At 39.5% G+C, this 144,179-nt stretch overlaps 2 protein-coding genes and 1 pseudogene across 2 annotated transcripts; all 3 read right to left on the reverse strand.

Annotated features, from left to right (window-relative positions):
* Window positions 1-18,216: 18,216 nt before the first annotated feature.
* Window positions 18,217-64,747, reverse strand: SLC25A24 (solute carrier family 25 member 24). The gene is made up of 10 exons (XM_055340853.1): window positions 64,523-64,747; window positions 53,300-53,426; window positions 49,559-49,646; window positions 36,605-36,716; window positions 34,612-34,770; window positions 32,187-32,339; window positions 27,621-27,728; window positions 25,984-26,151; window positions 21,417-21,567; window positions 18,217-18,839 (listed from the first exon to the last, which is right to left on the reverse strand). The coding sequence occupies exons 1-10, from the start codon at window positions 64,703-64,705 to the stop codon at window positions 18,655-18,657; spliced, it is 1,434 nt and encodes a 477-aa protein (XP_055196828.1). The 5' UTR covers window positions 64,706-64,747; the 3' UTR covers window positions 18,217-18,654.
* Window positions 40,296-42,213, reverse strand: LOC129519987 (segment polarity protein dishevelled homolog DVL-3-like; annotated as a pseudogene).
* A 27,260-nt stretch (window positions 64,748-92,007) lies between the features above and the next one.
* On the reverse strand, window positions 92,008-141,543 carry LOC129519956 (calcium-binding mitochondrial carrier protein SCaMC-1-like). The gene is made up of 10 exons (XM_055340803.1): window positions 141,361-141,543; window positions 120,969-121,095; window positions 114,891-114,978; window positions 113,516-113,627; window positions 106,123-106,281; window positions 103,328-103,480; window positions 98,492-98,599; window positions 95,649-95,816; window positions 93,486-93,636; window positions 92,008-92,346 (listed from the first exon to the last, which is right to left on the reverse strand). Exons 1-10 carry the CDS (start codon window positions 141,541-141,543, stop codon window positions 92,168-92,170), a joined length of 1,428 nt encoding a protein of 475 aa, XP_055196778.1. The 3' UTR covers window positions 92,008-92,167.
* Between the last annotated feature and the right edge of the window lie 2,636 nt (window positions 141,544-144,179).

The following is a 144,179-nucleotide window of genomic DNA, read 5'->3' on the forward strand; positions in this document are numbered from 1 at the left end:
CCCATGCATTGGGAGAAATAATGGAGTGATGGATTAAGAACAAGGCTGGATGCATCATTTCAAACTGGAAAGACCTGCCTCCATCAGATCAGCAAACAGTCAGCATGGGTTCAGGTAGCCCCAGACCGCAGTCATGATGTTCAGCCTCCAAAGGGCCCGCAAACTCAGTGGGACGGGTGACCAAGAGAGGGTCATCCACACCTGGCCTGGGCTGTCCCATCAGAAGACAAGGAGGATGAGGCTTTCATGCTGTGAGCCATCAGTGCCATCAGACATGGGAACACACACACGCACACAAACACACGCACACACAGAACACTACCACTTTTCCTAGAACTCTGTCTAGCCGGCTTGGGAAGTGTCCTCAGGTTTGCATGTAAATAGCACTGGAGCAGTTGCGAGAATGGCCACAACCTGAAGGTCAATGACAGCTTAAGCTTGTCTGGAAATGGGACTCTTATCAAAGATCCCTGAATGGGGGGCAGGAAGCAGGGCAGGTCGTACATACTTCCAGAGGCATTACTCAGCCCATTTTTCCTGTACTTCTCTCTCATTTCCTCCCTTCCTCTGGCATGAGGCCTCCCCAACAAAGTTCCCAGTTCTCTCACATTTCCTCTAGCTTCCCAGAGCCCACTCAGATCTGATCTCCCTGAAGTGTCCCCCAAATCACAAAATTAAGTCACACTTTCCCCATCATTATTCACATCCTAAAAACTCAGTCTCCCTCAGGAAAGCTAAACCAGGTACGGGGATTAAAAACCTCTCATTGAGTTTAATTCACACAAAAAGCCCCCCCTTTTTTGTCCAAACACAACTGAGTATCAAAGGTGTGTCCCTTCTTTGCCTCTGCACATAGTCACCTCTGAATGTAATTCCTAGAATGCCGTCACAATTTGCAATCCCATGGGAAACTAGCCTTGGGCTGAAGCTGATACAGAAGACAGCAGAACAGAAGACAAAGGAATCTGGGTCCTGGAGGATACAACTGAGCCAATGACTGTCACATGCCTGGGGCCAGCCCTTTTCTTTCTATAGATTTCTCCTTATGTAATATAGGAATTTCTTATTGTTTAAGGGCCAGGATTAGGAGAGAGTAAATCAAGCAGATACAATTTTGTTCTGTCCTTATTAAAATTTTTAATATTTTGTTCATCATGGATTTTTTTGCATTAATGCTGATATTTTAAAATACTACATTAAAATGGTATAAATCTGCATTACTGTTTTTTGGTGCCCCACCCCTTCCAACTGTGCACCAAGCCAAGTCCTCAGCTGCCTCACTCAAGTCCTGACCCTGCTACCTTCAGCTGCAATTTTTGTTACTTGCAGCCAAAAATTCACTTTCAAGGTGGAAAAAAAAAAAATGAAGAGTTTGAGAAAAAGCTTTTAGGGAAATTGGTTATCCATATGGGAGAAATGCTAAAGATGCTAACCTCAGACAGACCCCAGGAAAAGCCCACAAGCTAACACTGCTTTGTAGGAGAGAGGGAGAGCACGGAGGGGAGTTACTCAGCTGGCCACAGCTTTGCAACCAACACAGCTCATTGCCTGGTCTCAGAGTGTCTCCAAAGGCTATCTTGGAACTTCACAGGAGGAGGACAGGCAAGCAAACTAAAGGTTGACTTTCCCCTAACCCTCTTCTCTTTCTTGACGGAAGTCTGCCTGCTAGGGCTTCACCTCTCTTACACTTCCTGGTCATGCTCCCTCTGGGCAGCCACTGGAGAAATCTGAGCCTCTATGAGTCCCATCTACCCAAGGAGCAGATACGATAGACTCTCGTTGTCAGTCAGTGCTGCACGAGGGGCTCCTCAGGCTATGGCATGGTGGCCATGGCTTTATGACCATGAGAGTGAAGTGAGTCACTGCCAGAGTCCCTCTGGTCAGGAAGCAGGGCAGGTGGCCAGTATCCTGGCTGAGCCTGACAGAGCTGGGAAGCACAGAAACTGGCTCTGCCTCAGATCCCCACCTCCCCTTTTATGGAAAAATAATTTCCAGGGCATTAAAGACCTAAATACTTTTTTAAAGAACAATAGACTACAAAAGTACTAGAAGAAAATTTAAAAAGCATGCTTTTATTATTTGGTGGTAAAAAAAGTCTTCCTTAAACAAGACACACAAAAAAAGCAAAATCGTGAGAAAAAGCCTTATTGATATACTGCGAATTAAGCTTTGTGTAAACAACAGTTCTTGCTGGGGACAACTTTGCTCCCCAAGGGACATTTGGCAATACCTGGAGACATTTTTGCCTACCAAAACTGGGGAGAGGAGCTTGGACACTACCGGCATCTAACGTACTGAAGCCAGGGTCGCTGCTAAACATCCTGCAGTGCACAGCACAACCCCCACAACAAAGAATTCTCTAGCCCAATATGTCAACAGTACAGAGATTGAGAAAGCCACCCACCAACAAGGTTAACAGACAAGTGGAAGACCAATCAAAGTTGTCTGGCATTTATACCCCCAATAAAAGATTAGAGTCTAATATATAGAGAGAATTAGAAGTCAATACCCAAAAAATTTCAACAGAAAAAAAAGAGATAATTTCTCATCCTTGCAACTGGTAAAACATTTTAAAATCCAGTAAATACCAAGTGACAATGAGAATATGGGAAAAGAAGACTCCCATACACTGCTGGCAACCATGTAAATAAGTACAACTGCCCAATTTATTCAACAGAATTTTTTTGTAATCTGGGATGCTCATATGCCACCAACTGAACATCAGCAAAAGTGAGGGGTGCCCCTTTTAGGTCTATTCCTTACAACACCAGGTGTGAGGTCCTCCATGCGTTTCCTCTTTTCCTGATGATGGAGTTCAGAGCTACCTTTGACCTAGCTTCAATCATGCCTAGAAGGCCAAAACAGAAGGAAGGTCTGTGATGGATTGTGTGGACAAAGCCATCTTTCTACCTGAACTGTTCACTTTGGGACCATTAGGTGAGAGAACATGAATGCCAGTTTTCTTTAATAAACTATATTTGGGGCTCCCTTTGCTAAAACAGCGTGCCTTTAGCAAATACATTGTAGAAGTGCAGTGTGTGTAAAAGCACAGGAAAGATCTAGAAGACTACACACACAACTCAGTAGTTTCCTCTTAGCTCAGGGATGAGTTTGGGCATCAGCAAAGAACTGTTTCTGGGATATTTTTCTTTTAAGTAAGAGAAGATACTCATACACAGTGCATTTTAAAAACCATGCATTTTAAAAAACAATTGACCAAGATTATGTTGCCAAAGCACATTCAACAAATGGTAACAACTGGTAGTAAGAGGCAGGTGCAGGATAGTAAAACCATATGTTTGCAGGTCTGCAGCTATGTTCCAATGCCTATTTGCTGCCAGACCTTGGCCAAGCTACTTTATCTCCGAGGCTAAGACTTTTCATGCATAAAATAAAGACAGTTATACCTCCCTCACATGACCGTTGTGAGGAATATAGAGAACAGTGTACATAAAAGTCTTAGAATGGTGCCTGGTATTTGGAAAACAATAAATGAAATGTTTGTTGTTATTATTATTAGAATATGTGTGAAAAGCTCTCTATTCTGCTTAAAACATATATGTGAAAACAAAAATTTAAAAGACATATATGTGAAAATAAAAATAAAAGCAAAAGCAGGAAGGAAAGAATGGAACAAAGCCGGCCTTGTTTAACGTGCTTGCACTGAGCAGCTGTCAGGTGCTGGGGTGTCAGGACAGGGCGGTGCAGCCCGGCAGGAGGCACGTGCAGACACGTGGAACAGGGAGCCGCGGCCACTCGAGGACCCTAGACATGAGCAGGAGGGGTGAGAGGTGGAGAAGTGTGTGTGTGTGGGGGGGTGAGGGGCCAAAAGCGGAGGCCCCTCACCTTCAAGGCCGCTGTGGAGGGTGGATGTGGAGGGGGCAGGGCCGGGAGGTGGGAGAAACGGGGGAGGCGAGGGCTGAAGTCCCATCAGCGAGCAAGCAAGAGCTAAGGGGGCCCGGCAGAAGGGCTTTGGGTGGCCAAACCCAAAGCACAGATGACTCCTGGACATGGAGGAGGAGGCTGGGATTGGCTGGCGGCCTTGTAGCCCCAGTGACTGGCTGTGTCTCGGAAAGCCGGAGTTCAGAAGGCGGCCGCCTCCCCGGCTGCAGGAGAGGGCAGCCGGGCTCTGCTCCTAAGGCCAGGCCTGGCCGAGGTGTGGGTGCAGGCCGGGCGGGCGGACGTGCGGGTGGGGGTGGGGCACCTGCTGGCCTCTGGCCTCCACAGGCCCCGGAAACGGCACCCATCTCCTGGCCAGTGACCTAGTGCTGACCCGTGTTCCAGAACGGCCCCCCTCCGTGTCTCAGCTCAGCTCGGTCCTTCTCGGGCATGTCTATCCCCGTTTACACCTTATAAGCTGCAAGGGCTAAAGAAACAAAAGATGGAAATGTGTTATCCTGGAGTACACTCCCCGGTATCTGTGTGCTTAATCTTTCATATTTTCAATTAAATCATGAGGAAATAATTATGCAAGCCAGAATTTCACCATCCACAGGGAGATGATTAGTTTATTATCCTTGAGAGGTTTGTACCAGGGCATCTAAATCTTTAGATAAGGAGCTAATTTAATTTTGGTCCCCCTTCTGCTAAGATTTCATACTCTGGGGTAATATATCCAAAAAAGAGAAAACATGTGAGATCTCTGGGTGAAGAAAATTAACATGATTATTAATAAATAGAAAGTTGGCCATTTTACCTCAAAGGCCCACCAAGTTCTTTCTCACATACATTTACTCTTAAAGAATACACATTTATTCTTAAAGATGATATAAGGCAAAAAAAGTTCCAAAAACAAAACAACCAAGTTATACCTGAGGCCAACTGTTCTAGGAAAAGTCTTGTTTTTATATGTTTATGTTACCAAGCTTACAACACCTTGAATCATAGTTTTTGGCCTGAAGGAGACCACTGTACAGAACTCCACTGTTTCAGGGGTGAAATGAAGGCTCCAGGCAGAGCAATAGCTTGGTGAAGCTCACTCAGCTGGCTAGTGGCCCAGCCAGGGCGAGAACCGGATTTTCTGCTCTCGATCCAGCATTTTCTCCTCTACATTATACTGTCTCCCCTACTGACATCTAATCATTTGTTTAAAAATTAAATTTTAATTGAAATTTAGATTGGGGTGCCTGGATGGCTCGGTCGGTTATGCGTCTGCCTTCAGCTCTGGGCTCCCTCCTTAGTAGGAGCCTGCTTCTTCCTCTCCCTCTATGGCTTGTGCTTTCTCTCTCTGTCAAGCAAATAAATAAAAGCTTAAAAAAGAAAAAAGAATAATCTAAAAATTAGGTTCTAGGGGCACCTGGGTGGCTCGTTGAGTTAAGTGTCTGACTCTACATTGGGCTCCACACTGAACGTGGAGCCTTCTCAAAAAAAAAACTTTAGTTTCTAGCATTTCTCCTGTTATATGGAAATGTTTGCATTTTCATGTCTTCCCAACAAAAAGTGCATATCATCTATTTTTTTTTTACATACGCCTAGTGCCTCACAAAGGTTCTATCACGTGGTTAGCACACAACAACGATCACTTGCTGAATGTGTTCGGAGTGGTACCATGAACACTTGGTGCTGGTGCTTCCCATCAACATCTAGTATGTTCTGATCTGATTTCTTATGTCTTTACAATTGTCTACATCTCACTACTTCTTTTCTTTTTTTTTTCACTACTTCTTTTCATTCTATTTATGTACTTCAAATGAAAAAGGCAAAACCTGACCTCTTTTCGTATCCCTCAGGCTCTTCTTTATTAAGCTGAAACTGAAAATATTAAACCACAGAAAGATTTTTGCTTCACGCCCCTTCTCCTGTAGATAGCAATGAGGACAAATGTTCTTTCACTGGATTTGATTAATTCTTTCATAATGGAACAAAAATTAACTCCACAGCCACAGTACATACAGCCAGAGGTAATTCAATGCCTAATGAATGAAATATTACATAACCAAACAGCTTAAGTGGCTATTCTTGATTCAAAAGGCACAGCCTCCATATTTAACAACATTTAATTTCCTTCCATTCTTTCTAATTTTGTCATTGTGCAGTAATTACTAGTCTTTGAAAACCGTGCCTTCCGCTCCTCCCGCTCCCACCCTAGTGAATGAACCAGGCCCACCCGCACTAGACTTTGCAGCCTTGATCCAGAAAGAGCACGAACCAGCAGGTCCTCGCTCTGTGTCTGGGTCGCTCCCGGGCCCCCTCCTGCTGGCCCATCTTGCCGTTGCTCCCACTGCCTTCCCAGGTTCCCCCGCACCCTGACAAAGGGGGTTGTGCCATGGCCCCATACCTTCTCAGTAACGTGGACTGATGATTCAGTTTGGACTTGCTGTCCCTCCAGGCTGGAAGCCCTCCATCTGCCTCCTTGCCCCCTTCTGTGACAGCCAGCGGGCAGTCCTCCACCACTGGCCACAGCACAAGCTCCAGGGGGAGCCCCCATCTCACGGGGGAGGCTGGCAGGCATCAACACTGCTCACATTCCTATTTCCACTCATCCTCCTCTCGGGTCTTAAATTCTCCCCCTCGTCAGCCTCCCTAAAACCTTAGCCTGTATAGCTCTGTACCCCGTGCCCCACCTCTCTCATGCCCCCTCTTTCCTTCTAGAGCCTACCTCTCCCGTGAGGACACCCCTGGGCCTCTGCAGGGTAGGAGGTGGGGTGGGGTGCTCCTCACTGATCTCTTCAACTTTGAGACCATTGCCCACACGCACCTTCAATAAAGCTCTGCTCCTCCAAGGTGCTGCCTTCTGATCACTTATTCCTTTGCCACCAACACTTTTTGCCTCCTTCCTGGTTACTCCCTCTCATTCAGTAAAGACTTTCAGTAGCTAGCTCACTGGAAATTGTTCTCACCCCACACTGTCTCTCTGTCAGAGTTACTACTCAAAATCTCAGTGGGGCCCAAGCCCTCTCCCCCCAGGTAATCTGCAATCATTCCCACCACCTCTGTTCTTCAGGCCCTGTAGGACCTCTGGGCCATCGACCCACACCTTTCTCTATACAACAGTCTCCCCCTTGTGCTACTCTGATTCCGGGGTCCTCGGGGGTTGCCACCGTCCCTTCCTCTCTGTGCTTTCATACCCTTGCCTGTTGAATCCTAGGTGTATTGAGCTATCTGACGTTTAGGACTGCGGGAGAAAATCCGATGTGGCGTGGTAGGCTTTGCTCTTGTGTCACACGCTTGTCTCCCTCTGGCCACCTCCATGGAGTGAAAACCAAGGGTCCGCTCTCAGCCTTCGCCTTACCTAAGGTGGCCTCCAACACACCCCCAAGTTCTGGCTTTCTCCCTACCTCGCTGCTGCTCCCTCCTCACCTCTCTGACCTCTGGCTGGATGCTGCACCGGGCCTTGGGCCTCAGTGAGCAGCTCCTCCCCCTTATCTACTCTTGCTGCTTAGGTAACCATCAGATCTCCCGGCTTTAAATACCATGTCCATGCTGAAGACTCCCAGACGTGTGTGTCTAGCCTGGCTTCCAGAACTGCCTTCTTGAACTTTTGCCTAGGCTACCTCATAGGCATCTTAAATTTCATGTGTCCCAAGCCCAGTTCTCCACGTCCCCACTCGGCCCCACCTCTTTTGGGATTCATGCAGTCTGCCCATCTCAACAAGAGGCAGCTTCATCATTCTCTCTCTCTCTCTCTCTCTCTCTCTCTCTCTGGTCAAAAACTTGACTCAACAATTTTTGTTAAACCTCGACCTCATCTGTCAGCTAAACCTGTCAGCAATCCCTCCCGTCTCCTCTCCGTAGGAGGGCTCTGGAGAGCGTTGCCCTCCTCATGTCCTTTCATCTCAACCGTTCATAACATCATGTATATGCAGTGGTCACGAGGCAACCAGTTTTCAGTGGTTCCCAGCCTTGGCTGCACACTGGGATCACCCAGAGGGGCAAGGCCCTTACAAACTCTGGTATCCATGTCCCACCCCCAGAGATTCTTATTGAAATGGTCTGTGGTAAGGTAAGGCCCTCCTGGGAGAGGGGTGGGCGGTGGGCTAAATGGGGAGGGGCATTAAGAAAGCCACTTGTGATGAGCCCATAAGAGATGAATCCCTAGATTCTAGGCCTGAAACCGTTATACTATATGTTAACTAACTAGTATTTAAATACAAATTTGAAAGAAAAAAAAACATAGAAAACAAATTGTTAAAAAGCCCCTCCTGGCCCCCACCCAGGTGGTTCTAATGTGGGGCTAAGTTTCCTAGCCCCTGTGTTAGGGCTTAAAAAAGAGAGACCTGGGGAAAACCATTAGGATTAAGCAGTGTTTATCAAGTAGATTTCAGAATCAGCATCACACACTAAAAACAATATCCCCCATTAAAATAGACAATAATAAGAATTAAAACTGGGAAGCTTTATCACTATGCTCTATTCTTGTGAACAAAGACTTACCATCTTTACTTTTATTTTTTCTTTCTTATTTTTATAAGAATCTTATCCGTTTTAAATAGTGATCATTTGGTGAGAAAAGCTTACCACTGGCTAAAAAACTGGTCAGACTATCCCTAGATCTCAGCTCTGGATTCTCTGTTTTCTTTTTGAGCACAGCCATTTTTCTGTGACTTTTGAGGGAAATGGGCTGAAAAGCTCATCGCAGTTTTAGGCAGGCTTGATGCAGCTTAACAATTCGACAAGGTCGGTTTCACGACCTTGACTTTCTTTTTCAATTTTTGCTCACTTTTTTGGCAAAGGCATGCAGGCCGTGCTGGACTGGCTTCTCACAGGTGACCTGTCTGCGGTTTTTTAATGCTAAGTTCACGAACAAGAGGGAAGAGATAATTGGGAAGTCTAGAAGGATGCTAAGGACACAGGAGGAGTGGTGGGCGGAGGAAGGAGAGAGGAAGAGGGAAGGAGGCGAGCACCTGGGCCTCTCCTCAGGTCTCCCCACAGGGGGGCAGGGGCAGGAGACCCTGGGAGAGGCGGCCTCGCCGTCCGGTGGAATCTAACAGTTCTCTTCCCTAATTTCTATTTTTCTCTGATTGAAATTTGGAAATGTTTCCACCTGTTTAATGGAATTAATGAGTACTCCAGGTTAACCCCAAAATACAGATTGAGTGGTCTGGTTTTCTTATTAAATTCTTCTTCTGATGCTCATTGTTCCAGGGATTCACCAGAGCATGTTTATCTCAATCTCGGTCTGAACCCTAAATTGTATTTCTTTCAAAACATGTCAAGCAGAGTATACCACGTGAATCCATGAAAACAACTTCTTGTAAAAAAAGAAAAAAAGAAAAAGAAAGAAAGAAAGAAAGAAAGAAAGAAAGAAAGAAAGAAAGAAAGAAAGAAAGAAAGAAAGAAAGAAAGAAAGAAATCCTGAAAGAGAATGGAGCAAATTCAAGTCTGTGGTGCATTTCGCTTGTTTGTTTTGTTATTTTTACACTTATTTTACTGCCCTTGCACTTCAAGCTGGAATTATGAGGACACTTCTCAAATTATTTTAAGCAAATGAAAAAAAAAAGATCCGTCACACTCTGAAAACAAATATCTCAAAATACCTCTTACGGTTACGATGTTCATATCTGAACACCTGACTATGACCCTGGCTAGGACCCGTGATACTTGTTTGTTTTTCAATCGTTTGCAAGTTGATTCGCAAAGCAATTTTTGAAGAATCGTCTAGAACATGAGAATAAGCCTTTGTGTGCAGGGCTCCGTATGAAGGTCCTCCTTTGGTCACCTTCTGTCCTGGGATCGTGACGGGCCGACCCCGCTTCCCTCCTCTAGCCGAGGGGGAGGCTGGGCCCGGGCGGCGGCGGCGGCTGAAGCCGCGGGGGGCGGCGCCGGGGGCCTGCGCGGGGCAAGGCCGCCGCCCGCTGGAGGACGCGCCGGCCGCCAGCCCGCCCGCTCGCCTCGCCGCCCGCCAACAATCCGCAAACCCGAGACACAACGCGGCTTCCCACGGATGCGGCGCGCGGTGGCGTCCCCCACAGGAGCGCGCCGCCGGCGGGGCCCGCCGAGGCTTCTGCAGCGAACGCCGCACCACCAAGCCCCGCGTGTCTTTCCCTACACGGTGCAGACCCGGGTGGGCAGCGCTTCCCCTCCGTTGTCATGATTAAAGTCGTACTGTGGCTTTCCTGCGGGAACCATTTTCAGCGGCCCCTCCCCGGGCAATAATGGATCCCAGCTGAGGAGCGCGGGGCCCGGACGCCGCGGGCTCGGGAGCGGCCCGGCCTAGGCCGCGGAGGCGCTTGCGCGCTCCTCTTCCGACTCCGTTTGCCACGGTGTTCCGGGTGGCTTTAGGCTTTATTTATTTATTTTCCTTTTTTTTTTTTTTTTTTTTTTTTTTGCTTTATGTTTTAAATGCTTGTTTTTGAATTTCATTAAAATGGCACGTGGGGATGAGCACTGGGTGTTCTATGTTGGCAAATCAGATTTAGATGTTAAAAATAAATAAAGTAGCACATAGACCGGTACCTGTGTGAAGGCGTCGGCCCCCCGTTTCCCCTCCGACACGAGCCCTGTCTTTGGCTCAGGGCATGATCCCGGGGTCCTGGGATCGAGTCCCACATCGGGCTCCCTGCATGGAGCCTGCTTCTCCCTCTGCCTGTGTCTCTGCCTCTCTCTCTGTGTCTCTTATGAATAAATAAATAAAAATCTTTTAAATAATAAATAAATAAAATACAAGTGAAGGTTCTCATGCACACCCCACTTATGGCTACATCCTGCCCCAAACAATGATGCTGCTCTGAGTTTTTCACCAGAGATTCTTATCTAGGCATTTACAACTTTAGAAATACATGGATATGCAATAGCTATACATAATATGTTCTCGTTGTTTCTTTTACATCCTCTTTGCTCAATTTTGTTAGGCTGGTTAAATTCCCATGTTTGTGCTCTTTTCTTTGAGAAGATTAGAAATTATACAGCCATTTCCAGCCTTATGGTTTTGATTCTTAAACATTTCAGTGAAATATTCTATATGAAAAAATATACGTATCTTTAGAATCTGACTGGGTCCCCATTACCCAGCCTGAGATACCACAGTATTACTGAATATTCAGAATGCCCCCTAAACCATAATCGCCCTCCCACTCAGCAGTACTCAGTAATCTGAATGTTGCTTTTCTTAAAATTGTATTTTCAATTATTTTAAATATTATATTTGTAACTGTGGTGGGAGTTCTTTACAGTTTTTAAGACTATAAAAGGAAAACATACATAAAAACAGTTTTTTACATACAGTTTTTTACAGTTTAAAGATTATAAAAATAAGGTTAAAAAAGTAAAACATGGGGAAGGCTGGGTGGCTCCATTGGTTAAGCATCTGCCTTCAGCTCAGGTCATAATTTCAGGGTCCTGGGATCGAGCTTCATATTGGGCTCTGCTCAGTGGGTCTGCTTCTTCCTCTCCCTCTGCTCCTCCCCATGCTTGTGCTCTCACATTCTCTCTCAAATAAATATATAAAATCCTTTAAAAAAAAAAAGTAAAACATACAGAAATTGGAACAATATGCGATCTGAAGAGAAACCAGAAATTGGAACAATATATAAATCAACATTTAAAAGTGGAAGTTCTCATGCACACTCCACCTATGGCTATACCTTGCCCCAGAGAATGACCCTGCTCTGAGTGTCATATTATAAGCATTCTTCTGCAACTTGCTTTTTTCACTCAATGTTATGGGCCTTTGTTGGCTTCCTACATATTGCTATCAAACTATCAAACACTACTGGGGGAGAAATTTTTTAGATTAATACATGGAAAGGTATGCATTCTTCATGGGTCAAAAAATGTTATTTCTCTCCAAATTTATCTATAGAGTCAATGTAATCCCCAACCAAAGTTTTCCACAAGCTTTATTGTAGAGACTGAGAAGCTAATTCCAAAATTCATATGAAGATGCAAAGGACCTAAAATAGCTAAGTCAACCTTGAAAAAGAAGAACAAAGTTGGATGATTTACAGTACTTGATTTCAAGACTTACAAAACCACAGTAACAAAGACTGTCACGCTGACTTAAGATACATAAATAGATCAACAGAACAGAGTAGACTCCAACAATAGAAGCACATTTCTATGGACAAATAATTTTCAACAAGGTACAAAGGTTATTCAATAAAGAAAAAACATCTCTTTCAACAAATGGTATGAGAACAATTGAATATCCATTTTCAAAAGCATAAACTTTAATCCACACCTTGGACCGTGTACAAAAATTAACTCAAAACAGATCAGACTTAAAGGCCTTTAAACTGCAAAGCTTCTAGAGGCAAACACAGTAGGAAATTTTGTGACCTTGGCTTTAGCAAAGCTTTCTTAGATGCAATACTATTATTCTTAAAGAACAAATTAATAAGTTGGATTACACCAAACTTTAAAACTGAACAAATTGATAAATTGGACTACATCAAAATTAGAAACTGTTCTTCAAAGACATAGCTATGAAAAGACAAGCACCAGACTGGGAGAAAATACTTGCAAACATGTATATCTGATAAAGGACTTTTATACAGAATAAATAAATAAATAAATAAATAAATAAATAAATAAATAAAATTCTCAACATTGTTAGTCATTAGGGAAATATAAATTAAAACCACAAGAAGATGGCATTACTCCTATTGGAATGGTTAAAATTTTAAAAGACTGGCCACAAATCAAGAATGTGAAATAATAAGGACTCTCACTGATGGGAATAGAAAATAGTATGAAAACTTTGGTAAACAGTTTGGCAATTTATTAAGAAGCTAAACATACACTACAAGATGATCCAGCCAGGCCACTCCTAGGTATTCACCCAAGAGAAATAAAAACGTATGTCCACACAAAGCTTGTATGTGAATGTGCATAGCAGCTTTATTCGTAATAGCTAGAAACAACTCTAACATTCTTCAACAGGTCAATAACCCATAAACAAACTGTAGCATAGCCTGGAATGGAATGCTACTCAGTGAGAAAAAGGGATGGATTATTATTAGTACTTTCAGCGACATGGAGGAAGCAGTACGCAGAGTCAAAGAAGCCAGACATTTATGTGAAATTTATTAAATGCAAGCTAATCTATAGTGATTTCCTAGTGGAGTAGGAAACTTTTAAGGCTAATGGTATGCTCATCACCTTGATTGTGTTTATGGGAATACACATGTCAAAACTCATCAAATTATACACTTTAAATATGTGCAGTTTATTTTATCTCAATTATACACCAATAAGGCTGAGAAAAATATTACTTACAAAGACCTACTTAAGAAGTTACAATGTCTAAATGGGATTCTTATAAATATTAATTCATTTTTTTCTTCCAAGCAGTTATATTAAATTTATAACATCCTCATTAATCTGCATTCTATAATGTACTATAAAGTATAGTAAGTACTATTACTTCCCCCTTGGCCCCAGGAGATACGTTCCAAGGCCCTCAGTGGATGCCAGGATCATACCGAACCCTATTTATACTGTTTTTTCCTATCTATATGAATGTACATGTGATAAAGTAAGATATTAACAATAACTAATAATAATATTGAAAAATTGTAACAACAGATTATAACAAAAGTTATGTGAACATGGTCTATCAAAATATCCATTGTACTGTACTCACCCTTCTTGTGATGATGTGAGAAGATAAAATGCCTACATGCTGAGATGAGTGAGGGAAATGATGTAGGCGTTGCACGACGTAGAGTTAGGCTACTTATTGACCTTCTTATGATTTGTCAGAAAAGGGATCATCTACTTCAGAACTGCCTTTGACCATGCAACTGAAACTGCGGAAGGCGAAACCACAGCTAGATAAGGGGAGACTTACTGTGCATATATTCTATGTGTAATCAGCATGATTTACATAATTCTTGGCTCACGTTGGAAGTCTGGGAGGTTCAATAAAAATACCTGTCTGCTCTAAACGGAAGTATGCACTGCAGTGGATGACTCCTGACAGTGGGGGGAGCCTGGACAGTAGTACACCCTAACTAGATAGGCAGTTACGTATACCCATTTGATCTCCCCAACCAAAGCAGTCAGTATCTCTGGGGGGGGGGGGAGAGACACTTTTTGGAAGGAGCATATAGAGTTTGGATTAAAATTTATGTCAGTCAGAAGTATCATTTTTGGACCCAACCAGCAGAGGTAAACTTGGCCCTACCTCAAGTTTGCATATCTGGATCAACTAAAATTTAACAATCATATTAGGACTATGTGAAAACAAATACAAGATAAACCATGGTGTTGAAAATTAAAAAATTGGGGTTAAACAGTTTATACGTTCTAAATGGTGGTCACTAGACTGCTGTGGGGAGAAGTCCCATGACCACCACCTTCAAAGTTTTGCTGTTGTAAGCCAGGTGTCATTATTTTACTGGTCCTGTGCTATTGCCACAATAGGCGAAAAGCAGCTTTCCTATTTCATTTTGCATTGGATGATAGGAACCACTTAGAATTTTGTAAGTCCTCTGTAGTCAGTAAAACAAAGGGTAGACCATGGCAAGAAAGCCTTGGAAAATTACTACCTCTGGGCCGAGGCTCTGGGTCATTTGTCATGTGACTAACCATCCATCCAGGAACGAATGAGCTTGATTGTATTAGTGTTCTTCCCAAAGCCTTGCTGTTTATTTCCGAAGGTAATTTATAACAGCTCAACAAGGGAAGGCGTGAAATGGGCTGCAAAAGTCATAAATCTATTCTGTCTCCCCACCCCCTTCAGAAATTATGCACACTTGATACTTGGAAGGACTGTACTAGAGATCCATATTTATGGTTCTTGGTGCCCCAAATAGGCAAATCTGTAATTGAATAACATCATGAGCAATTATTAGTTATAAACAAGGATGTCCGTTCACTTCTCACCCTAGGGGCCTGCCCAAGTAGCTGTACTGAAGCAACATCTTGTGCTCCTTCTGCCCAGTCCGCTGATCAAGAGGAACTCCACTGTGGGGAATTCTGGAAGGGGGAGGGAATACCTCGCCAGCATTACCATCTGATTATTAGCTCATAGTACCATAACAAAAAAGGGAAGAACTTGGTTGAATAACCTTTTTGACAAATGTATGTCTCTTGACGTTCTGAATCTTTTTGTTCATGCCTTACATGAAGAGTAAGTGAATTATTAAGGCTTGGCCGAGAAAGGAAAGTCTCCCCATAAATAACTGGTCAAAATTCTCTAAAATAATAGTCATATACTTTTATTAGTCAAACGCACATAAAAAAATCAAAATTTTCAAACTACAGGAAAATTCTTCAATTGTCTCTTTCCTCTCCTTAACATAGTTCTATTACTTCACAGAAAATGTTCTCTTATCTCTCCAGGATGAACATCTTTAACAAACAGTAAAGTAGGAAGGGAACAAGATCTGAAGAACAAAGATCACAAGTGGATGTTATAAAAATTCTTCCCCACCTTTAGTTTTCTTTCAAGTTCTTCTACTGTAAAAGTTTAAACACCTGACTCATTAATACTACCTATATTTCTACCCTTGTACCTTACCATCTATATATTCCCTACATGATCCAAAAGTTTCAGAAACAATTCTAGACTCCAAGTCATTCTTTTCCACATTACAAGTAATTTTTCTATTTCCTATCTCTTCCCAAGTCCTTGGGGAGTGTTGACTCTCCTTGACATTGTTGACTTTCCCGTTTAGACATTGTTTATTGAACTGTCTATGAAGCTACATTGCCATATATTAATAATGTTTTAGGGATTTAGAGATTCAGTAGATGGAAAAACATGTTGGTAAGTTTAAGTTTGAGAGTACTTTAGAGTGTTTTTAAAATCCCTGGCCAGATCAGCACGTTTTTCAGGAGTAACAAGATACAGATCACTTCTTTGTTACTGTTATCTTGACTTTGTGGAAGTAGATTCAAAGCAGGACAATTAACAACTAACAAAAAATAAGTAAAAGAATTGTTTTCAATATTGTACGACTTGTGAAAACAAATAAACAAATCCTGGGCAAATACAAGGTGGTCAGAGGATATGAAGATAGCTAGAACCTTGCTAGTTTGCTAAGGCTGAAGATCTCTAATTCTCAGGAAAATATCTAGAAAGATTTTAAGGTCTCTACTCATTTTTTAAAATTAAAATTCTCAAAAAATATTAAAATTCTTCCTGGAGAGGCAGAGGCATATGGCAGCCAACAGACATGCTACCTAGGGAAGGGGCCAGTATGTTGGGACTGCAGTAGGGAAAACTGTGAGATGGACACGGAGGTTACCAGAAAGGAAAGGCGTTCTCAAATATTTCCAATAAGAAAGCCCTACTCCCAGAGGAGCCCTACCTCCAGGAATCTTGTCCTGGAGTCCTGGGGACTGAGAAATGGAGAAATGCTCAGCTAATATGTCTCCTGTGGTAACCCTCTGGCTGGGTTGCTTACACCCTCCCTCTCAGGGTTCCTGAGAAAAGACAGAGAAGGACTGATGATATGTTTATTCCTGGAGTCTTGGTGGCATTTGAGTTGTAGCACAGACATTTCTTTGCAGTCTTAGTTTTATTATTTTTATTTTTTAAAATCAAATTTTGTATTTAAGTATAATCTTCATTGCAAAAAAAATTAATCACTTACCAGTAAACTTACTTAGCTTTGCTTCCCAAGCTTCAAGACAAACTGATACTCCACCAAGTTGTGTCAAGAAATCCCATGATTTTGAATTCTCCTTGACATTGTGAACCCCCAGAGGTGTAACTCTAACTAGTAAATGTGAAATTTGGACACCAGGAAAAACATCATCTTATACCAGTATGTATGAGAGACAACTGTTGTGGCTGTTCAGGAAAAGGCAAAATATTTGGAAAGACTGTAAGACTCAGATATGAAAAGAATTATTCAAACTGCTGCCAGTGATAGAAGCTGTATGATACAGCCTTTTTTTTTTTTTGCCTTTTTTTTTAAATGAGGAAACAAGTCATTTTTAAAACAAGTATATAGCTTTTTTTTTAATATAAATGGAAAGTACATATATAGTAATACTGGAAATAAACATCTTCAACTCTGGGCTCTTTTCAAAAGACACAAGATTATTTAACAGGTACAAGATGCACAGATAAATCACATCACACCTTATAATGCTAAATAGCAGACAACTTAAATTCATAATGAACAATGACTGTTTTTCAGTAGCTCGAAATTCTGGTCATTAACTCCATAATTCTTATGAGTAGAAAAAGAAAAAGCTAATCATGTACCTTAATATTGTCATTTCTGTATTACTCAAAAATATAAACAACCATGAAGAAATAATGGAGTCTCATGTTTATCACAAGTATAAATACCAAGTTATCAGGCATAACTAATGTATGAAACCTGTATTTTAGAATGTTTCACAAACACAGCTCCAACATTTCTCTTTGGTTCAGAAAATGTAAGAGGTAGGTTCAAATAAAGTGTGTCCATCATGTCACTGGACTTGCACTAAAATGTTGGCAATTTATAACAGAAATCACTAGAAATCAAACGTGTTTGGGAACTAAAAAAGCTACAGAATAACTCAACTAATAAACATCTAAGCCCTAATTACACAAATCAAAACAAGATGGTTGACGACAAAAATGTTTTAGTAAAATAAAAATATGCTATCAATATTATAAATTTCCTATATCATAGCATGTTCCCAAAACTTGGAGCAAGGGAGACCATGAACATGTTCATGAGCATATAAGTATATGCTTATAACTTGGACCTTTCATTTGAACGTAGGTACCTAATACATAATATCAACACATACTACTATTGAAATGCACTAACCTCCTAGGTGTGTGCTGCCCAAATTGAGAACTGCAGGTTCAAACAAATTCAACAGTGGGGGGCAATGAAAATGTCATCCACCCATGATCAACCTACTTCATGTAATTAAGAAATGTCAGATTACCAAGTATGCTCCCTAGGAGCCTTCCTGATTAAAACAGAATCTGATTCAAGGAGGAAACAAAGGACAAAGTAAAGAAGCTCTGAAGAAGCTGATAGAAGTAGAAGGGTTTTGTTTCCTGGTGCTTTTCAAAGCAAAGACAGAATAAGTAGGATCTTTCAAATAGGTTGCCTTGCATTGATAGTTTGACAATCAGTGTGCCATTCCAGGAACCAAAAACAGGGCAAGGAAAATGGTAAAGGGTAGACTGAAATAAATATCATCTCATCACTCCTTAAAAATATAAATGGACTAGAGTATTTGCATGGCTGGAATTTTGGCACTTAAGTTCATTCTCATTCAGCTTTAAGGAAGATAAGGATACAAGCCCTCTACTTATTTGGTTGCTGTAAGATAGGAAGTCTATAAAGACACTCAAAAAATATGTAAAACAACTCAAGTTTCAAGTTTTTATGATCATTTTGTTTTTTTAGAAAAAGACATTGAAGTATTAAGGAACTGGCATACACTTGAACCACCCAAAATAAAGATTAATGATTTATAATTACCACACAAAACAAATTTAATTTGAGCAATACATTTTTCAGATTTAGGACTCAGGGCAGATTTGTAGAAAGGTACTATCAAGAAAAGATAAAATACAATTTTTATGGCCTTTTCAAAATTGTATGACCTTATCAAAACTATGATTTTTGACATTTCTGTATATATAAAATTGAGCCCAAATGTTTGAAGTAATCATTGATACGCTCTTCCTTTTTGCGTGTGAGAAATATATGACTTCTTTTGCCATAGACTTGTAATTCTAAGAAAAAGTCATTCCAGAGTTGTTGAAAATTTCAATAATCATGCTAAAGCAAAAAATTCAACATGTCATTTCTGGGTTACTCCTAAAGTTTGCTTCATTTTTTCATAAGCCACATAACTGATGCCCACAGCAGGGAGAACCTTCATGAAGTTTGGAGTGATGCCTCTGTAAAGACCTGGTATTCCTTCTTTGGAAATTATTTGTTGAAAGAGGCCAACCATGTTCATTGGTTTGTTTCCTTCTATCATGGCTAGAAAAAGAAAAAGGAAAAGAAACCAGGCAAATTTAATATTTAGGCATGTTTTGTTATTACTACCATAAATTATTATGATTCAGAATGACATTAGAGAATACAATGAAAGGATAATATTTATTCCAAGCAGCCTAAGAAAGTACCCCTTTATATAATTCTCCTTGCAGGGCACCTAAGAGCGAGTTCCATAATTATAATAACAACGATAAAACAGTTATTTGTTGAGTGACTACTATGTATTAGATACTGGGTTAATTACATACCAATCCTACAAGGCTTATACCCATTTTATAAATGAGGAATTGGGAGTCTTAGAAAGATGGAGAAACTTGGCCAAGTACACTTAGCCAGTAAGTGGGAGAGCTGAGAGCAGAATCTTTCTGATTCCAAAGTTCCTACAAGGCTTATACCCATTTTATAAAGAGGAATTGGGAGTCTTAGAAAGATGGAGAAACTTGGCCAAGTACACTTAGCCAGTAAGTGGGAGAGCTGAGAGCAGAATCTTTCTGATTCCAAAGTTCCACCACCCTGCATGGCCACCACCACCCCTCCTCATCAACCACGTGCTGAAAAGAGAGTAGTTCAATCGAGGGGAACACTTTGTGGAGCTTACAAAAATGTAGAGTCCCTGGGCTGTGAATATGACCTCAAGAGGCAAAAAAGGGAGGATGGGACAGCTGCCACAACAAAGACAAAGGTGGGAACATGCATGTGCCACAGGGACACTACTAATGTCAAAGTGGTTATTGCACAGGGGGTACCCAGCGGCAGGAGGCGGGCAAGGCAGGGCTCTGGGGAAATGGACAGGGGGCGAAAATATAAAGTGGGGCCAGATGACGACAGGCTTTGAAATTCCCACTACGAACTTTTAGAATTTATTCTGAGGACACTGGAGAGTCACAAAGATTTCTGAACAGGAATAAAACAATCAGACGTTGACTTTAAAAATGACAGATCTGTCGGCCATGAGGGGATGGGGACTGAAATGTAGTTGGCAGACGGCAGGGAGGACTTGCCAGGTGACGCTTTCAATCAGACAGCCTGGGTTTGAAGTCTAGCTCCACTATTCACCAAATGTATAACCTAATGGAAGTCACTTAATCTCCTTCTGCCCCAGTTACTCATCTGTAAAATGCAATCCCGAAGATGGCTGTGGTAGTTAAATGAGAGGATACATATAAAATATTTAGTTACTACTTTGCATTTTTCTCTCCAGCCATATGATCTCCCAGCACCTCAAATGGTCCCCGTTTCTCCTGCCTCAGTGCCCTCACATATGCTTTTCCTCAGGCTAGAATGCTCTTCCTTTCCCAACCCGCCCACCGTTGCCCAGCTAACTCCCACCTGTCTTCCCAGGCTGAGCTTAACAACAATGTTCTCTGGTTCCCAAGTAAGGCTAGAGCTTCTTGCTCTGTGCTCCCCTAACAAAGGGGAGGTGGCTTACTTGGTGTTGACCGTGTGTCTTCTCCGCTCAACAATGGCAAGGCCCACAACTGACTTGTGGACTGCTCTAACCTTAGCATCTGGCAGTTTCCAGAGCCTGACCACGGCTCTGCAAGTATTTGTTAATTAACGAGTGAAAGCTTGGTTGGGGGGTGGCGAGGGAGGTTGGTACTTCAAAGAGAGACTGGGGACAGAGCTGTGGATACCCAGGGGACACTATTTAAAGAAATGATAGTGGGTGAGACTGGCCAGCAAAAGAGCCAAAAAGAAAAGAAAGGAACAGGCTACATACTTTAAATAGCAATAAAAGCCAGCAAATCTTAAAAGAATAATCAATGAACTGGCAGAGGGCCAGGAAGACTCAGTATAATCAAAGTCAAGAAAGGGGCGCCTGGCACAAGCATCCGTCTGTTAAACATCCAACTCTTGATTTTGGCTCAGGTCATGATCTCAGGGTGTTGAGACCAAGCCCCCCTCAGGCTCAGCACTGGGTGTGGAGCCTAATTGAGACTCTCTCTCTACCGCCCTCTCTAAAGCAAACACAAAAGCCAAGGCAGAGAACAATGGCACAATGAGGAAGGATCATAGTTCAGCAGTTGTAGGGTCCAATAATAATAAATAATTCCAGCCACCATTTACAAGAATTTGCCAAAGGCCAGGTGCTTTACATATATTGCTGCTAATTCTCACAACACTGCAGTTTTCATTTCCATTTACAGATGAGAAAATGAAAATCCAAAGTGGTTTGGGGCAAGAATCTAAACCCAACCCAATCCATCTAGATACTAAAGCTTACATACTCTTAAAACATGTACTGTCGATATGGGCAAAAAAAAAAAGATCTCAGTTTAGGCATAAAGCACAGATATGCAAACAGTACATGCGCAGTGTATCTGTGGTATTAAAGTTTCATGAAGGGACACCTGGGCAGCTCAGTCAGTTAAGCAGTGGACTCTTGGTTTTGGCTCAGGTCACGGTCTCAGGGTCATGAGATGGAGCCCCATGTCAGGCTCCCTCCTCAGTGCAGCCTGCTTGGGTTTCTCTCTCCTTCTCCCTCTGTTCCTCCTCCCCTTCCCGCCTCTGTCTAAAATAAATAAATAAATGAACCTTTAAAAACAAAACAAAACTCACCTTGAGCCTGCATGCGTGTTCTCACCAAAGCCAAGGGGTAGCTAGCCAGCTGACCACAGGTGCTGGATAAGGCACCGCATCCCAGCAAGACCATGACTCCAGGGTTTACAGAGTCTTTGGCATAATTATCCAGCCAATGGGCCTTCAAGAGCTGCCAGAGTAACAGAAAAGAAGAAAATCAGTGCTTGCACTCAGCACAAACATTTTCACAGTCACTCTTGTCCTTACAAGAGACAGGCCACACTTCTGCAAGATCAAGTGGCACATTCCCAGGAGCACCAGCCACTGTAGGAGGCAGCAGCTCTGCAGAGACAGGGAAGGGAAGCCACTGGGGATTCAGACCATGTGAGGTTTGCACTGGTTGCTCATTTTCTTCCAAACAAATGTCAAGATCAACAGCACTCCAAATACAGTATCTCAAGAACATTTCCTGTAGTATTAATAAAAACAATATAATTCTACTAATTGCATCTAATTTTGTACTTTACACATATGTTATTTCATTTAGTCCTTTCTCCGAGGTGGAGTTATTCTTACAATTTTAGAAATGAGAAAAATGAGTCTCAGGGCAATTTTTTTAACAAGGGTGCAGAATCAAGGGTACTGATCCCCAGGCTATGCCTTTCCCCCTATTATCCTACATCCATGTATTTTCATTAGAAGGCAATTGAAAGTAATTGTATAAAATACATATGCTAATCTAATTTTTAAATATACAATATTTTAAGTATAAGAATCTAGGCTAATATGTAAGGGAAATTATTGTTATGGTAGCACAAGCATAGTAATATACTACCTAAAGCAATCTACGAATTCAATGCAATTCAATTCCCTACCTACTCAAATCCCCATGGCATTTTTTGAAGAAAAAGAGAAAACGCCCTAAAATTCATATGGAATTTCAAGGGACCCCAATAAACCAAATAATCTTGGAAAAAAAGAATAAACTTGGAGGCTTCATACTCCCTGATCTTAATAGACACTACAAAGTAACAGTAATCAGATAATGTGGCACTGCCATAAAGACAGACATACAGACCAATAGGACAAAATAGAGTCCATAAATAAATTCTTAAATACATGGCCAAATGATCGTCAACAAGGATGCCAAGACTACACGCTGGAGAAAGAACAGTCTCTGCAACAAACGATGTGGAGAAAATTGAATATCCACATGCAAAAGAATAAAGTTGAAGCTTTACCTTATACCATGTACAGAAATTAACTCAAAATGGGTTAAAGAAAAAAAAAATGGGTTAAAGACCTAAACATAACACCTAATACTATAAAACTTCCAGAAGAAAACATGGGATAAAAGCCTCAGGGCACTGAATTTGGCAATGATTTCTTAGATAGGACATCAAAAGCAGAGGAAACAAAAGCAAAAATAAATAAATGAACTCCACCCAACTTAAAAACTTCTGTGCAGCAAAGGAAACAATCAGCAGGGTGAAGGGCAATCTATGGAATCAGAGAATATATTTGCAAACCACACATATGATTATGGGTTTTTAACCAAAACATATTTATAGAACTCCAATAACTCAACAATTTTTAAAAAAAACAATTAAAAATGGGCAAAAGCAACAGATATATGAAAAGATGCTCAACATTGCTAATCATCAGGGAAATGCAAATCAAAACCATAATGAGATATCACCTTACCTATACTGAAATGACTAGGATCAAAAAAGATAAGAAATAGGGGCACCTGGGTGGCTCAGGGGGAAAGTACCTGACACTTGATTTGGCTTAGGTCATGGTCTCAGGATCGTAAGATCAAGCTGTGCATCGGGCTTCATGCTAGGTGGGGAACCTGCTTAAGATTCTTTCTCTCCCTCCCCTTTTCCCCCTCTGCCCACGACCCCCCTAGAGCTCACTCTAAAAAAAAAAAAAAAAAAGAAAGAAAGAAAGAAACACTGTTGGCAGGGATGTGGCACAAAAGGAACCTTCATGCGCTGTTGTAGGAGTATAAATTGATATGGCCACTGTGGAAAACAGTACAGAGGCCTGTCAAAAAATTAAAAGGTAGAACTACCGTACAATCCAGCAATTCCACTATTGGGTATTTACCCAGAGAAAATGAAAACACAAATTAATACCCTTATGTTTACTGTAGCATTATTTACAATAGCTAAGACACGAAAGCAACCTAAGTGTCCATAGACAGATGAATGGATAAAGAAGATATGATGTGTGTTCATGCATGTGCACGTGTGCATGTGCATACACAAACAATGGAATATTATTCGGCCATAAAAAAGAATAAGATCTTGCCATTTGCAACAGTGTGAATGGACCTAGAGAGTATTATGAGGGTATTAAGTGAAGTAAGTCAGAGAAAGACACATACAATATGATTTCATTTACATGTGGAATCTAAAAAATGAACAAACAAAACAAAAAAAGTAGAAACAAATTCTTAAATACAGACGGTTGTCAGACGGGGGTGGGGGGCTGGGGAGGCAGAGACAGGCAAAATGGGTGAAGGGTAGTGAAAGGTAAATGCTTAAGTCATAGAATGAGTCAGTCACAGGGGTGAAGGGTACAGCAGAGGGGATAGAGTCAATGGCATTGTAATTATGCTGTATGGTGACAGATGGGAGCTATACTTGTGGTGAGCACAGCATAACGTATCGTCGAGTTGCCGAATCACTATGTTGTGCACCTAAAACTAATGCAACCTGTGTCAGCTGTATTTCAACAAAGAAAATTGGCAAAAAAAAAATTGGCAAAAAATGTTGGTAGACATTTCTCCAAAAAAGATGTATAAATGGACAACAAGCATATGAAAAGATGCTCAACCTCACACATTATCAGAGAAATGCAAATACAAACCATAATGAGACATTGCCTCACATCTGTTAGGATGGCCACTATTAAAAACAACAACAAACTATCAAGTGTTAGCAAGGATGTAATTAGAAGTCTTTTTTTTTTTTTTGTAATTAGAATTCTTATGTACTACTTGTAGGAATGAAATCGGGTACAGCTACTACATAAACCAGTTTGACAGTTCCTCAAAGAGCTCAACACAGATTTACCATAGGATTCAGCAATTCTACACCTTAGTATACACCCAAAGGAACTGAAAGCAGAGACCTGACCAGATACTCGTATCCAGTAGTATTTACTGCAGTATTATCCACAAAAGCCAGAAACTAGAAACAATCGAAGTATCCACCAACAGATGAACAGATAAACAAAATGTGGTATATACATACAATGGGATATTATTCAGCCAACAAAAATGAAGTTCTGACACATGCTACAACATGGATGAACTTTGAAAACTTTATTCTAAATGAAATAAGCCAGACAAAAAAGGAAAATATTGTATGATTCTACTTGCATGAAATAACTAGAATGGATGAATTCACAGAGACAGAAAGAAGATCAGAGGTTACCAGGGGCTGGGGGAAAGGGAGAGTGGAGAATTATTTTACAACAGTTATAGAGTTTATGTTAGGGATCATGAAAAAAGTACTGGAAATAGTGAACTGTACTCTTAAAAATGGTTAAAATGGCAAATTTTATGTTACATACATGCAGAAGGCAGACGCTCAACCACTGAGCCAGTGTCCCTGAATTGTACACTTCAAATGAATGACATGTATGGTATGTAAATTTTATCCTAATAAAACTGTTTAGAAAAAAATGGTAAAGTCCCCTAAGAAAACGTGTGACACATTCCATGCCCCGCCTTCCCCCGCTCAGCCATAGGCTTACTTCTATCACAGCACAACTACCCAACACTGCTTCAGAGGTTTCTTGTCTCTCCCTGACCAAAACTTCAGTTTTTTAAAGGCAAAAACCGAGACTGTCAGATTCATAAATTATTAAATGGTTTAAATGGCAGAGCTGGTCCAAGATTTGTGGTCTGAGCCATCTTTTCAGTACTGGGGATGAATCTGTGCCAGCCACATAGTCTCTTGGCTTTATTGATGTCAGATTTTAACAAATCAAAGAAAATGTGCCCTCTTTGCTTATTTCCTCTCCCCTCAAAAAAATCCCTAGGACCATCTTCTAAGATAAACAATTTTATTTTTTTGGTGTGTAGGGAGCCAGATATGTATCAGGGGTCAATGCTGGTGGACGGAAGTTTGAGGAAAGAGTCCGGGAGAGAAGTAAATTGTAATGCAAATTTGACAAAGCATAGGACAGCCCTACAGAATCTCTCGCCCATCAGGGTTTCCCCGTGTTGGGCTGGGCCTTCATCTCACTGCCTGGCTCAGTGTGGGCACAGGGCTCTCCATGCAGGGCCTGTGGCAAGGCAGCTCTCTGCTAAGTGGAACAATTATATGTGAACGTGAGTTTGTGCTCTTCATTAATAAAAGTAATTTGCAGGGAAATCTGATACAAAGGCGACCACAAGCATATGGAGTCCCATGTTCAAGGTACTTGGCAAAAAAAAAAAAAAAAAAAAGATCAAGTAACACACTCCTGAATCCACTTTTAGTCACAAACTATTTCCTGGTATATATGTACTTCTTTACATAAGGTCAAATCCTAACAATAAGAACTATTTAACTACATTTTCAGATTCAAAAGACTGCTACAAACTTACCTCGTAGACAGCAAGATCTATGCCTGCATAAGGTATGATGCCTAGTAAGTTGGGGACATAGCCTTTGTAAAAAGCTCCCATGCCTTCATGTTTCAAAATCTTCTTGGCACAATCAAATATTCCAGAATATTGCCTAGTTTTGCCTATAGCCAGCCTGGTCTTCACAACCTAGTTATAAAAGAATGTAATGAAATATTATCATTCATATTCATCCTGACATCATGGAATTCAAAGGAAGTAATTTTACAGAGAACAAATACCTAGCACATGTTGTCTCTCAAATGAATGCCCAATTTGTTGATCTGTCATCCCTCACGTATTATGTCTATTGAAGGGCTAAGAGCAGAGCCAAGAAGACTTATTTATTGTAAAGAGGATCTGAATGAGGGCAGAGGAAATAGAAAATAATTTACAGATGTCTTAAAATTGACTGGTGGCCAATGAGATATGGGAGGTGAGGGAAATGGTAGCATACAGGATGGTCCCAGGTGTCTAGCTTGGAACACAGGAGTGGGGAGGGAAGGCGATGCTACTAACCGAGATGGAGGATGTAAGAAGATGACATGAATTCAGTTAGAATAGTTCTTGAAGGGTGTGAGGAATAACATGAGCAATCATATTAAGAAGCTGACCAGGAAAGCTATATTAATAGGCATACCACAGAGGTGAAAATTAAGGGTATATTTTGCTTAGATCTTTTTAGTTGTTGAAAGCCCTTTGCCGTATCAATAAAGGTAGCCAAATCTACAGTATCATTTTTGCTCTAAAGCAAGAGTTGGTCAACTTCTCCTGCAAAGACCAGGAGTCTTTTAGTCTTTGCAAGCCTAAAATCTCAGGTCTGTTGCATATTTTTTTCATTTTCTTAACCAACTTTTAAAATGTATAAAACCATTCTTAGCTCAAGGGCTTTACAAAGTACTTCCCAGGCACGTGGTTTGCCTACCTATGCTATAATGGTAGGATGTCTAGTTAGGACTGCCATCAACTCATCATATTTATTATTGAATTTGGCACAGTAACTCTTTGAAGAGGAATGGGTGTTAAAATTCCCATCAACACTGTGGCAGCCAGCCTCCAAGTGGGCCCCCAACTATCCCTGCCTCCTGGTGTTCTCACAGTGTGTAGTGCCCTCCCATGCCCTCCCACAGGTGGTCTGTATGACCAACAAAATACAGCAGAAATGACAAAAGATTGCAGCTTCCATCTTGAGTACTGGCTAACACACATTCATTCTCTCTCCCTCTCTCTCTTTCATATCACCAAGTTGGGGAAAACAGCTATTACGTTGTAGGGGCACTCAGAGAGCCTAGGGAGAGGCCCTGGTGGTAAGGACTTGACATCTCTAGCTGTAATCGCCAGCGAGGCCCAGTAACAAACACATGAGTGAACTTGGGACGCAGACTTGTCTCCAGCTGAACACTGCAGTGACTGCAGCCCTGACCTGCACCTTGACTCTAAGCTCAAAGAAACCCTGAGCCAGGAGCACCCCATTAAGCTACTCCCAGATTCCTGACCCACAGAAACCCTGAGATAATAAATGCTGGTGTTAAACTGCTAACCTGGGGATAACTTGCTGCCCAGAAATAGCTAATGACACAAACACCACCAATACAGTCAGATTTCACAATGGTACTTACCTCCATAGGATAAATAATAGTCTGTGCAGTCGCTCCAGCCAGGGAACCAGAAACAAATCTCTTAAAGGTTCCTACTTTTTGTCCTTCCTCAGTAAGCAACTTCTTGTACTGTATAAATACATTTAAAAATGTATATTAATACCTGTTAGAGACTGAATCATGTCTCCTCCTCCCAATCATGTTGAAGCTGTAACCCCTCCCCACCAACTGTGGTGATACTTGGAGATGGGGCCTGTAGGAGATTATCAGGGTTAGATGAGGTCCTAAGGGTGGGGCCCTTGAAAGGATTAGTGTCCTTAAAACAGGCACCAGAGAGTTTTTTCTCCCCTCCTTTCCTTTCTCTCTTTCTTTTTTTTAAAGATTTTATTTGTTTATTCATGAGAGACACACAGAGAGAGGCAGAGACATAGGCAGAGGGAGAAGCAGGCTCCCTGTGGAGAGCCCGATGCGGGACTCAATCCTACGACCCTGGGATCATGACCTGAGCCCAAGGCAGACACTCAACCACTGAGCCACCCAGGTGCCCTTCTCTTCCCCTTTCTGTACACTCATGCACTAAAGAAAGACCATATGAGCACACACAGCAAGAGGGTAGCCACGTGCAAGCTTGGAAGAGGGCCCTCATCAGAAACCAAATTGGTCAGAACCTGGGTCTTGGATCTTCCAGCTCCAGGACTATGGGAAATTCAATTCTGTTGTTTATTTAAAGATTTCACATATTTATTTGACAGAGAGAGAGAGAGCACAAACAGGGAGAAGCAGGCTCCCTGCTACCGTGGGGCTCAATCTCAGGACCCTGGGGCTATGACCTTTATGACCTGAGTCGAAGGTAGACACCTCACTGTCTGAGCCACCCAGGCACCCCGAAGTTCTGTTGTTTAAATAACCAATATGGTATTTTGTTATGGCAGCCTGAGCTAAGTAAATACCAAAATACAAATCAGCTCTTAGTAACCAATTAATTGATAATATGATGATGTTTTTCCAACTGCATACACTGCATTAGCAATACATGGCAGAAAAGCAAGGCTCAGATGCTAAAACATTTAGTTCACTGGAAAGCGGTCTTCAAGTTAGATTTCCACAGAACACAGATGTTCCAAAGATGGGGCCCAGTTGTTCCTTTGCTAAAACACAATAATAGTATTCTTTCCCAGAAAATACAGGGTTAGGGGATGCCTGGGTGGCTCAGCAGTTTAGTGCCTGCCTTTGGCCTAGGGCATGATCCTGGAGTCCTGGGATCGAGTCCCACATTGGGCTCCCTGCACGGAGCCTGCTTCTCCCTCTGCCTGTGTCTCTGCCTCTCTCTCTGTGTCTCTCATGAATAAATAAATAAAATCTTAAAAAAAAAAAAAAAAGAAAAGAAAAAAGAAAATACAGGGTTGGTAAAGTGTTCACAATTTTTGGATGTTTTCCTCATAGTTTTTCCTTTTTTAAGATGTTTATTTTCCCCAGTATAAAGTAAGTGATAGATATTAACAAAACAACTGAGAAAGACATTTCTGCAGGTGACAGTCACACTACCACGTCAACCCGAGAGCCCACCTGGCCCACCAGTACTAACGCAACCAACAGAGCCGATCAGGCCAAAGGTAAAATCTGATCCCAATGCAGTCAAAGTAACTGCAGATCACGATGGAAATAGGACGGGCTGTGGAGTCAGGCAGATCCGGGCTGGAACCCCAGGAACCTGTGGCCCTGAGCAAGTTCGTGAACATGTTCCCTCATCTGTGATAATAGGACCTTTTCTCACATGGTTGCCAAAAGGATTAAATAAGCTAATACATATAATACAGCATAGTGCTGAGCCCATGGCAAACGTTCAGGAAAAGTCATTACTATCACCACTCTCTTCTACAACTTGGAAAGAAAGGCCCTGACCAAACACAGACTGTGGACATAAACCAGGCAAACCAGATTCCTTGTTTTAGAAAGGTGACAGTGGGTCTACGGAGGTAATTAACCACTGACCTCGGAGGGAGAAGTGGACAAACGAAGAAAGAGAAATGGGAGGCTAACTGAGCTCTCAGAGCCACCCTGAAATCCTCTTGTCTATCCTTTTCTCTTCCATTTGTTGTAACACCTAATTCAGTGTTTCCGTTCTCTTCCAGCTGCCAATACCACTTCCTCCCTCATTCTCAGGAAATGTCCTTTCTTGGGAACACAGGGAAGAACAGAGGCCACCAAGCAAGAATATTCCTGCCCACCTTCCACAGAATTATCTACATGTACGTATATCTTTTTTCCCAAAATGACATAAGCAGAGTGAGTCCTCTGTGCCATCAAAGCCACTCCTTCCCAGGGAGGAGCACTGGTCATAGCACTCGTGTCTCCCCAGCCCTTCCACCCCCACACATACCTCCTGTGAACACCTGCTGCATTCATCAGCCTCTCCTGTACTTTTAACTTGCATCTATTGTGTTGACATGCTTCCTTCAGCAACGGGCACATTAAAGTAAAACATATCAAAACCTTCCCTGGGCCCACCATCTTTCTTATCTATCACTCTTCCTCATTTCCTTTCCTTCTCTTTATTCAAGTCAAGCTCCCCAAAAATGTGTCTACACTGGACAATTCTGGTCACCGCTGGGTGTACTTTCACTCATTTCAGAATGGTTCCTCATCTCTTCACTTCCCTGGATCCTTACACCAAGATCTCCTATCTGTGGGTTGCTCAATCCTAAAAGATACTTTTCTTAGTGTGTGTACCACTGTGTAGCCTTCCCGTAACCCTTTTGCATCCTCTCACTTCTAGGCCACCAGTCTCTGCACTGCCTCCTGTGTCTCGGGCTGTTCCTTCTCAGTCTCCTCTACAAAGGGCTCCTTCTACTTCTCCCCGGGCATATTCCCAGAATTCTTCTGTTCTGTAAGTCTTCCTCAGTGATCCATTCCAACGACTTCAACTCAAAAACCACTTCTCCATCAGAGATCAAAAGTCCTACTGGACCGCTAACTTTTCATGTTGCAGAGATGCCCCAAACTCTGCATGGCCAAAATGGAACCAGTCATTTTACCCCAGAACCTATTCCTCTTCTTGTAGTCTCCATGTGTGTAGTTGCCCAAATTAGGACCCAGAGTATCATCCTTGATTCCTCTTTTCTTTCTCATCTCCATGTCCACTCAGTCAGTGAGTCCTGGCAATTCTATTTCCAAAATATTTTTCAGTTCATTTCCTTCTTCTCCAGTTTCTCTAGCCACCACCTACCCTGGTGCTCATCTTTCTTACCTGGGTGACAGAAATATTTCCTGAAATAGTCTCCCTGCCTCCAGTCTGGCCTTGCTGTCCTCTAATACATTCTCCATTTCTTCCTAAGTTGATATTGATATTAATGTGATATTAAATGTAATAATATGTAAATAAAATGTGAATAGTATGATATTAAACGTAAATATACTCATTTCACTTCCCTACAGAAGATGCTTCAATAGCCCCTTCACCCTCTTCTGGATAAAATCAAGACTCCTATTACACTTGGCTTCTGTCTACCTGTCCAGCCTGCTTTCATCATTTTCTTCCCAGAAACACACTCCACTGCACTGGAACCAAATGAACCACCTTCAACCACCTTTCCTTAATGAATGATGCTCGCCTGTGCCTATATTTCTGTTCACATGCTACTGCTGATGCTTCTGCTCAAAATACACACTTTCCTCTTCACCTGAGTGGACCTGAGATTCAGGCAGGCTTATTAGGCTCAAAGTCCACATCTGGCACTTCTGTGTTTTCACTCATTCAGTGAGGATCCACTGGCACTAGACTAAGTGTTGAGAATGCAGACCTGAAAACAAATGTTGCCTAACAAAGCTCAATCTTGTTAAGGGAGAGATAAGTACTACGATCAACCAGTGTGACAGTGTTCAACAGAGGACAACAAAAAGACCTGTAACAATGAAGGTTTCTTGGAGAATGTTCGCCACTATCTGTCATTCGCCAACCTGAGTGAGTCAAGTCTTCGTAGGATGTCCACCCCTATCTGAAATTTGCTTCAACAAACACTCACAGAGCACTTATCACAACGCCAGGTTCCAAGTGCTACAGTCCATGGAGAAGTAGCCAAGCCCCTGCCCTCATGGAGCTTTCATTCTAAATTCAGTTCAACTCATTCAAAATGAGTAAGCAAAAATCCTGTATTTCTTTTAAGAGTTGCTATGAAAAGAATACAGAAGTCTTTTTAAAATAAACAATTTGAAATTGAGAATTCTAAAATTTGTTCATTAGGAATCTGAATTTATGTAATCTAATCTCCTGTCAAAGAAATTCCTCCTGGAGTATAAGTGGAAAATTATTATATAGTAAAACAAGAACCCCAAAAGAACTATGTGTTCATTGCTACTGAATCAGTTTTTTTTTTTTAAAAAAAAGATTTATTTATTCATAAGAGACAGAGAGAGAGAAAGAGGGAGAGGCAGAGACATAGGCAGAATGACTCTCCTGCGGGGAGCTTGATGTAGGACTTGATCCCAGATCCCAGGATCACACCCTGAGCCAAAGGCAGACACTCAACCACTGAACCACCCAGGTGCCCCACACTGAATCAGTTTATTAACTCCACAAGTGACAATTACCTGTTCATACACCCAGAACTTAATAGCTGTCTCAGGAGCAATTTTAATGACATTTGTACCGTTTCCTCTCCAAAGGGAGCGGATACCTCCTTCTTTCACCATCTGTTGAAAGCCACCATATATGTTCATTTTGCCTGATTTTGAACCATGGACCTAAAAATAAAAGCAAAATAATATGAAACATTGGTGGCATGTTACTGCTACTATTTCTAAAGTAACTGTACAATCCACCCTCTTTAATACTATTTATTACTGTAAGAAGATGTATTTAAAATAGAATATAGAAAGTTCAGATAATGCATAATGATAGGAACAATTATTAGAGGCCATTTTAGAGGCCTGACTCTAAATCTAAAACTAAAAAACAAACAAACAAAAAACCCCAGTATCCTCAGCATGGGAAAGAAGACAGAAAGGACATAATCTAAATTAAAATTATTATGAACAACATTCATAACATGAACCAAATTATGTATTAGGCTATAGAACACCCCTTGGAATGCAAACAAGTTCACTTTAAGAAAACTTTTTAAAATATGCTGCAGGTAATATACTATCTTTCCCCCTTAAGAAGTAATACAAAGATGAAATATAAAGAGGCCTGAAAATAATTTTGTATTATGTATATCAGAGCCGTAGACTCTGGAATGCACATAGCCTGGCAAGAAAAGTAAAAATTATACCTTCTATGGATTACTTCAAAGCCTCTCTAGGCAATAAATTCATGAAGACATGAATGCCTCGCCCCGTCAATACTTGGTTTAGATAACAGAAGTGATCGCTGTTTAAATACACTACACCTTATAACGGCCTCTATATAAAAAATCAGTAAATCTAACAAGCCAAAACAAGTAAAGAAATCAGCTCTTCTTATTGTTTTGGCTTACACAAAATAAGTGACTACTGTAAAAAATAGAAAAACAAGATGTAAGAGGCTGACAATTGAAGGTCAGCCATGTGGGCAATATGTGGTTGATCCGCAATAAAGACTTGGGTGAACTTTCTTGGCTGGCTTGCAACACTGTGCATATTGTCACACATCAATGCCAGGAAAGGAGCACATCATGACTTTACAGGGGTTAGACAACAAAAGCTCTGCATTTCATACTTTACAGGACTTGGACTTATATGCTTTCTTTGGCTGATTTTAATCTGTATCTTTGCCCTGTAATAAGCCACAACCAAGAGTGTGCTTTAAGAGTCTTACTGAATTATTGAACCTGAAGGTTGTTTTGAAAAACCCCCCTCATTCACCGCACAGAACTTTCAAGAAATAAAGTCCAGAGATACCCATTTTCTTTTAAGTAAGCTTCACAATAAAATATGATAAAGGAAAAGAGGAATGCTTATTCAAGCTCAAAGTCAACTTACTATCATCCTTAAAGAAAAACACAAGCACTGATTCCTTCTTCTTTTTCTTTAAAGGACTATTTTTACCCCTACATGTATTTTGAGATTTAGGTATATTCTGAATGGCTGTTAGCTTAAAATATTGTCAGAAATCTTTTTATATTATATGTAAACTAAGGATGAGTACTAAAAAAGTATGGACCATAGGTATGACACAACACAACTTTTAAAACTATTTTCTAAGCAACTACTATATTCCAGTAGGGTGTTCCAGTGTATTAGGCATTTGCACATGCTTTATCATTTAATTCTTACAATCAGCCTTGTTAGCTATTCTTTTTTTTTTTTTTTTTTTTGTTAGCTATTCTTAATCCCACTCTAGAATAAAGGAAAATGAGATCTCAGGAGTTTCATGCAGTGTGAGAACTACAAGCTCTACAAAGATACAGTATTCCTCATCTAATTTGTTGTAAAGGAAAAGCCAATTACTTATCTGAGCCTCAGGTTCTCCACCAATAATGTGAGGATAAAATACCATTGCTATGAGGACTAAATGGGTTACCATAATGAGGACCAAATGAATAGCAATTCCTTTCCTTTCTCTCTCTCCACTCAGATCAGACCACATTGCTAGTAAATAGCAAAGCCAGTCTATAAATCCAGATCTTTTTTGCTCACCTCATCTTTAGAAACACTTTAAAAATTACATCCATGTTTCAAGGGTCAAAACTTTAGAAATATCTCACTTTTGAGAATGTATATAAAACAAAAGGAAAATATTATCATTTTCTACAATAATGGGTAGATTTTTTTCCTCACTAAACATTTGAAAAGTCATGGAATGCCAGAGATTAAAAGTCCATCACACACTTGTACCCACAATTTAAGCTTTGGTGAAATACACATATGGACCAGAATCAGGGCTAAGAGCAATAAAATAGAGATTTCACACCTTTTTTTTTTTTTAAAGGTATGAAAGAATATTATGGAGAAATTTTAAAACTTCCTTTTCAAAGCACTACATTTCTCATTGTTTTAGAATTATGTAGGAGAAACACAAGATCATAAAGTTCACCTGCATCATGACTTTCAGACGATCCAAAGGGGCAGTGCTTGTTCGAGAGACAGCACCAGCAATACCTCCTGCCAAAAGTTGCCTCCACCACTGTCCAGACTTCTTTTCATCTTCCGTGAATTCATCCGGAATAGTTAAACTATCTCCTATGTCAATACCCTGTTAAGATGGAAAAAAGATCCCCATTCTCCTTCAATTAAAAAAAGATCACTGCAGAAGGTTTGTTTTGGAGAAGAATCGTGTTATTTTACAGTGAAGATCAACTTCATTCCTTCATTCCTCATTCCAATTTGAGCATGTAGATGATTTTAAATAGCTTCATCACACTAAATGAAGTGCAGAATCAGTTCACAATAAATGAAAGTTAACAGTACATTACAAATTTACAAAACCAACAATTACAACAACTTTCTTTCTTAATAGATTAAGTAAGAGTAACTTTTCTCCTCTTGGTCTAAGTCAGAATGAAAGGTCAGCCTTTTTGGCAGATGTGAATCCTTTTTAGCTACAGAAAGAAATGAGTTTTGTCAATTCTTCAAAGATACTCCCTTTATCTCAAAATTCTATCCATGTTATTCTTTATACCATGCTATGTGCTTTAGACCTGTAAATAAAAATTAGATTAATGCTTTATAAGTGAAAACCTCAAAACTCATTTCCTATGTAGATTGCTTATAAATATTTTTACAGACTTGTCATTTAAACTATGCAACAGATTCTTTATAAATTTTAGCCAACAGGGAGGTACTGTTTAAAAATAATCCTTCCTCCAATCTACTCTATAAACATTACCGCAGATTATAAATATAAATATAATATATATTATAAATACAATATATATTATAAATATGCAGATAAATGGGAGTTCTAGAATGATAGTATGTTTACAACTTTATTATCTAAATGATTCTGCTGTAAAAGATTTTATAAGTAGGAGTACAGGGGTAAGAGGCTATGCTATAGTAGTAACCCCCTCTTTCTTTATTTCAGTATCAAAAAAATGAATACATGATTATAGCTTCAACTGTCAACAATTATCTCCAAAAGTATAGTAAAAGTCTGATTATGTAAATACAAACTGACATAGATAGAAAATATATCTAGGTAACTGAACTACTAATATAGTATATTATTCTATACTCAGAGAAGAGGCATTAATCACCAGAATTTTATAATATTCTATTTAAGTTTGGCATTGTTACTAGCAGCAATGTGAACCCTAGGCTTCATTTGTTATGTGTAAAATTTATTGAAATCCATGAATAAACATAGCAGACAAGCCCACTAGGAAAATTAAAATTCCCTCCAAGAGTTCCATTGGTTTCAGGAGCAGATTGCACAATAAACTGACCTTCATTTATACTAACATATGTTAGCAAAGTATTAATGAAATTTCATTAAAATTTGAAAGTTTTGAGAAATACAAATAGGGGTGAATTGCTAAACAAAAGAGCCAAAATTGTTTTAACCTTCAATAATTATAAGTACCCTTATCCAAGAGACAAATCTAGAGAGTTGATAAAATAAGCAAAAATTTCAGAAGTCATCTCTGGCCATCATTAATGGCCAAGGAAATAGAATCTCAGCAATCATGATGTGCTGAGATTACTTAAGCAATGTAGTATCTATAAAAAGTAAAAACCTATGACTTTCACACTTCTCTTGGCAAAATACTTAAATGCAATAAAAGCTAGGCAGCTCATTTTCATAAGATTTTTAGAAGTGTATGATGAGTATTGTTGTACTCCTCCAACTATTGAACATGACAAAAATGGGTACCGCATTTGCAATATTTATGTAGCCTCAGGGTTTTAAGGTGTTGCTTTTTTTTTTTAAGGTATTCTGAATATACACCTAACAGAATAAGCAGAACTCTACAAGCTACGGAGCCCTGGGAATTGGGCACCCCGGCCCAGAAGCCTTAGAGTATTCTCGTGTGATAAATAACTATGGCTTACAACTAAGTGTAATGTAATACATATGGCATACTTACAGTAGAACGTTTCCAGAAACGGATAATTTCCTCAATGTCTGTAGCAGGATTTAGTAAGAAATAGTCCCTCCATTCATTCCAGTCTATTGTCATTGTCCCATCAGTATCAATACTGAAAATTAAAAGAAGCTAATTAAAAAACAAGATAAATCTTATAAAAGTAAAACATTATTGGCCATTTTGCAAAATGACAGTTTCTTTTCCAACTCAACGTTCTTATCAGAAGATCCCAATTCACAATAAGAGGTTGTTAGAAATGGCAGCAAGCTTTTAATGTTGTTAGATAGCTTTAATCATTTACATGAAGAAGAACCCCAAAGTCACAGAGAGCTCTCACTAAAGACTACTTTTGGGACTGTGTCAAACTCTAATCAATGAGCTATCAAACAGTCAAGCTGGGAGATTGAATACTGAGAGTTAGTAATATGAATGGATTTATGATCCATTTTTTTCTTGCATTGGCTCACAAAGCCATTTCTTAACGTTCTAACATTTGGATGTGATTTTGGAATATACTCAAAATATTCTATCAGTTTCCTTCTCCAACTTCTTCAAAGCTAATAAAATTAGCAGTGATTATTTTAAAAAAAAATCTAACCTGGTTACTGAGTCCTTTGAGTCTTAAGAAATCCTAGTACCTCATCTTCAACATTTAACATTAATGTATTATAATAGCCTTAGATAATAGCTTAGAAACAAGCGTTAACATTTTGCTTGTTTTACAAGTTCTTGGCAGTGTGCTATTTGTCCAGTTTTTTCCCAAGTCCAACTCTGAACTGGGCCAGGACCTTGTTTTGTTCACTCTCCATACCCAGGACCTAAAGTGGCTAGCACAAAGAAGATGCTCATTTATTTGCTGAATTAATGACTGTCTCTGAAAAAAAGTTTAGATGACTCCTATAAACCTTATATTTATTCAATCATTATTGAATCTTTATGTATCTTTATGTAATCTTTATGTAGATAAAGCTGGCATAAAGATGGCAGTCAAATCAAATGTAATTTTCAGGTATTAATACTATCATGTTCTCTAGTGCCAATTTTAATTTTGGTCTGCATATGTGAAATTACACAGACTTTAATTTGTTCTCAGCACATGGGTGTTAACATTTCCCATGAGGATCCTAGTTACTACTAGGTCTATAACATTATTCTGGGTTGCAATATTTATAGCTCTGTTTTTATCAGTATTTTCTATTCTAATGCAATTATTTATCATCTGACCCTACCCCTCAACCTCCCATACATGCAGTCATGAGTATCCTCCACAAGGCAGGGATTTTTTATGGATTTGTTCACTGAGATGACCCAAGTGTTTAGAACAGTGCCTGGAAGAGACAATGTTTACTGAATGAATAAATGAATTCTAAATTCTGACAAACTTCTTAAATAAAATAGTCTCACTGTGCATTTAAATTGCATTTCTCTTCAAACCACTAATGGGGCTCCACATCCCTTATCATATTCACTTGCTTGTGTAAATGTTTCCCCTTGTGTGAAATGCCTGTTTGTCTCTTTTGCCCATTTTTTTTTAATGGGTTGAGTGTCTTTTTCTTTTATATGTGTAGTTCTTTATATAGTTGATTTTAATACTTCGTTATAAATTATCAAACCCTTTGTCTTTTTACTTTGTTCATGGTATCTGTGAACAGATGCTTTTAATTTTAATATAGCTGATTTTATCAATCTTTTCATTTATGCTATTGCCTTTTGTGTCTTTTTAAAAAATAAATTCTTTCCTACACTGAGGTAAAGATATTTCCTTTTCTTCCTCCAAAAGTATGATAGTTTAACTTTCATGTTTAGGTTGATCTTTGTGTGTGGTGTAAGGTAGGTACCCAGCTTCATTTTTGCCCACATAGATAACCAGATGCACTGGCACCAAGTGCAGCATAGTCTCTTCTTTTCTGCAAAGTGATCTGCAAAGCTACTTCTTTGTGTGACAAGTCCCAAATATGGATGGGTCTGTTTCTGGGATATTATGTTACATTTCTCAACTTGTCTATACCTGTACCACTATCATTATCTTAATACGAACTCTCGATATCTGATGAGGAAGTCCCCTGCTTCTCATGGCTCTTCAAGAATGTCTAGATTATTTTGGGGCCTTTGCTTTTTGATAGTAATTTGAGACTCAGCTTAACAAGTTTCTCAAAAAAAAAATTACTTTTTTTTTCCTGATGGCATTGTATCATTATCAATTTGGAGAAAAGGTACATCTTTTCTGTACTTGGTTATCTAACACAATATTTTAAGTTGCTCTTTTTAAGATTTCATTTATTTATTCATGATAGACATAGAGAGAGAGAGAGAGAGAGAGAGAGAGGCAGAGACACAGGCAGAGGGAGGAGCAGGCTCCATACCGGGAGCCCAACGTGGGACTTGATCCTGGGACTCCAGGATCGTGCCTTGGGCCGAAGGCAGAAGCTAAACCGCTGAGCCACCCAGGGATCCCCATAAGTTGCTCTTTTGTAAGTATTGATTGTGGTACATTACACTTTCTATATACAGCTAATTTTTTATCTATATAGCTAACAGATCACTATGTTTTTCTCTAAATCACAATATTTTCTCTAAAATATTTATATCTACAGGTACCTGGGTGGCTAAGTCAGTTGGGCATCAGACTCTTAATATGCACTCAGGTCATGATCTCATGGGTCATGAGATGGAGCCCATGATCCGGCTCCACGCTTAGTGGACTATCTCCCTGTCCCTCCCCCAACTCATACACTCTCTTTCTCTAAAATAAGTAAATCTTTAAAAAATATATACATATATATGTATATAAAGTAAAATATTTACAAATGTGCCATAAATGATGTTGGCCTATAATTTCCTTCTTTCATTAGTTGTCATTAGTACTTTGCTGTTACGATTATTATGGCCTCAACAGAATGGATCAGATACTGTGCTTCTACAGTCTCCATGTATTTATAAACCTGTTTTTTGATAGTTTATAAGGACCATCTGGGCTAAAATTTTTACAGGAAAATTTTTAACTATTGATGTAATGTGCTTGTTTAGATACTGTTGGCTATTTCTTCTTGATTTAGTTTTGGTAAATTATATATGTCTGGAAATTCTATTTCATATGTTTTCAAATTTATTGGCAGAAATCTGTGACATTATCTTTGAAAAACTTCTGATGTGTCTATTTGCAATCAAACATTTATCTATTACTTCCATCTCAATTTTTTCTTCATCAATATCTCCAGAAGTTTGTCTTTTCTTTTTTTAGAAAAAGATTTTTATTTATTTATTCATGAGAGACACAGAGAAAGAAGCAGAGACATAGGTAGAGGGAGAGACAGGCTCCCCACGGGGAGCCCAACTTGATCCCAGGACCCCAGGATCATGACCTGAGCCAAAAGCAGATATTCAACTGCTGAGCCACCCAGATGTCCCAAATTTGTCTTTTCCAGTAACCAATGTTTGGCTTTGTTGATCTGATTTCTGTATCTCTGCATCCTATTTCCACTGCTTCCTTAATTATCTCCTTCTTTCTACCTTCTTTGAGATTATTTTGGTTTCTCCCTTTAAATTAACACGTTAATTTTCAGCCTTAATTCTTTTCTTTTGAATTTATTTATTTCTTTCAGGTGTCAAAGTAAAAAAGATGGACAGATGAAGAGAGGGATGCAGCTGGCCCCAGGGTGGGAGTGAGATGTAAGTGGGGGAAGGGTCCCGTTCACATCACATCCACAAAGAACTCACTGGGTGTCCCATAGCCGTGCAGAAGGACTGTCTGCTGGTGGTCATTTCAGGGGGCACGTAGGCTAGGTCTTGGCCCATAGGGGCTCCTGGAGGCTCCATGGCCACAGGTGGTGGCAGCATCATCAGCATGGGGGGACCACTGAAAGAAGGTATGCCATGGGAGGCTGCAGCTCGGGTGCATGTGGTGACTGCACAAGTTGGTCATGGAGTGGTGGCTGGCTGCAGTGGCTATGCTAGCTGGGCACCTGCTTCTGCGGCCCCACACGCTACTGTGGGTTGTGTCCTACTTGTTGCTGTTGCTGCCCAACTTCAAGTCCCCAGCCTTCAAGTCCTTCTCCTTCCACCTGCCACTGCCCCCACCAAAGCTGTACTCCAGTTCTGGGAAGCCCAGGCATAGGCTATAGGGGTGCAGGGGCAGCAGGTACTGGTAAAGGAAAGCCTTGAACCAAGGCATGGCCCTGCGTGTGGCACTGGTCAGAGGTGCCACAGAAGCCATTGTGATCATGGAGAGCCACGTTGGTTCTGTTGCCACGGGGGTCGCTAAAGATATAGGAGCACTGCCCAGAGAAGGTGACCTTGTTGACAGTGTGATGGATGAAGCTGCTTTCAGAAGGTTGCTGGCATACCTTCTGGCCTCTCCCTGGTCAGTGAAGCCTTCCACATTGTGGTACAGCAAGTCCACCACATCCAAGCCAATGAAAGTAAGGGGGATGGTAATCTTGGGCCACATGCGGCCACCGACCCCTAGCCCAGATTCAGAGGCGGCCATGGCTTTGACAATGGCAGCCATGTCATTATGGCACTCTGTGTCATGAATGGGGCTGGTGAAAGAAGAGCCAGTGGAGGTGATAGAGCTTAGGGGCTCATTCCACAGGCAGGAGGGTGCTGGTCAAAGCTACAGCATCAGTGACCCAGGCTGCAGGGTCAGTGGGCCCAATGGCCTCACTCCTGAGTAGTATGAAGCAGTCACATGGGCTTGGGTCCCAGCCCCTTGGCTATAGTCAGGGTGATGGCCCCAGTCTGTGCACAGTGCCACAGAACCCATACCATGTTGTCATTACTCATATTCTTAAAGCTCTTCTAGTTTGCCTGTAATAGCGTATCTCCTAGGTCTATACCTCCATCAGCAGCCATGCCTCAGCCTTCATGACAGAGCTGATACAGACACCTCTATTGCCACTCTTGTTGCCTTGGGCCCACAAAGGAGATGCCTAGAAAGTTGTACTCTTCCATGAGAATGACTGTGATGATGCTGAGTGACACAGTGGAGTCTGTGGTACTGCTGAAGGACCACGACCACTCGGGCCGTGAAGCCTCCTGCTTCTGCTGCCTCGTCTTCTCATGAGGTGGGAGGCACTGCCCTGCTCTACAGAGCTGCTAAACCTGTGAGCACAATCATCCTCATCTGATGAGAAGAAGCTGCTGGTCTCTAACTCACTGCTCAGAAAGGTGCATGAGCTATCACAGACCCCTAGCTCTTGCCACTGCTGCTCACGCTGGGAAAATACGAAGGAATCTGTCTCTGTGTCATTGTCGAGGTCTTCCTTGCTGCTCCCACCAGCACAAGGTTGAAGGACGGGGCCGGGAGTCCCCACTGCCTCCTGTGCACTCCATGGGCAGGGGCAGTTCTGATGAGCTGTCAGCACAGAAGGAAACTGGCTCTGGATGCAGCCCTCAAGCAACACCAACCTCAGCTTGGCATTGTCATCCCACATCTCTTCCTTCACCACTCCAAAACCGCGGTCCATTGACTTGAAGAACAACATAAAGCTGGGTCACTACAGGATGCCCCTGAAGTCTGCCAAGGAGAGACACTTGGCGGGCAGGAGCAGCTTCACCAGGTACCAGGTCTCCTGCCCATCCAGCTGGTAGATGATCTTGGTCTCACTCATGGCTCTGGCCTGGCAGCCCATGCACCCCTTAATTCTTCTCTACTCTAAGCTTTAAAGCTATAAAACTCCCCCTAAGTACCACTTTAGCTGTATCTTAAAAGTTTTCATATGTGATATGCTTTCAAGTCAAAGTATCCTTGAATGTCTACTATGATTTTCTCTTTGACCCAAAAATTATTGAGAAGTATATATCATATCCAAAACCAATGTATTTTAGAACTTACTTTTGTTACTAACTTCTAAATTAATACATGTGGTCAAAGAAAATGGACTTTGTGATACAAGTTCTTTGAAATGTGTTGAGCCTGGCTTTATGGCCTACTATAAAATCAATTTTTGTACAAGTTATATGTACATGAGAAAAATTTTTTTTTTCTAATTTTTTGGTACAAGGTTCTATTGTATACCCATTAAATTAAGCTTCTTATTTATTTCCCTTCCACCTTGACTAAATTTTTTCTCGGCTTGATCTAACAGGTCTAGGAAGAGGTTTGTTAAAACTTCTCACAACTACAAAGGATTTGTCAATTTATCCCTGGTATTCTATCAACCAGCTTAAAAATTGTATGCCTTTGTGGTGAACCTTAAATGTGATGACACTTTATTTCCCATTAATGTTTTTTTACCTTATAATTTTATCCAATATTAATTAGCTACCTCGGCTTGCTTTTAGTTTGTAGGATTTGGTCTTCCTTTTTTCTTACATCTGGCAATCTCTGTGTTTTAGTAAATACTGTTAATTTTTATTTTGATATACATTAAAAGTCCACCATAAGCAGGGATCACTAAAAAACACACAGAGTTTCATGCTACTGTGAGGTTAATAATATTTTTCGATGAGTACGTACCGTCATAATACCAGGAAAATACTGAAAGTCTTTGTCCCCACCAGAGTATACACTGAACTGGGAATATCCTGACCAACCAGAGGCAATAACCATCTAACTTCCCCTTCTCCCACCCTACCTCCCCCGAAAAGATTGCAACTTTACTCAACGTGGCCCAGTTGAGAATGGAAGTAAAAGGAAAACAGGACTTAACATTATTTAGGGCACTTTTTGGTGGGGTTTTATTGTGCTTACACTTATTTTTCCCATCTTATTTGCTATTTGCCTCATTTTTTTGTTTTCCTCCTTTCTATTTGTCTCATTTTTTTTCTTTGTTTTTCTCCTTTCTTTACTTGTTGAACTGCCTGAATTTCATGCTTGTTTTTTTTTATTCCACTTTTCCCCCTCACTGGTTTAGAAGTTATATACTCAATTCCTATACTTGTAGAGGTTTACCCTGGAATTTTGCCACGTATGTATAAAAAAAACTAAAGTTATTATTTCACCTCCCTCTCCTGAATAAGAATCTTAGAACAGTTTAAAACAAATAATTCTCCCCTATTACTATCTACCATTGCAGCTGTTCTTTTTCTTAAATCCCACAAATCGATCATTATTATTATTACATTCGTGGCTGTTTCCGATGAGCTAGACAGCTCGTAGACCACCAGCTAAAAGACCACCAGTGCTCTGTTCTGAAAAACACTGTCTGACCCATTCCCCAAAAGTGCTGTTCACATGCTTCCAAGTCTGCACAGGACTTGCCCTCTACTAGAATGTCCCTCCCCCCATCCGTGTCACTAGGATAACTTCTACTCATTCTTCAACACTCTTCAGTATTTTCTGAGGGCACACTATTACAAGGTACTGAGTGTAGAACACAAGACAGAAGTGGTCCCTGCCCTCAAAACTTAGCATGGTAGGAAAAACAGGCACTAAACAATAGCAAATAATAGCTAATATTCGTTGAGCATTTGCAAGACATTGTTCTAAGCACGTCGCGAGTGAATTCATTTAGTACCTAAAACAACCCTATATACTTTCTACAATCTCCATCTTATACACAGAGAGAGGCTAAGTTTTTGTTCTGGGTCACAGGCTGGTAAGTGGAGTAGAATTAAGTATTTTAACCCAGGCATTCTAATTCAGAAACTCTATTTCTAACCACTAAGCTACAGAAACAAGCTCATGGTTCCAACCTGTACAAACCATGAAGCAGAGAATAAGTTGCACAAATAAAGAAAACCACTGTAGAATTGGCAGGGGGTGGAGGGGGAGAAGGAGGCTGGTTTAGGGACGGCAGGTGGTTCTGAGGTAAAAACCGAAGGGTAACAAAGGATAGGGGAGGGGAGGGCCTTAGTCCCTTAAGCAGTAACTACTGCAAGCGAAAGGCTCCAATGTTGGAAGACTTTTAAAAAATTCAAAGAACTGAAAGAAACATGATGAGAGCATAGTCAACAGATTTCACCCGTGCCTATAGCTGATCTTGCTATTTGAAGCCACAGAGAATGGACAGTCACTAAGAGAGTGGCAGGCAGGAATAAGGTGGTAACCATTTGGAATAATCACTGGGGAAATGGAAGACACAGGTGACCAGGAACACAGACACATAAAGCTTCAGCCTGAACGTCTGGTAGAGAATAAAGGCTGTGTTGATTTTAGGGGTATGAATCGGAACAGTTTCATTTTTCTCTAGAAATGTTTAATAGCCTAAATGTCGGGGTAGAGAAGGCAAGTGGTAGGATGCTTCAGGGATGGGAGAAAGTGACAGAAGGAAATGTGTCAAGAAATTGAGGAACTGGAGTAAATGAAGGAGCCAGAGGTAAGTCAAAAAGCAAGTACAGTGGAGCAAGACAACACAAAATCTGGAAGAAGGATCAGAAGGTAGGATACAGGTGTTTGAGACTTCAGAAGAGGGGAAGCTTCAAGTGATGGTGTAATCCTAAGAGGGAGTGGCTTGCCAAAGCAAAATGCAGATGCAAGTCTTAGCTAGGCAAAAGATCAATCACCAGCTCAAATACTGAAGCTTCCTAGGACTTGGGGTGAGGCAAAAATGACTGATTGGCAGGTACCAAAGTCCTCAATAAATGTCAAGATAAGAAAAAGAGAGGAAAGAGGGATGAGGATGAAAGCCTGATAGGAAAATGGATTTTTACCTGGGAGAAGATGAAGATATATGAAGAACACATATTTGGAAGAGACTGCCATTCCACCCAGATTTCTACTGAAAAGTCTACATTTCAGCATACTCTGACAACCTAGCCACAGCTGTCGCAAGTAGCACCTTTCACATTTCTCTCTCATGAACTTCAGGTTTGGGATACTAAGAGACAGTGACATGGCAGACAAGAAGCTGATATTTGCAGGTATATGAGCCACACCGACAGCTGAGGACTCCAGAGGGTCCATGGCCCCCATTACTGAAACCCTAATTTCATGCTACCTTTTAAAACCTACATACATATACATTAGTCTCTGTCCCCAGCTCCTGACACAGAGCTCCTAAAACCTTTGTAATTTCCCAAGTGATAAGAGCCCTAGGAGCCTCTCTTGTTCAAATATCTGGTCTCTAGCCCACCCCTGACACAGAGCTCCTAAAACCCTTGTAAATTCCTCACTAATAAGGGGCACCCAGGTGGCTCAATGGTTGAGCTTCTGCCTTTGGCTCAGGTCATGATCCCAGCATCCTGGGATCAAGTCCCGCATTGGGCTCCCCGCATGGAGCCTGCTTCTCCCTCTACCTGGTCTCTACCTCTCTCTGTGTCTCTCATGAATGAATGAATGAATGAATGAATGAATGAATGAATAAATAAATAAATAAATAAATAAATAAATAAATAAATAAAATATTTTTTGGAAAAACTCCTACATGATAAGAGCACTGAGAGCTTTTTTGTTCTAATGAGGTGGCTGTTGGTGGGCTCCTGGACGCAGGCTGGTCAGCAGATATACCAAACCACGATCAGAAGCTTAGAATTTTCAGTCCCCTACTCCAAATTCTCCAGAGAAGGGAGAAAGGCTTGCAATAGAATTAATAATTGAACATGTCTGTATGCCTCCATTAAATCCAAAGTCTGGGGTTCAGAGAACTTTCAGGTTGGTGAACACATCCCTACCAGGAGGGTAACACACACCCCAACTCCACAGGAACAGAAGCTCCTACACTTGGGACCCTCCCGGACCTCACCTTATGCATCTCTTCATCTGGCTGTTTACCTGTATCCTTCATCACATCCTCTAAAAAACTAGAAAACGTAAGTAAATATTTCCCTGGGTTCTGTAAGCTGCTCGAGCAAATTAATCAAATGAGGAAGAGGGTCACGGGAATCTCCAACTTATAACCAAGTTGGACAGAAATTGTGGGTAATATGGGGACCCACTACTTGTGATTGGCATCAGAACTGGGGAGGAGTCTTGTGGGATGAGCCCTAAACCTATGGGATCTGACACTTTCTCCAGGTAGACAGTGTTAGAATTAAGTTAAATTGTAGGATACTCAGGCTAATGTCACAGATAACTGCCTGTTGTGAGGTGGGAGTGGGCGTGGGGAACCTACACTTTTGGTGACCAGAGGTGTCAGAAGCAAAGTGTTCAACGTGAAGAGTAAAGAAGACACAAAGGAAAAATGGAGGTTTTCCCAGTATAAACACATTCTGGTATTTTTACTGAAGAAGTACAAATGCTAGTAATAATAATAATAATAATAATAATAATAATAATAATAATAATAGCACAACAGTGCAAAAGAATATATGATTTATTAGCCATCAGGGAAATACAAATCAATTAACAAGATATCACATAATACCCGCTAAGATGGGGATCCCTGGGTGGCTCAGCGGTTTAGCGCCTGCCTTTGGCCCAAGGCGTGATCCTGGAGTCCCGGGATTGATTCCCACATAGGGCTCCCTGCATGGAGCCTACTTCTCCCTCTGCCTGTGTCTCTGCCTCTCTCTCTCTGTATCTCATGAATAAATAAGTAAAATATTTTTAAAAATACCCGCTAAGATGGTAAAATCCAAAAGACAGCAAAGAACAAGTGTTGGGATGGTGTGGAGAAACTAAAACTCTCATACATGGTTGTTGGTATTATAAAATGATGCAGTCACTTTTAAAAACAGGCTAGCGATTTTTCAAATGTAAACAGAGTTACCATATAACCTAGTCTTTCCACCTCTAGGTGTAATACCCAAGAGAACTGAAAGCATATCTTCACACAAAAACTTGTACAGGCATTATTCATAACAGCCAAAAAATGGAAACAACCCAGGGGCACCTGGGTGGCTCAGTGGTTGAGCATGTGCCTGTGGCTCAGGTTGTGATCTCGGGGTCCTGGGACTGAGTCCCGCATCAGGCTCCCTGCATGAAGCCTGCTTCTCCCTCTACCAGGTCTCTACCTCTCTCTGTCTCTCATGAATAAATAAAATCTTTTAAAAAAATGGAAACAACCCAAATGCCTATCTACTGATGAATGGATAAACAAAGTATGATAAATACTTATAATGGAATGTGACTTGGTCTATGAAAGGAATGAAGGGCTGATACACACTACAACATGGATGAACTATGAAGACACCATGCTAAGTGAAAAAGCCAGACACAAAGGGCCACGTATTGTATGATTCCATTTTTTGGTGAAATGTCCAGAAAAGACAAATCCAAAGAGACAAAAAGCAGATCGGTGATTGCTGGGGGCTTGCAGAGGAGGAATAAGGAGTGACTGCTAATAGGTATGGGGTTACTTTTTGTGGTGATGAAAATGCTCCAGAATTAGGTAGTGGTGATAGTTACACAACTCAGTGAACGTATTAAAAAGCCACTGAACTATACACTTTTTAAAAGAGCAAATTTAATGGTATGTGAACCATATATCAATAAGCTGCCCTAAAATATTTACATATGCAATTATTTAGCCACTTTTATTTATTTTTAATTCTAGTAAAGTGAACATGAAGTTCATGTTCATGAATCACATGAATTATAGTGATTCAACAATTTTATACCTGGTGCTCATCACAACAGTGTACTCTTTAATCCCATCACTTATTTCACCCATCCCCGACCCTCCTATCAGTTTGTTCTCTATAGTTAAGAGTCTATTTCTTGGTTTATCTTTTTTTTCCCTTTATTCATTTGTTTTGTTTCTTAAATTGCACTTGAGTGAAATCATAAGATATTTGTCTCTCTCTGACTTTTTTCACTTAGGATTATACTCTCTAGCTCCATCTATGCTGTTGCAAATGGCAAGATTTTGTTCTTTTTATGGCTCAGTAATATTCTATTGTGTGTGTATATATACATGTGGTATGTGTATATATATAGACACCACAATCTTCTTTATCCATTTATCTGTCGATGGACATTTGCTTCCATAATTTTATTTAGCCACTTTTAAATATCCATCCTTTTGTATTACCCATTGTCTATTCTAGAACTTGGGCTTCTAATCTGCATTATTTCTAAAACTATCATCAAAAGGAGTAGTGGAATATGATGTCTGGCCTAAGAAGCAGAGAAAAACCTTCACTTCCCCAGAGGAATGTGACTTCAGCAAGAGAATATTACATGTCTCATATCTCACTGCCAAAATCCAGTTTACCCCTTTTCATTTTTAGTTTCTCATTTCCTCAGGAAAGCCTCCCTCATCCTGTTAACAACAGCAACATCACGCCCAGCTCTGAGACATGGGTCCTCCTGTACCAGGGGGTTTTAAAAGAAATTCTAAACAGTCAGAAAGGAGAAAAACGCTACTGGTACAGATATAAAAGGAAATAAATTCAACAACAAAGCCACTTAGCAGAAACTTTTTAGTTTCTTAAACTTAACTAAACTTAAGTTTAGTTAATTTCAAAGACTGAAAGCATTCACAGGAATATAAGCACCCTTTTCTGCTTTCTGTTATCATAAAAAAAAAATAATAAATTAGTCCCTATGGTGTGTTTGCAAGAGAAGAGTTTTCAAGGGCACTGAGACTTCAGAGATTATTGCTCTATCCTGTGAAATAAAACATTAAGTCTGTAAAGGTCTGACTCACTAAATAGTTGAACCAATTATCCTGGGCAATAATATTCAAATCGGCATCTCTGTTTTCTGAGAGTTTAAATCAGTGTTTCTTTGTGAGCCTTTGGAATTTCCCTCGTATCCAGTGACATGGAGGATAAGTAATATGATGAATCTGCTGAATGGCTTCTCTTGGAACAATGAGTTTCATTATCACCTTAGAAACCAAATGGGAAGAATAGCACTAAAATGCTTAGCTCCTTCTCTATGTACGATTTAATGCCTTACTGCCATTCTACCACCCCAGAGGCCTTGCAGGAGAGAATCCAGTCTGAGCTTCCACTTCCTACTCCTACACTTTAAATGTGTGTGTAGGAAACAAAAAGGAAGACAAAGAAAGATACTGAACATAGGTAATGAGTAATGGTAAGCTACAGAGTTTTAAGCTACACTTAAAATGAAGATCTCTAATACAAGACATGAAAATTAATGTCAAGATAATAAGATAAAGAGCTTACCTTTGAAGAATCAACTCTGCTTGTTGTTCAGAAATAGTTAGACCTAGTATCTGGAGAGACTGGACAATCTCGGAAGCCTCAATTATTCCTTTAAAAAATTAAAAAGAGCATAAACTCAGACTCAGAACTGATAAGGTTCTTAGAAATCGTGAATTTCAAATCTCTCATTTTGTAAGGGAAAGCCTGGACTCATTAAGGCAAAATCATGAGTCTAGGTGAGTCACAGACTTGCTTACACACATACTGCAACACCAATTCAAAACAAATACATGAAACAAGTACACAGACGTTAGTTCATTCAGAAACCTTAAAGTCTTATAGGTACATAATGGTATTTCATCTAAAGAATAAGAGACTGAGAGCTTACGTGGCCTCACCAAGTAACAAATTAAGCAGCACCAGGACTGAGATTCAAATCAAGACGCTCTGACTTTAAAGCAAATTCCATCAGGATCTATTAATTTCACAAGTATGTGTTTCTGCATTTTAATAAATGACTAGGCAATTTTCATATGCATGAAGGTGCATTGCAAGGGGTTCAAAGGATGTAGAAAATGACTAAAAGAAGCCAAAGAATAGGGTTCATTCTTTTGAGAAATCTGGCAATAAAAATAAAGAAAGCAAGAATGGTAGGACGATGGAAGAGAGAAGATTATCACTATTAGAGAAATTAGAGCATCTTTGCAGACAGAACGAGAGGACTCAGAAGAGAGGAAGAAAAAGAAAACAGAAGTGATAAATGGGAGTGATAAATGCCGCATTTCCCTCAAGCAGCTCACAGACTTATGATCCCAAGACCAATATGCATGAAATAGGAGGAAACCAAACAAAGCATGAGAGGCTCTGATGCCAAACAGTAATAATGGCAAACTTCTCCAGGATAAGAGGACAAAAATTACTGTTAGAGGTGAAAGGAAAGACTTCATTTAAGAGAAGAACTTTGAAGAAATTCCAGGATTTGGAAAGAATTTTCCTGGGGAGAGGAAAAGAGAAACAGGAGAATCTGCACAGTGTAAAAACAGAGGGATCTATTTGTTCGCAATGAAATTCCTTAAATGCCACTCTGCAAATTCTCTCTTATAATCTGCACTCTTAAAGAAACACAGTCAATTCTTCGTTATTCTCGTTAGTCATGTTCTACAAGGTCACTAGGAACCCTGAATCATCAAACCATGGCCCTTATGGGGAATACAGGGTTACGTCCCTTGAGCCTCTGGTCACAGCATATTTATCAACCAACCAGTATAAAACCTTGTCATATGTGTGTGTAAGTACCATAGAACCCCATATTACACTGTTGACTCGGTAACCTTGAACTCATGGTCAAAAATGCTACAATTCATGCCTGAATGAAGTACATGTGATAAACACATTTTTCTTCCTCAGGCACACACAGTCTTCTTGCATTTAGGAATGAATGCTAGATGGCATTTCAGCACTATGCTTGGGAGCCATTTTAAACAGCAAAATTGCCAACAAAAAGCACAACAATGCAAGAAACATGGCACTAAATAGACTGAGAAGGACACCTGTCTTAGTATGAGAACTAAAATGAGAAAGCATATTCTTCTATCTCAGCTAGAAATGTGCTCGCCAAGCAAATGAAGTTGTCCATGAAGGAATGGAAAAATGCTGCAAGCACTGATTTTGGAGTTACTTTTGGGGTTAAATTTTAGCAAGTAGGCAAATTCTCAAATACACAAATGACAAATAAAGACTGTTTATGCTATAAGAAGTTTGATAAATAAAAATATGAACTCGAAATAAGTAACTGCTTGAAAATCTACAAACAAGATAAATTAAGTAAAAATTATTTTCGCTGATCATAAAACTTCACCTTTAACTATTTCCTCTGGTTCATGTAGAATTTTCTGAAATAGAGAACGGATATGGGCACAGCTTACATCCTGGGATGATTCACCCCTGCTTATCTGACATATGACCCCAAGGTAGCTCCATCCCCCAGCTACTGCCTACCTTCACACTATAAAGACAGTCCTACCTAAGTGGTTGCGCCTTAGTGGACTCAAGATAGGACAAAAGTTTGCAGAGAAGTAAGGCTGATTGTAAGAACTGCATTTTGCAGGGCCCTGGGTGGCTCAGTTGGTTAAGCGTCTGCCTTCAGCTCAGGTTGTGATCCCAGCGTCCTGGGATCTATCCCCAAGTTGGGCTCCCTGCTCAACAGAGAGTCTGCTTCACCCTATGCCCTTCCCTCTGTTCATTCTCATGCACTTTCTCTCTCAAATAATAAAATCTTTACAAAAAACTGCATTTTGCTGGAAGATTGGACCAAAGCTAGACTTGGGGGCATATCATGTAAGATTTAGAGGAGGTAACAAATGTTCAAATAGCACTACCTTCCACTACAAACGCAGCCTCCTAGATGAGTGTCACAGACTTGAGCCACCATCAAAACCATTCAAAGGGTTTAGTTGTTAGAAGAAATTTGCTTGATACCTAAAGTTAATATTCAATATAAACAAGGGGCCAAATAAGGTGTATTGCCTGCTTTTGTAAATAAAGTTTTAAAGGAACACAGCCATGTTTATTCATATACACATTGTTTATGGCTGTTCGCAGTATGAAAGCAGAGATAAGCAGCTGCAACTGAGACCACATGGCCCACAAAGCTAAAATATCTGGCCTTTGACAAGAAAAACTTGTCCAACTCAGGTATGAGTCATATTTTTTCCTCAATCTATTTGTTTAACTTGTTTCTTGAATAACAAGTTTGTGAATGGAATGACCCTGACTATTCACATACAGGGAGGGGTTTGAGGATGTATTTTAGGCTTTATCTTTTTATTAAGTTTTTATGCATTATAATTTTTTAAAAGATTTTATTTATTTATTCATGAGAGAGAGAGAGAGAGAGAGAGAGAGGCAGAGACACAGGCAGAGGGAGAAGCAGGCTCCATGCAGAGAGCCCCATGTGGGACTCGATTCCGGGACTCCAGGATCACACCCTGGGCTGAAGGCAGCGCTAAACCACTGAGCCACCCGGGCTGCCCTACATTATAATTTTTAAAAATAAATTACCACTTCCTGTCAAAGGCTACCTCTGGTGATAAGGGTTTCATGGCTCCTTCCTTTCTCCTACTGTGGCACTTGCTTTTTGCTCTATACACTGGAATTCTAACTTTAAACTAGTAATCTAAATAGTGAAACCAAAACCCCAACCAGAAGATACACCTTTAGGGGCTACTCTGGACTCTTGATCTCAGAAGAGTAGTAGTAAGTTTGAGCCCCACATTGGGGGTAGAGTTTACTTAATTTAAAAAAAAAAGTTACATATTTAAATATTTTTTTCTCCCAGTTTTCATGATCAGAGTTGCTTTAAACTCATTCTTTCAAAAAGATTATTAAATGTAAGATAACCTGAAAGGTCTTCTAAATTTTACAATATGTAACATTATGTCTATATATGAACAAAACCAAATATCTCCTGCCCAGAGAACATAATTATTATTTTTAACCTATAATCAAATTTTTAAACTATAGTCAAATCAGCATAATATTTATAGTGAACATATACAGTTTTTAATTTGATAGACAAAGCTATGCCTTTCCCCACTAAAAACATAAATTCTATAGAAAAATCACATTACTATGAAAGACAAGTACTAAAACTACTAGTAATTATTTCCTAAAAGAAGAGACTAAATGCACAATGTTTTATACTCTTGTATATATGAGAAGTGCTTCTTCATAGCTGGTGAGGAATACAAAATGAAGACACACCATCATTATTTTTGTCCAAACTCTTAAATGCCAATTTCATTTTTTTCTCATGGTCTTTAAGGTACTTCATAAATTCTTCAAAATCCAGCTTTCCATCTTTGTTGGTATCACCAGTAGTAAAGATTTTCTATAAAAAAGAAAAAAGATTTTTTTAATAGGCTAAATTACTAAATTATTTGGATATACATATACTTTGAGCAGACTGGCTGCTTTCATCTAAGACAAGCATTTTATAAACTCCAAGATACTTGACCTAGCATGCGATTTAGATGTCCAAAACAGTATTTTTCCTGTGGTGCCTGGGTGGCACAGTCAGTTAAGCCAGGGACTCTTGATTTTGGCTCATCACAGGGCCATAAGATCAAACCTCACATCAGGGGGCAGGAGAGCCTGTTCAAGATTCTCTCTCTGCCTCTCCCTCTGCCCCTCCCAACTCCTCCCCACACACGCTCTCCCCCAAAAAAACATAAATAAAAGCAAATACATTTATATTGTCACTGAAAAATAATTACTGCTTATTTACTTTTACAGATTAGTTGAGGATCACATTCATCTGGAAATTACATCCTGATTACTCAACATATACCGAGATGTGCATAATCCAAGAGCAAATGGCATAGGATTCTGGGGCCCCACTTACATACTAAAGTTCCATCTAAGAAGTTTATATTTTGGTCAATGGAAATACCAGAAAATGACTATCATTTTGGAAATTACAAGCTAAAGGACATCCCTGACCCTATCTTTGAACAGCTTGATTTATTTTTACCCATATTACTTTGCCCTTTCTTATGGCAAATCAGGACTCCAACTTACAATAATGGGGCAAGACTAGGGGTTCCCTTTTGAATTTTCTTTTGTATTCCTCTATAGAAATAAGTGAAAACCAGTCAAATGAGAAAAGCAAAGGCTATTTGTTCTGAGCTTACTATAGCAAGGGAGTCAGCCACGGTCAGTTTTGGCTGAACCCAAAGGCAGGCAGAGGACTAGGCAAGCTTTATTGGGGGGGGAGGGGGCTTCAGGTGTGTCCTGATTGGTGGCTCTTGGCCTGGGGAAGCTGCAGGCAGGCTAATTAGAGGTTGTGCACCCTGTGTGATGGTTAGGGGTACATACTTCACTTTCTCTACTTGGTCCTAGATTGGAAGTAGGGACAAAACTTCAGGAAGCTGTCAGATAGCGATCAACCTCTGACTATTTGGGGCTGATTGTTATAGAAGTTATTATTTTGCTACCTGGATTGTCTCTAGAGATAGCAATCTGCTGTCCTGTAAGTCTGACTTACAGCAGGTTGGTTCCCTGGGTTGTTTACCATAGAAAAGAGGTTCGTGTCCTGAGCAGGTTGGTCTAAGTTGTGGGTCAAAATTAAATTTTAAATATGAGCAAATCATTGTCCACTTTTATATTCAGTCTCTCACCCTTCACAGTAAAAGGTCATATAAAAAAATCATTCATAAAAAAATCATTCATAAAATCTATTATCAAAATAAAAAACTCTATCTTTTCTTTCTTATCACTATGTAAGTGCCATTTCTATTTTTGTAATTGATGGATTCTTAATTTACATAAATAAATTTTCTACTAGGGAAGCTGGGGACATGTGACAGACAGAACTGGCTAAAGATGTTACTGTCACCCGGGGAGGAAAAGCTACATCAGTGTTCCCCTGAAATAAAAGGTTCCCCGTGGATCTGGATCTCTCTCTCTCTCTCTCTCTCTCTCTCTCGTGAATAAATAAGATCTTAAAAATAAATAAATAAATAAATAAATAAATAAATAAATAAATAAATAAATGCATGCATGCATGCATGCATGCGGGCGCTCGCTCCTCCCGGCCTCCTCGCAGAGCCCCGCTCGGGTGAAGGGCTCCGACCTCCCCCGGCCCCCCCCCCCCCGCGCCCAGAGCCCCCCGCTTCCCTTCACGTCTCCCCCTGACCTCGCCTGCTCCCCCCGACACCTAAGCGGGGTTTCACGGTGAACATTCCACCTTGGGGGTAACTGCTTCCCTGGACAGGCACACTGCCCTCGCGGCCGACTGTCGGGTTCCTATGGGTCCCGGGCCCTGTCCTGGGTCGCTGCTGGGACATCCCCCCCACCCCGACCCCCGCACCGGGCACACACACGCCGCGGAGCAGCTCTATCCGCGACCGCCAGAACCCGGGAGCCACCAACGGGCTTTCAGGGGGTGAAGGCACGAGTAAACCGGGCACGTTCAGACGCGGAGTTGACTCAAGGCTAAAAAGAAATAAAGCATCAAGGCATGAAGACAGGGGGACCCTGAAGGCCCATTACATATTACTAAGTGCAAGAAGCTAATCTGGAAAGGCCGCATGCTATAGGACTCCAGCTACAGGACATTCTGGAAAAGGCAAAATTAGGAACACATTAAAAAGCTCAGTGGTTGCCAGGGGTTTAGGGGAGAGGGTGGCGGAATGAATGGGCAGCGCCCTGGGGATTTTCTTAGGGCAGAGAAAATATAGTCCCTATGACACTGTAAACATGGATGCAGGTCACACTATACATCTATCCAAACCCAGAGAATGCCACCAAAAGGGAATCCTGTGGCAAACTACGGACTTTTGGTGATGATGTGTCAATACAGGTTTATCAGTCATAACTCACGTAACAGGCTGGGTAGGGATGTTGACAATGGGGAGGCAATTCATGTGTGGGGGCAGGGAGTATACAGGAAATCTCTAGGACTTCCTCTTCGATCTTCTGTGAACCTAAAGCTACTCCAAGAAAATAATTAAAAAAAAAAAAATCACAAAGCAAATTTAACCGGGCCGTTATCTGTTAGCTCTGGCTCTACTCGTTCATCCTGTCAGGTGCTGATAAACATACAGAGAGGGGCCTGCCCCACGTCAGTGAAATACCCACAGGCCTGCCCCAGGAGGAGGCTGCACCCCGTGGCTCCAAGTACCACCACAGGCTTGGCAATGCACACTTCCCCCCAGAGCCACTGGGCAGTGGCAAACATCTAATGCTGTTTCACAAGACGTGCTGTGGCCCAATCAAGAACGAATTCTCCCACACAAGAGAACTGTACAGCCTGCGGGGTCCCTGTGCACTGCAGAGAAGACAAAGAAAACAGACTGATGGAATTTTACAAAACTGATAGGAGGGAGCAAAAGATCCAGTTGTGATCTTATCTAATTAAAGGGCAACTATTTTTGTTGTAGTCAACAATGCTTTCTACTTTTAAAAATGATCCTAGGGGCACCTGGGTGGCTCAGTCGTTGAGCATCTGCCTTCAGCTCAGGTCATGATCCTGGGTCCTGGGATTGAGTCCCGCATCGGGCTCCCCGCAGGGAGCCTGCTTCTCCCTCTGCCTGGGTCTCTGCCTCTCTCTCTCTGTGGCTCTCATGAATAAATAAAATCTTTAAAAAACTAAAAATTATCCTGTTTCTCATTTGTTTCTAATTACCATACCCACCCATCCAACACAAATAGACCTCCTCTACGGAAAGTTGGGAGGACACAGTTGAGGAACCTGTCTTGTTCACCACTATATCCCCTGGTCATTGAACAGTGTCTGGCACTATTCCAAAATATTAATTGAAGGAATGTAATACTTGTACTACTACCCTGTAGCTCTGCCCACGCCAAGTTTACATTTGGGGTAGGTTTCTGGGTATTAAAGAGCTCACCCAAAGTCACAAGTGTAGCAAATGGTGAAAACATGTGAACTCTGGTCTGATTCCACAGCTCATAGGAATCACCACTACACACATTGCACCAGAGAATGAAGTAGATACGATATTCTAGATTTCAGAATGAAGCATCAAACTTTCTCAACAAATCCTCTTGCTGTTTTCATAGATCCTGTCCAATGCAGACTTCTTAGTGGACCCTATGTGACCCTTAAAAAGATAACATCTTTATAACTCAGAGTGGTCAAAAGGTGTCAAGCAGCATCCTTACAGTGCGTTGCCTTGTGGTAGCTTATTTACTTCTAAACATCTTAACTGGAATGTTTATAAAAGAAAGAATTCTGACTGCACTAAGGTAAAATTACAAAATAGGTGAGCTGAAGCCTTGAGCAAACGGGTAGTAATTTACCAGGTGGAAAAGAGGGAGTGAGAGCAACGCCAATCAGAGATAAGAAAATAAAGAGATAAATGACCATGATTGTGGCCCAGTCAGGGAAACAAAACGCTGGGATTTGGGAAGGAGACTAACAGCTAAGTGGAAAGGGTATTTTATGCCTTATGAAAGAATTCTTCCATTTTTTTCATTCTTTCCAAAATAAAGAGCCTCAAAGAAGGGATAACATCAGATTTCAGGATATAAGGAGAAAAACACAAAAGGTACGATATAATGTATTTTAGAACACTTGACATAAGTGTATTGGGAATTCAGTTTTTCTTATACCGTAATCTCCCTGCTATGATGCCTTAAAAGGTACCTCGATGACTTCTCTATTGTATTTCCTTTAGAAATTAAGTTTCTCACAACAGAAATGCTAATGAAATAAAGCCCTCTTGTTAGTAGAGGAACTATGCCACAGAGTGAAACCCCGAGAAGAAATTCCATTAAAAGCAATACACATTCGCTAAGCTACTGTCCTTGTATGTGACCCTATTCCATCTGTAGTTACAAATATAAAATCAAAATAATCACAGAAAAAAAATAATAATCACAGAATATCAGAGTTGGAAGAGCCCTTAAATTAGGTTGCCCAGTCCAGCCACTTGTCGGACACTTTTTAATCATTCGGCACACACTTGATAGCCCTGAGGACAGAGAGTCTAGGAGCCCGTTATCTAGTACCTGTGACATCAGATTCTAAAGGCTTTTTTGCATCAATTTTCATATCCAGTCACATGTGATCTTGATAAAAGCTCTGTCCAGGAGTCATGGAATATATTTGCATTTTATATCTCCATATTAAGAATAAGGAAAGTAAAGCAATGGGTTAAATTACTTCACCAAGCCTGAACAGTCATAGGAAGCATGAAACTCATTGGCCATGCTGCTTCCCTTCTTGCTCTAAGAGTCTTAGGCCCCTGATGGTGACAAATCTTTCTTAAGAAAGTTACAGTAAGAGTTTGTACACATGAAAATACGATAAACAACTTAGGGGTTTTCTCTGTGTGTGTGTGTGTGTGCGCGCGCGCGTGTGCTTAAGGTTTATTTATTTAGAGAGAGAAAGATTAAGAGCTTGAGCACACATGCCCGAAGAAAGAATGGGAGGGACAAAGGGACAGGGAGAGAAGGCGACTCCTCCTGAGCGTGGAGCCCCAGGCATGACTTGATCCCAGGACGCTGAGATCATGACCTGAGCCAAAATAAAGAGTGGGACGTTTAACCGACTGAACCGCACAGGTACCCCAAACTTAGTTTTAAAACTGCCTGTAATTAAAAAAATAATAATAATAATAATAAATAAAACTGCCTGTAATTGAGGTGCCTGGGTGGCTCAGTGGTGGAGTGTCTGCCTTCGGCTCAGGTCGTGATCCAGGGTCCTGGGATCAAGTCCTACATTGGGCTCCCTGCAGGGAGCCTGCTTCTCCCTCTGCCTGTGTCTCCGCCTCTCTCTCTGTGTCTCTCATGAATAAATAAATAAAATCTTAAAAATAAATAAATAAAAAGAAAGCTGCCTGTAATTTACCAGGCCAACTAAACACATCTGTCAAGCCAGCCAGCTCTGAACTTGAACACAGAATACCTTTATACTCTACAAAATATGGCCCCCTTTCTCTTCTACACACTAATAAAAGAGGAACCACTAAAATGATGCCAAGATTGGAGAAGAAAAAAATACCTGTTAAAATCCTATTGGGCAAGATTCCTTTTTCATTTTACTGCCTTAATTCTTACATCTGGGAAATTTTTGGGTTGGGGGGGATGCAATGTTTGGTTTTTTGGCCCTGCCCTGCTCCAAATTCTCCCAAGCCTAAATTCAAACAAAATAAGCATACTTCCAGCTAAAACTGCTGACTCTTCTCCATCAGTTTATTTATTTTCCTCACAAGTTCCATCTGAGTAAATTAAAATTCAGATTTTCCTCTATTCTTTAATGTTCTACAACTTGTTCCTTAGAGTACCTCAAGGATATCCCAGCATTGACACTGTGCTTGAGAATATTCTAACATGGCCTTTGATGAAAAACACACAATAAGGAGGAGAAAGTATACAAAATAGAAAATACTCTAAAAAGCAGACCTTGCTTTGAAGTCTTTTTCTCCCTGGGTAGTCTTGGAACACTTAGTAATGGTTAGTTAGCTACTGTATTCTGTATGCCTCTTTTCTACACTCTGCTTTTATATTTCATATTTTTTCCATTGAAGGCCTACAGAAATTTGCTCTCTTCTAAATGCTGAATTCATTACAAAAGCTTGGAAACAAGGAGAGGAGATAAAATCAGGTGGAAATTTAGCGGGATTTCACATCCAGCTGAGTATCTGTCTTAGATGCAAACTATTATCTTGAAGTCATCCCTTGAAGAGTCACCTCAGTTCTCATTTCTAGATACTCAAGTAGATAATCTCCCCCATCCTTGACATTATGCAAATCCTTGATTTATGCCGCTGAAATCTCACCCCCCCACACCCCCGCAGACTGACCATGTAATCCTAATTCCAAGTATTTGGTTGGCTACTGTTTCCCAGGCCTGCCGCAACACCCTCTCTTCCTCCATCTATTTCCACACAGCCACCAGAGTGATCTTCCTAAAACATAAGTCTGCCTTTGTCCCTTTCTTACTTAAAACTTCCTAAGGCTCCCATTATTCATATAAAATCCAAACCACTCAGCAGGCCCCAAATGTCTTTCATAACCTGGCCTCTGTCAGCCACCGACATGACACTATTCTTTAAGAAGATCAACCAGTCACTAGGTGGAAATTCAGTTACATTGAGGCCTCCTGTTCTGAAAGGAGTACTGGCTCATGCCTACAGGAACAGATTCCTCTTCAGGTAAGGGTTTCCCTCTCCTGCCCACAGATGCTTAGATAGCACCACTACCTGGAGGCTTATGGAATGCCTGGTCCACAGGCATGAAATCACCACATAATACACTCATGGTCTTAAACCCCCTCTCCCCCGACTTATTTTCTCCTTTCTCTTACCCATCACAAGCATTTCTCCCAATGAACCTTTTGCACACCCAATCCCATCTTGGTTTCTGCTCCTCAGAAGACTAGAACTGACAATACCAAGAGTAGTCCAACACCAGAGGTGGTAACATGGATTTGGAAACTGGCTCACTCACCACCCAACTGGCAGAGACCTGAGTATGAGGCAAGAATAATGTCTTACACAAGATGGGAGCCCAGTGCTGGCAATTTCCCAGTGGTGACCTGGGAAATAACTGAGGGCAACACTCTGGTAGTAATTCAGGAATTTGAAAACTAAGCTATAAGGATAGCAAAAAAAGTATATTGTTAAAAGGATTGTTTCACCAGGAGGATACTCAAATGCTACATTTGAATACATCAGTAGTAGAGTCCACTATATAGTCTCGTTTTAAAATATAAAAGGGGAGGGCAGCCCAGGTGGCTCAGCCGTTTAGTGCCGCCTTCAGCCCAGGGCGTGATCCTGGAGACCTGGGGTTGAGTCCCACGTGGGGCTCCAGGCATGGAGCCTGCTTCTCTCTCTGCCTCTCTCTGTGTCTCTCATGAATAAATAAATAAAATATATTTAAAATATATATATATATATATATATATATATATATATATATAAAAGGGGAAATTGACACAATTATAAACAAAAGTTGGCAAATCCACAATCATAGAGGGAGTCTTTGCCCTCTTTCGGTAGTGATGTAATTAACAGTAATTAACGGTTAATTGATTGCTTATTAGGTACCAGGCATTTTTCTAAGTACTTTACATATTTTAATTCATTTATTCTTCACAATAACCCTCTAAGATAGGTACTAGTGTTGCCTCTGTCACAGTTGAGGAAATTGGACCTAGAGAGATGAAGAAAACTCAGAGAAAACCCAGAGAAGGGTGGGGATACTGGCAAAATGGATGAAGGGGAGTGGGAGGTAGAGGCTTCCAGTTGTGGAGTAAGTAAGTCATGGGGATGAAAGGCACAGCACAGGGAAGACAGCTGATAGCATTGTAGGAGCGCTGTATGAGGACAGGTCATAATCTATATTTGTGGTGAGCACAGCAGAACCCATAGAGCTGTCGAATCACTATGTTGTACACCTGAAATTAATGTAACACCGTGTGTCAACCATACTTCAATTAAAAAAAGAAAAAGAAAATTGTCCAGAGTTAACTAGTAAGTAGCAGAACTAAGATTTAAACCCAGACAGTTTGATTGGCTTTTTCTTATTTTCTTATGCAGGTAAAAAGATGTTTACCTGGCAAAACTATGGAGCCAATAAAAAAATCAGCAGTTGAGGGGCAAGGGTCAATAGGCAGAGCATGGGATTTTTAGGGCAGTGAAAATCTTCTGTATGATGGATATGTGTCATTACACATCTGTCCAAACCTGAAGAATGTACAACATCAAGAGTGAACCCTCAGGTAAGCTATGGGCTTTGGGTGATAATGATGTGTCAATGTAGGTTCACCCTTGGTTTAAAAAAAAAAAGGACCATTCTGTTGAGTGAGGCTGACAATGGGGGAGACTGTACATGTGATACGCAAGGGCAGATGATATATGGGAAATCTCTGTAACATCCTCTCAAACTTACTGCTCTTAAAAAAGTCTTCATTTTAAAAAACTGTTTATCTTATTTTATACAGCATTTCTTGATATCTTCCAATAGGAAGATTTTTTGGTCATCTTGTCCTATACATGATAAAAATAGAAGCACTAACAACTACTTTACAATTAAATTTTTATCTTTTTTTACTGTAATTTTCCTCACACAAGCCACTTCCTTATTTAGGCTGTTTCAAATCACAGTCCTAAGTCTGCGTGCATTACTCTGCCTAGATGACTAAGATGTGACCCTCATCTTTGAGATGCTTGGTCTCAGTGGGGGGTACAGTGGATAACTAAAAATAATACCTTTTAAAAATTATAACAGTAGTGACATGTGAGACCAAGGACCTACAGGTAGTAGGGTGTGATCAACTCTTAGAGAGGGTGGTCTGGAAAGGCTTATCTCAGAGGAGGTGATGTTTATGAAAACAAAACAAAAATAAAAGCCTCTTTTCCCCCCTAACAATAACAACATATAATTATTTTTAAAAGTTGAAATAATACAACAATTGTGAAGAAAAAAGTAAAAATGTAACTCCCACCATCCATAAGTAGCCTTTACTAACCTTTTATTGAAGAAGGTACCAGTCAAAAGAATCCTGGGATTAGTTAATAAGATCTAATATAAGCACAAGGAGTGATATTATATATGAGTACATATGCTTATGCATAAAATATATATGACTGTGGGCAGTCCTGGTGGCTCAGCGGTTTAGTGCCACCTTCAGCCTGGGGCATGATCCTGGAGTGGATCCCTCGATCGGGGTCGAGTCCCACATCAGGCTTCCTGCATGGAGTCTGCTTCTCCCTCTGCCTGTGTCTCTGCTTCTCTCTCTTTCTCTCTCTCTCTCTCTCTCTCTCTCTCTGGGTCCGTCATGAATAAATAAATAAAATATTTTAAGGAAAAATAAATAAAATATATATGATTGTGATAAATACATGCTATCCTATTCTATGCATACACATGATTTTATAGAACTTTATAATTTGTTCACATATAAATTCTGGAGAACCAAACACATTTTTTATTCCTGTTTTTGAGCTCATATTTTATTAATCAAACTTGCCAGAGGCTTATCTATCTTATTCATATTTTCAGAAAACTGAAAAAAGTATGTCTTTGGAAACTGAAAAGCACACATTTAAATAAATCATGGATCAAAGATGAAATCACATTGGAAATTAGAAAATACTTGGAAGTAAATAAAATACAAACTTGTGGGATGTGGCTAAAGAAGTGAGTAAAGGGATACTGGAGCTCAAAACTAAGGAATCAGGCATTCAACTAAAAAATTAGAGAGCAAATGAGTAAACCCAAAGAAAGTAGAAGGAAATACACAAACATAATGAGAAAAAAATTAAAAAGAGACCATCAACAAAAAGTACCAGAAGTAAGGGACGCCTGGGTGGCTCAGTGGTTGAGCATCTATCTGCCTTTGGCTCAGGTCGTGATCCTGGGATCGAGTCCCCACATCGGGCTCCCCTCCCCATGGGGAAGCCTGCTTCTCCCTCTGCCTGAGTCTGCCTCTCTCTGTGTGTGTCTCTCATGAATACACAAAATCTTTTTTTAAAAAAAGGACCAAAAGTTGGTTCTTTCAAAGTATAAATAAAATAGACAAATCTTTGGCAAGATTGAAAGGGGGTAAGGGTGGAGCTCGATATCAAATGAAATAGAGTATATCACTACGCATATAGTCGAACTTTTTAAAAATCATAAGTGAATATTACGAACCTTGGATAAATAAACAGTTTTCTAAAAATTGTAACTTAACTAAATCTGATTCAATAAGAAACAGTAAATAAACTAAAGGAACCTGGAACTACTAAAGACATCGAACGAGTAGCTTAAAATAGAACAGTGAAACAGTTGCTGGCTCTTGGAGTTTAATCCCCTTCCCTCTTGGACTAGGGAATGTCCTCTGACGTTTCAGAAGGGTTGGAGAGGTTCCAAGTATCTCCACCCTGCTAGAGGCGCTGAACTTCAGGGACAATTAAAATGACTCAGAGAAGTTGAAACTGCAGCTCAGCGACAGGCCAACCCTTCAGATCAATTGCTCAGGACATTAAGAAGGTCTTAAGCCACGGGCTGTTGCCTCTCTTGACAGGCCGCGGAGGAGACAGGCGACTGGGTCTCCAAAGTTCTGCAGCACCAGACCGGGCGGCCTCTAAGGGATGCAGAGTGCGAGCCTCCTACAGGACCCCGGGCCCGCGGGAGTCCGACAGCAACGAGGCCAGAACCAAACAGAAGTTTGATTAAGTATTGGCAAAAGCTGAGAGTTAAAAAAAAAAAAAAATTCTTTGTGATCACATTTTGCAACAAGGGCCCCGGATGCATTCAGACCAAAAGTACTGTGGTCTCAGCGGGCCACGGCGCTCGTGCACGAATTCCCCCCGGAAAGACCGCGGCAGGCGGGGCTGCGGCGCCGGGTTCGGCCGGGGAGCGGCGCGGGGCCCGCCCACGGTCCCCGGCCGCCCCCCCCCCCCGCCGCGCCCCCCGCCGCGCCCCCCGCCTCCCCGCCGCGCCCCCCGCCTCCCCGCCGCGCCCGCGCCCCACCTCCTCGGCCTCGCGGCCCAGGGGGATGCCCAGGCTCCGCAGCCCCTCCTGCAGCTCGCCCACGTCCACCACGCCGTCCCGGTTGTGGTCCAGCTGCTGGAACAGGGCCTCGTAGCGCGTCCGCCGCTCCGCGTCCTGGCAGGCCGCCGTGGGCGCCACCGAGCCCCGCAAGCGGCCGAGCATGGTCGGGGCGCGGGGGCCCGGCCCGGGGGGGGGGGGCGCGGCGGGGAGAGGGGAGGGGGAGGCGGGGAGGGGGGAGGACCGGGGGGGAGGCGAGGACCGGAGCGGCCCGCGGGGGAGGCGAGGGCCCGCGCGGCCCGGGGGAGGGAGACGAGGCCCCGCGCGTCGTCCGCGGGCGGCGAGGGCGCAGGAGCCGACCCCCGGCCCCGCCCGGCCGGCGCAGGGAGTGGCCGCGCCCGTCTCGGGAGGAGCCTGCGCGGCGCCCGCCCCCGGGGAGGGGGGAGGGGAGCGGGCCCCGGGGAAGGAGCTGGAGGCGAGGGCGCTGCGAAGCCCGGGTCCCGGCCGCGAGCCCCTCCCCTCCCCCCCCCCGAGCGCCCGGGGGCGTCCCCCGCGCAGGCCCCGGCACGGCGGCGCCCCCACTGCCTCCCGTGGCTCCAGGGGTACCGCATCTCTGGGCCTGGTGTCCACTGACAAAAATGAGGAAGTTGGGTGTTTGCACCTGGGGTGGGAATTCTGCTGGAAGAAGCAGAGGAGTTAAATCTGAAAGCAATTAAAAAAAAAAAAAAAAAGGAACACCTAAAACCACTAGGCATTATACTTCACTTATACCTCAGTAGAGCTGGGGGCAAAAGACGGAGAAACTCAAGGCTCTTTGGATCAAGGTTCATCCAGGCAGGGGGTGGTAAAACCAGGGATCCCCTTTGCTCTACAGCTTCGTATGATCCGAACCCTGATAAATCTCAGGGAGCATTTGCCAAAAGCGCTCGGCAGGGAAGCCTCCGGCCCCTCTCAGGAAGAGCGCAGCTGCGAGGCCTGGGGCTCACCTCCTACCACGGAACTTGGGAAGTAGGAGGTGCCCGGGTTCTGATCCGTAGCGTAACTGAGAGCTGGTTTTTCAAATCTGAAGATAGGCACCCATGTATTGCCTGGACAGACAAAATGCCCAAACCTAGAGCCAAATTTTTAGCACTAGGCTTCAATAATTTCAATTTCAATTTCAAATTTGAATTGAATCTCAAAAGTTTTTCTTCCTGTTTTCCAAGTTTTTGCTCCGGGTCGAGACCATTGTATGTAACCTCCCTCATCAGTAAAATCAGAGTATGAATATCGGCCCCATAACACAGTTGTATGTTGTATGAGGATTGCCTGTTTAGTTAAATCACTATGAGACCAACTTACTTCTTTATATTACTTCCGATTTCCAGTCTTGCTAAGGATTACCCTCTTCCTTTGGAAAAGCCTTCAAAGTTTCTATCTGTCCTTAAAAATCCCTTTTAACCTCCACTGCGGATGCTCTGTACTCGGAGAGAGGCTGCTTGAAACAGTCCTCCAAGACTTGAATGCTTTTTTTCTTGTAGTCATTACAGGAATTGCCTGTCAAAGTTTTGACTGAGAAAATTTATGTTCACACAAAAACGCAGCCTGAGTCGCTTTTATACAATGGAACACTACTTAGTGATAAAAAGGAATAAACTACTATACAATACACTACCTGGCATTTTGGAAAAGGCAAAAGTATAGGGACAGAAACCAGACCCACGGTTGCCAGGGGCTGCGAGGTGGGAGGTGTTGACTACATGTAAGAGCATAAGGGAGCTTTGGGGGGTGATGAAACTGTTTAGGTTTTTATTATGCTGGTGGTTATACAACTGTGTGACTTTGTTAAAATGAACAGCACTGTACACTAATTTTAATTATTTAATTATAATTATTTAATGTTTAATTTTACTCTGTGGAAATCAGACCTCAATAAATGTGACTTTAATTAGTACCTACCTGACTTAAACGTGAGTAAAATAGAATAAGGATTCACTGTAAGGGCACCTGGATGGCTCAGTGGTTGAGCGTCTGCTTTCCGCTCAGGTCGTGGTCCTGGGGTCCTGGGATTGAGTCCCTCCTACATCAGGCTCTGGAAAGGAGCCTGCTTCTCCCTCTGCCTATGTCTCTGCCTCTCTCTCTGTGTCTCTCATGAATAAAGAAATAAAATCTTTTTAAAAAATCACTGTAAAAATCAAAACCGTTTATGATGTTTACGATGTGTTACTCAAAGCTATGGTTGCAGACCAGCACCATCGGTATCATTTGGGAGCTTCTTAGGAAATAGTCTCAGGACCACCCCAGAGCTGCACTTAATGCAAGAGCCTTGGGTGATCCTTTGCTACATTAAAGTCTGAGATGCTCTGCTGGTATAAAGTAATACCACTCGAAGTATGGTTTGTACACTTGTGCCAGTTTGCAAGCTGTTACCTGTTCACAATGACCTAAATCAGACATTAAGAGGAAGCATTTAGAAACTTTATTGGAGTTTTGATGGAGTACTTTTATGTTTGTTGAGTCTAATACTAGCTTACAGATTGTCTTTTTAATTTCAACTTTCTAATAAATCATTTTTACTGTATTTTATAACAGTATCTGCCCACAACAGATTAAGAAAACATTTTTACCATACTGAATAAAGGTAAAATCAACAATAGCAACTTCCTGCATGAGAGAATAAAACTTTACATAGACGTTTAAACATCTGCATGAGAGAGGACATCCCTACCCAATTCTATTAATAATTCCCAAAGACCAGTGGTTCCTGCGGAGGTCAAGAGGAGAAACCCCGAACTCACTTAGGTTTCCTTAACCCAATTCATTTCTGTGGTCAGGACAGAAGTTGAGGGTTCAGCCCAACTCAGCTTGCCTCTATTTTTCCCAGTTTCTTTTCTTTTTCTTTTTTCTTTTTTTAAAGATTTTATTCATGAGGGACACATAGAGAGAAGCAGAGACCTAGGCAGAGGGAGAAGCAGGCTCCCTGCAGGGAGCCCGATATGGGACTCGATCCCAGGACCCCAAGATCACGACCTGAGCTGAAGGCAGATGCTCAACCGAGCCACCAAGGCACCCTTATTTTCCCCAGTTCCTGTCTTTCTTAAGTACTACCATCTTCTGTTGAGACAGCCTTCAAACTTTATCAATTTCACCTATTTTTGTCTTCAAAGGCCTCTTTGAGCACCCGCTTTGAATACCTTATAGTTAGAAAGAATCCACTTGAATGATCATTCTAGACGTTCATAGTTTTAGCTGGTAAACAAGTTTACCGTTTTTGGTTACTGAACCATGTAGTTATTGTACGGTGCTAATAAGATCAAGTCTCGGTCTCTCCAAAAGGACCAACTCTATGTCAAAATCCTAGTCACTGCTGCCTCAAAGTTAAGCAATTACAAAGTGGGGTATGTAAGAGAATTCGACTGGCTCAATATAAAGGCATCACCATCACTGGAAAGATAGTTTTATAATACAATGAATTTTAAACTCGAATATCCTAGTAGTCTTTAGAAAGATGATAATCATTTTAAGTTTTGACTCTATCATATTAAGCTAAGTGAATATTCAGACTTTCCAAGTCATTTAGGAGACCGATTTCCAGATGACAAGGTGAATTCTGTCTCTTGCTCAGCCTATCCAGTACCCCAACCCCTCCAAAAGTAAATGCAGACAGCTCAATCATTAAAAGATGGCACTTAATTACTAAAAGTTTGTCATTATTACTAAATCATGTAAATACTTCCCATTTCAAAACAGTTATGTCAAGTTCAAACTGGCTTCAAAACCACATACCTCACCACTTTGTAAGTAATTTTGTCAGACTGTGTTAAAATGTCTTCAGTTTGTGAAAATTTATATAAATTATGTTCTGAAGCCTGATAGATTTAAAATGAAAAAAGTTGCACATTTATTGAAGAATCAATAATTAGGAAAATTGGATCAATATTCTATACTGCTATTTTTGCCTGTCAAGCCTACATCCATCTCTCTCCCCACCCTCCCTTCCATCCCCCTCCTTCCTTCATCACCAGCCAAAAGCCTTGAAACAGGCTTGAGGAACTGTTTCAAGGACCCGGATGGGTCAAAGCTCAGAGAAAGGGGATGGCCAAGCAGGGCAGCAGCCTACTGGGCTGGGAGGCTGGTTACATACAGGGGGCTTGAGCCGATAAATAAATGTATCAAGGATAAAGAGAAGTAGGCTTCTTGCTCTCAGAGAAATGAGTTACAAATATGCAGAGGGGAATGCTACTATGAACTCTAGTGTTACATTCGAATTAGTGGTATTGATGTGAATGCATGCTTTCAATATTTTTGGATCTGGAAATATGAAGGGGTCTTTGTTCCCATGGAGCATACAATTTAGTCAGAGGAGACAAGACATAACTTAATCTTGCCTCCAGGGTTTTATAGCTACAAGAAGTTTGGGTTGTATGAATAACAATAAAATTAAGAATCTGTAAGACAATTTTTAAATGGCTCCTCTACATTCATTTTTTTAAAGATTTTATTTATTTATTCATGAGAGACAGAGACCCAGGCAGAGGGAGAAGCAGGCTGCATGCAGGGAGCCCGACGTGGGACTCGATCCTGGGACCCCAAGATCACCCCCAGACTCAACCGCTGAGCCACCCAGGGATCCCCCTCTACATTCATTTTTAAAGTTATGCTGTGCAGAGAGAAATTTCTAATGCCTCTTTTCCCATTTTAAGGTGTTCATCACTCATTTTTAAAACGGAAGTTCTTGCTGTTTTTTCTTTCATGCCTTTGTGCTACTTATATTCAAATTTTAAAGGTCTTAGACATGAAAGTTTGTCTATGTCTTTGTGATGTCTTCAAACTCACCATCACTTGTTTCTTTGTAGTAATGTCACTGTACCTGGATGCTTGTAATAAGTCTCAAGGGGTTTGAGAGCAATTCAATTTGCAGAAAGTTTGTCTCTTTTGTACACTTTCAAAGCGGTGTTCTGAAGGAAAAGCAGCCACTACCGTGATGGTGCCAACACGTCAGTAGAGGGCGCTGTAACCTAAGATGAAGGTGGCGGGTGCCCACTAGAGGCTGGGAGGGAGCTCAGGCAGGAGGATGGAAAGAAAGAAGGAAGGTGAGTGGGTCTTTTTATTTCTTAGCCATCAACAGAGTTATGGATCCCTAAACTATACTCACAAAAGATACAAACTAAAATCATTTTAAACGGATGTAACAGCATTTTTCCACTTATAAAATATTCTCTGTCCATATTCATTCACTGTGCACTCTAACAAAATTAAAGTAGATCAACAGAAGAAATTAATATATTCATCTTTGAAAGTTATTTTATATATTGCCAAAACAACGCATCACATCGGCACGCTTCTGTCGGTAACTAAGTCAAAGGTTCTTCTGGAATCGGGAACTTTATAACCCCTGTGAATGATTCCTCAGTGACTCAGTTATCTATTTAAGCCCTGAAGTAGATAACATAACTTTGTGCTACAAACGACACCATGAGATGGTTAAAGCTCTTAAAAAAAAAAAAAGATTTTACTTATTTATTCATGAGAGACAGAGAGAGAGAGAGAGAGAGAGAGAGAGAGAGAGAGGCAGAGACCCAGGCAGAGGGAGAAGCAGGCTCCATGCAGGGAACCTGACATGGGACTCGATCCTGGGTCTCCAGGATCAGGCCCTGGGCCCAAAGGCAGCGCTAAACTGCTGAGCTCCCCCAGGCTGCCCAGTTAAAGTTCTTTTTGTGACACCTGAAACCTTCTATGGCCAAAGTATGCTACTTTTAAAAGTCGCTATAGTACTGGTTCTTGTTCTTGTTGTCGATTTTAATTAACCCTCCCTTTTAATGTCTACATAGTTTCAAACGTCTTCTGGATGTTGACTCTGTATAAGGCAGGATATTACCTGTGTGTGTATGCAGTAAATTTGTAGTCAAATTAAAACCTAATTTTTATATTTTCTGTTTTCAAAAAAAAAATTTTAAGAGACCTTAGTAGGCTATCAGGAGATAGTATTTGGGGGGCCCTGGGTGGCTCAGTGGTTGAGCATCTGCCTTTGGCTCAGGGTGTGATCCCGGGTCCTGGCATCCAGTCCCCGTCGGACTCCCCATAGGGAGCCTGCTTCTCCCTCTGCCTGGGTCTCTGCCTCTCTCTGTGTCTCTCATTAATAAATACATGACATCTTTGAAAAAAAAAAAAAAAGGAGCTAGCGTTTGGAAAGCCCAAATGCCAGAAATCTGTTTTACCTTATGCAAAAGGAGGACTGCATCGGGACGTGGGTGAGACAAGAGCCATGAACTGGAATATCCTCAAGATTCTCTCTCTCAGGCAGCCCGGGTGGCTCAGCGCTTTAGCGCCGCCTTCAGCCCAGGGCCTGATCCTGGAGACCTGAGATGGAGTCCCACATCGGGCTCCCTGCATGGAGCCTGCTTTTCCCTCTGCCTGTGTCTCTGCCTCTCTCTCTCTCTCTCCTCTCTGTGTATTCTCATGAATAAATAAAATCTTAAAAAAAAAAAAGAGATTCTCTCTCTCGTGTCTCTGTTCCCATCTGTGCTCCTGCTTCCATCTTCTCCCACAGCACACATCAGTTTTCCAGACATGGTCGAAAGCCCTCGATTTTATGTCATGCTCCCTCAGGCACCAGAGAGAGCCTTTCTCAACACTCTTTCTGGTTCTAAGTTCTCCAGATCTTCACCAGGGACTCCTCAGGAGTTTAGGTGCTCACCACTGGAGCAATCCATGGGCCCAGGATTATGTCAATGTGCTGCAGCTCCCAGTGAGTCCAGATAAAAGGAAAGGGGAGGAGGGCATTTCCAGGAAGAGGATGTAGACGTACAGATAGATTTGCTTTATTAAATCTAACTTACTTGGGTTTCAGTGTGTCAGATTTTATCTAACTTGTCAAATGTCCAAAAGTGAGTTCCACTTGAAAACAAGTCAGATAAAAGCAATAAAGCATCTCAGAAATTATTATTAAAGTCAATGGTAAGATGAAATTCAATTAACAAAAGCTAAGTTCATAAGCAACCTACAGGGACATAAATTTTATATAAAGTAATGCAGAATTAACAGGCAGTTAAATAGAAGTTTAGATTAAGATACTGAGGCAACAGATAACCTATTCCAAAATGGTACACAAGACCATAATGCAGAATTTCCCAAGGAAGTGGTGGCGGGAAGTCAGTTTTGTGACCTTGAATGCGTCACCCATACTGAGGGTCAAAGGGGTTGGATTAGAAGAGGATGTTTGGAGAGAGCTGCTGCAGTGCTGAACACCCCCCCCCCTTTTTAACCCCCACCTTCCACCTAGGGGGCTGGATCTGCACCCCTCATGTCAGCTTAGAGCAAGGAGCTTCAGGGGGATGACCTAGAAATTTGACATGAGTCTCACGAGTTTTGAGGCCCAGTGGACTGTGATGGACGTGGTGGACTGGTACCTGATTATGGTTACAGAATGTCTGCTAACTACTCTCACAGTAAAGTGAAAAAGGAGCTGCTGCCTTAGGCAAGCTACACAGTCTGTTGAAACAAAGACGTATGAATGTTTCTGTGTACCAGATGTGGGCTGTGCAAGGCGCTGCCACAGGGAACAGCTGTGCTGTCTCGGGTCCTGTCTGAAAGGGCTGAAGGGCTGTCTGAATTCAGAGATAAACTTCATCAGGAAAGAGAGGTAGGTGGAGGCACCATCAGTTGTGTGGAGATGGAAGAAGGAAACATAAGTAACCAGCCTGGGAGAGTGCATGACACCCAACAAGAAACTATAGAAGGCAGATTCCTAGTGCCGGGTGGGGTGGGGAGCCTCCCCATTAGAGAAAGATCTCAGGGTGGCTCCTATCAGTACGTTAGTCACATAAGAACCCGCCTCCTGGCCCTTTGCTCTCCTTTCCAGTCTATTGTGACTCTTATGGGGCTCACAGGCTAGAGAAAGAGGAGTCCTCCGTTGGGGGTGGAAGGGGTAGAGAGAAGAAACCAAACACACCCAGCTCAGTCATCACAGCCCTGTCATCACAGCCCGCCTGAGCAAAGGGAGAGGGAGAGGTTACTTACCTTTACATAGAGACTGAAGTTGTGATGACCACACTGCACTGAACATATTACTTTATTGAAGAACATCTTGTTAACTGGAAGCAATCAGAGAAGTTGTGGGACTTGCCCTAAATTTCACGTAGAGCAAAGGAAGAACCAAAGTGACTCTGGGAAACACAGTTAAGTGGTCTAGTTAATTCCACCCCATAAGTTATGCTTCACACTTAAAACATTCAGCTGCAAGGGCCTCAGCGAGTATAGAGATATTTAAGAGAAATGAATGTAGACAGCTGTTAGAGAAACGTCCTAAATTCTAGATAATCTACAGATTTTATTCTCCTTTAAGTCTCATGGCAAACCTCCAAAGCAGGAAATAAAAACTTTTTCTTTACATATGTGAAAACTATCATCGAGATTGACCTTCCCAAATGGCCAGGACTCACATTCATAGAGATCTGGCCCCAATAACCATGTCCTTTCTAAATGCCACCTTAGTTCCCATGTTCTTCTTAGACATTTTTAACTTCCAGCAAACTTACTTAGCTAAAATCTCTGAGCTCCAGGTTTTTCATGGACAAGACTAGGTTAATAATACCTGCTCTGCCTCTCTCCAAGGGCTAGTGGAAGAATCATGAGTAATACACTATAAAGCACTTCCTTATTCTAAAATGTTGTTATTGGAGGAGGGGAGCAAAACCTTACTGTCCCTTCCTCTGCAGACAGAAGAGTTATATTGAAGGCAATATATTTTATCTGAGACCATACATCATAATCATAAATTGTTTGGGATATACTACAGCACCAAAAGCCATTATAACCTCTCTGAAAAATTTCAAACCAGAAATGCTTGCCTAAAAAATAAGTGTACTGCTCTAAAAACCTAACACTGCTACCAGTAAAAACCAGAAATAGAAAATGGAGGCCATTCTTTTTCATTTTGTCATTGAATTAAATACAATTGAATTGTATGTGGATTATACAAATCATTACCGATCTAATTATGACTTGGCTATAGTCATCCAGAATGTACATGAATGAATGGAGTAAGGCTGGCCACAACGTGCACCTGTTTGAATTTTCTTTAGCCAAATTTATTTGTTAAATCTCAGAAGAACTTCCTGCTGCCCACACAACATCCTGCACAGACTTCCTGGTAGCCTTTTGTGACCTGACAGGGTGAGTAAATATACAACATTCTGAACACTTCAGCTTGCCTTGAGTTATTACCATCCTCTTCCTAGGAGAACAAAGGTTACTTATGAGAGATGTGATGACTAAGAATCAATTATTATAAAATTACTAAGTTTTAAAAACTGGATTAGGGGCTCCTTGGGTGGCTCAGTCTGCTAAGTGTCCAACTTTTGAATTTGGCTCAGGTCATGATCTCAGGGTTGTGACATCAAGCCTTGCATCAGCTCCCCACTGGGCGTGGAACCTGCCAAGATTCTCTCTCCCTCTCCCTCTGCCCTACCTCCTCCCTAAAAGAATTAAAATAATAAATAAACGAATAAATTACGCTTATTTTATCCTTACATTTTTACTCTTTTTAAATTATGTTTAAGGCATTTATTCTTAAAAACAAGAGAGCTTGGGCAGCCCGGGTGGCTCAGTGGTTTAGCGCCGCCTTCAGCCCAGGGGGTGATCCTGAAGACCCATGATGGAGTTCCACGTTGGGCTCTCTACGTGGAGCCTGCTTCTCCCTCTGCCTGTGTCTCTGCCTCTCTCTCTCTCTCTGTGTCTCTCATGAATAAATAAATATAATCTTAAAAAAACACAAAAAGACGAAAAAACAAAGGAGCTTCATTAGCCAACCTCATTAGCCAACTGTTACAATTTTTTCAGCCACCTTAAAATTCTCTCCTTTATGGGGGCACTTGGCTGGCTCAGTTGGTGGAGCATGCAATTCTGGATCTCAGGGTTGTAGGTTCAAGCCCCACATTGAATGTAGAGATTACTTAAAAAAATAAAATCTTAAAAAGAAATCTCTCCTTTAAAATTTCTTTCACTATTTTTAAATGACCTTTGTAATTTCATTTCTGACTGCAAAACTGATACATTTTTATTGTATGAAAAATATAGAAAATCACAGAAGACAGATACTCATGAGCTCACTGTCCAGGAATTTAATTTAGATACAGTAACCTCTCTCCATCTCTCCCCTACCCCTACCAACTCTCTTTTGTATGTCTGCTTTATTGCATATTTCTTCTTGAATAATGTCAAATTATATATAATGTTTTGAGTACTGCTTTTCCTAATTGATTTAGTATACACACTTTCCCATGTCATTAATATTCTCCTATATCAACATTTTAAAAAACTGCATAATATTGTACTGTTATATTTAAACAAATATTTTTAAAATTAAATTAAAATTAGTTTTTAAATTAAATGAAAAACATATTTATTACGATCCTTTACTATTATAAACAATGGAAAATATAAACACACCAGTAGATACATCTTTTTGGATATCTATGATGATTTCCTTAGGATAAATTTCTAGAAATAAAACTGCTCAGTTATCTTTCTGCTTTTCTGCTCTTGCTAAGTATTGTCAAATTTACCTCCAATAAGTTTGGATTAATTCCCACTTCCATAGGTAGTATATGAATGCTTTATTTAATTAAAAAATGAAAGTACTGGGAATTAGAATGTTATAAACTTTCTGAATATGAGAGGTGAACATGGTGTCTTACTTTAATATGCAATACTTTGAATAGTAGTGTTTCCATTGTTACATTAAGGTATGATCTACTTCAGGGGTGCCTGAGTGGCTGAGTCAGTTAAGCACCCGACTGTTGGTTTCTGCTAAGGTCATGATCTCACGGGTCATGAGATAAAGTCCTGAGTCAGAAAAAAAAAAAAAAGTCCTGAGTCAGGCTCCGTGCTCACTGGCCAGTCTGCTTGAGGACTCTCTCCCTCTGCCCCTCCACCCATGTAATCACTTGCTCTCTCTCTCTCTCTCTCTCCTTCTGTCTCTCAAATAAATAAATAAATCTTTTAAAAAGAAGTATGATCTATTTCGGCTTTTTCTGTATTGTGTAAGGTAGGAGGATTGAAGTTCATATTATTCCATATGGACATCCAGTTGTCTCAGAGCCATTTGTTGAAAAGACTATCTTTCCCCCTTCAGATGACTTTGGCATTTTTATCAAAATTCAATTGACCAGATATACATGGGTCTATTCCTGGGCTCTCCAAGTTGTTTAATTAATCTCAATGTCTATCCTTATGCCAATACCACACTGTCTTATTACCATAGCTTTAGAGTAGTCTTAAAATCAAGAAGTATGAATCTTCAAACTTTATTCTTCAAAACTATTCAGGATAGTCTAGAATATTAACAGTGGAGTGAAATTTATGATTTGACTGCACTAAGATCAGAGGATACACTATGTATGATTTTCATTCTTTTAAATTTATGGAGATTGTTTTATGACCTAGTATATGTCTCTTCTGGAGAATGTTTCATGTGCACTTAAGAAGAAGGAATAGTCCCCTACTGTTAGGTAGAGTACTCTATATATCAGGCCTAGTTTGTGTGTGGGATTGTTCATGTGTCTTACTTCCTTGCTGCTCTTCTGCCTACTTGTTATGCCCTTTATTAAAAGTGAGATATTAAAGTGTCTAAATATTATTGTTGAATTGTCTGTCTTCCTTCAATTCTGTCGGGTTTTGCTTCATATATTTTGGGGGTCTGTTGTTAGGTGCATGCATGTTTTTGATTATTATAACTTCCTGATTGAATGACCTATTTATTTTTATAAATGTTCCTTTTATCTCTAGTAACACCTTTTGTTTTAAAGTATATTTTGTCTGATATTAGTATAATCACTCCAGCTTTCTTATGATTGCTATTTATGTGATACATCTTTTTCGTTTCTTTAACTTCAACCTAGTTATCTTGTGATCCAAAGCATACCTCTTTGTAGACAGTAGGGAGTCAGACCTTGTTTTTTCACCCAGTCTGATAATCTCTGCTTTTGGTTAAATTGTTTATAATTAGAATTCTCATTTAATGTTATTACTGACATAGTTGGACTTTGCCACTTTGCTCTTGTTTTCTGGATGTCTACAGTCTTTTTTGTCCCTCTATTCCTTTTTACTGCTTTATTTTGCATTAGGTAAATACCACATAAAATAGGGTATTAGTTCCACGAAGGATTTTTCTTGCATTCGTCGACTAAATACTCAATAAGAGACTCATATTAGGATAGATTCTATTGCTCTAACAAATACAACCAAAACTGTAACTGCTCAAACTCAAAAGCAGTTATTTCTCACTCACGCTGTACTACACAGGTCCTCCAGGCCCCCGGTAGCACTATCTCTTGAAACTCTTCAGGAGCCTCATTGCAGGACCAGAAATTGAACACATCACTTGTGCTCACATTTCATGAGCAAGAACTTAATCACATGCCTACGCTAACTACAAGGGGTGCTGAGAAACATTTAGCTGCATTCTCAGGAAGAAAGGGAGACTGAATATTTTGTGGACAGCTGAACATCTCTAACTCAATAGTATGCAGAAACTTGAGAAAGACTTTTCCTCTGGAAAGTTCAATGTTTGGGCATTAACTCTCCAACTTACAGGCAAAAATCCACAGGAAGTTTTAGTAAAATAAAAAGCATTAAGCAACATATATTGTTGCAAAAGCAAAACTATAATAGGCTAAAGTACTATGATGCCCTAAACTTTCTTAAGAGTCCCACAAAAATTAGGGTAAGCTTTTCTTTCCAGGAGCTGTATGAGGTGTTCCCACGAACTCTTCCTCCTTTTTTAAAGATTTTAAAAAATATTTTATTTACTTATTTGACAGAGAGAGCAAGCACAAGCACAGGGATGGCAGGCAGAAGGAGAGGGAGAAGCAGGCTCCACACTGAACAGAGAGCCCGACATGGGGCTCCATCCCAGGACCCCCATGCTCATGACCTGAGCTGAAGGCAGATGCCCAACCAACTGAGCCACTCAGGTACCCCGTAAGATTTATTTTGAGAGAGACAGAATGGAGGGAGAGGAAGAGAGAGAGAGAGAGAATGAATCTCCAGCAAACTCCCTGCTGAGCATGAAGCCCAACACAGGGCCCAACCCTGAGATCATGACCTGAGTGAAACCAAGAGTCAGATGCTTAATGGACTCAGCCACTCAGGTGCCCCAAACTCTTCTGTACTATCTATCTCTGTTTCATAATGTGTCTGCTGTATCACTACTTCATGATATGTTTACACTGTCCTTTCCTGGTGAGGTTGTTGAATTCATATGGTCTTTCTCCTGACATATATCTCCTACTTTCTAAGGGCATAGTGTTCTCTTGAACTGACTTTTCTACTAATAAGGTGAAATTTGATATTTTCAGACATGCCTGTGTCTTCTTAACAATAGTCTTCTTCTACTCGTTCACAGAATCCATAGCTTTTATAGAAGCAAAGAGCTTTTTTTTTATATCCCTTGCTTTCTGATATGTTAAGTGATTATAGTTATTTTAAAGGAGATATAGAAGGAAGATGTCAGGTCAAAAATTCATTCCCTCCTCTTGAGGCTTTTCTGATTCTAGATCAAGTATCTTTGCTAAGAAAAAGACTGCTGGGACTGGTTTGCATTTTAACAGAATAATGCCACTTTTCTTAGAGTCAGTTTCTACTCTAAACAGCAAAGAAAACACGAATTTCTTAAAGGGAAAACACACCAATGACTGTTTTCTCTTGTCTTTCCAGTAATCAGTCTGAGAATCCCACCTCATCATGCATAACTCTCAACTATTAGGAGTTAACAAGAAACCCAGCTTGCTCTCCATCTCTCTGGAGTTTATTATCAATATTACTATCATCAATGTTTTAATATAGTTAATATTATCATCATTATTACAATTATGAACTAGGCAGCAAATCAAATTACCAAATGGAAATATTTTACACAAACCCCATGACAAGTGAAACAATGTTCTTATCAATTCCTAAAAAGTGTGTGCATTCCACCTTACATTAAATTATTCTAAGCGAGTGAGAAGTAAGGCATCAGAGCTTAATGTATGGAACTAGCTCAGTAGGTACTCAATAAGAATAACACCATCGCCTAGGGAGCAACTTGGAAATGTGGCGGGGGGGGGGCATTTTAAAAACAATTTTTGGATAAAAATCTGACTGTAGAATAATTTTAGACATACAGTATAGTTGTGAATATAATACGGAGAATTCTCAGTTACCTCTTGCCTGATATCTCCCTATCATTAACATCTTAAATTACTGTGATGCATTTGTCACAATTAAAAAATCAATACTGATACATTATTATTAACTAAAGTCGATACTTTATTTGGATTTCCTTAGTATTTAACCTACTGTCTTTTTTCCTTTCCAGAATTCCACCCAAGATACCACATTACATTTAGTCATCATGTCTCCTTAACTTCCTCTTGGTGTGGCTGTGATGGTGTCTTAGACTCTCCTTACTTTTGATGACCTTGACAATTTTGAGGAGTACTGACAAAGGACTTTGTAAATTATCTCTCAATTGGGATTTCTCTGATGTTTCTCTCATGATTATGAGGTTATAGGTTTTTGGAAGGAATAAACAGAGGTAAAGAGCCATTCTCATCACATGATGTCAATAGTACATAATATCATGTAACTTGGTTGATGTTGACCTTGATTATCTGGCTGTGGCAATGTTTGTCAGAGTTCTCCAATAAAGTTACTCTTTTTCTCCAATAAAGTTACTCTTTTTCTTCCCTTCCATATTGTACTCTTTGGAAGTTACTACGCATACCCCACACTTAGTGAATGGGGGGTTGAAGGAGAAGTATCTATGTTATTATTATTCAGAATTCTGCAAGGGAGATCTGTCTGTTCTCCATTTATTTACGTATTCAATAATTTATTTACATCAGTACAGAGTTGTGGATATTTATTTTATATGTTGGGCTATAATCCAATACTACTTCATTAATTTTGTTGCTCAAATTGTTCCAGCTTTGAAGATTGGGAGTTCTTTCAGTTAACTCCTGTGTCACTTTGACATATCCACATCAATGTGTGCATGTGTATGGTTTGGGTTTTCTGATTTGGTTTGGTTTTGTGAAAACTTCCTTAATTTTTGGCACTAAAAGATGCTTCCGGCTTATCATATGTATATCTACTTCCTCAGTCCTAGAATCAGTTATTTCTCCAAAGAATCCCTGGTTCCTTTATTGGAGAAAGATATTATAAACCCAAATCTGGGCATTAAGTATGCTCGTTGCTACTGGGATATTATTTCTTTTAAGTGTTATTCTCTCAGTGGACAGACCAAAGAAATATATGTGTGTATACTAACCTGTGTAAATATATCTACTACAAATATTCCCTTTATGTAACCATCTGTATCTGTATTAAGATAAATGTGAATTCTTACTGATGTCTCCCATACTAATCCTTAACACATGGATTATTTTAGCCTCCTGCTCTTGTTTATTCGTTACCTACCCCACCCCCCCCAAGAGTGAAAAATATGGCACTCATCATCTGCCATCATTTACCTGTTAAATTCCATTATACATGTGTCGTGGTTTCAGAATTGTTAACCTTTACTCCTGTGGGAAGCAACTTTTATAACTAGAGTATAGTACTCATGTGCAGTTCCTTTTGCCTTTAGTCTTACAGATTTGTGGGGACACTTTTGATTGTCATAATACCATTCATGCATGTAAAATCTATTTATTATCTATGTTTCATTGTTTTAATTTTCATGAAACATTCCAAGAACATAACTATCATGCAAATCAAGGGGAAATTATACTTCCTTTATTCAGAATTCTACCAAGAAATGTTTACTATTTTGGAAAATAATGTCACTGGATTATTGGTAGTGGTATTTGAGCTGCCAAAGCAACATTTCTGAGTTACTCTGCACCTGTTATTGTCACTTTGTAGTAATTCTAAGTGTGTGTGTACCTGTGTGTGTATACAAATATGCTTATTTAGCTCTTCTTTCAAAATCTCAATTACAAAGAAAAGTATGTAAATATATAGTTGGATATATTTTGTCTTACTTGGGTTCCATTGGAATGAGGTAGAAACTAAATTTTGAATCACACTACCTTTTCTAGAAACCAGAGAAGCAGAAGGAAAGAAGATGCCTCAAACGACATTTCAATGAATATAGGAGACAGGGAAAATCTGAAAACTCAAAATTGAGCCTGAGTACTACCTAAGGTAAGGTCACTAAGAAACCTGCATAGGAGTTTATGACACATGTCTTGGAGAAGAACAGAGCCTGGCAGTGGGGGACCTCAAAGATTTTCATAAATGTTGCATTCTATAAGGAGAGGACCCCACGTGGAAAAGAAACCGTTGTGAGCAACACTGAACTCTGACACCAATGGAGAAAGGCAAAGAGAAGAAAGTGCCCAGAAAATGCTGGAGTTTAGAACCTTAACGGGGCAGATTTCAAAAAGTTTCCAAAAACTTCTAAAAGTAAGTGCATCATCTTGGAAGGTGATGGTTGTGTTTCTTGGTAATGGCAATCTACAAAGAATCTGTGAAAGCCCAGGGGCCGGGAAGCTAGAATGTGTTCTGAGGACCATAGAGACATTAATACACAAAGGCAGCTATTAAAGTTGTTTCCCTGAACTATGAAGCTTAGAAAGTTATCCTGACTTCCCAACCAACTTCACTGGAATTTCTAATTCTAATCCAGAAATTCCTGTCTCATTCAACTATGATTAACAAAAATGAATATGCTCAGCATCTACACTAAGGTAGTATAAGAAAAAAATGGAATACCAATTTTCCTATAAATAAAAGTCCCCACCCACAAAATGCCTACTGCAGGTAGATGAAAATTATAAGCTAATATTCCTACATATATTTTTAAAAAGAAAAAATATAATGGAGCAATTGCAACTGTGAAGTAAGATGATAAAACAGACATAGAAAAATGGAAAAGAGATAGACAAACAATATAAACTTATGACTAGATAACAAAATGTGAAGTGGGGAATAACATAACTCAAGAGAGCAACAAAAGGAAATTTTATTATTTTTTTTTTAAATTTTTATTTATTTACGATAGTCACACACACAGAGAGAGAGAGAGAGGCAGAGACATAGGCAGAGGGAGAAGCAGGCTCCATGCACTGGGAGCCCGACGTGGGATTCGATCCGGGGTCTCCAGGATCACGCCCTGGGCCAAAGGCAGGCGCCAAACCGCTGCGCCACCCAGGGATCCCCAAAAGGAAATTTTAAATCAGTTTGCAGTTTTAATTTGAATGCAGTGTTAATAAAGAGTTTTCTGAATGCTTCCAAGATTTGTCTTTGCTTTTTGGTGGCTTTGCTTTTATGTGCTCAGGTATGGTTTGTATTTATCTTCCTTAAAATTCACTGACCTTCACTCTATCTCTGTCTTTAACCAAGTTGGGGACATTTTTTACCATTATTCTTTCAAATATTTTTTACATCTTATTTTCTCTTTTCTCTTCTTCTGGGCTATAATTCCATGTATGTTAGATCTTTCAATATCATGACACAGGTCACTGAACTTCATTTGTCCCCCAATATTGTTCTCTGTTCTTCAAAGTAGACTATGGCTATTGATCTATCTTTAAGGTCATTAGCTCTTTCTTCAGTCATCTCTAATTTGCTGCTCACTGCATCCAGTTCATTGTTTTTCAGATATTTGTGAGTGCTATTATCTCCACTTAGTTTATAGCTTTTATTTTTCTGCCAAAATTCCTTATCTGTGACCCATCTTGTACAGTTTTTCCTTGATCCTTTAATCTATTTATAGTAGCTGTCTTTCTCTGCTAATTCCAACATTTAGGTTATCTGTGAGTCTGTTTCTGTACAGGGTTTTTCTTTACCTACTTCTTCACTTGCAGTTTTTTTGTTTTGTTTTGTTTTTTGGTATACTGGTCATTCCTGATAATACACTGATACACATTAGATTTTGCTGTATCCACTAAAAAATGTTGAGGTTGGTTCTGATAAGGATTTAAAATTTTTGGCAGGAATGGATAAAGAAGATGTATAACACACACAGGAATATTATTCAACCATCAAAAAATGAAATCTTGTCATTTGCAATGACATGGATGGAACTAGAGGATATTATGCTAAGTGAAATAAGTCAATCAGAGAAATACAATTATATCATCCCACACATGTGTGGCATTTATGAAACAAAACAGAGGATCATAGGGGAAGAGAGAAAAAATAAAACAAGATGAAATCAGAGTAGGAGATAAACGATAAGAAACTCTTAATCATAGGAAACAAACTGAGGGTCACTGGAGGGGAGAGGTTGGGGAGAGGGAGTAACTGGGTGATGGACATTAAGGATGCCTGAGGTAATGAGTACTGGGTATTAAATAAGACTGACGAATCAATGACCTCTACCTCTGAAACCGGTAATACATTATGAGTTAATTGCCTGAATTTAAATTTTTTAAAAATATTTATTCATTTGGGGAAATAAAAAATAGTGAAAGGGAATAAAGGGGAAAGGAGAAAAAATGAGTGGGAAATATCAGAAAGGGAGACAGAACATGAGAGACTCCTAACTCTGGGAAACGAACTAGGGGGTGTGGAAGGGGAGGTGGGCAGGGGGTGGGGGTGACTAGGTGATGGGCACTGAGGGGGGCACTTTATGGATGAGCACTGGGTGTTATTCTATATGTTGGCAAATTGAACACCAATAAAAAATAAATTTATATAAAAAAATTAAAAAATAAAAGAATCCCAGTTGTATATATACTTATCTCCAGCCTTATCAAATTGTATACATTAAATAGGTACAGCTTTCTGTCTGTCAAAAAAAATTATTGGCAGATCACCCTGATCCTAACAAAACCTAACACCTTAGGTTCTGTTAGGGCAGGTTTATTTTAGCCCTTAGTCCTAAATCCTAGACTTCACTTTTAAGGAAGGCATGGCTCTTTTGATATTTTGATGAGAAATCCAAGGAGTTTACCCAAACCCTGCTAACTTGGCAAGACTTGAGCTTCACACTTTATTGACTTCCAGACTGGAATTTTTATATACAAAAATTTGTCTTAGAACAAATGATAAACACCCAGCCTCATTCTGTCTCATGTAATATTGTTCTAAGAGGCCGAGACAGTAAGATCATTATACTATTGTGGAAAAAGCATTAGTTTTGTATCAGCAGAATTCAATTTAAATTACTAACTGTGTTACCTTGGATAAATTACTTGTATCTCTGAGTCTGCCTTATTTCTAAAACAGCGGTGACCTATTTTATAGAAATTTTTAGATAATTAAATGAGACAAAGAATGTAAAAAACCTAATAGAGTTTCAATAAATTGCAATTACCACAAGGAAGCAAAGATTACCAAAAAACATGTTTACTCTTTTTAAAGTCAAAACTTATTTATTTGTGATAAGTGAGCTCAGAGTAACAATTTATTTCCCTCAGTCTTTGGGACATTGTAGGTCCTCTGTCAAAACCAACTGCTATCCTGATACATGAGAAAAAGCAGACGAGAAACAGGGCCCCTAAGCCCATGACTTAGATCACAGGTGGAAAGAACCATGCAGAAGGTGAAAGACCAGAAGGTCAGGTGTGAGTACTCTGCCTACAGAGAAGTCCTTATGAGCACCCTCAAAGTGCTCCAACTCCAGGACAGTTCTCCCCTGGAAATAGCTGAATCCTTCCTTGCAGGACAATAGCATACCAGATAGAGCCAACCTTTGTTCATTACTTAAGTGATCTGGAACATAACCAACATTACAGTTGCCAATTTTTGAAGTCTAATCATATCCTACAAAAATCTACACGTATTCTCTCCATACTGAATGGATTAATAAACTAAGGCTTGTAATGGCTGTTCATGAAATAGTTTCATATCCTTTATCTCATTTGGTTCTGAAAACAATCTTGTAAATAAGGTTTTTAAAAGGCAATATTAGGGACACCAGGGTGGCTCAGTGGTTGGCGCCTGCCTTCAGGTCAGGTCATGATCCCAGAATCCGGGATCGAGTCCCGCATCAGGCTCCTGGTGAGGAGCCTGCTTCTCCCTCTCCTCTGCCTGTGTCTCTCTCTGCCTGTGTCTCTCATGAATAAATAAATCTTTTTTTTTAAAAGGCAATATTTTTAAAAATTAAAAAAAAAATTTATTTTATTTTTTTAAAGGGTGCCTGGGTGGCTCAGTCAGTTAAGCATCTGCCTTCAGCTCAGGTCATCATCCCAGGGTCATGAGATCCAGCCCTGAGTCAGGCTCTCTGCTCAGCGGGGAGTATACTTCTCCACCTCTCTTCTCTCTGTCCCCACACTTGTGCATGTGTACGATCTCTCTCTCTCTCTCTCTCTCTCTCTCTCAAATAAATAAATGATTTTTTTAAAAAGGCAATATTATTGTCCCCACTTTTTTAAAAAAGGAAGCTGTTGGCAAATCAAACTTCAATTTTTTAAAAAAAATTAAATAAATAAAAAGATGAAAACTGAGACTCAAAGATTAACTGACTCTCCAAATTACAAAGACAATGAATGATAAAAACAGAATGGAACTTAGGTCCTTCTGAATCAAAGTACTCTTACTCTCTACCCCTACCACAAAGACATTAATCGCCCTAAACATTATAATACTCTTATATAAGGTTTGTAGCTTTTAGAATACTTCCATATCCGTGATCTCATTTGAGCTTCATAATGCAGGCAATGGCCACACAGGAAAAAGATGTGGGACCTTGGGTCTAAATGAGGTAAAGGGTTAGAACTGAGACCTCTGCATAAAATTGTAAACCTCAAAGGGCTGTATTTCCAGGTGCAGGACCAGGTTCAACTTACAGCTATCTCTCCGAGATAAAGTCAGAAGCTTAAAAGGAGAAAAAAAGGCTATCATTTTCTCTATAAACACAGTAGGCCCCAGAGAGTTAGCTGAAGCACAAGTGCCAGAGCAGAAAAGAGCTAGATAAGTATATTTCTCCCTCATGTAGAACTACCCACATGTTGGTACATGGTGAACAGCTGTCAGTTTAGAGGACTGCGTAAATGTTAAGGCTTCTTGCCCTTTAGACACCTGGCTTAGCATAGTACCTTGCACATGTTGAATTATAAACTAAACTGAATGTGACCCCGAGTGGGAGATGAATGTTAGTGGGAAGAACATTCCAGTTGTTCTGTTACTTGTTTTGCCAGTCTGGACTCCTTTTGTTCTGGGGCATGGTGAGACCACTTATACAAGGCTGATGATCACTTGACACCATCTAAGGTGGAACTAGAACAAGGCAGAGATGGACACTCTATGAAGACCTTCAGAGAGAGCAGCCCGGTGTCTCAGTGGTTTAGTGCCGCCCTCCGCCCAGGGCCTGATCCTGGAGACCCAGGATCGAGTCCCACATCGGGCTCCCTTCATGGAGCCTGCTTCTCCCTCTGCCTGTGTTCTGCCTCTCACTCTCTCTCTCTCTATCATGAATAAAGAAATAAAATCGTTTTTTTTTAAAAGACCTTCAGAGAAAGTTCACTACTCCAGTTTTATCTATCAGCCCACCATGATCATCCTTGAGGATACCCATTCCTTTATGAAAAATGGAGGTAAAGAAGTGTGCATTAATTAGTGAATTGGTTAGCTCCCTGTACAATTAAAGTGCTTTACTCAAGATTTTTTCCACATATGTGTAACAGGTTTACTAATATCTGAAGATGAATCATTGAGAAAATTATACCCTAACCAAGAAATAAGGGGAATAAAAATAGTCTGTTTCCTGAAATGTTATAAACCCTGAGAACCCATAGATGCTTTCTGGGTTTTGCAAGGCTTACAACTGCCTATCATCATGTTATGATCAACATGCTGTGATTTTCTCAATTACTCTCTCCAAAGTGAATGGACTAATAAACTAGTTTTGTTTTGTTTTTGCTTTGCTTATATGCTGTCTGGGCAATGAGGAAATGCAGTGCCTTCAGGAACACGGCTATACATGCAGCTAGAGAAGTGGATACTCTACAAGACGACTCTGAGGATCTGAGGGCTTATTGTTTTGCTCCAGTGGACTGTAGCTAAATTTCTGAAAGGTCTCTGTGATTGTCAGAGAGTCCTTTACATTTCTGAGTGAAGTCCATATATTTGTTGAAGTCAAAAATCTCAATACACACTTAAGCCCAAGTGTCTCCAGATCATCACTTCTGCTATGGTCCTTCTTTAATTCACCTTACCAGGTGTTTTCTACAACCCACTCCTTAACCTATCCAAAACTCTTAGTTATATAGTATAACATGCTGCTAACCTTCCAGAGCCAAGAGACAGAATTTTGTTAATTTGTATCACAATTCATGGGCCACCTGGGTGGCTCAGTTGGTTAAGTGTCTGCCTTTGGCTCAGGTCATGATCCCAGGGTCCTGGGATCAAGCCCCAGAGCTGGCTCCCTGCTTAGCAGGTAGTCTGCTTCTCCCTCTACCTCTGCCCTGCACCTGCCCCTGCTCCTGCTCTCACTCTCTCTCATGTGCACACTCTCTCTAGTAAGTAAATAAAATCTTAAAAAAAATAATTTGTATCACAGTTCTGTAAGGTAACCCACAGGGAGGCTAATCTTTAGGTTCTAACAGTATCCGAAAAACTATGCAGAGAGTCCCTCAGTGTTAAATTGAACTTCTAACACCACAGATCTTAAAATATTGTCCAGTTATTTTCTTCTGTGGCATTCAGACGGGATCTCTGGTGTTTCTTCAAGATTAACTCCAAGTATCAATGTTTAAGTTACATTATGATAACCATTTTTACATAGAGGTTACCCTTTAGGCATCTCTGTACCTAAGAGCAGGCTTACACTTCATCTCACAGGATTGAGAGGCTGTACCCTACTGACAGTGAGCTAAATCATCATTTTAAGGTATTTTACAAAACATCCATGGCATCTCCAAGGATCTGGCTCACAGTAGGTCTTCATATAGAATAGAAGCTCAGAAGGTCAGGGATGAGCACAATCCTTAATGAGAGAGAAAGTGTTAGGAGATCTGTTCAAGGTACTTATCTCTATAAACTTAGTTTCCTCATTTGGAAATTGTGAGAATCTCAACCTTCTAACTCCAAATAGCAAAAGCAATCTTGAGAAAGAAGAATAAAATGGGAAGCATTACACTCCTTGATTTCACACTATATTATAAGGCTTTTATAATTAAAACATTACAGTGTTGGTATAAAAACAGATACATAATAGAAAAGAAAAAAAAAAGCCTTGAAACAAACGCATGCATATATGGTCAGTTATTTACAATGGAGGAGTCAAGAATACAAAATAGGGAAAGGACAGTGTTTCAGTAGATGGTTTGGAAAAACTGCACGTCTAAATGCAAAAGAATGAAAATGGACCACTATCTTACACCATACACAAAATTAACTCAAATTGGATTAAAAATTGAATATAAGACCAGAAACCATAAAACAGGAACAGTAAGCTTCTTGACAGGTCTTGGTGATGATATTTTTAAATCTCACACCAAAAGAAAAAGCAACAATTAACAAGTGAGACTATATCAAACTAAAAGTTTCTACACAGACACACCTTACATGTGTCAGGATGGTTAAAATCAACAACACAAGAAACAACAGGTGTTAATGAAGATGTGGAGAAAAGGGAACCCTCTTGCACTGCTGGTGGGAGTACAAACTGGTGCAGGCACTGTAGAGAACAGTTTGGAGGTTTCTCAAAAAGTAAAAACAGAACTACCCTACGATCCAGCAACTGAACTACTAGGTATTTACCCAAAGAATACAAAAAAACTAATTCAAAGGGATACACATACTACGGTGTTTATAGCAGAATTATCAACATAGCCAAATTATGCCTAAGCCAAATAGCAGGCTAAGTGTCCACTGGTTGATGAATGGTTAAAGAAGATATGGTATATACATACAATGAAATATGATTCAGCTATAGAAAAAGAATGAAATGTTGCCATTTGCAATAACAAGGATGGAGCTAGAGATTATTATGCTAAGTGAAATAAGTCAGTCAGAGAAAGAAAATACCATATGGCTTCACTCACATGTGGAAGTTAAGAAACAAAACAAATGAGCAAAGGGGGAAAAAAAGAGAAAGACAAACTAAGAAGTCGACTCTTAACTATAGAGAACTGATGGTTACTAGAAGGGAAGCAGGTGGGGAATGGGTTAAATAGGGGATGGGAATTACGGGGTGTGCTTACTGTAATGAGCACCAGGGATTGTATGGAAGTGCTGAGTCACTAATTGTACACCTGAAACTAATATTATGCAGTATGTATGTGACTGGAATTTAAGCAAAAACTTAAAAACAAGTCTTCAGTTTCTGCACAGCAAAGGAAATCATCAACAAAATAATCTGAAAAAATAATTGTAAATCACATATCTGGATAAGGGGTGAATATCCAAAATATATAAAGAAACAATACAACTCAATAGGGGGAAAAAGTTCAATTAATTAATTTTTTTTTCTTTATGATAGTCAGACATAGAGAGAGAGAGGCAGAGACACAGGCAGAGGGAGAAGCAGGCTCCATGCACCTGGAGCCTGACCTGGGATTCGATCCCGGGTCTCCAGGATCGCGCCCTGAGCCAAAGGCAGGTGCCCAACCGCTGCGCCACTCAGGGATCCCGAAAAAGTTCAATTAAAAAGGGAGCAGAAGATGAGGCACCTGGGTGGCTCAGTCAGTTAAGCATCTGACTCTTGGTTTCAGCTCAGGTCATGATCTCATGGGTCCTGAGATCTAGCCCAGCGTCAGGTTCTGCACTCAGTGGGAGTCTGCTTGGGATTCTCTCCCTCTCCCTTTGCCCCTCCTCCTTGCACATGCGCGCACTCTCTCACACTCGCGCGCTCTCTCTCAAATAAACAAATAAATCTTTAAAAAAGGTAGGGTGGGCAGAAGATCTGAATAGACATTTTCCCAAAGAAGACATGTAGATGTCCAAAAGGTATGTGAAAGATGCTCAATATCACTCATCATCAGGCAAACACAAACCAAAACCACTATGAGATATCACCTCATCCCTATCAGAATGGCTATTATCAAAAAGACAAGAAATAACAAGTTTTGTTGAGGTTTGGAGAAAAGGGAACTCCTGTGCACTGTTAGCAGGAATTATTAAATGGGTGTAACCTCTATGGAAGGTTCCCCCCAAAATTAAAAGTAGAACCACCGTATGATCCAGCAATTCCAGTTCTGGGAACTATCCAAAGAAAACATAAACAGTATATCAAAAAGACATATACTCCCCCATGTTTATTGCAGCCTTATTTACAATACCCAAGATACGGAAACAACCTAAGGATCTACCAAGAGATGAATGGATGAATGGATAAAGAAATTGTGATATATATACAATGGAATAATATTCAGCCATAAAAGAGAATGAAATCTGGCCATCTGTGACAACACTGATGGACCTCAAGGGCATTATGCCAAGTGAAATAACTAAGACAAAGACAAACAGATGATCTTTCTTAAATGTAGAATCTAAAACACACATATAAAGCCTAGAGATATAGAGAATAGATTGGTGGTTGCAAGAGGTGGGGTACAGGGGGTGCAAGAAGGGGTGAACTATTCTGTTTGGTTTTGTTCTGTTTACACAAATGGAACAAAAATTTTAAAAAATCTCACCTTTCTGTTAGAATTAAGCAAGAGAACCTTTAAACGTGTCTTGAAATAATTCCAGGCATATAGCAGGAACTTAATAAAATAAATTGGACTTTGACTTCTGAGGCAATAATTGGATCTACCCACTCTAAAGAGAAGCCTTTACTCAGAAGCCAGCATTTTGTAATTTTGGCTGTGAAAATAACATCCTAACTGGTCTCATAGGCTCTCCCCTCTCCTCTGTCAATGGCATTCTTCTGCTGTCAGTGATCTTCTTACACCAGAGCATGTCACTGCCACATTTTGATTCACAGCTTTCCATGACCTGGCACCAGCCTACAGCAAGTTGCCTCTTATCTCACTATATCTTCCTGTACACCATATATTTCAAAATGACCGGGCATTCCCTAATGCTCTATGAACCACCCCCCACCACCACCATCACCATGATTTCCACATTACTACTCAAGCTATCTCATCAATTTGGAATGCTTTGTGAAAGTCTATCCAAACAACTACCATCATTACTCAAATCTCTTACACAGCCACTCCTGGGCTTTACATGAGATTTTGAATTCCTCCCCTCTGGTGATCTGTGGCTTAGTTTAGCTTCAGTTCCACAATCCCCTCCTCTCTCCCAGGTCGGGCCTCAACTACTCTTCTTTGTACACAAGCTTCCACCTCTTCCCACCTTAACTGGGATAGGTCGGAGTACAACATTCCTCTCTTTGTTCTAATTCTGCATCAATCTTCTCATGACTTCTTTGGTTTCCCAGGCACCCTAATACCAGGAAACAGTGTGCCCTGGAGAACGGATGAAAGTATTCTAGTGAGTAGGAAGTACTAAGTTCCACTATAAATGAATAACTTTGCACTGTGATATGTGTCTCAATCTTGTGATTAGTTAATCTTCCACCAAGAAAGTGATGATCTTGAGGAAATTAATAAAGTCGAATTTGCGGATCAGGGCAGCCCGGATGGCTCAGTGGTTTAGCATCACCTTCAGCCCAGGATGTGATCCTGGAGACCCGGGATCGAGTCCCATGTCAAGCTCCCTGCATGAAGCCTACTTCTCCCTCTGCCTGTGTCTCTGCCTCTCTCTGTGTGTGTCTCTCATGAATAAATAAATATTTTTTTTAAAAATTTGCAGATCAGCAAGACCAAGGCTCAGAGCCTGGACTTGAGTCAGTTTAGCAAGGCAGTTCGTTTGAAGCCTGGGTTGTGGCCAACGCAGTCCATTACCAGCATCTCACCACACTCTCATTTAATTCCAGCAGAGAATAGGATTCATTTTTTTCATAAAAGTGCAGAGGAATATTTAGGATTTCCAAGGATTGACTCAATCAACTAGTAGGCTAAAATAAGAATTGCTTCGACAAGTATGATATAATGGATTTAATCTTTAAAATTCTTCCTCTCAAATGTTTTTCAACTAGAAGATAAAAAGAAAACTTGTCCAATGCTGATTTGTTCTCAATACTGACTTATAAACAACCTAAAATATAAAGAAAAAAAATGAACCAACAGTGTTTATATTTACAAATAAAGTACCCGAAGAAGAGAAATATGCTATCATGCTATCATTATTCCATCCACAATCTGATAGAAGGAACTGTGAAGACATTATGAAAGCAATGTTCCTTTTTGCTTAAAAAAGAGATATGAACTGTGATCATTTGCTGTAACATCAATTTTAAATGCAATGATTTTTGTTTTAGTGTATTAGACATTTTCAAGCTCAGCCTTTCAAAAAAATATTTAAATAGGAAAAAGTTAACACAATGGCTGCAAGTGACCAAATGTTTTATAATGTTACCACGGTAGATTCAAACCCAATAAAAACAAGTTTCAAGTTAGGATTCAGGGGAGAAGAGTGGGAAATGTAAATAGGAGCCTGTGGATATTAAGAATTTTAAATTATGAAAGAACTTTACCAAAATGGTTATTTAACTTATAAATTTTGTAATAGATAAAGAAAAAATGTTTTGACAATTATTTGATATGTCTTTCCTTTTAGGAAAAGACCAACTTCTCTTTACAAGCCAGGTATTATCTTACAATTAAGTGATTTTGGTAATGACGATTTGATATTTCACTTTTAAATTAATTCCAAATGTTGTCTCACTATTTCATAAGCTACACAGCTGATGACTACTGCAGGAAGCAACTTTATGATGTTTGGGGTGAGACCTCTGAAAAATCCCCTTTTTCCTTCATTATAATATATCTCTTGAACAAGATGAATCATAGAAGTTGTTGTTCCTTTTTCTTCCAGTGCTATAAATTGAAAAAAATCAGTGTAATTCAATATTGAATCTTTATACATTAAGATAGCCCAATGATTAATAAGAATTTACAGAGGCTAAAACGACTTCAGAATATACCTCTCTCTCTACTTATAGAATAGTCTTGTCCAATATAGTAGCCACTAGACATGTGTGTCTACTTAAATTTAAATTAATTAAAATTAAGTAAAATGAAAAATTCAGTTGCTTAGTCACATTAACAATATTTCAAGTGTCTGATAACCATGTGTCACTAGTGGATACCATACTGGATAACACAGATAAAAAATATTTCTATCATTGCAAAAAGTTCTATTGGACTTGAAAGTTTCATGAGGGACCTCAAAGGAGCACTTGGAATTGAGTATGAACTTTGATAGGGCAATGGAAAGGTGATGGGGTGGGTAGAGAGATTCCCCACCTGGAATGCAATAAAATCCAAAAATCTTACTAAAAAGAAAACAAATGTAAAAAAGAATCACGTACTGCATGACTCCTTAGATAATTTTCTGAGGAAGATAATAATAGAATTATGTAAGATTTTTTTCTTCTTGAAAAGTAATAAAAGTATTTTCTTAAAGTTTAAATCCCTAACATTTCACTCAAGAGGAACACAACAGGTAACTCTCCCTTCTGGTTAATATCTCCTTGCTAGAGGGATTAAAATACAAATTCAATTCCACAAATATATTAAGTTCTTGATGCAGAATATAACAATGCAGAACTAGGGGGAAATTTTATGTTCATATTGAGTAACTGTTGACTTAATTTGAAGAAAGGAAATCTTTTCTATTGTTCATCGTGGTACTTCCTAATTATAAACTCCTTAAAGAGATCATTAGTACCTGGAGGAAATGTGGAAAGTCCCAAACAGAACATTGAGGAGAAATAAAATTTAAATTAACAAAAGGCTCTATAATAAAACAATAAATTCAAGATGTGTGCCTTAAAAATCAGAGTCTGCTTTTGATTTAACAATTCTACAGTTTTTGTTTTTTTGAATCATTAATTTCTACTCATTTAAAACAACCTAGTTTTTTAATACTATTTTTAACTTAATTTGTATTAATGCTTCATTAAAAATACTCTTAATCACTTTTTAACTTATTACTTCATTAAAAAAAAACTCACCTTGAGCCTGCATGCGAGTTCTGATAAGGTTCAGAGGAAAGGTGGCTATCTGAGCAAAAGTGTGAGACAATGTACTACATCCCAGCAAAATCATTATCCCAGGGTCTACAGACTCTGTTGCATGATGTTCTAGCCAATAATTCTTCAAAAGCTAACAAAGAAGATAGTAGTAAATATCCTTTAGCCACCATGCAAGTCTAAGTAGAATAAAGTTCACTGCTCATTCAATTTCAATAAGCATATTGAGTAGCTTCTTGATTCGAGAATTACACTGAGCATTTTCATAGATGTTATCTCACTTAATCCCTACAGAAACTTAATAAGTCAATATTGTCATCTCCATGTTATACATTTTATAAATAAGAAACTAATTCAGAGAAACTGAGTTATTAAGTCACGCGCTGATAAATAAGAGTGAAGCTTAATCATTTGATCTTAATAACTATTCTCTCCAAAATCTTTACAAAAGATTGTTTCTACTCCGTGTACAGAGGGGGTTATCTCCCTACTGTCACACTGGGCAGGGCACACAGACGTTTTCAAATAAATGTATTCACACAGCCTCAGTTTGAATACTCCTATGTTTCGCATCTGTATGTCTGTGTTTTGTTTATTTTGATTTTGTTTGTTCTATTTTGCCTCGTTGTTTTGGTTTGTAATGACATTGAAAGACACAAGCAAAATTCCGGAGATTCTCAGAGGGATTAACAGAATAATGTAGAGAAGACTGCATAATCCACTCTAGGTTAACAAAACCACATTTTCTAAACTTTTAGGAACGATTCATCTTTTCAAATTTTCTTTTCCTTGAATAAAAGTGGCAAGAAAAAATTATCTTAAAATAGTAGGTTTAAAAGATCACCAAGTGCCTTTAGAACTGTTCATTTATCAAAGGATACAGCTTTACCATTATATACTGAGGCAACTGCCATGAAGTGTGTAATTTGATGCTTTTGAAAAAAATATGTTTCAAAATGTCTTAACTCAGTGCATTCATCAGTCATGCAATAATGAAAAGAGAAATGTGTAACATCACTCTGGTAAGAAGGCAAAAGATACTGAACTGCAGAAATAAAAGAATGGAGGGAGCCCAACATTAACAGGAGCAATGAATTTATTTTAATAAGAACACAGAAGGAAGAAAACAAAGGAGAAAAAGAAATATATGCTCTAATATTCAATACTTTAAACATCTATAAAAGATATACGCATTTTTTTAAGTGCTAAACAAAATTGGCTATCTTTCATGTGATTGTGGTACCACCTGCCAAAAATACCACTGGGCCTGTGGCTGGAGAGCTGTCCTTCTTGCACTGAGAATGAATTTAAGTGATACTAGTCACATACTCTGACCTGGTTCTCATGACCAAATGGTATATATTATTACAACAGCCTGCCTAAAACATACGTGTATGGTCATAAAAATGAAATGGTTGGCTAGAAAAGGAATAACTCAGAATTCTGCCTCATCAGCAAGCACTACACTCAGGAGATTTGCCTTATTGCCTTATCTACATGCTGCCTCTCCCTCCATCCGCCCCAAGGACTCCCCCTGTCAATTCTCATTTTCACACCTGGACAATCATCTCAGCTTTCTCAATCTTAACTGTACATCATATTTTTCTAGAGAGTTAAAAACCTAGATTCCAGGCCTCCTCCCAGAATAATTAAATCAGAATTTCTTGGATGTAGCCCAAGAATCTTCTTCTTTTTTTTTTAAGACTTATTTATTATTTGAGAGACAGAGAGAGAGAGAGAGAGAGAGAGAGAGAGCACGCACGTGCGCAAATATGCATGCAGGGGGCGGGGGCAGAGGGAGAGGTAGCCCAAGAATCTTCTTTTTTAAACATCTACATGTAAATGATTCTGATATGCATTCAGAATTAAGAACCACCATTGTATCAGCATTTAGGTCTATAAATATCAGTAAAACCTAATTCACACACACACACAAAACCCAGCAAACAAGGAGTTATTATTAGAATACTAGACAACTATTATACAAAATGAAAAACCAAATAAAACAATTCAACTCAACCAAACTTCTTGGTCAGAAGCTATTTCATGTAAAGCTATTTACAACTAGATTTTTAGAATGAAGACTATTATTATACCAAATTTTCAAATTTAACACTTAATGTCACATTATGAGAATAAACTCACCTCATAAACAGCAAAATCTATACCTGCGTAAGGTAGAATGCCTAGCAAGTTGGGACTATAACCTTTGAAAAAGGTTCTAACACCTTCTTGTTTGAGAAGCTTCTTGCCACAATCAATGATCCCTGAATACTGTCCAGTTTTACCTAGAGCCAGTCTGGTCTTTAGAACCTAAATGTGAAGAATATTATAAAAAATATTGATCAGATTCACTCAACTCCTCTAGCAATGCAGTAACTGTATTACATTACAATATTTATTACAGAAATCAGAAAAGAAAGTAATCTTATATATAATTTTAGCTTCTCCCTAATTGGCTTTTAACTATTAACAGCTGATATAATACCGAGTTTTTAAAAAATTATTTAAACAGGAAAATGTAATTAATCACTATGGTTTTGGTTGATAACATCTACTCAACCTTCTTTAATGTACTATCAGGTAACATACTCTAAAACAAATTCATTTGAGGTAACATTATTGCTTCAAAATAAAGCAACCGCAGCCAAATTCCAAGTTAAAAAAATATATGGTGGGATCCCTGGGTGGCGCAGCGGTTTGGCGCCTGCCTTTGGCTCAGGGCGCGATCCTGGAGACCCGGGATCGAATCCCATATCGGGCTTCCGGTGCATGGAGCCTGCTTCTCCCTCTGCCTATGTCTCTGCCTCTCTCTCTCTCTCTGTGACTATCATAAATAAATAAATTTTAAAAAAATTAAAAAATATGGTTATGTTAAAGTGAAGAAGCAATATGAAAAAAAATGCATTCTGTACATACTTAAAATACATATTCTGGAAATTATTCTAACAGTGAGGCAGATAAAGTATATTCATTTAATATGATTAAATGTGCTTATAAAGCAGTAGCCTAACAGGATCAACATTCCCGTGCAATTCTCCTGATAGAAACTTACTCCTCGTCCTCTTAATTTCCATTAATTTAATTTAAGGGAGGACTATAAATACTGGGAGAAAAGGCTCTCCAAAACAGCCAAGACCAAAAAAAAAAAAAAAAGCATAAACTTTTTCTTGATTGGGCAAACTGTGTTTCTTGATGGAGCTGCCTCTGAGTCATCAATTGCAAGGCTTTGTTTCAAGAACTTCTCTGTAGCACCCCACACTTTCAATAACCCATTCTTAAAACTGTCTGCCCTCCCTAGGGCAGTGTACTCACTCCCTTCTTACCTAAGTAAATCTTCTCTGTCTACTTCACTGACAGGTTTTTTCCCACTTACTCCTTAAATTAAGGTCTTCTCAAAAATGTTCTTTTCAGGATTAAAAAAAAAAAAAAAACAAAAACACTGCTTTTTTTCTATATAATCTCATGGCTTAAACTAGCACTTCTTTGCAGATGACACATCAAGACTTGAAATCTCTTAAGTCCTCAGTATCACATTTGCAACTGCTGAAAATCAAAACCTGGTTGTCTACCAACAACTCAAAAATATGTGCAAACCTGAACTCATCATCTCTCACTGTCTGGACTACTTCCGCCACTCTCAAACTCTGTTACATCACTCAGATGTAGCTCTCCTAAATACTTAGGTACAGAACCCAGACGAAGCATCACCTTCTTCCTTTCTCTCTGTCCTACCTTCCACTTCTCTGGCTGTCAGTTCTCAAGACAGCTCTAACATGAGTCAGTTCCCTTTAGTTTAAGGCTTTACTATCACTATATATCACTATATTTTATCACTATTTTATTTTATATTATATCACTATATTTTAAGGCTTTACTATCACTTTCCTGAATGGTGGCAATCTCTTGCATGTAGTCATCCCATATCTCTAGTCTCTCTTACTCTAAAAAACTTTACCAGGATTATATTTCAGGCTCCAAAGTCTTTAATGGCTTCTTGTTTTTTAAGAAATAAAAATTATATTTCTTACACTGAATTCAAGAGCCTTTCTGGTTTGGCCTCAATCCATATTTGGATATGGATATTCAATATTCAATCCAATATTCAATATTCAATCCAAGCCTAAATATCTGCTCTTTTGCCTCCATTCGTTTGCTTAAGTCATTATTTCCACCTAAAATGCCTTTCCTCATTATCTCTGAATGTCAAAAATCTAAGCCAAACTTACATATTCTATTCATGTCTTTCATGAAACCCCTAACTGGAAATAATTTCTCCCCTCTGAATTTCCATAACACTTCATATTGATCTCCCTTCCAGGATTTTTACTTTCTATTTGGGATCATCATTATTGATGTACATATTTTAGCTCCCCATCTAGGCTATAATTTGCATGATCAAAATGCCTGTCTGATTTGTCTCTGCATCTAGAAAAATACCTTAAACTTAGTAGCTGTGCAATACAGATTTGATTAATGATTAAGTGATTCTATCAATCAAGCAAGCAAGCAATGATTTTTTTATCTTCTTGATACATCTACAATACCACCTTGATCCTAAATAAACAAGCAAACAAAAGAAAACATTTACTAGGGCCAACTAACACTTGGTATGAGATTTGAATCCTGTAGCTATTAAGCTGCTTATTGTACAAAATCCAGATCTACTTTCATTTATTTTAAGAATTATAATTTGTGAGGCACCTGGGTGGCTTAGTCAATTAATTGGGTATCCAAGTCTTGATTTTTGGCTCAGGTCATGATCGCAGGGTTGTGAGATCAAGCCCCAAGTGGAGTAGAGATCAGCGGGGAATCTGCTTCTCTCCTTCTCCCTCCTTCTCCCTCTCCCCTTTCACTTGCTGCCCCCAGACCCCCACTCACACTCTTTCTCTCTCTCTCTCTAATAAATTGATAAATAAATCTTTTTAAAAATGTTATAATTTGTGTTGAAAGCATTACTTTACTTAAAGTTTTATAATAATACATACCTCCATGGGGTAAATACAGGTCTGGGCAGTTGCACCAGCCAATGAGCCAGATATAAACCTCTCAATAATTCCTATTTTAGCACCATCAAAACTAAGCCACTTCTTATACTGTATAAATAAAAGTATTGAAATGTATAAAATTACTGAAATGTAATATATATCTATATATATAGTTCCTAAGTTTAAAACATTAATTAGTATTATAAAATTATTTGAAAAAGTATTCTAGACATCTGATATTAGCATCTAGAGGAATACTTGATTTTAATTTTTATGCAATTAGTTGTCTAAGATAATAAATAAGACTTCTCTATAGGCCTCCAATTTTTTTTCCCCACAAAATGAGCTAGCAAGAGTGAGTCATTTAAGCATATTCATGAATGTACTATTTCATAAAAAGCATGTAAATGACAAAAAGGGGGAAAGGATTATGTATGTTATCTCTAAATAGACTAAAGCCCTATGCCTTACATATGCAAGGTACTTAATATTGTTTGATTACTGGATAATCAAGAATAGTAACAATGTGAGAGGCTCTTTCCGTTACAAGAAATAATGGGTTACTCCAGTTAACTTACATAGCAGGGAGGTTACTGCAATGACACATATAGAAATAAGGAAAACAAATAGCATAAAGGTCCAGGCTTCACAGGAACTACAGTAAGTCAAGCTTCTTGGAGATTGAAACTAGAAACTCATTAAGGATCCAAAATAGCATTAGCAAACTGATTATCTTGTCACCTCCTAGGCAAGATGTTTTCCTGTTTGGTGTTTCTAGAGGCCTATCATCAATATGATTCAGCTATTCTCTATGAACTAACTCTAGTTCTCAAATCAGTAACTCCCCATCAGAAAGTGTGATTGGGGATCCCTGGGTGGCTCAGTGGTTCAGCGGCTGCCTTTGACCCAGGGCATGATCCTGGAGACCCAGGATCGAGTCCCGCGTTGGGCTCCCGGCATGGAGTCTGCTTCTCCCTCTGCCTATGTCTCTGCCTCTCTCTCTCTCTATCATGAATAAATAAAAAATCTTAAAAAAAAATAAAGAAAGTGTGATTGATTCAGTTGGTAATAGAGACTGCTGTATGTCCCTTGTACCCACTATCTTCCTCCTTTTAGTAATAGAGCTGACTCAGCTGCAAACTACACTTCCCTCTTTCTTGCAGCTAGGTTGTGTGGCTGAGTGACTAATTTTGGCCAGTGAGTAAAAAGAGAAATTGAGTATGCAAATTCTGACATCTCATTAAAGATGCTTATCCCAGACTATGTTTTCCTCCACCTGAGGAATGGCAAAAATGGAAGCAACCTCTGAAGCCATGTATTGAAGATGGCAGAGCGGTGTACTGCTAGCCCTGGACCCCTGGCCTCTATCTCATTAAGCTACTGTATTTTGGAATATGTTCATTATAACAGCTTAGGATGAACCCCAACAAGAGCAGAAATTGGTTACTAGATGTGGGGTAATACCATAAATAAAACCTAAAATATATGACACTGGCTTTATTGTTAGGACACAGATATTACAGTCTAAAAAGATGATGATCTTTCTAATGCTTTGTGAAAATGCATGATAAAACTGCCTATGATAATTTGGAAGGTATATCATGTGCTTTTCGAGCCTAAAGTTCTAGGAAAACTAACTGTAAAATCTCAGAATGGTGGTCGGTGTTGCCCACTCCTTGCTGCTTTTATCAAGATCTTTTAAGACATGAGCTAATGCAGCTCTCTGTTTTTCTGCCTCAGAGTCTTCTCCAAAGCCAATTTTCAAGCAGAAATGGAGCTCTGCTAAGGGAGTTCTCTTAGCCTGACTTGATAGTTAACAATGGTGGGTTTCTAGTCGGAAAAGCCACCTACAATGTACCCCAACACAAGGAAAGGAGATTGTTTTAAAGAGCTTGCCTATCTGACAAAATCAGATTAGGGGTGTTGTCATCTGATTTCAGCCTATTGTTTCCATTGACATCAACATAGCCTGCTATAAAAATGAGAGAGAATGGAAATGACTAAGCACAGGAGCTGGAAAATAAAATATCAGAGGAGAGATTTTTGGATGTTGCTACTCCATGTGATACTGACTAGAAACAGAGAAGAAGTGTAAGAAGTTTTTGAAAGAACTGTATGCTAGAAAACCCATAAGCAAAGCCTATAAAACCCTATGTTCTATTGCTCTCTGAAGCAACTCTCAGGCCCCCAAACCTAAGCAGGCTTTAGCTGGCCATGGTAGACACTTCCAGAGCCCCACCTCACATCTGGACAGTTCTGCGCAGACTCACAGATTCACTTCACTGACAGAAACACATCAAAAGCAAAAGCCTCTCATCTCTCTTCTTTTTTGCCTCAGGGCCTTCTCTGAAGCTATGGGAGCCTATCCAGCCCAGAAGTCTGGGGAATTTAAAGTCCTAAGAGCAATCCTCATATAATATAGGACATAACCTGGTAGATAAATAGCTCAGCTCTCTTCCGTCAGACAGATAATTCTGGGAGCTATTCCGTACACTTCCTAGAAGTTCCCTCAGAATCAAGCCCCTACCACCTATAGCTGAAACCTTACTTATACCCTTATATTGGCTCTTCTTCCTTCTGTGTCTCACTGTTCCTTCTTCCTCACAAATAAACTAGCTGCACCTAGACTCTTTGGGGGGGGGGGGAATTCAAATTAAAACAGTTGGTATTACTTCAAAAGTAGGCCTATATACCAAATAAAAGTCAGAGATTGTCAGAGTGTGTCAAAAAACAAGACCCAACTATATATTGTCTACAAGAAACTCACTTTAGATATTAAGACACATATAGATTAAATGTAAATGAATGAAGAAAATTATACCATGTCAACACCAATCAAAAGAAAGTGGGAGTAGCTATATTAACTTCAGACAGAGCAGACTTCAGACAAAGAAAAGTTACCAGGGATAAAGAAGGGCATTAACAATGATAAAGGGGTTTATTATCAAGAAGATGTAATAATCCTTAGCCCATATGTGCCTTTCATCAGAGCACCAAACTACATGAGGTCAAAACTGATAGAAGTACAAAGAGAAATAGATGAATCCACTATTAAAGCTGGAGATTTCAGCAACCTCTGTTAGAAATAGACAGATCCAGGAAAAAAAATTAGTAATGACATAGCTGAACTCAACATCACCATCAATCAACTGATATCCATAGACTATTTCATCTAACAGTAGCAGAGTTCACATTCTTCTCAAGCTTACATGGAACATTCACCAAGAAAGACCACATTCTGGGCCATAGCCCACACCTTAACAAATTTAAAAGAATGGATGCTCTAAGACTACAATGAAAATTAGAAATAAATAATGGAAAGATAATCTTTTAAAATATCAGAATATGTGGAGATTTAAAAACACACTTCTAAATAAAACACAGATCAAAGAAGAAGTCTCAAGAGAAATTTTAAAATATTTTTAACTAAATTAAAATGACACAATTTCTCAAAAGGAGTGAGAAGGAGTACATAGAGGGAAATATATAGCATTGAATACATATACTTAAAAATATGAAAGATCTAAAAATCAGTAATCTGTTTCCACCTCAGAAAACTAGAAAAAGAAGAGCAAATTAAATCCAAAGTAAGCAGAAGAAAAAATATGATAAGAATTAGAACAGAAATCAGTGACATTGAAAATAGAGATTTAATGGAGAAAAATCAACAAAATCAAAAGCTGGTTCTTTGGAAAGTGGTCCTACAAAGATGGCCTGCTGATGTTAGAACTGGATCACTCACCAGTCACTTAGCAAACAATGGGATCTTTGTTGGTAAGTGGGATGATGATAATCTATGGTATGCTGTAGCATTACGATAATTAAGGTTCATAGTCATAGTAGCTTGGGATGAAGTACTAGTAGACAGAAAAACATTACATTATGCAGCTGCCCTAATACTTGAACAGCATGGGCATAATTATAAGGATTGTGGAGTTGGCTGATTCTAATTCATTGTCTTAGAAACTCTGAAGGAAGACAATGTCAACTTGGCTAACTATCTCCTTAAACCATGTTATGAACCCTATAAGGCCTTCATTGCAGCATTCAAAGAGATCCTTATAGACTGCTAAAAATCAGTCCCAGGATATAAATGTAAAGGTAACAGAGTTACTAAGGAAACAATGTAGAGCTTCAAAAGGTCCCCTATGCTAGTAGCAAACATCATTTTGTCTTATTTCAAGAAATTGCCACAGCCACTCCAGTTTTCAGCAACCACCACCCTGCTCAGTTGGCAGCCCTCAACATCCAGGCAAGACCCTCCACCAGCAAAAAGATCACAACTCGCTGAAAGCTCAGATGATGCTTGGCACTTTTAATTAGAGTATATACATAGGATTTTTTAGACATAATGCTATCATACACTGAATAGACTACAGTACAGTGTAAACATACTTTTATATGAACTAGAAAACCAAAAATTTGACTCACTTTATTGAGCTCATCCAGAACCAAACTAGCAATATCTTCTCAGTATGCCTGTATTTACAGTGACATTTACTGCTGTGTACATTCCAGTTTTCTCTCTCGTTAAAGTCTAATTTTTTTAAATTAAATTTAAAGTCTGATCTTTGGGATGCCTGAGTGGTTCAGTTGGGTTAAGTGTCTGTCTTTGACTCAGGTCATGATCCCAGGGTCCTGAGATCAAGTCCTGCATCAGGCTCCCTGCTCAGTGGGAGCCTGCTTCTCCCTTTCCCCCTCCCCCTCCCCCTGCCTGTGTGCTCTCTCCCTCTCTCTCTGTCTCTCTCAATCTGAGAAATAAATAAATAAAAATTTAAAAATCATAAAATAAAATTTGATCTTTATCACATAATTCCATAGGTGATAACATTTTACCTGTTCATAGGCTCCAATCTTGAGTGCTGTCTCAGGTGCAATTTTAAAAATATTTACACCATTTCCCCGCCAAAGACAGCGAATTCCTCCTTCTTTTAACATCTGCTCAAAACCGCCAATCAATCTCATTCTCCTTGACTTTGTACTATGAACCTACAAATGAACAGGAAATTTATTTTAAAATTTATTTTGTTGGTAATATGTCATTGATGTTATTATTGCTAATAAAGTAATGATGATACATAAATGTATACATCTATGAACTTCAATGCCATTTTCATTGTCCTTTAGAGACATATAAAATTGATAGATTATTTTTGTTGTTGTTATTCCCAAATACACACTTTAATCTTATATATCAAAGAGAACAACTTAAAGAAAACAGGAATAACTTAATTATCAGAGAATTTTTGCATACACAAAATATGTTGTTGCTGCTAAAATTAAAGAGTACACTGAAATATGCACTGAGAAAGGAATGGAGGAAAATACATCAAATTTTCAATAGTGGATACTTTTAGGTAGCAACCTGTTATGGCTTCAACTTTGTCCCCTTGAAATTTCTATGTTGATGTCCTAACACCCATTACCTCAGAATGTAATCTTATTTGAAGTTAGGGTCTTTATAGAGATAATCAATTTATAGTAAGGTCTAAAAGTGTGCTCTAAAATCTGATATGATTACTGTCTTTATAAAAAAGGGAAATTTGGACAGAGACATGTACAGGGCGAAGGCAATATGAAGAGACATAGAGAAAAGATAGCCATCTATGAGCCAAGAGGAGAGGCCTGGAACAGATCCTTTCCTCACTGCCCTCAGAAGGAACCAACCATGCAGATACCTTGATCTCAGACTTAGAGCTTTCAAAACGGTGAGACAATAAACTTCTGTTGTGTAAGCCAGTCAGTATGTGATATTTTGTTAGGGCATTCTTGGCAAACCAATACACAAGGATTACGGGTCATTTTTAATGTCTTCCTTTATACTTTTTTGTAGTTTCCCATTTTTTTCTAATGTATTATTTTATAATAAAAATAATATTATTATTTATTTTTAAGAAAGTTAAAATTAGAACATTAGTAAAACACCCTCTTATCTCAAATATATGAGAATAATAATGAGAAAGCAAAGTAAAATGGGCATTCTCATGTCCTGTGTGAAGAAAAAGTCTGGAATAGAATTTAACAGTATACACACATGTACACACACACAGCCTTAAAAATGTTCATAGCATTACTTAACTTCTAGGAACTCTTTCTAAATAAGTAATCTTAAATACAAAAAAGATTTACAAGCAATGATATTCATCATTATGAACAATTCTGAATTATAATTTAAAAATTTTTAAAAACCAAGTACATGTCCAAGAATAGGAAAAAAACAATAAAAAAATTAATATGACACATCTACTTGAAATACAGCCATTAAAATCTATACCTGATGAATACACAAATATTTGAAATATTTGAAGAATATTTGAAATAACATGAAAACATGCTCATGCTATACTGTTAATCACAAAAACAAAAAATAATATATAAATTATTCATAAGGTGAGCACTGCTACTAAGTAAGGGGCATTCCTTCTATAGACACAGGAGATCTGGACAAAGAAAGCCCAAATCTGTTCAGGGTTGCATTTTGGATCAGACCTGAGTGTTCTCAACTTCATAATTGTAAAAAAGGACAAAAAGGGTATTTCTAGGCTGATACTACTGTGCCTCATCACCTGGTGCCCACAAAAGCTAGCAGGATCTGCAAACTTTTTAATCTCTGCAGAAGGTGATGCCCACCACTATGTTGTCAGAAAGCCTGTGAACAAAGAGGTGTGAAACCCAGGACCCAAGGGCCCAGCATTCAGCATCTCATTGCTCCATGTGTCCTGAGACACAAATGATGCCTCTGAAGAAACATGCTAAGAAAAATAAGGAAGAATCCACAGAACACGCTAAACTTTTGGCCAAGAGAAGGAAGGAAGCCAAAGGAGAATTTCAGGAAGCTTGTTGAGAAATGTAGGCTATCACCTCTGAGAGCTCCTACCTCTATATCTGAGTCTATCAGAAGTAAGATTTTCTAAGAATAACAAATAGAGATCAGACAACAATTAAAAAACCTATTCATAACCCATTACCAAACGTCACCAAGGTTACCAAAAAAAGCAAAGACAATAAAACACCCAGGTATATGAATTTAATTACAAATTTAAACTCATTAGATTGTGAATTATTAATTTTTATACCCTTGTGATGAAAGTATTCAGCAAATACTAAATTTTAATTATGACAGTTCACAGATTAAACTATGCACTATTTTAAAACTATTGACAATTCATTATTCAGTAAAATAAAGATAATTAGACAACATTACCTCTAGTGAAATATCAATCAATAGTACACTCTAAGTAACTTATTTTCCAATTCCTAAAAATATGCTTTATACTTAAATAGTACAATAGAACCATGCTATTATGTAGTTGCCAGGGTCTATAGATAATCGATAAATAAGACTAATTGTATCTTATAACTTCTTTGATATATTCAGTTAGAGTTCTGAAAAAACTTCTAGTAGAGTGTTCTATTATTACTTCAAATAAAAATTAATTTAAATAGCACACAAGCATCCTTAAGAAAATTAAGAAATATTTTAATATTGCAAATAAGAAAATTTACACTTTCAGAAAAATGTGAAATTTTAAAGAGAAATAGTATGAAATGTGCTAAAACCTTTCTTTTTGAAAACCATCCAGGGTTTTTCAAGTTACTTTAATGCTTAAGGAGTAAAGTGAGCAAACTACCTGCATTATGACTTTCAAGCGATCAAAAGGTGCTGTGCATGTCCTTGCAACTGCACCAGCTATTCCTCCTGCCACCAAACGCCTCCACCAATCTCCAGAACGCTTTTCTTCTTCAGTAAATTCATCTGGAATAGATATACTCTCCCCTATGTCAATTATCTGATGAAATGTAAACATGAATTACACAATAAAGAAAAGTATAAACTCTTGGTAAACTAATAGGATAATTTTTTTAAAGGATAACTTTTTTACAAAAACCAAAACCCAAAGACTGTTTTCATATCTCACCTCCTGTTAATGAATACTGACAATTTTCTCACCACTTGTACTAGACCAAATGATTTTTAATAATACATTCACATATAGATTTAAAATCTGTAAAATACATTCCTATTAAATTAGAGTTATTAATTTTAAATTATCAAGCTATTTAGATTCATCTTTTCCATGTAAAATGTAAACTCTCAGGCAGGGATCATGTCCTAGTCACACAGCACAATGCCTGCCACACAATATTTTAGGAATAAATGCTTAATTAGGTTTCTCTATTTTGTTTCAAAGTCTCTCAAATTCCACTATGTACTTACCTTCTGTCAGAATTCGAGAGTAGTAGTTTAAACGCTTTAACTTCTTTCTCTATTATTTACATTGACTCTTCTCTCAAATGACAATTTTGTTTTTAAAACTCTGGACTTGAACAGCGTTTGCATTTCACTTTGTTTTTAGTCATCATACATACTTTTGCTAAGATTAGCCATTTTTTACTAAATGTTGAGGCAATGTGACTCCCTGGTGAGAGTGTCACATGACGCAGGGATTAGTTTCGTTTTTTTTCACTTGTCAATCACTAGGTTTCAAGTGACAAGTCACTTCCCTGCTTCTTAGTTTTCCCACCTTCATTTATGCATTCATTGAGTGTCCCCTTCACAAGTACCATTCCACCTCAGGACTTCGTCCTTGATTTTCCCTTTACCTAGGACATTTCTCCTTGGCTCTTTCCATGGAGTCCTCTCTAATACTTAGTACAATACTAATTAATTCATTTCCATCTTTTGCTTGTTTCCTCCTTTAGAACATAAGCCTGAGAAGAGCAGCAATGTGGTCTTTTTCGTGCGTGGTTGTATACCTTGCACTTTGGTCAGTGGAGATAAGTGTGCTCAGTAAATATTTGCTGAATTAATTAACACATCAGGTGCTGGACTGTGTATTCATAATATGGTGCAGAAATTAGTTTCTTTCCTCTGGGATCTTACAGCATAATACAAAAGACAGGAAAGGAAACAAGCAGTTATAATACAGAGGAATAAGTATGGTAACAGGGGTAGCAAAAAGAGTGTCTTAACGCAGTACAGAGATATTTAATGGAGTGTAGAATTCTTTTATTTTTGTGGTGGGAGGAGATGAGTGGAACTGTGGAGGTACACTTTTTATGTAAAGTGACTTAGAAGTAGCAAAGTAATATGAATCCAGGTATTCTGACTTCAAAGGTTGCTTTCTTTTTTTTTTTTTAGATTTATTTATTTATTCATTCATGATAGACACACACAGAGAGAGAGAGAGAGAGAGAGAGAGAGAGGCAGAGACACAGGCAGAGGGAAAAGCAGGCCCCACGCTGGGAGCCCAATGCGGGACTCGATCCCGGGACCCCAGGATCGCGCCCCAGGCCAAAGGCAGGCGCCAAACCGCTGAGCCACCCAGAGATCCCCAAAGGTTGCTTTCTTGTCCATCACACTGTACTATCTCCCTATAGAAGTAGGGATTAACCAACGGAATGTTCTAGGCAAAGAAAATAATTTGTTCAAAGACAGCAGATATTCTAAGAACTGCAAGACTATCTATAGGGATGGAAAGAAGGTAAAGCAAGGCTAAAGACTTTAGAATAATGTTGACATTTCTGGCTTGGGCAACGAGGAAGGTGATGACATCATTCAGTGAAATGGTAAAAGAAGGTCTAGGGGACAAATGATGTGGTATATGTTTGAGGTGTCCCAATTAATATCCAATAAATGCTTGCACATGTAGAATGAAGGTGTGCTCCAAAGACATAAGATTTGGAGCAATCAATTGGTCTGTATCTGGTAGCTCAACGTGGAAGAGTAATTAGGATTGCCTAGAAAAAAATGTACAGAGTGAGAGGCAAGGAAGGTTGAAAATAGAACATAGAAGAAAACTAATATATGAGACAGACTGAGGAAGATGATCCTCAAGGGAGACAGAAAAGTAATGACAGAGAGGTGGGAAGAAAGCTAGGAGAATGCACTGCCAAGGAAGCCAACTGAAGAGAACATTTGAAAAGAGAAAGCAGGACGATCTAGAAAATACCCACTGAACTAACAGTAGGGAGATTGGCTTGGTAAAAGAATTTCTATAAAGTAGTGAAAGCAAAGCCAGTTAGTTGAGAAGTGAATGAGAAGTATAGCTGTGAAGAGAGAAAAAAGATAAGGCAGCTAGAGGGGACTTCAGTAGGATTACACTTTTTAAAAATGGTACTGACTTAAATATGTTAAATCTTGTGCTTAAGTGCAGGATATTTAAACACAAAAATAAAGGAGATAATGCAGAGGCTAAGGCCTCTGAATGAGTCAAAGATGAAATCAAAGGGGAAATGAAAAAAATACCTTGAGACAAATGAAAGCACAACATACCAAAACTTATGGCACACAGCAAAAGCAGTTCTTAGAGGGAAGTTCATAGCAATACAGGCCTACCACAAGAAACAAAAAAAATCTCAATCTAAATTTAAACCTTAAAGAACTAGTATTATGCTAAATGAAATAAGTCAGATAAAGACTGACCATATGATTTCACTCATATGTGGAATTTAAGAAAACAAAACAGATGAACATAGGGTAAGGGAAGGAAAAATAAAATTAGATGAAAACAGAGAGGGAAGCAAACTCTTAACACAGAAACAAACTGAGAGTCACTGCGGGGGTGAGGGGGTGGATGGAGGGATAGGATAGCTGGGTGATAACCAAAGTGAGCAAAAAGAAGGAAATAATAAAGATCAGAGCAGAAATAAATGGAATAGAGACCAAAAACAAACAAAAATAAAAGATCAACAAAACTAAGTACTGTTTTTTAAGAAAAGGTAAACAAAATTGGCAAAACTTAGCTAGACTAAAATGAGAGAAGACTCAAATAAATAAAAGCTAAAACAAAAGAAGAGGCATTACAACTGATACCACAGAAATACAATGGGTCATAAGACACTACTTTGAACAATTATATGCCAATAAGTTGTATAATCTAGAAGAATTAGGGAAATTCCTAGGCACATACAACCTACTAAGACTGAATCATGAAGAAACAAAATCTGAACAGACCAATAATGACAAAGCAAATTGAATCGCTAATCAAAAAATCTCCCAACAAAGAAAAGCCCAGAACCAGATGGTATCACTGGTGAATTCTACCAAAATTTAAAGAAGAATTAATGCCAATCATTCCCAAACCCTACCAAAAAAATAAAAAGAATGGAACCCTTCCAAACTCATTTTTGTAATACCAGTATTACTCTGATAATAAGGTCAGACAAGGACACTACAAGAAAACTACAAACCAATAGCCCTAATGAACAAAAATATTAGCAAATAGAATGCAATGGCATATTAAAAGGATCACGATAAATGGGATTTACCCCTGGAATGCAAAGATGGTTAAACATACACAAATCAAAAAATGTGATATATCACACTAACAGAATTAAGGATAAAAATCATATGATCATCTCAATAGACGCAGAAAAAGCATTTGACAAAATTCAACGTCCTTCCCTGATTAAAACTATAAAAAATTGGGTATGGAATGAATATAACTCAACATATTAAAGGCCATATATGACAAGCCCATAGCTAACATAATATTCAATGATTAGAGGTTGAAAGCCTTTCCTTGAAGATCAGGAACAAGATAATTGGTGACTATTCTTCTCACCAATCCTATTCAACAAAATTCTGAAAGTCCTAGCCACAGCAGTTGAGCAAGAAAGAGAAATAAAACGCATTTAGGGGCACCCGGGTGGCTCAGTCAATTAAGCTTCTAACTCTTGATTTCAGCTCAGATCATGATCTCAGGGTCATGACACTGAGCCCCGTGTCAGGTTACATACTGAGCATGGAGCCTGCTTAAGAATCTCTCTCCTTCTTCCTCTGCCCTTCCCTACACACTCTTTCTTGGAAAAAAAAAAAAAAAGGCAGCCAAATCAGAGGGAAAGTAAAATTGTCTCTGTTACAAATGATATGGTATTACATATAGAAAATCCTAAAGACTCCACCAAAAATCTGTTTGGACTAATCAATGAAATCAGTAAGGTTGCAAGATACAAAATCAATATATAAAAATCAGCTGCATTTCTATACACTAACAACAAAATATCTGAAAAAGAAATATAAAAACAATTTCATTTATAATAGCATCAAAAACAATAAAATACTTAGGAAAAAATTTAACCAAGGAGGTAAGAGACTTGCACACTGAAAACTAGGTAATATTGATAAAAGAAATTGAAAATGACACAAATCAATGGAAATATATACTATGCTCGTGAATTGAAAGAATTAATACTGTTAAATGTCCACATGCCCAAAGCCACCTATACATTCAATGCAATCCCTAACAAAATTCCAATGGCATTTTTCACAGAAATAGAAAAAAAATCCTAGAATGCACATGGAAACACAAACTCCAAATAGCCAAACCAAACCTGAGAGAGAACAAAGCTGGAGGCAATATACTCCTTGATTTCAAGCTATACTACAAAGCTATATATAGTAAAGAAAATAGTATGATACCAGAACAAATATAGATACATAAACCAATGGAACAGAATTGAGAGCCCAGAAATAAACCCTTACATATACAGTAAACTCATATTTGACAAAGGAGCCAAGAATATTTAATGGACAAGGAATAGTGTCTTCAAAGAATGATGTTGGGGAAACTGGATAATCACATGCAGCAGAATGAAATTGGATCCTTACGTTAAACCCCTCAGAAAAATTAACTCAAAATGGATTAAAAACTCAAACATAAGATCTGAAGCTGTAAAACTCCTTAAAGGAAACAAGGAAAAATGACCTTTACGTGGGTCTTGGCAATGACCTTTTGGATATGACACCAAGAGAATAAGTAACAAAAGTAAACATTAGACAAATCAGTCAGTTAAGTGTCCAACTCTTTATTTTTGCTCAGGTCATGATTTCAGGGTCCCTCCCTACTTGTCTCCCTCTCCCTCTGCCTCTTCCCCTGCTTGCTTAAGTATGCACACTCTCCCTCTCTCTCTCATAAATAAATAAAGCATTAAAAAAAGAAATCAGGATCTCAAAAAGATACCTGTACCTCCATGTTCACTGCAGCATTATTCATAATAACCGAGTTATGGAAATAACCTAAGTGCCATAGATGAATAAATAAAGAAGCTGCCATATACACAATGGATTATTATCCAGCCATTAGAAAGAAGAAAATCCTGCTATTTGCAACAATTTGGATGGTTCTCAAGGGTATTATGCTAAATGAAATGAATCAACCAGAGAAAGACAAATATATTTTATGGCATCACTTACATATGGAATCTAAAAAAGCCAAATTCATAGAAATAGTAGAATGGTAGTTACCAAGAGCTGGGGATTGAGGGAAATGAGAAGGTGTTGGTCAAAGGACAAAAGGACATATTCACCTCTGGTTATGCGGTGAATAAATTCTGGGGACCTAACATACAGCATGGTGATTACAGTTCATAATGTACTGAAGGTTGCTAAGAGAATAAATCTTAAATGTTCTCACCACAAAAAAGAAATGACAATTATATGAGGGTAATGAAGGTGTTAACAACCCTACTGTGGTAACCATTTCACAATACATAAGTGTATCAAATATCATGTTGTACACCTCACACAATGTCATATGTCAATTCTATCTCAACAAATCTTGAAAAAAAATAGACAAAGATAAAAACAGACAATTCATAGAAAAGAACATGTAACTATCTAGTATTTCTATGAAGACATGTTAGGAATGAACATTAAGACAAAATACCACCTTATACTCAACAGAGTGAAAATAATAGAAAATTGGATAATACCAAGCAATTTGTAGAGAAACAGGAACCTTCATGCATTGCTGGTGGGAATGTAAGCTGGTATATAAAGTCATTTGGGAGGTAACATGGCTATCTTTCTTAGGATTAAGACCAGATAACCTCATAAAATTTGCAAAGGCATAATATATCCTTTTGATTCAGAAATCCAGGTGAAATTCTCTAAGGTACAAAAGAGGAAAGCTTGCATTTATTGATTTATTGATTTATTTGATGAAGCTGGAGAAAATCTAGATGTCTATTACTAGGGAATGGATAAAGAAGAGTGCTAAATGCATCCTATGTAGTAGTTAGAAGCAATAAACTAGGTGAACACATAATATCAAGGACAAATTTTAAAATCATAACGCCGAGTGAACAAAGCAGGAAATCAATTGTGGCCTTTAGCAGACTACTATCTATGTAAATTAAACACACACACACGAAACACTACATGATTCCTAAGAATATATACATATCGAAGACACAGACTATACATGTTAGAATAAGTACCTATCATAATAAGTAACATTTATTGAAGATATATGTTGCCTGCCCAGCTCTTTTCTAAATTCACTAATGTACTAATTCTCAAAACTCTTACCATTGTTATCTCCAGTATATAATTGAGAAAACTGAGGCACAGAGGGGTTATATAGCTAGTGGTTGGCAGAAGTGAAGCTCAGCCCTAGGCATCTGACTCTGAAACCTCTGCTCTTCATCCTGCCCTATAGTATCCATGAGAGGGATGCAAATAGTAGCCATGAATAAATGATTAACTTAACCCTCTGCATCTGAGGTCTAAAAAAGAAAAAAGTGTTTTATTATAAAACCTCATCTGTCCCCCACTACTCTGAGTCAAGTGCTTACATAACAAGAACAGATAGATTATACATTTATTCCTTTCTGATTCTGAAATTTTGAGTCTTAATCTTTTACTTTACATTTCCTAGGACAGAAAGCTGAGTATATCATTCCTGATATACTCTGTGAAAAAGAGAAAAGTATATTATTTTTCCACTTTCCTAGGACAGTTAACTATATCAGAGTAATTCCCAACACAAAGTAGACCCTTTCAGTAAATGAGTATCTACCGTAAGTTCTAAGTTTTAGCAGACAAAGAAACTGTAATAGCTACGTTTGTACATATAATACTAACACTCTTTGCTCAACTAGTAGAACATTATAAGGAGGGAATAGTGTTGTTATTTTAGCCACTGAGGCTGGAAGTATTATAAAGATTATGTAATCATAATAACAGATATGACATTTGTGGCAAAAAGAAAAATAGAGCAAAATATAAAGCAATCTTACAGTAGAATGCTTCCAGAAATGAGCAATTTCATCAATATTTGTTGCAGGATGAAGTAAAAAGTAGTACTTCCATTCATCCCAGTCTACTGTCAATGTTCCATCACCATCGATGCTGGAATTTAAAACAAAAATAGTGCTTATAACATTTATAACAAATACTCTAAAAATAAGTACTAAGTATAAGAATTACTGTTGAACATTTTAAAAGTTTCTAAAACATATCTTATGTTAATTGTTCTTACATAGAGACAACCTAAGTGTCTACTAATGGATGAATGGATAAAGAAAATGTGGCATGATGCACACACACACACACACACACACACACATATACACATGTGCACTTGCTGTGGAATATTGTTCAGTCACAACAAAGAAGGAAATCTAGCCATTTAAGACAACATAGGTGGAACTTGAGGGCATTTTGCTAAGTGAAATAAGTCACACAGAGAAAGACAAATACCATTTGATCTCACTCATAAGTGAAATCTTAAAAAAAAAAAAAGAAAAAGAAAGAAAAGATCATAGATACAGACAACAGATTGGTGGGTGGCGGCCAGAGGCAGAGGTTTAGGGGATGAGTGAAATGGGTGAAAAAGGTCGAAAGTTACAAACTCCAGTTATAAAATAAGTAAGTCATGTGAATGTAATGTATAGCATGTAACTATAGGTAATATGCCATACTGCATATTTTTAAAAGTTGCTAAGGGAGTAAATCTTAAAGGTTCTCATCACAAGAAAAAAATTTTAACTACATATGGTGACAGATGTTAACTAGACTTACTGTGATAAAAATATATATATTACATTGTACACCTGAAACTAACATTACACATCAATTATGCCTCAATAAAATATAAACAAATTTAAGTTTTAACTACAAAAAAATAGTTTCTTATATGATAAGTTTCTAATCACAAAAAAATAATAGTAATAAATAAGAGAGGAAACATTGGAAGGGATGGATATGTTTATGGCATAGATTGTGGTAATAGTTTCCTAGGTATATACTTACCTCCAAACTCATAAAGTTGCATATATTAATTATGCACAGCTTTTTATACATCAAAAAATTAAAAATTTTAAAAATCAATTGCTCAAGCAAATTACACCTATTCTTTAAACTAAAAGCAGGGAGAATTTTATTCTAGGAACTCTATAAAGTATGTACACTTTATGATTTAGTCAACAGTATTCTCATAATTCAATAAATTTCTTAACAATCTTTCTTATAACACTGTCAATAAAAGCTGATATTATCAAACCTAAACAGGCAGGCAGGGAGAGAGGGAGGAGCTACACCTATAGCAATTACTTTCTAACATGGAATATTAAATAAAAATTAAAACTATCAAAAATAAAGATAAGGGCTGACCTTTGTAGAATTTTTTTTGCCTGAGCTTCAGAAATATGCATACCCAGTGATTTCAAAGCAGCAATTATTTCTGAAGTTTCTATTATTCCTTTAAAAAGTGAAAAAATATCAAATTAAAGTATCTTAAAAGATAACAAGGCAAAATATACTTAGAATACAATAGTCTTTTAAAAGCCCATATTTTTTTACCTGTATTCCCATATTCACAATACAAAGGCTAAAAGCTCTGAAAACTACATGACTTTTTATAAATTTGGCACCAAAATTTATTTGGTAGTCAATTATTTATCCGATTTTGTGTGATCATTCATTTGTTTCACTGAAGAAATGTTCATGTATATAATTGCACTGTGATGCTCCAAACCCCACTTGGAGTATTATATATCATATATGCACTATATTGCTCTTCTCAAAACCCAAATTCTAAATTTCTAAATACATTTTACCCTAAGGGTTTCATAAGAGACTGTACATCTGCAACAGATCTAGATTATTGTACCTACTTGGAAAAAAATTAAAGAGCTAACTCCAAAGAGGTAAGTTTTTAAAGAAATAACATACCTAAAATACAATACAACGCAAACTTTAACACAACCATATCCTGTGTTAAATAACTTGAATCAACTGATATATTTAATACAAGCCTGCTATGCATCACAATCTCATGCTACTGGATGTTGTGAAGGAAAAATTAAGCATTCCATATGCTCCTCAAACTCCAAAACACTTAAATCATCGTGTCACTCTCCAAGTCCAAAAAATCTTTGATCCCTCCCTGTGTAAAACAAATAAGTGAGGCTACTCAATGTTTTACAATATGAGGGCATTTTCATGTTTAAAAAAAATCAGCCTAATGTCACCTAGTTGAAAAATATATAACAACAAAAAACTACTATAAACTCAGTCACATCTTTATTTTCTATTTTATGAACCATGGCTGCATCTGCATACATTTATAAATAGCATACATATGTATTAGCCCATAGACAAAGCCTAGTATTTGTGCATAGAATTGTGATCACTCCAAGGCCCCTAGTGTTCCAAGCTCCACAGGGTAGAATTTACTGGTCTATTCCTTAACCTAGAAATCAAATTTTTCTCCAACTGGGGAAACAGAATCCTCTGCTTTATATCCCATTACAATGTTTGAACACTATATTCATTAATTTGATAATTAAAAAATTTTTGAAAGTGTACTATTAAAATCACTATGTTAAATGTGAGAGAAGCCAGAGATTAATAAAACAACAGCTCTTGAGGAGCTTGTATGGATGAACTACTTATTTTAAAAATATATCACTCTTGCCAAATATATGTTACAGAAAGGTTATGAATAAAAAGTACTGCAGGGATAAATAAGAGTTAAAAGTCACAGATGAAGTACTATAAAGGATAAACAAGAGATCACCAAAGAAACAAAAAATATTTTTCAGCAAAAGGTACAGTATGAGCAAGGTACACTTACTTGTTTAACAAAGATTGATTGCAAATTTACATACGGTACTAGAAAGCAGGATAATAGCTACTTTGAAGGGTGGTAGTGATTTGGATGGGATGGAAAAGGGACATTCCTGAGATGCTAGTAATATTCTGCTTCTTAATCTGGATGCTGTTTTCATGTTGTATGTTTATCTCAGAAAAATTTGTGGAGATTTTACTTAGAATTTATGCACATTGCTATATATATTATATGTCAATTAAATCTTCCCCCAAAAATAGTAAGTTAGGGCCAAACTTGAAATGCCATATTAACCAGTTCTCACCTTGACAATTTCCTAATTCTGCCTTTGTTCAAACTATGATCTCTCTGCTCAAGAAACCCTTTGGGTTTTTTTTTTTTTAAATATTTATATATTTATCTGAGAGAAAGAGAGAGGAGAGAGAGCATGTGAGTAATGGGAGAGGAGGAGAGAGAAAAACTAAAGTACACTCGCTGCTGAGCATGGAGCCCAACACAGGGCGCCATCCCACAACCCTAAGATCATGACATGAGCCGAAAGCAAGAGTTGGATATTCGACTGACTGAGGCACCCAGGTGCCCCTAAAGAAGAAAGAGGAAAGAAAAAAAGCCCCTCAGCCTTTTTTTTTTTTCTGTTTATGTATTGATTCAGCACAAAACTAAATTGTCCCTGGGCACAGTAAAGCTCTTCCTATATTGCTTCAACAGCAACTATCATAGTCTACCTTTTGTGTCTTTATTATTAATTTACCCAAAATTGTTAACTTCAGAACTCTTTTGTTAGCACAAATCCAAGTGCAACAGTTCACATATAGCGCTCAAAAACTGTTTACTTCATTGAGCTAAAATACATCAAGCAATTTTTACCTGAAAGAAGTTAAAATTCCAAGCTAAGATGTAGGAAAAAATTAGGTAATGAGATCCAGAATATGATGAAGGCCTATGAACTAAAGATTCAAAGTTGACTTTAATTTTTTGCAGCAAATTTTCACTGAGAAGATAGACTTGAAATGAATTCAGCAGAATAACAGTAGTTAGATAGAGAGGAGGACCGCAACCATTCCAGCATTGCAATTCCAGGAAGAAATGCAAAATATTCCATTGCTGTACCACAATTTATTGCTAAATAACAAACTATCCAAAAAAGGTAACAAACTATCTCCCAAAATTTAGTGGTTAAAAACGATGTGTTTGATTATGAGTATGCAATCTGTGCTTGATTAAACTTACTGGTTCTTCTGCTGGTCTTGCCTGAGCCCCTCCTGTGAATTTAATCATCTGAAGTTTTGTTCAACTACAGCTAGAAATCCAAGACGGTTTCACTCATGTCTGTTAGTTAGCTCAGATGGAAATGTAGAACAATTGAAAACTAAATGAGAGATCTCTCCAGCTGGGTTGATAGATCTCTTTGCAGGTGGCTCAGGATGTTAAGAAAGAGAATTCCAAGAGGACAAGTTTCAGTGTACAAGTACTTTTTAAAGCCTTGCTAATGTACTAATGGCTGAAGTAAGTCAAATGGCCAAGCCTAGGCCTGTATGGTTCACGGCTAACAAAGGCATACATCCTGAGAGATGTGATTCACTGGGAGAGCCAATGGAAAACAAAATTATTTAACCTTCCTTAGCCTCAGTGTTTGTTCTCACCTCTAAAAATGCAGCTACTGTGATGACTTGTGTAAGACAAAAATAAAACATAGCAAATAAAGTCCAATAAAGTTAGTCCCTTTCCTACCATTTCCTCAATATCCAAAAAAAAAAAAAATCCATTAAAAGAAGAATCTTACCGATGAAATTATGTTCAATAATTACGTCATTCACATCATTATAACTGCATTCCATGGACATTTTGGCTGAATGGGAGCAGGAGCTCAGATACTACTTGTTGAGAGAAGTTAAATAGATCAGATCAGATCACATTGGGGCTTGAGCACTTCCTGCTAGTGAGTTTAACAGTACACCAGCCCACATGCATCCTCTTGCCCCCAATGATTGGCATAAGGCCTGGAAGGCCTCCTGGGGGACAGAAAGCAGGTGGTAAAAACTGAATCTTGTCTACTATTAATTTTTAACAAATACAATGTGTAATGAGCTGGGAGAGTCCCAACAGGAACAATGATATCAGGAAGGAAAAGCAGGGGAAGATCTGATGCAATGAGCCAGATCCAGTAATAGAACTCAGAAGGAAATGTTGGCTCTAGGGTCAATGACACACACCTGATACCAGAAATTACCCTATCTCAGCCAATATGGAAGCAATTGGGCACTCTGGAAGAAAGTGACTGCATGTTCATATGAATTGAGAAAACTGTACCTTGAGGCCCCAAATATTCTAGTATTCCAGACACTTGATTAAGTATAACAGAGGGGAGGAGTTTCCCAGGGCCGCCATAACAAAGTACCACAATCTGGGTAGCTTAGAACAACAGGAATTTATGTCTTACAGTTCTGGAAGCCAGAAGTCTGAAAACAAGGTGTCATGTCAGCAGGGCCATGTTCCCTATGAAGATACCAGAGAAGGATCTGTTAGTGCTTGTCTCCTCGCTTCTAGTAGCCGCAGGTATTCCTTGGCTTGTTGATGCATCATCAGTTCATCCCTGACTACATGATACTAAATGGACATTTCACATCATCTTCCTCTGTGCATATCTGCTTCTGAGTTCAAATTTCCCCTTTATATGACACCAGTCATATTACGTATTGGGCACTAATGTCATTTTAACTTATTACTTCTGTAAAGACCTATTTCCAAATAAGGTCGCAGTAGGAGGTACAGGAGGCTCAACATATCTTTTTTAGGGTGCACACAATTCAACACATAACAGAGGATATATTCCCTTTTCCACACAAAAAGCATGCTGGCCAAAGTAAATTGGCTGAGCTCTACACAAAAGTGGTCACTGAAGCAACAATGATGACACAGAAAGAAGGCAGCTCAATCAGACCTAGCACCTCTGCTAGTGCCTAAGCTCTGCAGATCAGGTGGGCAGTAGCCCTGGGGCCAACAGTAGAGCTTCATACCAACTGTCACAGCTCAAAACAAATGAAGCCCATGGGAATTTGGCAGTAGCTCTACTACAATAGTACCTCTGCAGAACTTTGGGGACTGAGCTGTGATATTCCAGTTTGACTAGGCAAGGCAGAAATTCAAAGATTTATATTGCTAATCACTGTATTACTTTCAGATTTCCATCTTGCCTCAGAAAAAGTATTTTCTTTATTACTAAGAGCTATAAGCACTGATTTGCAGCTTTACCAGAGACAATAGTAGCATTGTGTTTTTACTAAGGACATTATAATTTCACTGGTTATCTGACACAGTGGATTTTCAGCTTCCAAATGATGATCATGGTGGTAATCACCAATAACAGTGAAATTCCAGAATAGCACAAGAGCAGAACTATCCAGCCAAGATCAGCAGCAATTGATGACCAGTTCTAACTGAAAAACATTAGTAAATAGACTAAAGCTTCTGGGTATTATTTCAGTAGCAGGACCCAGAAAGGCCTAAACTTCTTTCTGGAAAGTGAATGGAAGCTTGAAATCCCTGAAATTTGGGTATCACAGGTCACTAAAGCCTGCGACATTCAGGTTACACTTTGTTTTACCCAAGAATCCATCAGTATGACCCTTATCTGCTAGTACACTTAGAACTGGTACACAGTATAGCTCTCTTGGTACACTTAGAATTTTTCAATTAACAAAAACTAGATTTCTGAAAACTTAAAAATTAATACATATGTTTCCTAAATAGGGTATAATTGGGTTCTAATTACCCATGGTTGCTTAGCCACATTTGGATGCAGAAATGGTATTCTACTTTTACCAATAGTCTTTCTGATTTAAGGGTTTGTGACAAAGTACACCTTTCCTCTGTAAATCAGCATAGATGCTGGTTGCAACACTATGTATAAGAGTACAAGATTGGAAACATCCCAAATGTCTTACAATATAGGAATGATAAGTCTACTCATAAACGGAATATTTCAGAGTCATTAAAAACTAAGTGAAGAATATTAAATGAAATGAAAATGCTTACATTATAACATTAAAAGAAAAAAGTAGGACACCAGATGATATGTAGTGTAACTACAATTTCATTTAAAGAGAGAAAGAGAAACCAAGAAAGAAAACGGAAACTAGAAAGTCCAGAAGGAAATATAAAAACACATTAAAATGTTAAAACTGATCTCCACACAGCAGGGTTACAAGTAACTTTAACTTTCTTTTAAGATATTTTCTGTGTTATCTAACTTTCCTGCAATCAAAATATTTTCAAAATCAGCAAGTAAACAATGTTATTTTTAAAATTACCATATACTTTCAGCTCATACATTGCAGAAGAGCGGAGAGGCCTACTCCCTAAGCCAAGGAGCTCTAAATTCAGAGGACAAATTATTTTATTAAAAAAAAAACAGTAACAACACAAAAATTATAACAATATAATAATATATACATATAGTTTATATATTATTCTCAGAAACAAAAAATTACCGCTAGATATGTAATAAAAATAACTAAATCATTGATGGTACAAGTCAGTTAAAGGTTGATAAAACAATGTCCTTTGGTACTGACAATTATTAATATTAAGCTAACTGGGAATAAAACACAAACACATACCATCATTATTTTTGTCCAGACTATTAAATGCCAGCCTCATTTTTTTCTCGTGGTCTTTAAGGTACTGCATAAATTCTCCAAAGTCCAATCCTGAATCATCATTGGTATTTCCAGCTTTAAAAATCTCCTACAAGAAAGAAGAAACTCATTGCAGAGATGTACTGCAAGTAGATCCACTATAGCATGCTAACAGTGGCACATTTCACTCACATTAATTATTGTCTTCGTTTTTCAGTCACAGCTACAAGACTAAGTACATTTGTGATTTTTTTAAACTTGTGCAATATTAGAGTCAATAGTCACCATGTCATTCCAAATAATTCTGAGTCTGATAAGCAGGTATTTATTAGAGGTAAACAATGAATGCCAAGTACCTTGAGAAAAGAAAGATACTAAAATATATAGTCTTTGCCATCAGAGACCTCATACTCTATTAACTAAATGAGAGAAAATACTTAAAATTCTAGGAGGACTTAAGACAGATGAGTGGTAGGCTCCTCGGTCCTCGAACACAGCTAGATCAATATCAAATCCTTTTGAACACCTAGGAAATCGATCTGAGGATTAAGAAAACAATCTGCACAACTGGAGGGAGAGAACATGGCAGATATGAAGTTTGGAGCCGGAAACTGGGGGACAGAAAAGCCTTGGTGCCACAGAGGAAAGGGAGTCATTTTTACAGAACCAATTCAGGGAGAGAGGGAAAGAGAGCAGTGCGCAGGGTTTCTCCAAAACACTGTGGTAAGGAGATCCGCTGAGTGGCCCAGGGAGAGAAATTTCTTTTTCTAGGGATACATTTGGAAGAGGGTTTTTGCCTCTGCAAGGATGAAAGGCTCACAGGGCACCACTGAGCAGCAGTTCAACAGCCAGGGACAGACACACAGGCAGAGGGCAGATAACCTGCTTGCAGCTTGTCACTGGACTTCACCATAGACTCCAGTCACCTGCTCTGCCAGGCCTCTGCTTTTCTGGGGCAGAGAGGAACAGGCACAATGTTGCGAGGCTCTTCTCTGGGGGAGGGGAGCAGGTCCACACCTTGCTGTACCCTGTAAGGTTGGGAATTTTGAAACCCAGCCACAGCCAGAAATAAAATACAGGAGAACAGTGGCACCAGGTATGATCATGGCCCACGCACAGACAGGTTGAGGGCAGGGATCTGATGAAAGCCTGAGACACAGGAGAGGAGACTGATCACTTTTCTGTGAGGGCCTTCTAAAAAGCAGTGACCACAAGTTCTCCTTCACAGGATGAGAGGGTAAGGTGACACCATCTTCCACCCCGTGCCCACCAGCACTGCCAGACTTCAGAGAGAAACAGCACCTCCAGTGGAGGCTGGAGTTCCTTACACCAAACCTGAGGCCCCTGTGCCTGGCAGGAGCATCTTTACAAGTGCAGTTCTAACTGTAAGCCAGCCTCTTCTCTAGAAGACCAACACAGGACCCTTTCATGTACCAAGTCTACGGGTCATAGAATGCTGCAAAGACTCAGCTTCAGTCCTGGTGGAAACAGAACCAGGCTTTCTTTTTCTTTTTCTCTTTTTTATTTCTTTTTTTCTTTTCTTTTTTCTTTGGAATGAGGCTCATAGTCTTTTGTTCATTTATTGGTTTCTTTATTACCTTTTCTAATTTTTTGGATCAGGCTTCTTTTTTTTCTTTTCCTTCCTTTTTTTCTTTGGACTCAAGCTTATACTTTTTTGTTTGTTTGTCTGTTCATTTGTTTGTTGCTCCTTTTCCTTTTCTCTTTTCTTGGGTCAGGCTCCCCCTGTCCTTTTTAAGCATATCTTAACAAACTAAATCAAAGCACACTTAGTTAAAAGTCTAAACACTCCCCACTGTAAGCAAGGAGGAACTCTGCAGAGGACTGACCTGTGGGGGAAAGCAGCCAAAACACAATAGCAGAGTGCACAAAGCATATACCAGAAACACTTCCTGAAGTGCCAGGCCCTGGACAGTGTAGGACTCCTTCTTAATATAGTATTACTCTCAGGAGCAGAAAACACAACAAGCTTTCATAACATGTGAAAGACAGAAACCTGGACATAATGACAAGACAGAGGAATTCTCCCCAGAAGAATGATCAAGAAGAAATCACAACAGGGATTTACTCAAAACAGATATAAGCAATATATCTGAACAAGAATTTAGAACAACAGTCATAAAAATACTAGCTGGGCTTGAAAGAAGCATAGAGGATACCAGAGAAACACTGGCTGCAGAGATAAAAGACCTAAAAACTAGTCAGGCTGAAATAAAAAATGATATAACTGAGATGCAAAACTGACTGGATCTAATCACAGTAATGAAAGATGATGGAAAAAGCAGAGAACCGAATAAGTGATACAGAAGATAAAACTATGGAAAATAATGAAGCTGAAAAAGAAGAGGGAAAGAAAATTATCAGATCATAAATATAGACAGAGAATTTAGCGATTCCACTAGGCACAATAATATTAGTATCATAGGAGTACCAGAAGAAGAATAGTGGAAAAAAGGAGCAGAAGTTTTATTTGAACAAATTATGGCTGAGAAATTCCCTAATCTGGGGAAGGATACAGGCATTCAAGTCCAAGAGGCACAGAGAACTCCTCTCAAAATCAACAAAAACAAGTCAACAACAAGACATAGTGAGACTTGCAAAATACAAAGATGAAGAGAGAATTCTGAAAGCAGCTAGGGACAAATGGTCCTTAATCTATAAGGGTAGACACATAAAGTTAGCAGTAGATCTTTCCACAGAAATTTGCTTGGCCAGAAGAGAATGGCATGATATATTCAATGTCCTGAATAGGACAAATAGGCAGCAAAGAATACTATATCCAGCAGGGCTGTCATTCAGAATAGAGAAATAAACTTTCTAAGGCAAGGAAAAACTAAACAAGTTCATGAACGCTAAACCAGATCTGCAAAAATGTTAAAGGGCACCCTATGAGCAGGGAAGAGACACCTTTTAGTGCCTTTCTTTTGAAACAAAGACTACAAAGGAACAATTTACAGGAAGGGCAACTTTATAGGTTATACAATGACACTAAATTCGTATCTATCAATAATTACTCTAAAATCTAAATTCTCCAATCAAAAGACATAGGGTAAAGACCATCACTATACTGCTTATAAGAGACTCATCTTATACTCAAAGACACCCCCAGATTGAAAGTGAGGGGATGGAGAACCATGCTAACGGACATTAAAAGAAAGCTGGCATAGGCATACTTATATCAAACTAGATTTTAAGCCAAAGACGTAGTAAGAGATGAAGAAGGGCACTACAACATACTAAAGGGTTCTATCCAATAAGAACTAACAATTAAAAAAAAAAAAAGAACTAACAATTATAAGTATTTATGCCCCAAACTTGGGAGTAGACAAATATATAAATAAATTAGTAACAAACTTAAAGAAAATAATTGGGATCCCTGGGTGGCGCAGCGGTTTGGCGCCTGCCTTTGGCCCAGGGCGCGATCCTGAAGACTCAGGATCGAATCCCACATCGGGCTCCCGGTGCATGGAGCCTGCTTCTCCCTCTGCCTGTGTCTCTGCCTCTCTCTCTCTCTCTGTGACTATCATAAATAAATAAAAATTAAAAAAAAAAAAAAAAAAAAAAAAAAAGAAAATAATTGATAATTATATAATAGTAGTAAAAGATTTGAACACCCCACTCACAGCAACAGACAGATTATTTAAACTGCTGACCTAAGAATATCAACAAAGAAACAATGGCTTTGAATGACACGCCTGACCAGAGGGATTTCACAGACATATTCAAAACATTTCTTTCAACCTAAAGCAGCAGAATACACATTCTTTTCAAGTGCACATGGAACATTCTCCAGAATAGATCACACACTGGTTGACAAATCAGGCCTCAATTACTACAAAAAGACTAAGATCATACCATGCATGTTTTCAGACCACAGCACCATGAAACTTGAAGTCAACCACAAGAACAAATTTGGAAAGACCACAAATAAATGGAGGCTAAAGAACTTCCTACCTATCATCCCAAAGAATGAATGGGTTAACCAGAAAATTAAAGAAGAAATGAAAAAATACACAGAAGCAAATGAAAATGAAAACATGGCAGTCTAAACTTTGAGACACAGCAAAAGTGGTCATAAGACAGAATTATATGGCTATACAGGCCTTCCTCAGGAAACAAGGAAAGTCTCAAATACCTAATCTTCCATCTAAACGAGTCAGAAGGGATCCCTGGGTGGTGCAGCGGTTTAGCGCCTGCCTTTGGCCCAGGGCGCGATCCTGGAGACCCGGGATCGAGTCCCACGTCGGGCTCCCGGTGCATGGAGCCTGCTTCTCCCTCTGCCTGTGTCTCTGCCTCTCTCTCTCTGTGACTATCATAAATAAATAAAATTTAAAAAAAATAAATAAATAAACGAGTCAGAAAAAGAACAGCAAATAAAGCCTAAAACCAGCAGAAGGGAAATAATTGAGATTAGAGCAGATATAAATGATATAGAAATTTTAAAAAAAATAGACCAGATCAAAGAAAGCAGCAGCTGGTTCTTTGAAATAATTAACCAAATTGATAGACCCCTAACCAGACTTATCAAAAAGAAAAGAGAAAGAAAACAAATAAATAAAACCACAAATGAAAGAGGAACAATCACAATCAACACCACATAAATACAAATGGTTATAAGAGAATATTTATATGCCAATCTGGAAAAATGGATCAATTCCTAGAAATCTATAAACTATTAAAAACTGAAACAGGAAGAAATAGAAAATTTGAACAGACTCATAATCAGCAAAGAAATTAAATCAAAAATCTCCCAACAAACAAGAGTCCAGGGCCAGATGGCTTCCCAGAAGAATTCTACCAAACATCTAAAGAAGTATTAGTGGGGTGCCTGGGTGGCTCAGTGGTTGAGCATCTGTCTTCAGCTCAGGTCGTGATCCCAGGGTCCTAGGATCAAGTCCCATATTAGGCTCCCCACAAGTAGCCTGCTTCTCCCTCTGCCTATGTCTCTGACTCTCTCTCTCTCTCTCTCTCTCTCTCTCTCTGCATCTCTCATGAATAAATAAATAAAATTTAGAAGGAGGAGGAGGAGGAGGAGGAGGAATTATTCCCTATTCTTCTGAAGCTGTTCCAAAAAACAGAAATGGAAGGGAAACTTCCAAACTCATTCTATGAGGGTATCTTTTCTTGATAAAAACCCTCAAGAAAGTAGGGATAGAAGGAACATAGCTCAACATCATAAAGGCCATACAAAAGGTCCACAGCTAATATCATTCTCAATAGGAAAAACTGACAGCTTTCCCCTAAGGTCAAAAATACACAAGGATCCACTCTCAACACTGTTGTTCCACATTGTACTGGAAGTCCTAGTCTCAGCAACCAGACAACAAAAAGGAAAAAAAAAGGTATCCAAATCCAAAAGGAAGAAGACAAACTTTCACTCTTCACAGATGACATGATACTTTATGTAGAAAACCCAAAAGACTCCACCAAAAATTTTCTAGAACTGATACATGAATTCAGCAAAGTTGCAGGAAATAAAATCAACCTACAGAAATCTATTGCATTTCTATACACAAACAATGAAGTAGCAGAAAGAGAAATCAAGGAATGAATCCCATTTATAATTACATCAAAAACCATAAGATACCTAGGAATAAACCTAACTAAAGAGGTAAAAGATCTGTAAGGTGAAAACCATTGAACACTTATGAAAGAAACTGAGGAAGACACAAAGAAACAGAAAAACATTTCATGCTCATGGATTGAAAGAACAAATATTCTTAAAATGTCCATACTACCCAAAGTACACATTCACACATTCAATTCTATACCTATCAATATAACAGCAGCATTTTTCACAGAGCTAGAACAAAGAATCCTAAAATTTGTAAGAAAGCAGAAAAGAACCCAAATAGCTAGCCAAAGTAATGTTGAAAAAGGAATGCAAAGCGGGAAGCATCACAGTTCCAGACTTCAAGCTGTAATCATCAATACAGCATGGTACTGGCACAAATACAGATATACAGATTAATGGAACAGAATAGAGAATCCAGGAATGGATCCACTGCTGTATGGTCAACTAATCTTCAAAAAATCAGGTAAGAATATCGAATGGGGACAAAAGAGAGTCTCTTCAATAAATGGTGTTGGGAAAACTGTACAGCAATATGCAGAAGAATGAAACTAGACCACTTTCTTACACCATACACAAAAGCAAGTTCAAAATGGATGACAGACCTAAATATAAGACAGGAAACCACCAAAATCCTAGAGGAGAAAACAGCTAGTTTGACCTTGTCCAGAACAACTTCTTACTAGACAAGTCAGAGGCAAGGGAAACAAAAGTAAGAATGAATTATTGGGCCCTCATTAAGATAAAAAGCTTCTGTACAGTGAAGGAAACAGCCAACAAAACTAAAAGGCAACTGACAGAATGGGAGAAGTTATTTGCAAATGACATAGCAGATAAAGAGCTAGTATCTAGAATTTATAAAGAACTAATCAAAATCAACACACACAAATAATCCAGTTAAGATATGGGCAGAAGATATGAATAGACATTTCTCCAAAGAAGACATACAATGGCAACCAGACACATGAAAAGATGCTCAACATCACTCATCAGAGAAACAGAAGTCTAAACCACAATGAGATAGCAACTTGCACCTGTCAGAATGGCTAAAATTAACAACTCAGGAAACAACAGATGTTCACAAGGATGAACAGAAAGGGGAACCCTTTCATTCCTTGGTGGGAATGAAAACTGATGCAGCCACTGTGTGAAACAGTATGGAGGTTCCTTAAAAATAGAACCACCTTACAATCCAGGAATCACATTACTGGCCATTTACCCAAAGAATACAAAATACTAATTCAAAGGGATACATGCATCCCTATACTTATTGCAGCATTATTTAAAATAGCCAAATTATGGAACCTGCTCAATTATCCAGCAATACATTAATTGATAAAGAAAATGTGATATATATATATATATATTAGAATATTATTCAGCCACAAAAAAAGAAAGAAATCTTGTCATTTGCAATGACATGGGTGGAGCTATAAAGTATTATGCTAAGCAAAATAAGAGAAAGATAAACATTATATGATTTTACTCAAATGTGGAATTTAAGAAACAAATGAGCAGAGAGAAAAAAAAGAGAAAGACGCAAACCAAGAAACAGAATCTTAACTCTAGAGAACAAACTGATGGTAAGGTTGGGTATGGGGGGGAGACAGGGAGTGGTAGTGAGAGGAGGAGTGGGAATGGGTTTAAGGAATGCATTTGTGATGAGCACCAGGTGATGTATGGAAATGTTGATTCACTATATTGTACACCTGAAAATAATTTTATAGTGCATGTTAACTAACTGGAATTTAAATAAAAACTTAAACAAACAAAAAAAAAAAAACCCAGGGGCACCTGGGTGGCTCAGCAGGTTAAGCAACCAACTCTTGATTTCGGCTCAGGTCATGATCTCAGGTTCATGAGATTATGCCCCCTCCCATGGTGCTCTCCACTCAGCAGGGATTCTGCTTGATATTCTCTCCCTCTTCTTCTGCTCCTCCCCCCTCCTCCACCTGCAAGTAAATAAATAAAATTAAACAAATAAAAATTTGTTTAAAAATAAAAGAAACCAGGGATCCCTGGGTGGCGCAGCGGTTTGGCGCCTGCCTTTGGCCCAGGGCGCGATCCTGGAGACCCGGGATCGAATCCCACGTCGGGCTCCCGGTGCATGGAGCCTGCTTCTCCCTCTGCCTGTGTCTCTGCCTCTCTTTCTCTCTCTCTGTGACTATCATAAATAAATAAAAATTAAAAAAAAATAAAAAATAAAAAAAAATAAAAATAAAAGAAACCAGCAAACAAAAAGTTAAAGAATGAAGATATGGTCCTTCCATAGTTACAATTACTTGTGTGATTTGAAATGTAACCTTGGATGATCAATTAAAATTCTTTTAAAAAGGATTATTTTAAAAAGAGGGGGAAAAAAACCCTCTACGCGTGAGTAGGGATTAGTCCCTTCAAGGGCACTGTGCTGGATAAAGCCACTTATAAGTGAATTTTGTCATCTTCTGAAGACAAGTTCTCCAGTACCCTAAGTATCTTTTAAAGATTGATTCATTACCTCAAATAATGCTTAAATATAGGATGAAATTATCCAATCATTTTTAAAATAAACTTGTCAGGAAAGTACAAATCACAGCTCCATGAGAGACAAGGAAACTCATAATATCCTGCTCTGTATCCATTCAGAGTATGAATTAATTGATCATGCTCAGAATGAAGTGAACAATTTATGTATCTCACACTACTAAAAATAACTTTAGTTTGTGGGAAAAAAAGAATGAAATCATGCCATTTGTAATGGCATGGATGGAGTTAGAGAGTATAATGCTAAGTGAAATATGTCAGAGAGAGACAAATACCATATAATTTCACTCATGTGGAATTTAAGAAACAAACAAAAAAAAATGAGCCAAGAGAAAAGAGAGAGAGAGAAACCAAGAAACAAACTCTTACTATAGAGAACAAATTGATGGTTATCAAAGGGAGGCGGGTGGGGAGATGAGGATTAAAGAGTATACTTATCGTGTTGAAAATAAAACAAAATGAAGTAAAGTGAAGTAAAATAAAATAAAATAAAATGAAAACAAAAGGAAGAAAAGAAAATACAGCTCACACTTTAAGAAACAGAAATGGACAATACTGAGGACAAGTTACCCAGTGAGTCTGTATTCAATAACCCAAATATCAAAGGAAGGTATGACTGTGAAGAAACCTTTAGTATTTGACTCCCTGGACTATTTGGCTGTAAGCTCCAGAGTAGCTTGTAGAAGTCCTGGGGTTACTGAAGAAATCTTGTACCTATCACATGCTTAACATTTAAAATATATGGTTGCATTCGAGGGAAATAAAATTATTCATTTTGAAAATGAAGCCAGTGTATTAGATTCCAGAAGAGGTGATATGTGTACTCTTCTTAGGGTACAAAAATTGAGAAGACACTGCTCTTTCAGTCAATTTTCTGTTCTGTAAAGAAAAAAAATTCCACCTTGCACTTAACTCTCTTGCATGCTTTCTATCAGAACCAGTTTCACTTAAGTTGCCTTCCTAGGAAGATTTCAGGAAACATATTCTTTCCAATTTTAGTTTATGTGCTGCCGCAGCAAGCACCAAGAAACATATATTTTTAAAGATTTTATTTATCCATTTGACAGAGGGAGAGCACCAGTGCACACAAGCAAGGGGAGCGGCAGGGAGAGGGAGAAGCAGGCTCCCCACTGAGCAAGGAGCTCGATGAGGAGCTGGATCCCAAGACCCCAGGGATCGAAGGCATGACATGAGCTGAAGGCAGACATTTAACTGAGTGAACCAATCAAGTGCCCCCAGGAAATGTATTCTTAATCAGCATGTATCCATTTGATCTTTTTGAATGACTTGAATGTGCATCTCCTGACCAGATTGATGGCTGTTAAAATTCAGGGGCAGGAAGTCCTGACTGTTGGTGTGATGTGGTGGTGTGTTGTTTTTCTACCCAAACTTGGCATGGCCTCTGTTTTATAAAAAATCTCTACCAGATACTTTCGTCTAATGGCTGGTACTGCTAAGGGGTAAGCAAATGAAGCATCAGACAATGAAATTTTTTTTAAGATTTATTTTATTTGAGAGAGAGAGTGAGGAGAGGGGCAGAGGGAGAAAAAATCTTAAAGAGGGTCCACATCCAGCATAGAGCCCAATGCAGGGCTCGATCTCACAACCCTGAAATCATGACCTGAGCCGAAATCAAGAGTCGGACACTTAGCTGATTAAGCTACCCAGGCACCCCACTTCACCTACCATTTTTAATCCATTTCTTTGGCCACCCTACATGTCTGCTCAAAGATGGAGATCTTAAGCTGATCTAGATGCTTTTAGTGGAAAGGTCTCTTCAAATTGACTGTTTTCTATACACTAATAATGAAATAGCAGAAAGACAAATTAAGAAAACAATACCATTTATCCACTTACAGTAGACAATAAATAATAAAATACCTAGGAATAGATTTAACTAAGGAGGTATAAGACCTGTACTCTGAAAACTATAAAACAATGATAAAGGGGGGAAAAATGATGAAAGAAATTGAAGATACCTAGGAATAGATTTAACTAAGGAGGTATAAGACCTGTACTCTGAAAACTATAAAACAATGATAAAGGGGGGAAAAATGATGAAGAAATTGAAGAAACATGAACAAATTAAAAGACATTCCATGCTCATGGATTGTTAAAATTAATATTGTTAAAATATCCATATTACCCAAAGCAATCTACAGACTCAATGTAATCCCTACCAAAATAACAACAGTATTTTCACAGAACCAGACAAATAATCCTAAAGTTTCTGTGGAACCTCAAAAGACCCAAAATAGCCAAAGCAATCTTGAGAAAGAAGAACAAAGCTGGAGGTATCACAATTCCAGATTTCAAGATCCACTACAAAGCTGCAGTAATCAAAACAGTATGGTACTGGCACAAAAAAAATAGACACATAGATCAATGGAACAGAATAGAGTCCGGAAATAAGCCCACGTTTATATGGTCAATTTTCTACCAAAAAGGGGCACGAATGTACCATCAAGGAAAGATAATCTCTTTGATAAATGGTCGTAGGAAAATGGGACAGCTACATGCAAAGAATGAAAGTTGGCCCCTTTTTTACACCATACACAAAAACAAACTCAAAATGGATTAAAGAGAAAGAAAAAAAAACAAAACAAAATGGATTAAAGACCTGAAACTATAAAACTCCTACACAAGAACATAGGCAGTAACTTCTCTGATACTGACTATAGCAATATTTTTCTAGATATAGCTTCAGGGGCAAGGAAAAGAAAGGAAAATAAACTATTGGAACTACACCAAAATAAAAAGCTTTTGTACAATAATGGAAACCATCAACAAAACAAAAAGGAAACCTACTGAATGGGAGAAGATATTGGCAAATGATATATCCAATAAGGAGTTAATGTCCAAAATATATAAAAAACTAATACAACTCAATGCCAAAAAAGTAATAATCTGATTAAAAAACGGGCAGAGGAACTGAATAGACATTTTCCCAAAGGAGACACAGAGATGCCAACAGACGCATGAAAATATGTTCAACATCATTAATTATCATGGAAATGCAAATCAAAACTTCACACCTGTCAGAATGGCTAGAATCAAAAAAGACAAGAAATAACAAGTGCTGGAGAGGATGTAAAGAAAAAGGAACCTTTATGCACTATTAGTAGAAATGTATATTGGTTGCAGCCACTGTGGAAAACAGGAGAGAGGTTCCTCAGAAATTAAAAACAGAAATACTGTATGATCCAATAATTCAACTATTGGGTATTTGCCCCCCCCCCAAAAAAAAATAAAAACACTAATTTGAAAAGATTTATATACCTCTATGTTTATTGCAGTATTATTTACAAAAGCCATCAAAGTGTCTACTGACAGATGAATAGGTAAAGAAAATATGGCAGATATATACAACATTATTCAGCCATAAAAAAGGACAAGATCAATCCATCTGCAACAACACAGCTGAACCTAGAGGGTATTATGAAAAAGGAAGTAAGTCAGACAAAGAAAGACAAATACCACTCGATTCCAATTATATGTGGAATCTAAAAAGCAAAACCAACAAATAAACAAAAAGCATAATCAGACCTACAAATATAGAGAACAAGCTCACGGTCATCATAGAGGACAGAGTTAGGAAGATGGACAAAATGGGTGGAGAAGAGTGAGAGATTAAAGACTTCTAGTGATGAAATGAGTAATCACAGAAATAGCATTGTAATAGAGTTGTTTGGTGACAGATGGTAGCTACATTTGTGGTAAGTACAGTATGACATATAGGAAAGTTTGATCACTGTGTTACACACCTGACATTGATATAACATTAGTATGTCAATTATACTAAAATAAATAATTTTTAAAAAGGAATGTCAATTTATATTCTCATCAAAAATATTATAGTGTGCTTGCTTTCCCAAATTATGAAAAATACCAAATATCATCAAACTTTTCCAATGTTTGCCAATCTTAACTGACAAGGAAGAAAGGAAAAAAGAAAAGAAGGGAAAGAGGAAGGAAAGAAAAATTATCTTTGTTTCAATTTGCATTGTTAATGAAAGTAAACCTTTTTTCACGTTTGCTGGCTTAAATATGATTTCCATACCCGAACCTAACAACCTATGCAGGTAGAAATTGGATACTAATCGCTGAGGAATAAAAAATACACAGGAAGATTAAAAATTACTATTCACATTATATTAACAATTTAGAATCAAACTCAGACAAAAGAAACCAAAAACAAAAGACTGACATATTTGACTATATATAAAAGGAAAGGAGGGGCGCCTGTATGGCACAATTGGTTGGGCATCCAGCTCTTGGTTTCAGCTGGGGCCGCAGTCTCAGGGTTGTGAGATCAAGCCCTGCGTCAAGACTCTGCACGTGGCACAGATTCTCTCTCCCTTTCTCTCTGCACCTCTATTCATGCTCTCTCTCTCTGTAAAATATGTAAATAAATCTTTTTTTTTAAAAAAAAAGGAAAAATAGGTCCAAAAACATTATGAATTTTAAAAAAGTAACCTCTGTATTAAGACCAGATGGCATGATGAAATAATTTATCATTTGAAATTATTTTTTTAAGATTGTATTTATTTATTCATGAGAGACACACCGAGAGAGAGGCAGAGACACGGGCAGAGGGAGAAGCAGACTCCATGCAGGGAGCCCCATGTGGGACTCAATCCCAGGACTCCAGGATCACACCCTGGGCGGAAGGCAGGTGCTCAACCACTGAGCCACCCAGGCATCCCTCTCGTTTGAAATTATTAATATGCTAGGTGTCATATTGAATTGGTAATAATTTTTTTAAATTACCTACTGTTGGTGAGGGTGTAGGAAAAAGCACTCTTATACATGGCAATAAATGAGTACAATCTAATTTTGCAGTATGTACTAAGATCCTTATTCATACCTTTTGAGCTTGAAGTTACTCACCTAGAATTTTATTCTAAGGAAAACAAACAAAAACAAGAAATTGTACTTGTGCACATTTTTTGTATTGCAGGAAAGTTGTTGAAATGATGTTTTGTTTGTTCATATCGTAAGAGGATAACTAAGTCTTTATACCTTTAAGAGGTGATGGAGGGTAGTTATAATGTCTTTCATTGATTTCTCATCCTATATAATACTAAAATTAATTTTAAAGATGTGAAGCACTCTCTTATTTATCATCATATAGCATAACATCTATTCACTGATAAGTGAAACACATTTCAACTAGATTTTTCCTTTGCTTTAATATTGGCAAACTTACTAGAAATCTGAAATATCTAGAAATACATGAATATAAATTGGCAAAATTACCATTATTTATCATTATAAAGCTCTCAAATTTTAATTAAATAATAAATCCTAGGGTATCACAGCCAAATTTTAAAGTTTCTCCCTAAATTTTTCCATATTTTATAAATGTATGAAAATAATACTATATAAGATTGAAAGACCTCTTCCAGGGGTGCCTGAGTGTCTCAGTCAGTTGAGTGACTGACTCCTGATTTCCACTCTCAGGTCATGATCTCAGGGTCGTAAGATGAAGCCCTGCCTCGGGCTCCGTGGTAAGCATGAATCCCGCTTAAGATTCTCTTTCGTCCTTTTAGGGTGCCTGGATGGCAGAGTGGGTTAAGCATCTTAGTTTTGACTCACATTGTCATCTCAGGGTTGGGAGATCGAACCCACTGGGCTCATACTCAGCACGGAGTCTGCTTGGAATCCCCTCTCCCTCACCTCTGCCCTTCCTGCTCATGTCTCCTCTCTCTGTTTCTAAAAATAAATAAATCTTTTTTTTTTTTAAAGAAGATTCTCTTCCTCTTCTCTCTGCCCCTCCCCCTACACATGCACACACTTCATGTCTCTCAAATAAAAAAAAGAAAAACTTTTTCCATTCATTTGTTCATTTTCCTGAAATTTTTAGTCCTTGTCTACCAACTTCACTTATTCCCCTTTATTCCCTTTGCTGAACAAGTCTTCCAAAGCAATTTACAATTTTCTATTGTAGTGTTTGTTTAATGAAGCTCCAAGGTGTATATTTTTTTTCCTTTGGAAAGCAGGTATTCCTAAGATGCTATACTGTGTACGCCATGGAGTTTAAATGGTCATAGAGATTATTGGGAGTAAGGTAATCAGAAAAATGTTTTCTTCTCCTTGGAACCTTTGAAACACTTTTTTATCAGAATCGTCAGGTGGGATTTTCTACCAACTGACTTCAACTGCAGTGGAGATGAAGACTGTTAGCAGGTGCTGAGTCTTCAGTGACAAAAAAGTTTATATAGAAGCTCAGTGAGCAGCAAAGAATAAAATGGTCAGATCAGATGGCCGGTGGCATGGGCTTCCATGAAGCAGGTGGTTAGAGGGGAGAGAGGAGAGAGGGGAGGAGGGACTCCAATCCTGAGAGGGCTACAGGAGGACTCTTCAGAGGAGAGCTGCTTCATTTCAGAACAGCAGGGGAAGGCAAAGCTCTGCAAAGAGGTTGAAGTGCTGAGAGAGGTTATTTAACCACAGAACAAAAGTTCCAGAAATCACAGAAAGGTTTGGGTGGTAGTGAGAGAAGGAAAGCTGTCTTCCTGCTACTTTCCTCTCCTTCCTAAAGGAATAAGAGCACCGATAGCAGATCAAAAATAATGAGGCCCGGTCCTAAAACAGGGGAGTTTTACTGGATGGAGTAAAAAGATTATAACAAGAATTCTAAGACTTGTGCATTTCTTTCTGCATAGTAAACTCTATGCTGGTTTTCTAGGCCCTTCTAAGGGGAGGTGGGAAACAGGGTGGAGCCCAGGGGAAAAGAAGGCACTAGCAGCTTAAATTTGCTCACAATCTGGGTATTTCTCAGCCTGAAATCAACAAACTGCTCGGGGTCTGAGTGTTTTCTACGGAAATGTGCTAATTTTGTGTTTTCCTTTTGAAGGTAATCTGAAGACCAATAGCACTAACAACCAGATAGCCACCTTATAAGTAGGCCTAATATTGATTTCATTGCCCCTGTGTATTTGAGTTCACACACCAGCTACTTTCAAGTAATACCACTTTGTTGACGGCTGATGAAAAGGAGAACAGAGGTTCACCTCATAGGCAATAACGCATTCTTTGCCAAGTAAAATCCAGTGAAATCAGAGCCTGCTACATGAATAACAGTTCTCACAATATTCAAACAAAAGAAAAAAGAAAGTGGGGGAGAAATAAGCAAACATCAAACATGTGACAATTTCAGGATGCTTAACTCAAACAAATTTACCAATCAGTAGAATATTCATAAGAGAGTAGAAACTTAGTTCCAGCCTAATGCTATTAGTTATCCCATTAAATAAATGTTATTAATTAGAATTTCAGTGGTTTTTATAGTCTTGTTTGTGTTTCATTTGTATATCTGTTAGGATTTATGATTATACAAGAGCTATGAGCTTGTATATTTTATGTATAGAGCTTGTATACAAGCTCTATAAGCCTGTATATTTTATGCTTTTTTTATTTAAAGATCTATCTAAATAACATGATAAAAATGATTTCACTCAATCCTTGGGAATACAAGAATAGTTTTCCTTTCTATATATTCAAGTTTGGAGACCCACTAGCCTGGATTGTGTTTGGAAGGCAAGACCAAGGCCCACCTGTAGCACAGCACCACTTCCCTCATCACAGACAGGAATCAAATGCAGATCCGGACCAAAACTCCAGCTCAGAGCATCCTCTGTGCTGTACACCCACCATCACTTTTCACTAGCGTATCACTAGCACAGGAAGGTGGTCAGGCAGCCAGCAATTCAGGATCCTAGCCCTCTCACTTTCCTCAGAGACACAACCAGCAAACAAGGTACACACATACATGAAATTACTCAAGGTTAGACACTTCCCTCACCTTGACAAACCCACAGTTAAATTCAGTCTTCATCTTACGAGATGTCTCAACAGACCTCTCAGTTCCATATAATAACTCTCCTGGAGATACTGCACCCAATTGTTTCCCAATACTCTCCTGACCTCCCTTCCACATCACTAACTGCTTCTCTTCTGTCTCCTATGTTGGCTCTTCCTGTTCCTGACCTCAAACTGTTGCAATGGTCCAGGACTCAGTCTCCAGAGCAGGTCTTATATGCCCTCTACCTAGGGGACCTCGCCCAACAAAAAGCTTTAAATATATAATGTTGACAATGTACGTCTCTAACCTGACATCTCTCCAAGATTTACACGACTGCTACTTGCTGTATCCACCTAGCTGTTTCTACGGGACCTCAAATACCCAAACCAAGCACTCTTACTCACTCACACTCCAGCTCTCACAGGTATTAGCCCTAGAAGTATTCCTCAGTAAACTTTTTGCACATGAATCTGAGTATCACAGGCAGCTATCATGGGACACAACACTGACAGCTGGCACCAGAAGTGGTCTTAGGAAGCAGACTCCACATGATACACCATCATGGGGGGTAGATGGTGAACTGTTATAGGAAGAGAATGCATTGGCTGATGACCTCAGCTTTTGATAAATTCAGGAGAAATACCAATTACTAGTACTATGGAATTGGATAGATGTTACTGTAGGCCATCAATGCATTGGCAATAATACAGCACCAAAACTGTGGTATAAATATACAATGGAATGTTATTCACGCTTAAAAAGTAAAGATTCTGATGTCTTCTACAACATGGATGAACTCTGAGGATATGACACCAAGTGAAATAAGCTAATCACAAAAAGACAGATACTACATGATTTCACTTACATGAAGTACCTGGTCAAAATCATAGACACAGAGAGTAGAAAGATGGTTGCCAAGGGCTAGAGGGAGGGAGGAATGAGAAGTTTTTAATGGGCATAAAATTTTCATTTCACCAGATGAAAAGAGTTATGGAGACAGATGCTTGCACGACATTATGAATCTGTTTAATACCAATGAACTCTATACTTAAAAATGATTATGAGGATAAATATTATGCTATATGCATTTTTTAAAGATTTTACTTACTCATGAGAGACAGAGAGGGGCAGAGACATAGGCAGAGGGAGAAGAAGCAGGCTCCCTGCGGGGAGCCCATTATGGGACTTGATCCCAGGACCCTGGAATCACAACCTGAACAAAAGGCAGACGCTCAGCAATGGAGCTACCCAGGTGCCCTATGTCATATGTATTTTACCACAACAAAATAATTGGAGAAAAATCACATCCTAAAATAAATAGCACAGATTGGTACTTAATAGACTCACTAAAGAATTCAAAAGTGGAAGTGTCCATTGTCTAATTCACTATGCCGAGTCCTACAAAAACTTAGGTAGATCACAGTGGAGGATGACAGCGGACTAATTCAAACTCAACCAAGCAGCAGAGGAGTCAATTGCAGGCTTTGGATCCAGATGTGGTATCTTTATAAGAGCAGATTAACACAGCCTCAGGGACACTGATCTGATGAATGCATTGTTTTCCATTTACTAAGAAGGAGAACCAGAAGCAGTTGGCATTCCCATGGCATAGGCAATAATATATGTTTAAATCTCCTGCCCTCTGTCACAGAGGGACCTGGTCCATCTACACATTCACTATATTGGTAACATCACATTAATTTGACTAGATGAACAAGAAATAGCAATTGGGGGTGGTGATGAGGGGTGAATCAGTTAAGTGTCCAACTCTTGCTTTCCACTCAGGTTTTGATCTTGGGATCCCAAGATCAAGCCCCGCACTGGGCTCTGAGCTGAATGCAAGGACTGCTTGGGACTCTCTCTCCCTCTCCCTCTGCTCCTCACCCCCACACACTCTCTCTTCCTCTAAAAATAAATAAGTGAATCTTTAAAAAATAATAATAATTCTCTTATTTTAAAAAAGTAGCAATAGGTTGGAAGCATTGGTAAAATACATGTATTCCAGAAGGTGGGAGATAATAGAGTCCATGAGGATTCAGGGATCTACCACATGAATTAATTAATTTCCAGGACCAGTAGACTGAAGGATGTCAGGACATATCCCTACCACCACTGAAAATAAAGGGCAAATGGTTGTATCTCATACTCATCTAGGAAGGAAACACGTACCTGAAAGAGGCCTCTTCGAGTTCTGGAAGTAAAATTTTTCAAAATTAAGAAAACTTTTGTGACCCATTTCTGAGGAACAAGAAATGTTAACACCTCTCAATAGGGACATAGTTGGAAAGAGCTCTTCAGCAGATCCAAGTCATGTAGCAAGCAGCCCTGCCTCTTGGGCCACCTGACCCAGTAGATTCTGTGGTATTGCAAGTACCAAAGGCAGAAAAGATGTGATGTGGGGTTTATAACAAATTCTCTCAAAAGGAGAATCTACCGCAGAAAACTGTGGCAGTTCCTGGTATGCTAGGGGGCCGTGAAAGAAACAGAGTGCTGAAACCTAGGACATCAAATGACATACAGCCGGATTGCCTATCTTGAGTTAGGCAAACCCACCAAGTTATAAGTTTTGGTGATTGCAGCAGCAAACCATATGATGGAACAGTATATCTGAGATCAAGCACAAGCGGAATCTGAGCACAAGCAAGCCCCACACACAAAGAGCCAAGCAAAGTTCCACACCCCATCACTGTTAGACCATTATCTCTCCCCAAACTCACACCTATAACTACATGGAGATTCGGTATGACCAGCTGACCAGGACTAAATGGGATGAGCTTGATTCATGGACACGTTTCTTAGTATGTGAGTGCAAACTGCAAAAGGCCCGTTAGGCACTGCTTGGCACTACTCAGGAATAATCCTGAAAGGTAGCAGTGAGAGGAAATCTACTCAGTGAAAAGAATTTCAATTACTGCACCTGAATATTCGCTTTATGAAAAAGAGAAGTGGCAAGGGATAACAATGTAAATAGGCTCATGGCTAGTAGTAATGCTTGGTCACATGGCCAGTAGCCTGGAAGCAAAAAAAGACTAGAAATCAGAGACAAAGAGGTATGGGGGATATGTACAAAGGGGGATCTATGGGAGTGGACACCAAGCAAAAATAGATTTACGTTGTATAGTTACTACCAAGGCAGAGGTACGGAACAACCAAGTAGACGGAATGACCCAGCCAGATGAAGTCAGCCAGGCTCTCTCGGTGGACACCATGAACACCCGGGCTTACGCAGTGCTATCATATGGAGTGGCCAAACAGCATGGACTCCCGCTCCCCAGACCTAATAGAGCTGCTGCTGCTGCCAAATGCCCAACTTAGTAGCATCAGAGACTAATACTGGGCCACCGACATAACATCATCCCTTCAGGAAACCCACCAGCCACTGAGCATCAAGTTAATGACTCTGAAACTATCCCACCCTGAAAGGTGCAGTGTTTCATCTTGACATATATCTTAGGTATGTGTCTGCCTCACTTGCCTGCAGGGCCTCAGCCAGCAGGACAATCCAGTAGCTAAAGAGTATGTGGTCTTTTGACATAAGGTCACACATTACATCACGTTGGGCCGAAGGTCTTACTATAGAGCAAGGGGCTGTATAATAAGTAGAAGTTCCACTAGTCCTACCACGTACAGGAATTTCCTGAGCCCTGGGAACATTACGGATTCCTAACTGCACACGCTGGCCAGTAGAGAGCTGAACCAAGTGGGATGACCTGAGGACTGTCCGGCACTGACAGAGGGGAAATATAATAATTGCTTTTCTTGATATCTTGAAACTTTCACCTAACAGTTCTTAAATAATCAAGCCAAGACTGGTCCAGAGAAGGAAGACATCCCTAATTTACATAAAGCACTAAGTCAATCAGTCAGTCCGTCAGGTCTGATTCCCCTTAGACCTTGGTGTCCGTGTCAGAAAGAGCATCTGAGGATCCCTCTGTGCCTGTCTTCTGTACAAGACCCTGACGCAGGAACCCAGGCCGCGAACATCCCGCGAAAAGAGCAAGTCTCTTCGCTCAGGAGTTCACAAAGGCCAACTGACATGGCCCCTGAAATTCTGAGCGGGTTCAGTAGATGGCGAGTCTCCAGAAACCCACTCAGCGTCTCCCAAAGAGCCGAGGAGAAGGCTCTGGTCTTTGTGGAAAGTGACTGTTTTAAGAAGGCAGGATGGGAGGCCCGGGTGGCTGCCTTTGACTCAGGTCGTGACCCCCAGTCCTGGGATGTGGGGCTCCCGCAGGGGGCCTGCCTCCCCCTCTGTGTCCCTGCCTCTCTCTGCGTGTCTCTCATGAATAAATAAAATGTCAAAAAAAAAAAAAAGGAGGCTGAGAACGTGTTTCGCTGGGGTGCACTGCTGTCCTTTGCGGCGCCTCTCAGAAGAGATCGCCACGCTTACAAGGCGGTTCTGTGAACGACTTCTCGGCACAGCTCCCCACGCTCCCGGGCCGCGCCCCTCGGTCACTCACAGCCCCAGAGTTCACACCAAACGAGGAGCTCCAGTTTCTCAGCCCCTCCTGGAGCTCGACAATGTCCACCAAGCCGTCCCCGTCGCGGTCCAGGTCTTGGAAGAGGGTCTTGTAGCCGAAGGAGTCCTCGTCCTCCTGGCAGGCCACCGTGGGCAGCACGAAGCCCCGCAGCCAGCGCTGCATGGTCCGGCCGGCCCGCGGGGTCCAGCCCCGCCCCGGCCCCGCCCAGCCCCCGCCCCGGCCCCGCCCCGCCCCGCCCCCGCCCCGGGCCCTCTCAGGCCCCGCCCCGCCCCCAGGCCCCGCCCCCGCCCCGCCGCCTAGCGGAGCTGCTGGAGTCAGACCGTCCGCGCGCCCGGGCGGCCGACGCAACGGCCCGACGGGGCCTGGGGCGAGCGGGCCCGCGCGCTGGGCACGGGCGCCCTCCGGAGGCCCTCGGAAGGCCCGCCTCGTGCCAGCCGGGTCCCCGCCTCGCCACGGGCGCCGCGCTCCGCAGCTGGAAGCCGAGGCGCCGGAGCTCCCGGGCCACCTGCGCTCGCTCCCGGGCCACCCGCGCTCGCTCCCGGGCCACCCACGCTCGCTCCCGGGCCACCCGCGCTCGCTCCCGGGCCCACCCGCGCTCGCTCCCGGGCCCACCGGCGCTTGCTCCCTGGCCCACCTGCGCTCGCTCCCGGGCCCACCGGCCCTCGCTCCCCGCCCCACCGGCCCTCGCTCCCGGCCCCACCAGCCCTCGCTCCCGGCCCCACCGGCCCTCGCTCCCGGGCCCCCCGGCGCTCGCTCCGGGCCCCACCGGCCCTCGCTCCCGGGCCCACCGGAGCTCGCTCCCGGGCCCACCTGAGCTCGCTCCCGGGCCACCTGCGCTCGCTCCCGGGCCCATCGGCCCTCGCTCCCGGGCCACCTGCGCTCGTTCCCGGGCTCACCGGCGCTCGCTCCCTGGCCCGCCGGCGCTCGCTCCGGGGCTCACCTGCGCTGGGCCGGCGCGGAAGAGCCCCCGGGGTCTCCGGGCACGGAGCGGCCAGCCGCGGCGGGTGAGCGGCCGGGGCGGAGGGAGCCTCCCGCGGCGGCGCCCCCTCCTCCCCTCCCGGGGCCTCCGCCCTCGCTCGGAGCCGCTTGCAGGGGACCTTGGGGATGTGTCCGGGCGCCCGCACCCCGCCTCGCCTCCCAGTCTCCTAGATCCCCTGCGGCCTCACCACGGCCTCCACTCCCCCGACAGAACTCCCTTGCACAAGACGCGAAGGACACTTTATGGTCCTGGTCCTGAATGCCGGTCCTGTTTAGATATCGCTGAGCACACTTGTCCTGCAGGACACGACACGGTGCTGCAGGCCTCAGCCTCGTTTACAGGCTCCCGCGGAGGAGCCGGAGACCTAAAATTGAGGCGCTGGAGCATTGTAGTAGACAGGGCCAAAGGATCATGTCAAACCTAGTTCTGGGATTTGTGGCACTGAAGCTTTGTGTCCTCAATCTCTGGTCACATCTTTTGAAAGTCAGTGGCACAGTCTAATGGCAGTCCCAAACCAGTAAGATTTTATTTATTTTTTCATCTTCATAGATTGGAACTCAATATTGTTAAGAATCAGTTCTCTCCAATTTGATCTAAAGATGCAGTGTAATCCCAATCTAAACCCCAGCAGGCTTTTCCGTACAAACTGACAAACTGATTCTATAATGGAGGGGCGCCTGGGTGGTTCAGTCAGTTAAGTGTCCAACTCTCGATTTTAGCTCAGGTCATGAGATTGAGCTTCACATCCCTACATCAGGCCACATGCCTAAGATTCTCTCTCTCCTTCTGCCCCTTCCTGCTCCCACTCAGGTGCACCTGCACTCTCTGGCGCTAAAAATTAATTGGTTAATTAACTAATTAATTAATTGCATTTATATAGGAATGCAAAAGATGAGTAGCTAAAACCATTTTGAAAAATAATAAGTTTCAGAGACTAGATAAATAAACCTACACGTATGTGATCAATTGATTTTCAACAATGATGTCAGGCTAATTCAATGGGGAAAAGATAGTCTTCAACAAATCCTACTGGAAGAGTAGGATATGCATAAGAAAAAATGTGAAACTTGAAAAAACATTGTTAATAGGCAAGACAGGGGTGCCTGGGTGGCTCAGTCAGTTAAGCATCTGCCTTCAGCTCAGGTCATGATCTCCAGCTCCTGGGATTGAGCCCCACATCAGGTTCCTCCCCAGCAGGGAGTCAGCTTCTACCTCTCCCTCTGCCCCTTCCCTGCTTGTGCTTACTCTCTCTCTCTCTTTCTCTCTCTCAAATAAAATCTTTATATAAAAAAAAGAAAACAGGCAAGACAAAGTCTAAGAAGAAAATATTTTAGTACATATCTCTGACAAAGGACTTGTATCCACAATACTAAAGAACACTTAAAAAGTGTTACAGGGGATGCCTGGGTGGCTCAGCGGTTTAGCGCCTGCCTTTGGCCCAGGGCGCGATCCTGGACTCATGGGATCAAGTCCTGGACTCACGGGATCAAGTCCCGCGTCGGGCTCCCGTCATGGAACCTGCTTGTTCCTCTGCCTGTGTCTCTGCCTCTCTCTGCGTGTGTCTATCATAAATAAATAAATAAATAAATCTTAAAAAAAAAAGTGTTACAAACAACCCATTTTTTTAAAAATGGGCAAAAAACTCTGAACAGACATTTCACAAAAGAAAATATCTGAACCGCCAATAAGCACATGAAATGTTACTTGAAATCTTTACTCAATACAGAAATGTGAATCAAAACCACAACGAGATACCACTGCATAGCCTCTAGAATGGATAAAATTTAAAATACTAACGATGTCAGGTGTTGCTGAGAGT

Source organism: Nyctereutes procyonoides, unplaced genomic scaffold (genome assembly GCF_905146905.1).
Source record: "Nyctereutes procyonoides isolate TBG_1078 unplaced genomic scaffold, NYPRO_anot_genome, whole genome shotgun sequence".
Taxonomy (NCBI): domain Eukaryota; kingdom Metazoa; phylum Chordata; class Mammalia; order Carnivora; family Canidae; genus Nyctereutes; species Nyctereutes procyonoides.

What these genes read in the sequence shown, in the direction of transcription:
- LOC129519956 (XM_055340803.1), bottom strand. Translation starts at nt 141,543, where the DNA reads ATGCAGCGCTGGCTGCGGGGCTTCGTGCTGCCCACGGTGGCCTGCCAG. An exon ending in GCAAAAAAAATTCTACAAAG is followed by an intron (nt 113,628 to 114,890) that starts GTCAGCCCTTAT and finishes TTTAAATTCCAG; the next exon opens with CATCGATGGTGATGGAACAT. An exon ending in AACTCGCATGCAGGCTCAAG is followed by an intron (nt 92,347 to 93,485) that starts GTGAGTTTTTTT and finishes TTCAATTTATAG; the next exon opens with CACTGGAAGAAAAAGGAACA.
- SLC25A24 (XM_055340853.1), bottom strand. Translation starts at nt 64,705, where the DNA reads ATGCTCGGCCGCTTGCGGGGCTCGGTGGCGCCCACGGCGGCCTGCCAG. An exon ending in GCAGAGTTGATTCTTCAAAG is followed by an intron (nt 36,717 to 49,558) that starts GTAAGCTCTTTA and finishes TTTAATTTTCAG; the next exon opens with TATTGATACTGATGGGACAA. An exon ending in TAGATCTTGCTGTCTACGAG is followed by an intron (nt 21,568 to 25,983) that starts GTAAGTTTGTAG and finishes TTACTCTGGCAG; the next exon opens with CTCTTGAAGGCCCATTGGCT.